Below are 129,513 nucleotides of genomic sequence, written 5' to 3' on the forward strand. Positions count from 1 at the left end.
TTAATCACGTGTAAGTAATATTGCTGACAGCAGATAACGATGTGTGCTCTATTAATACTACTCAATCTTTGTACTAACCTACGTTAGTGAAATGATGAAAGGAACGAAACGAGTGTTTGTGGTTTTTGTTAAATGAAACAGTTCTACCTGTATGTCAGTCATTTATAAACCATACCTAATGACAGTCATACCTTGTACATATTTCTGTATCAAATTTCATCAACTACGTACTCATGGTGTGTATGATGGCAGGACATATCTATATGCTTGCTTTGTGAGATAGAAAGGTAACTTTAAAGCTGTCTTTGAAATCACTCTCCGTTAGTCCGTCCTCATATGAGATTATTATCTTTTTACCAGGTTCGCCCTTAGATAATGAAAATATGTTTCAGTCTTGACTTAAATTTTTAACCACTTTCAAATGTTCAGAATATTGGCAAGTAAGAAGTAGAAGACTTCTGAAATGATGTAACATTGTCTTATGAATTTGTGATTTGGAAGCAAATTGGTGAAAAAAGAAATTTGATAGCAATATTTTGCTTTTTGCAAGCAGTTTGGAAAATAGGGATGCCGGTTATCTATTGTTGCTGTTGTCAGATTTGATATCTATGTTTGTAATTAGCCATTGTTATATTGCCTGTTTGGTTTAGTTTTACATGCAACCAGATATTTATATTTTAAGAGTTGGTCACGTGATATGTTCGTAAGTATGCTTGGTGAGTAAGTAGTTAATTTACTTTGTTCTCTTTAGGGAACGGGATATGTCTTAATCGTATTGACTAAAATTTACATGGTGGATGTCACCGATGAAGTAAAAGGCGCTAACCCTTCCTAAACACATTATCTCATCTTTACTCTAAGATACTATTTCTGCATTGATGGACGCTTACCTCCTGGACCTTCATTTACCCTGTTGCAAGGAAAGCATGAAAATATCTTCATGGGCCAGTATTTTTTCTTCCATTATCGTTGTTACATACACCGCACATGATATTGAACATTTTATTGTATATGCCTATATGTGGAATACTATGGCTTTGTGTATTCTGATACTGCATTTCCAAATGGGATTATTCTCATAATCAAATATATGTACTTAGTCAATCTGTTTAAGACTGGTCTTCTTCCTTTAGGTTCTGTGCCGCTTCTTGCTATATCACTGGAGATGCATGTTACGGAGCCAGTTCATTAGCTTAATCTATGTATTCGGAACACTAAACAAGATTTTCTTTTTTTGGGGGGAGGGAGGTTGGGGGATTTTCGAATTTTCGCATTGTGAACCTTACGTCGAAGTTCTTTATCAACTCCGAGATAAGGAAGAGTCACGTGTCCTATGAATTGGTCGGTTGATTTCATGGAACCCATCTCACAGTCATCTAGTCACCTGTCCTATGATTCGTTGGTTGATTTCATGGAACCCATCTCACAGTCATCCAGTCACCTGTCCTATGATTCGTTAGTTGATTTCATGGAACCCATCTCACAGTCATCCAGTCACCTGTCCTATGATTCGTTAGTTGATTTCACGGAACCCATCTCACAGTCATCCAGTCACGTGTCCTATGATTTGTTGGTTGATCTCATGGAACCCATCTCACAGTCATCCAGTCACGTGTCCTATGATTCGTTAGTTGATTTCATGGAACTCATCTCACAGTCATCCAGTCACGTGTCCTATGATTCGTTGGTTGATTTCATGCGTCACAGTCATCCATCTGGAAAGGTATTTGTGAAAGATTTCCGACCCAATGAAGTTGTCATTATATTTATCTGTTCTTCCTTTGTTTTCTTCAAAATACCAACACTCTACAGGTCAATGCTGGTCAATGTTCCGGATAATACTACCCGCTGTGCGTTGTTTGTTTCTTAATTTCCAGGAATGTAGGAACATGTTTAAGTAATTATTACATAGTAGTCTTTGTGTTAATATTAAAAAATAATATTGTTTTTTTTAAAGACTTAAGAACTTTATATACATCATATCATGTATTTTAAACTATATTTCTAATTCGGAACATTTCCACGATCTACAAACATAAGCAGTTAAATTCGTTAGGATGACCTTCTTCATACACATTCTGTGCTGTGGCCCTGTTATAGTGTGAAGATATAGCAATTATCTCTAGAAATTTCAATGATGACATAAACAACAATAAATAACCAACGTGTGAACATTATCATAATCAAAACTCAAATTCAACACAAACAAGCGTAAAATATGAACAAAAGAAGTGTTTACATACTCCTGAAATGTAAGGAAAATGCGACCAGGTGTTCAAGAGGAGCAGCCATTTCTGCTTCATCGATAACATCTGCGATGTAAATCTTGGTCAATCCAAGTAATTAATATCACTTTCTCAAATGAGAACCAGGACATTTACACTAGGTTTACAGTTTAGCTCAGTTTACACTATAAAACAGTCGTCACGAGCTCTGTCCTTTTGTGATCTTAACATCGAAGCCTTTTGACATTCGGAAATCGTGATTGTTTCTTCTGTAATCTCAGTTGTCATCAACAAAATGATATTTTGTACTGGAATACCATATATTGTTTCTTTTGTTTCAATAAACATTGATATTTTGCATAAGTATTCAACATGTATATTTCATACATCGCGTCCTTTTTAAGTGACTTCTCATTGATGGTCACGTGATGGACATGTATGAATAACGGTAAATGCCTAAATATGGATTTGAAATCTGTTATTCAGATATTAACTTTTTTTTTCATTTATCAAAAACAATTGTATGATATTCCAGTTGAACACAACATGACTCTATATTTCAAGAGGTAAACAGAAACACATAAGGCCAAAGCTAATGTTTCCGTCATTGTTTGTTTTCCAGTATTTGGTATTTCCTGGCAGGGATAAGAGATGAGACATTTTGTCATTTATCCGGTGGTATATGTATTACCGTCATATGATTCATCCTTAGTGTTATGATTGATTCGATTTCAAACAAATAATAGCAGCAATGACAATGAAATAAACAGTTATGGACGGAGGCTCTATTTAAAACTTTTGATATGGTTAAAGGCCATTTAAATTATAATATTTTTTTACTGTAAAAATATTAGGGTTGACTTAAAACAGTAAACATCAGTGATAGCATTTACATATCAACGTAAAATTTCATAATTAAAAGTTATCAAAAGAAAAACATTTGATCTTTAAAAAAATAAAAGCAATAATTTATCAAGGAATTAACAATGTTTATTGAGCTTGGTATACAGTGGACGGAACTTCTTAGCAAACAGAAAATTATTTTTAAAAAGTCCGTGCCAATTTAGAGCCGAACCTGACTTTTCCGCTGTTGACAAAAGTATCTTATGCCATTTATCTTCTTTAACCCGAGGACAGCGTTATGACTGTTCGTCCAATCGCCACAGAGTGAACATACGTCATCAAGACTCAATAATTTGGAAAAGTTAACAGACGTTTTCGAAAGCTCGAGAATACAGTTTTCAATCGCTATTAGTGTTAACCATCGTCTCAAATGAAAACTATAACATACATGGACGAAAGGATTAATCACTTGATAAATTTGTTCATAAAGTCAGAACTTTATGGTTAAAACAGAGAATACATGGTCAGTGTCTTAAAACAAAAGCTGTTTTCGACGAGAGTAAAGAAAGACAAATGTGACGAGGCTCTGGCGAGCCAAGTTTGTCTTTCTGTCTTGAGCCGAAATACAGCTCATATTTTAATACACTGACCACGTGTTCTGTCTATCATGCAACATTGATTGATAATCAGATTACTGAAAATTAAACAGTTTTGTTGTTTCATCTGTGTTTGTCGGATAAAAGAGCGATTTTATGAATATCCATAAATCAACATGTTCATTACAGCACATAAAATTGATTATTTCCACAAGTATTTTTACTTCTAATCGTATTATTAAAGTGAGTCATTCTGTCTAAGTACCGCACTTGCTAAAATGCAGTTGTTTTCCGTCACTGCCGAATATAGCAAACATATGTGTAGCAGATGTATTCCAATACTGGCAGTGCCAGTTGCAGGATAAAATATATATTTTGAAATATGTAACATATCAGCACGTTTTAAACATGTGTTCATTCTAATCAGGGGGTTCATAAGGAACCAATATCTTCATTATGGCTTTCCCTGTGCCACGCCCTTACTAATTAAGGGCCCTCCTTCGTGAAGATGAAGGGCCGGCCATACTATGTAGTCCAGTTGTTTTCCTTTTCTTGTATATGCCTTGTATCGTTCTTCGTCGAATATTGTCGAAGCCTCCGCTGTCATTTTGACCTTTGGGTCCTGAACGGCCATGAACCAGGAAATATGCACGCATCTCTTCATATATGCCTCGGTCATCTGTCCTATTTTTGCTTTTGACCTTGTCTTTTTCGTGAAATCCTAATTTAGAAAAAAGAAGATATAGAAAATTACAAAAGCTAAATGAGTTTTTACAAGATTCAATTAGTATGTATTAGTTCACCATGCAGTCCTTAACAAAGAGAAATGATGTAAATATACCCTGAATTCATAGTAATGGTATTCAGGTATGGTAGACAGATATTCATAGTAATATCCTCAGAAGAAGTGAAACGACTTCTAGTGGTTTTAAATATTCCATATCTAATACATCCCACTGATAGTAAGGACAACAACCTCTATCGCAAACGATGCAATTACATGCAATATCCCCCGTACCTCTTGTAAGTAGGTAACGGCGTACACAGCCAAACTTTTTCGGTAGTCCTTGTTGATTTTCGCGACTTCTTTCGGCATCTTCTGAAATAATAAAAAATGTTAAATGTACATTTACTAAATCAGATAAAGAGGTAAAATGTAAAATAAGGTTTAAACTTCGATATTTATCATTTCAGGTCTGGTAAAATGTAAGCCCTGCTATAATGGGAACGCATATGAGAGTTAAAACTACACCAGTAATATCTGGTTATCAAAAGATTGAAACCACACAGGTAATATTTGTATATCAAAACATTAAAACCTCACAGGAAATACTTGTATATCAAAAGATATAAAAATACTGATAAAACACAGGGAATATTTCTATATTAGAAGACTCATACAACACAGGAAATGGTTGTATATCAAAAGGCTGATGCAACACGGGAAATAAGGCTGATACAACCCGGGAAATAAGGCTAAAACAACACGGGAAATAAGGCTGATACAACACGGGAAATAAGGCTGATGCAACACGGGAAATAAGGCTGATATAACACGGGAAATAAGGCTGATGCAACACAGGAAATAAGGCTGATACAACACGGGAAATATTTGTATCTCATTAATTTGACACAGCATAAGGAATGTTTGTGTGTTAAACACCAGAATAACGTTAATACTAGATGTAATATGTACAAACCACTGTCTCCGTTTGATTTTTGTCTTTACAGTTTGACTTTACCGCCAGAGACATTGTCGCTTTATGTAATAAAAAGTAACACAAACTGTTTTCGTGTCATATGACATTTTATGACAGCAAGAAAATTCTTACCGTGAACATAACAATAATCCACACTCAAATTCAATACAACTAGGGCGAAGGTATAAATAAAATGAAAGATATAAACTGGGACAAGAAAAGTAAGACCAAGTGTTCCGGGCGAACGCCGTATACAGGAACGGGGAAAATTATCAAGCAGCAAACACGTCAGCTCCATATCGCACAAAGAAATAGAATATTTCTCAATGAGATCACTATGACGACCAAATATTATTCACCAACGCTCGTTTCATGAAATATCATGTGAAATGGAAATAAAAACAAATGTTTATATGTATATCTAAGACCACTGAAGCCTTTATTTATTTTTCAAATAACATTTGTCTTTTTATTCGATGAGAAATCCACTTTGGATTATTGTTGAAATGTCCTTGCACAGAAAAGAACGAATATTACAAGAATGGCGTCACATGTCAACATACATATCAACACATCCATACACACAAAACAATATCAATTCCCCACTTGAATACTTTCATAGTTCTGGTAAAAATCCGTTATATAACTCACCTCAGAAGAACTTAGATCGCCAGAGAATTCTTTGAGGCTGCCATTTATCTTGTTCATAAACTTATCTGATCGTTCAACGCAAAACGTGTACGCATCCTGTAAAAGTATGAAGTAAGTTGATTCCTTCAGGAAAGTTATTCTATACTGCTTAAGTGGTACCATATTGTGAGTATATACGTTCATCTCTCTTTTAAATTCCATGCGGGTTACAATAATAGGACGTATTAGGATGTTAATATATATGTACGGTCAAGAAAACAGCACAGCTTTAAACAGCCATTACGATTATCACAACGCGCCAGCAGTGCTAAACGTTATTGGTTATGGAGAAAACAATCTGTGATTTCACGTGAATTAATTTTCACCTATCATGCTGGGGTTTAACAGTAAAATAAAATCTTGGCCAACATTTATGAAGTTTCTGTTGGATAACCCAGTCATTTTGACTAAGTAGGCTTATCTAAGAGTAACTATATCAAATTATGCAAAAACTGCTGAATTAATATTACTGACACAATACCGAGTATTAGCAACTGTACTACCAGTTTATCTATGTATGTATCATATCATTAATTATCCCAGATACTAACAAACACCATACCGAGTGGTTAATATATCACGTGATATCTTGGAATTACGCCGCCGGGAAGTTACTGTGTCATGTGACACTTGTATGTCCACAGAATAACCAGAAATAGTATCATTTGCACAAATCTTGTATGTGTTGTATCATGTGCTACACCATACCTATTAGTTGTTTTTACTGGACACTTACACACACAATAGTCAGCAGTTGTTGTATGGTTGTTTTTTCGTCTGGTAATGTGTTCAGCAGCTCCTCCATGGCGTCTGTCCATTCATTGTCATATAATTCCGAAAACTTTTCGCCGAGACTCAAAGGACGGTTTGGGTCGCTTAGGTCAGCGATTGCAGGATTGTTGTCAGTTAACTGCGCTCCAGCTATTTTACTTAGCCTGATGAAATAGAATCATAGTCGTTTTATCTGCTACATTGTTACAAATGACAAACAGTCATCCGTACATTCTTCTACATTGAATCATTATCATCACACCATCGGCTAAGACACTTCGGCCAGATAAAGCTATTATAGCTAAATAAAAATGCTAGTTAAAATTCATTCGCATATCTAGAACGTAATAGAATATAAAATGTGCCGGGGAATGTCTCTTCTTTAAAACGTTTATTAGAAGGTATGAACGTTCAAATGATAGAACAACTTTCAAGACGATAGGATAAAACAGGGTAGAGCCAAACAAAATATCTAGCTGCAAACAGCTATATCGTCTTTGGAAGACGGTCTAGAATTGTATTCAAGGATGCTCACTTGAAAAGAACGTTAAGTACATGTCAAAAAACACACAAATGAATAGCATCTTTCCATACAAATCTAGAATTATATCTGTACATAAAAGTAAAAAAAGGGTTTTGTATAACAGACCTGATACGCAGATCTTCTACTTCATTTTCGAGCTTCGAAATAATTTCCGCTGGTGACAAATTTCCCATCTTTCTTTCTCTATTTACATTTTCTGGCCTGTAATCAAATATGACATGTATAAATTTGGCGATATGTAATTTGTCATCAAAATAATCGCAGAGAGAGTTCTATACGTCTGTAGGTGACTCCCTTAGTTTGAAAGCCTAATTAAAAGTCCATATCTTTGTCGTCGCCTTTTGAGAACCTTTTTGATCTAAATCAACGGATTTATTTACATGATTTTTGTTAATCATGACAAGTAAACGCTGATTGACGTCTCTCTATTGACAACCAATGAATCCCAAGAAATCAATCAGATCAGCTTATTTATTACCGGTCAATTTACTTACAGGTTCTAAAAAAAATTTATGTGGCGTATATACAAGCAAAGAGGATTTGAATATATTATAAACGTAGTGTTTGAAGACGTTTACTAAGTTCCTGGGTGAAAATACGAGTTACATTTTCTCGTTACATTAATCTGCTGGTCAAGGTACATAATACACCAAGTCGATGAAAAATATTGAAACATTGTTGATCCATATATTATATTAATTGTTGTTGTTTTTTTAGATGGCGACGTACATCTTAAAGAATGTGAGCTATTAATTCTATAAAAAACAGTAAACAGTAATATCAAGGTTCTGGTATCAGGAACTGCAATTTCATGTAATTTTAACTAGGTAATCTATTGAAAGGTTTATGGAAATAACGTTATTCAATTTTACGTATTTTGTTTATAATCTACTAGTAACATACGTAATGCGATAAACTATAAAAGATAGATTAAAAGGATTCCATACCTCTTTGCTTTGTTTCTTTGCAGCTCCTCTTCATTTTTTTGCTTCTCACTATGTAAATATATGATTCTTATATCAGAAGGTGGTGATATGTCAAATGTAAATTTCAGAGAGATATAGACTGAGACTGAATAATGCTTGCTACTATAATCAACCGTTACACGTGCGAATTAGTATAACACAGTTATAAAGAATGAATTATCTTATTAATGATCTAAGTTGGTCTGACAAATATCTCCTACAGATTATCATCGATAAATATGTCAAATACCAATTAGTTGTTAGTAAAAATAAACGTTCCATCGTTTAATGAAAATCGCAGTGAAAGCATACATTTAGAAATTGACTGAACATATTGTTATACTTCCAATTATGCCTTGATGCTATATATGTGCACAAACTCTATGTCGAATGTTTGAATATTCAAGACGTTCGCAAAACCTTCCCAAGTATAGCGCCGATTGGTAGACACATGACAGAATCTAGGGCGAGGCAGTAACACTTAATAACGACGACAGAAAGAATTTAAATGGTGAGGAAAGATTATAGCTTATGACCGATGACGTTAGGAATGGTATCATATGAATAACTTGAAAATTCACGTCATATTTATAAATTCTGAGTACAAGGGAATAAACGACGCTAAAATAGCAAGTAATGACATTTATATGACAATTAATAAAACTGAACAGGGCAATGAACACTTACTGATCAATGAAACACCAGGAAAATACCAACGTGGCAACATACCTATTATCCCAACTTAAAAAAGTAGGGCAAAGTATTAACAAAAGATTTATACGGAGAACAAGGAGAATAAGACCAGGTGTTACGGAAAGGTAAGCGCCAGCTTCATATCGTACAAGGAAATAGAAAATTGCTCAATGAGATCACCAGAGTGATCATAAAACTTTCTTTAACCTGCATCGTTTGATCAGATTAATGATAATTTTTGCGATAACAATGATACAACACTGAAGATGTCTTATTATGGTTACATTTATAGTTCCTTAGAGTATGTACATTTGTATAGCAATGGGCTCTTCTCTTAATCGACTTTTGATATATTAACATTCCAACCTTATCCAACCTTATTTTAAGGACATGTCGCAAAGCCGCTTTGAACAAACTTGAACACCTTCACTCCCTCCCACCATCCATCCCCACCCCAAACCCACCGACCACCCCGCATAAAGAAGTTGTTTTTATTGTAGCAAAATTAGATGAATAATCATACTGAAAATGTTTTCTTCTAATTTCATTAACTTACTTTTCGCATTTCAACGACGTATTTTCCTGTCGAAGTGCTTCTATTGTCTCTTCTTGTTTTTTTCTGTATACAACATTCCAAAAACATTACAAACATGAAAGCAAACAATCAAGCGTATGCGTTCTACAAATTGTCATTCATGAATTGCGTGGCATTATAATCATTTTTCAAACTCAAATTCCATAAAACGATGGTAGAATATGTACAAAAGAAAGATTTACACGGAGACTTATGAAGAAGTACAAAGAGAATAAGATTTGGTGTTCCGGAAGAGTAAGCGTCTTCTGCTTGATTGACGACACCCGCGATTTAAACCTTGTTTAATCCGAGTAAGTGATGACATGTTTTCAAATGAGAACAAGGTATACAACAACGGAACCAACAGACAAATTGACGAGCATCAAGTACGTCCTGCTTTATAAAAATGCCCCATAATTTTCATCTAACTGCAGCTTTAGATCGCTTGTGTTTCAAATTTGTCAATCAGATAACGACTTCTTGTACAAAAATCGTGACAATGCAAACTGGTCCTTGAATATCGAATCGACTGTGACATGTAATTACCATTTTTGGAGATGAAAGGTTATTGCTATCCAGAAATGGAAAATTCACAATACGGAGATTGAAATCATTACGTTTATCATACAGATTGATAGAGCGCTGCCCATCTTGGTTCCATTGTAGGAAAGATCGAGATAAGCAGCTGATTTAGAAGAGTCTGTCGTATCTTTGATTTCCAGTTCTGGCGGATATATACTTCTCTAATTATTTTATGACAATACGGTATCAATATATCTGAAGGTGAAGTTAAATGACTTTGAAAAGTGACCTGTTTTGATAAGTTCTTCAATAAATTCAGTCTCGTATGGAAACAAAAACTAGTCAGCCAACAGAGGGATGCAGGTGGTTCCCATATATATGCCAATAGTCTGTTGGAATATTTTACATACCACCAAACTCGGGGAAGATGTTGCCAACCAGAAACTCGATCATTTATATATGTATGTGTGTGTATGTGTGTGTGTGTGTGTGTGTGTGTGTCGTTTTTGGTTTGGACGTATTTTTTACGAAATACTCTTCAGTTCACAACCATATATTTATATTGCCGTTCCCGAAAAAATCCTCATAACAAGAGACCGAAAGCGTTCCTTCATTTTGGAATGGAGTATGGTGGTGTAGAAGGTGGAAAAATCAAAAGTTCTTATAGTAGAAAGGTTATTAGAAGAGGTGTTGAAGATTGTTCAAAAGCTCTTTTCATTTCTTCACAATCCACATACTATTCATCCCACTTCCTGAGTAAACAGTATCACAATAAGAGAAAGGCTTAGTTGAACCATTAGACAGGCCAGGTATAAAACGTTGTTTATATGAATTCTTGTGATGTTTAAGGATCCATTATCAACGGGGAAGGTCCGTATCGAAGACGATGCTTCTTCTTTTTTAATATATGAAAAATCTGGCATTTGAAAGACATGAAATACTTTACGAAATGGGAAGCGGAAATGATTAGTTGATCATAAAACTTATTCATCATCGATTAACGCAAACAATTATAAAACATTCTAAGAAAGACAGATGAAGATATGTGTTTAGGTCAGATAAGATATAAAAAAAAAACTTTTACTAGGATTCCAGAAAATATCATAGTCATGTGATATATACACGCAGATCTGTTGCAATATAACTACACAAGCATGCACTATTACAGCTGAATTACTGTAACAACAATGATTTAAAAATGATGTCATTTTAAAACTTCTTTTGTATGTCCATTTGTTTGCATTTTGAAAAAAATGAAGGATTTACAGTGTAAACATACATGTTTTCTATGAATGAAAAAAGTTTTGTTTTCATATTTTCCCTCGTTATTGACCAATTAAATCACATTGTCTGCAAAGAAAACAACTTGTACTCGGGTTATGCCAGTTTGTTCGCGCGGGAAGTCTTTTTTATATAACCTTCACCTCGAAAATCTGAGTAAGAGTTTAGTCAGTTCGAAGGCTGACTAAACGAAAACATCCAGGTGTGAAAATATTCATATTTGCAGTATTACTTTATATTCACAGATTCTATCTTCATGATTTAAAAGAAATTATATACACATATATCATAAAAAGGAAGCCGTCTTCCATTATAGTAAAATTAGATGAATAATTTTACTGAAATACTTATTATCATTATCAGTTTAACTTACGTTTGGCGTATCATCGATGCATTTTCCTGTTGAAGTGCCTGTATTGCTTCTTCTTGTTTTTTTCTGTAAACAGTATATGGAAAACATGACATATACGAATTCAAACCTTTGTTTTCTTAATGTACATTTAACTATAAGGAGAAGCCCTCGTGAGTTGTAATACACTTGTGTCTAATCCTTTTGCTATTACATTTGACAATAAAATCTGTTTAAACTAAACTCTCAAACATTTAAGCTTTAGTTCTCTCACTACGCGTAGTACAGACGTTTGTGGAAGCTTCTATTGGAATTTATTATGATTTGAAAACTATCGTCATTTAAAAGACATGAAATACTTTCCGAAATGGGAAGCGGAAACGATTAGTTCATCATAAGATTTATATATCATCGATTAAAGCAAACAATTATGAAACATTCTGAGAAAGATAGATGAAGACATGTATATGTATTAGATGAAATATCAAAAGCGTTTACTAGGATTCCAGAAAATATGATCATGTTGATATACACACACAGATCTGTTGCACAATAACTACATAATAATGGCTTTATTACAACTGAATTTCTGTACAAACCATGATATAATAACAGTATCGTCTTGAAACTTCTTTTGTATATCAATTTATTGGCATTTTTGAAATCAAACTGAAGGATTTACATTGCTAACATACATATTTTCAATGAGTGAAAATAGCACTTTAAAAAAAAAAAAAAAAAATTTTCTCGTTGTTAACCAATTAGATCATCTGTAAGAAATTGGCGTTTTTACTGCAAACAAATGAAAACGCCAGTTTCTTACAGAAAACAACTCATACTCGGGTTTGCCAGTTTGACCGAGAACAGCATATACCTTTATCATATATGATTTAAAAGATTTTATCCAAGTATTTATCATAAAAAAAGATCAAATTTCGTCGTAATTATTATGGAAAATAAAACTTTTTTATCTACGGAAACCATGTCAAATTGTACATCGATATTTCATCCATTATAACTCAATGCACATCTATATGTTACAGAAACAACCATACTTATTCCCACTGAGGTTTCTTTCCATGTCCATTTGTTGTGTCTGATTTTGTAAGTTCTCTCTGGAAATGGGGAAAATAATTGTAAGTGTGATGTTAATAGTTAGGAATACTTATCTAACACGTACATGTATATCTATATAAACAGTTTTTGGATTAAAATTGACATTAATCTTCAGTGTGCAAGTTCTTAAAGAAATAAAAAAAATCAGCTCATGAACATGCGAAATGAACAACTTTTCCAATTTCAAATGTTAATTTATGCATTATTTATGCGGTGTTGTCTTCAAATCACACGAACGCAACCAACGTCAAACAGTGCAGTGTTCACCCCTGATTACTTTCGGTTTTTAGCAGAAAAATGTGATATTTATAAACACCTTGAATTTCCTGTTAACCCCTTCAAGAATCTCCATTTTCCCCCTTTTTCCGACCTTACGTCGATTCAGTATTTGAAAATCACTTACATTTTGCGGGATATTTATTTTTGCGTTAATGCGCAAATTCAGATCTCTCGCGATTACATGATATATTCAACGGAAGTAAACACGTTTGGAATAGAGTATGTCAAAAGTATGAATTTGCTTTGTTATGTTACATGTAAAAAGAGTGGTCGACGTGTATATTTTTAAAACATAATTATATCAAAATTGCCAGTACAAGCCCTAAAAACTGCTTTAGAGTATAATTGTGACAAAATATGAAACTAGGAAAAAGGAAGAGACTGATCAGTGAGAGTTATATGTTTTTAATTATCCCTAAATAACACATATACATATTTACGGACGGACGTCGCGGTATCCTTATAGTTGATTTGGTCATGAGAGCTGTAAAATGCTTTTAGTTGTTCGGATTTAAGTTATGTGTAGTCAATTATATTTCACAAATTAATCAAACGCTGTGGGCTAAATCCCTGTATAGCTGCAACAGGTTCTTTAGAGGGACTCATTTTAGTTCTGATACTGCAAAAACATATGAGGCATAAGGTTTCAACACGCCTTAAGTCAAGCTTTGAGACTGCCAATTCCCTGACATACACCACATTTGTAAAACTAATAATGATAACAAACTAATTACATTTATTATGAGTACAAAAACAAGTATCGATCATTACAAATACGAGGTTTTGAAACAGAAGCCTACCTGTCACGTGAGATGTCTGATATTTCCCTCTTCAGTGCTTTTACTGTGTCTTCTAGCATCTCTCTTGAAATGAATATGATTTACTGGATATTATATAAGTTTTTTATACAAATACTGGTGATTAGATCGTGATTATTAATGTTACCATGACATACGTGAATTGTTTACTTAAAGCGACAAAAATTTGCACGGCGGGTGTCGTCGTTGACAAAGACGATAATAATAGTCCAAGCATAATTTTTGCGCTGCTTCATTTTACTTTAGCCGTAAGAAAGGTGTCATTTAATTTTGTAGATTTTATCATTCTTCTATCATTCTTAATCAAAGTACTGGTCGGGAACTTGTTGATATAACTTATTGTGTAAATATATCCTCTAGTAAAGATGATGATAAAGCATTAACATACCTGTTCTTCGTGAGTTCTGTATTTTCTCTCTGCAATTGCTCTACCTGTCCATGCACACTTCTGTGGAAATATCAAATCGATTTTACATTTGATTTGGACAGTGTGACTATCAAAATTAGCCATTCACTGGCGTTTTCCCTTTAAATGGCTGTACAAAAAACACACAAGTTATATATCCTCGGTATGATAACAAATTATATATCTCAAACATGTTCACATATACCCACGAAATGTCAACAAATTATATATTCCAAACATGCTCACAAATACCCATGAAATGTCAACAAATTATATATCCCCAACATGCTCACAAATACCCACGAAATGTCAACAAATTATATATCCCCAACATGCTCACAAATACCCACGAAATGTCAACAAATTATATATCCCAAACATGCTCACAAATACCCACGAAATGTCAACAAATTATATATCCCCAACATGCTCACAAATACCCACGAAATGTCAACAAATTATATATCCCCAGCATGCTCACAAATACCCACGAAATGTCAACAAATTATATATCCCCAGCATGCTCACAAATACCCACGAAATGTCAACAAATTATATATCCCCAGCATGCTCACAAATACCCACGAAATGTCAAACAAGTTACTAATGTTAATGCATATATCCCGGGTATAACAGATCATCTCTTAAAACACTTGCGTACCTGTTTTTTGAGAGGTCCGACTTCTCCTTCTCCAGTCGTTTAACCTTATCTTCTAGGTCTTTTCTTGAAATTGATAAGACATTTTTTACTGTAGTTTTTTAGTAGCAGGACAATTTATTTTCTGTCCCCAATTTCATGCAAAATCTATAAATATAATTTCGTAAAACAAGCACAATAATGTCGATTCCATTTGGTTCAAAATCCATTCTTAGTTTAGGTTTGCGAAAGTGAACAACAAAATAGCATCACTTGCTGACCAATCAGCTATATCACTTGTCTTTGAACATAACTATTTGAGACTTTCTTTCCTACTGAGTTTGCATTCTTTAGTAATTAATGTCACGTTCCCATTTTAGGATGTGACTTTACGTTTTTTGGATTTGCCAAAATTTACACAACGGATGTCGTCGATGAAGGTCAACACGCTTCACATTCCAGAACGCCTGATTTTAACATCTTTTTTCAGTGGCCAGTTTTGAGATGTTGCTGTCGGCAACAAATGAAGACTACCCCATATCAATCGCTACACCAGTATTAAGGAAATGCTGAGAAAAGATCACTTATGCAAAAGCAGTTTCTTGTTTCTCACTTTCTGCTCCTAATATCATATGCAGCGCAAAAATTACTTCTAAAGAACCGCTACGCAAAAGCTTTCCGATACAAAAATCCCTGATTTATAATGATGTAAAAACGACAAAAAATCATTTTAACAGAGCCTTGATTCAAACTCAAATTCGATCAACTATGAACAAAAGAAAGAAAAGTGTCAAGCATAATCTTTGCGCTGCATCATTTTACTTTAGCCGTAAGGAAGGTGTCATTTAATTTTGTAGATTTTATCATTCTTCTATCATTCTTAATCAAAGTACTGGTCGGGAACTTGTTGATATAACTTATTGTGTAAATATATCCTCTAGTAAAGATGATGATAAAGCATTAACATACCTGTTCTTCGTGAGTTCTGTATTTTCTCTCTGCAATTGCTCTACCTGTCCATGCACACTTCTGTGGAAATATCAAATCGATTTTACATTTGATTTGGACAGTGTGACTATCAAAATTAGCCATTCACTGGCGTTTTCCCTTTAAATGGCTGTACAAAAAACACACAAGTTATATATCCTCGGTATGATAACAAATTATATATCTCAAACATGTTCACATATACCCACGAAATGTCAACAAATTATATATTCCAAACATGCTCACAAATACCCATGAAATGTCAACAAATTATATATCCCCAACATGCTCACAAATACCCACGAAATGTCAACAAATTATATATCCCCAACATGCTCACAAATACCCACGAAATGTCAACAAATTATATAACCCCAACATGCTCACAAATACCCACGAAATGTCAACAAATTATATATCCCCAACATGCTCACAAATACCCACGAAATGTCAACAAATTATATATCCCCAGCATGCTCACAAATACCCACGAAATGTCAACAAATTATATATCCCCAGCATGCTCACAAATACCCACGAAATGTCAACAAATTATATATCCCCAGCATGCTCACAAATACCCACGAAATGTCAAACAAGTTACTAATGTTAATGCATATATCCCGGGTATAACAGATCATCTCTTAAAACACTTGCGTACCTGTTTTTTGAGAGGTCCGACTTCTCCTTCTCCAGTCGTTTAACCTTATCTTCTAGGTCTTTTCTTGAAATTGATAAGACATTTTTTACTGTAGTTTTTTAGTAGCAGGACAATTTATTTTCTGTCCCCAATTTCATGCAAAATCTATAAATATAATTTCGTAAAACAAGCACAATAATGTCGATTCCATTTGGTTCAAAATCCATTCTTAGTTTAGGTTTGCGAAAGTGAACAACAAAATAGCATCACTTGCTGACCAATCAGCTATATCACTTCCATGTCTTTGAACATAACTATTTGAGACTTTCTTTCCTACTGAGTTTGCATTCTTTAGTAATTAATGTCACGTTCCCATTTTAGGATGTGACTTTACGTTTTTTGGATTTGCCAAAATTTACACAACGGATGTCGTCGATGAAGGTCAACACGCTTCACATTCCAGAACGCCTGATTTTAACATCTTTTTTCAGTGGCCAGTTTTGAGATGTTGCTGTCGGCAACAAATGAAGACTACCCCATATCAATCGCTACACCAGTATTAAGGAAATGCTGAGAAAAGATCACTTATGCAAAAGCAGTTTCTTGTTTCTCACTTTCTGCTCCTAATATCATATGCAGCGCAAAAATTACTTCTAAAGAACCGCTACGCAAAAGCTTTCCGATACAAAAATCCCTGATTTATAATGATGTAAAAACGACAAAAAATCATTTTAACAGAGCCTTGATTCAAACTCAAATTCGATGAACTATGAACAAAAGAAAGAAAAGTGTCAAGCATAATCTTTGCGCTGCTTCATTTTACTTTAGCCGTAAGGAAGGTGTCATTTAATTTTGTAGATTTTATCATTCTTCTATTATTCTTAATCAAAGTACTTGTCGGGAACTTGTTGATATAACTTATTGTGTAAATATATCCTCTAGTAAAGATGATGATAAAGCATTAACATACCTGTTCTTCGTGAGTTCTGTATTTTCTCTCTGCAATTGCTCTACCTGTCCATGCACACTTCTGTGGAAATATCAAATCGATTTTACATTTGATTTGGACAGTGTGACTATCAAAATTAGCCATTCACTGGCGTTTTCCCTTTAAATGGCTGTACAAAAAACACACAAGTTATATATCCTCGGTATGATAACAAATTATATATCTCAAACATGTTCACATATACCCACGAAATGTCAACAAATTATATATTCCAAACATGCTCACGAATACCCACGAAATGTCAACAAATCATATATCCCAAACATGCTCACAAATACCCATGAAATGTCAACAAATTATATATCCCCAACATGCTCACAAATACCCACGAAATGTCAACAAATTATATATCTCAAACATGCTCACAAATACCCACGAAATGTCAACAAATTATATATCCCCAGCATGCTCACAAATACCCACGAAATGTCAACAAATTATATATCCCCAACATGCTCACAAATACCCACGAAATGTCAACAAATTATATATCCCCAGCATGCTCACAAATACCCACGAAATGTCAACAAATTATATATCCCCAACATGCTCACAAATACCCACGAAATGTCAACAAATTATATATCCCCAACATGCTCACAAATACCCACGAAATGTCAACAAATTATATATCCCCAGCATGCTCACAAATACCCACGAAATGTCAAACAAGTTACTAATGTTAATGCATATATCCCGGGTATAACAGATCATCTCTTAAAACACTTGCGTACCTGTTTTTTGAGAGGTCCGACTTCTCCTTCTCCAGTCGTTTAACCTTATCTTCTAGGTCTTTTCTTGAAATTGATAAGACATTTTTTACTGTAGTTTTTTAGTAGCAGGACAATTTATTTTCTGTCCCCAATTTCATGCAAAATCTATAAATATAATTTCGTAAAACAAGCACAATAATGTCGATTCCATTTGGTTCAAAATCCATTCTTAGTTTAGGTTTGCGAAAGTGAACAACAAAATAGCATCACTTGCTGACCAATCAGCTATATCACTTGTCTTTGAACATAACTATTTGAGACTTTCTTTCCTACTGAGTTTGCATTCTTTAGTAATTAATGTCACGTTCCCATTTTAGGATGTGACTTCACGTTTTTTGGATTTGCCAAAATTTACACAACGGATGTCGTCGATGAAGGTCAACACGCTTAACATTCCAGAACGCCTGATTTTAACATCTTTTTTCAGTGGCCAGTTTTGAGATGTTGACGTCCGCAACAAATGAAGACTACCCCATATCAATCGCTACACCAGTATTAAGGAAATGCTGAGAAAAGATCACTTATGCAAAAGCAGTTTCTTGTTTCTCACTTTCTGCTCCTAATATCATATGCAGCGCAAAAATTACTTCTAAAGAACCGCTACGCAAAAGCTTTCCGATACAAAAATCCCTGATTTATAATGATGTAAAAACGACAAAAAATCATTTTAACAGAGCCTTGATTCAAACTCAAATTCGATCAACTATGAACAAAAGAAAGAAAAGTGTCCTAAACAAGTACAAGGAAAATAAGACCAGGTGTTCTGAAAGGATAAGCATCTCCTGCTTCATAGACGACACCTGTTATTTAAATCCTGGCCAATCGATGCTACTTTTTCAAACGAGAATAGTTACGGAACTAGAATGGATATTGACGAGCATCAACTACGTTCATTATTTTTTATCGCAAAAGGACAACAACAGAGGTAGGTTTATATCAAATAAATCAAATAAATGTATCAACCTAAGATAAACTGCTATGTTTCCGCACAGGGTTCCTGTACCGCTCTGCATTGAGATAAAGAAAAGATAGTACTTTTTTAAAAGTCAAGAAAATAGATTGTACATATACCTCATTTCCTCTGTCTGAGTTAGCTGAACCTTACATGTTTGTAGATTTTTTCTCAGTACATCATCGTCTTTGCTACAAAGGAACAATATTACAAATTATGTTTTATAACAATAGTGTATATCATAGTGTGTACAAAAAAGTTATCTTTTATAGAAAAGACTTTTTTCTTCCCATAAGTCTCAAATTGATACTATTTACACTGTACTTACGACAAGTTCCAATCTACACATTCCGACTGACTCTACTTACGACACATTTGAATGACATGTTTGTTTTGAAACCGATTAGAACATTTTAAAAATCAGTTTTGAAAGGCATGTGTATAGAAAGAAAAATGGATTTCCGTGTTTTAAATATGTATATATTTAACAAGCTTATCAATACCTATGTATGTGCAAAAATGATTGGAAGAAAAAATGCTTGAAAGAAAAGATATATGATGCTTCCATTACAAGTGAAATCCAAGTATAGTAATGGTATCATAGTAAAACTTTGTACAAACCTTTGTTGTATCTCTGCGCTGAAATGTCAATAATTGTCGTTATAAGTATACAGGAATATATAGCACTGAAACGCATACTGTTGGATTATTTAGCTTTCCTCACACTATCACTTCTATATACTAGGTAAATTACTCTGTTAATAGATGTTTTGCAAAAGTACATGTTAAATCATTGCCCATTTACAAAAACTAAAAAACAAAAAAAAAAAAAAAAAAAGAAGAAATGGGCAGATCTAGTATTCCTACTCAACACCTAACAAATAATACCTTCTAAATATGATTCTGATCGAGTAAAGCAGAGGCAGACTATAGACATTTGACAGAGGCAGACTATAGACATTTGACAGAGGCAGACTATAGACATTTGACAGAGGCAGACTATAGACATTTGACAGAGGCAGACTATAGACATTTGACAGAGGCAGACTATAGACCATTTGACAGAGGCAGACTATAGACATTTGACAGAGGCAGACTATAGACCATTTGACAGAGGCAGACTATAGACCATTTGACAGAGGCAGACTATAGACCATTTGACAGGGGCAGACTATAGACATTTGACAGAGGCAGACTATAGACCAGTTGGCAGAGGCAGACTATAGACCATTTGACAGAGGCAGACTATAGACCATTTGGCAGAGGCAGACTATAGAGCATTTGACAGGGGCAGACTATAGACATTTGACAGAGGCAGACTATAGACCAGTTGGCAGAGGCAGACTATAGACCAGTTGGCAGAGGCAGACTATAGACATTTGACAGAGGCAGACTATAGACATTTGACAGAGGCAGACTATAGACCAGTTGGCAGAGGCAGACTATAGACCATTTGACAGAGGCAGACTATAGACCATTTGGCAGAGGCAGACTATAGAGCATTTGACAGGGCAGACTATAGACATTTGACAGAGGCAGACTATAGACCAGTTGGCAGAGGCAGACTATAGACATTTGACAGAGGCAGACTATAGACATTTGACAGAGGCAGACTATAGACATTTGGAACCAAGTGTTACCTTCTGTATTCAGGGTTTATTCTATCTCTACATGGTATTCCAATATAAATCCGATCTGAACATAAACTATGTTTTTTGGTCAATTTGCTTGTCATTTCACATGATCGCCCTATAGACAGACTAAGGATCGTCCGAGTTTTTGTACTGAGTTCTAAATGCTGTTCGAGAATCCGAAGCTGATGAGGACCGGTCCTAAATGGTTTAACTTCCGGGATGGCTAATCATATGTTTTTAGGAAAAGCGACAACACAACCTGCAATTATTCTTCGCGTTTAAAAGGTATAAAATGTTATATATTTTTAAGGATTGAAAGGCATATGTGTTTGTCCTATACATGTTGCGCTGAATATTTTTTAATAAAAGATCGACTAACATTGTGCCTGCTTTTAAATTTCCACATAATACCGTTGGCACATTCGTCATCATTCACGTGGAAGCATCAAAGCGTTTTTGCCAAAACGCCTGTAGTGACATTTTGATACATTCAAACAAAAATGGTTTCGGGTGTATATGGTATCAGTATCTCAATAAAATATATCTGTTAAAATACGTACTTTTGTGACCCAGTTGTATTTTTCAATTTTGGTGGTGGTAGTTCTGCATTTGATTCAAATCTGAAAATATCATTTATGGCTTGAAAAAGCAAACGGGTTCGTGATATGTTTGATATTTCTACGACACAAAAACAAAGCAAACAAACGGATCACTCATTTGATTGATAAAAAGTGGTATCGATTTCTTATTGAAATAAATTTATGCGCGTTTGAATATATTTTAAATTAAAACCAGTATATATCGCTAACTAAAATGGAGACACAATATCGCCAGTCTTTGGTAGACAATATGTCCGCTTTCAAATGATTACATTTATCATAACTGAATAAAGGAGATGTTAACGTTAGGAAATACAATTTCGTGACGTTCAATATTTCAAAGTCAACTAATCGGTCAGTTCAACGTTTGTACGCAGACTTCGAGAGATAACATAACGACGGATCGTCCTAAGGTAAATTTGTCATGTCAGGGTTCGTCACTGGACTCAACAAGGGTCGTCATTAATTAACGCTGACCTGTCACTGGTCATCAATTATTAACTATTACACCATCCTGTCACAGGTCGTCACGTGACACGGATCATCACGGGCATACATCTTCCTGTCACATGTCGTCACGAGCTTACGGAACCCTGATATAGATCACCAAGGCCTTACACCATCCTGTCACATGTCGTCAGGAGCTTTCGGAACCCTGATATAGATCATCACGGGCTTACATCATCCTGTCACATGTCGTCAGGAGCTTACGGAACCCTGACATGGATCATCACGGGCTAACATCACCCTGTCACATGTCGCCACGAGCTTACGGGACCCTGACAAAGAACATCACGGGGTTACGCCTTCCTATTACAAGTCGTCACGAGCTTAAGCGACCCTGACAAGGACCACCATCGCCTTACACCATCCTGTATATGATATGTATAATAAATTATAAAATCATATATATAATTTGCCTATATGAAAATCTGGACAGGTGTAACAAGCATGTAATAAAATGGCGTTTCTATCACAACAATACAATTAATGTACATACGCTTTCTCTATTTGGTCAACATCCTCTTCATAGCGTGATAATCTCACTAACAACTTCTGTATGAAAACAATAGCCCTAAAGCAAAGAATCACAACAAAAATATACAAAAAGTGAACCAACTTCATTTTTATGTCTATCATATTTTTGTAAGATTTCTTATTATTTTCTAAACTGCAAATTCCTAAAGTTGATTCGACATATATGGAATTGAAATAATGTCTGATTATTATAATTAGATAATTATATTATATATATATATTATATTATTATAATATCTGATATCTACCTTCGATTGTTGTCATTTGATAAGCCAAGTAGGAACTCATTCGGTGTCGCTCGCCCACTGTGGAGAAGTTAAAAATGTGTTCTATTAGACGTTTTCTGTGATACATGATTATCCTCTCAGTCAATCTGTCGTGTTTATGGCATTACGTCTGGGGTAATTTCCACTTCCACATAAATTCATGATAGGTAAAAAGACAATGCAGAAGTAAGGCGTATCCTTACATCCTTAAATGATATTTCTGTAAATGTGACCTTGTCTTCAGAGGTGTTAGATAGTAAGATACCTTAGGAAAATAGAACAATGACGCAGATAATGTCAAGTCTATAGTTTGTAAATATATCATATAAAGTTTGAGTAAAAATAAGTTTGCTGCGATCAAGTAGTTTGTTTTTCGTTTATTGACAAGACAGATACAATAAATCATTTTCACTAAGGCTAAACTCTTTCTTTCCATTACAAAGACTGAGAAATGTGTGATTCTATAATAACGGCTGCAGAAACGCGCCTGAACGATTTATTAACTGTTAAACTAGCCAGGAGCGTCGACAATTTTCCACTACAGCATCAACAATATTGGACTTTATGATCTCCTGAAAACCTTGTTTGAATGCAACTATTCTCATTGCTCCGAAACATATAGCATTAACTCAGCAATAAATATGATAATGGTAAACAGGTTTGAACTGCAGTCAGGAAATATTTATGCTTGATAGAGAAATCTGTTATCAGAATGACGTAATATACAGACCTTTAACATAGTCTATAAATGACTATTTAGACCAGTTATATTTGATAGAAAAAACTGCCATCAGAATGACGTAATATACAGAGCCTTTATAATCACCCTCCCCTTCCTATAACAATAATACACGTTGACCAGGCTACGCTCTTCACATTATCCAATAGCTTACATAACAGATACGTCCATTATTGTGTTAGCATCGGTCAGTTGGTAAGCTTAGTGTTATATCGTTATTAGACAGTTTTAGTTCTGTTGGGATGATGTGGAACACTATGAAAGCAGTTCCTATACCTATAATATACAGGTTAGTTGTCAGGTTAGCTAGGCAATGTAGACCTGTGTACATGTGGAACGTTTCCTTACCAACGATTGGCTTTCTTTACGTGGGCTTATACAACACACAGGTAGGGAATACATCCACGTAGATTTTTTTCTTGTTTCACTCATGTCGTTCAGTCATATAACATTAATATACATCAGAAAATACTGCTGTTGATACAGATGATGTATCATAATGTAAGAATGAGAGACAGAACACTTTCTGTCACAACCAAATATCAATATTCAACTTAACATATCATCAGACAGCTATGAGATGTGAGAAACAATACAAGCTGTGAAAAAGAGGGACGATAGCAGAAATTAACAATGATCACACATGATGTCGATTTGAAGAGAGAAATGTATGTAAGGAGTCTACAAACATTGAAAATAAAACTAAGTAGGCAATAAAACTGTAGAGCCTTAACCTTAATACATGTGATTATCAATACTGAAAGGATAAAGATAAAATTGTTTGTACTGAATAGACATAGTTATAATTATATAATCATAGCCGAATATTACGGCACCTTATATCAAAATAAATGCTAAAAGTCATCCATGACACAGGTGTTATCCAAATCCGATGCGCCTAGATTACCAATATACCGTAACTGTGCAAATGCATGCGTTCTTTTCCATTCAAACTAGTGATGATTCAGACCATCATCATGACCCCTGATTGCCATACAATCAATAATTCACAAATTTGCCATGGCTATCCCAACTTGATAGAGGGCGGGGTCTCACAATGCCAAAGCGTTTATTTAACTTCAACATCTAGACTTTTCCCTTGAAGGCGTTGGAGGTCCATGCTCTTCATCGACGTGTGTGCCATCGTCGAGAGGATCGTCTTGCAGACGCTTGTGTTTTTGGCGCATGACAAATTCGGGGGCGGCTACGTTATGGTTTGGGAGGAAGTTCCCATTGTTTAAAGATACCTCTAATGGTAATTATCCGGAAATTTACGACTGTCTGCTATCGAAATGAGATTCTGAGGCCTCATGTTATGCCTTTCATTATAAGGCATCATCTGACCTTTCAGCAAGATAACGCTAGGCCCCACGTTGCTAGACTTTGTAGGGACTTTCTTGGAACCCAGAATATCGTCCTTATTGATTTGCCTCCATAATAGCCCCGACTTGTCACTAAACCCCTTATGAACTCCATGCCATGCAGAATTAAAGACGCTATAGCTGTTCAGATTAAGAATCGGTCTGACAACTGTCGTTATTTCAACTTTGTTTACCTTAGAGTACCCTAATTCAGGACGAACTAATGAAGTCCTCATTGGTTTAAAATCTCAGAAAAATTTAAGACAAATGGTCCTGTATTGAGCCATTTTGTTCATGAATAGAATCTTATTAAACTTTATGAGTGGAGTTTCTTTTCTTTTCATCTTGGTGTATTAATCTCTGTTATCATCATATCACTGGACATTTTGATAAATGGCCTAGAGATTGGTTTCCCAAAACTTCAAACCCTCTGGTAAAGCGTAATTAAAATCTGCAGAAATGACTTGAAATTGGAAAAACTCAGTTCTATAGTCGCCAAAATAATTATTCTTTCATGTATCGCTCTGTGCTAATTCACAAGACTATCGGTCTTAATTAATCTCTAGGTAACATTTTAAACACAATTCGCAAAATCTCGTCTTCATAATTCGAAATTTCTATTGCTTTACAGGTTTTTTTTTTTTAAATCATCGATATTGGCAATGATTAATGTTATGTATATATTTTCCATAGAGTAATAAAATCTGCTGCCTTTAACTGAGCAAGATCAGGGTATCTCAGTCGAGGGCAGGAACATAAACCCAATCGAGGCGTCAGCCCATGTAAGGATGTTACAGGATCTTAGTCCGATACTGAGATGCCCCGATCTCGCTCAGTTACAGGTAATAGATTTTTTCTCGCACCTAGTACTCTAAAAATTACTCAATATTTCATCAGAGTTTGGCGTATCCCGTGGGAGCCTCAAACTACCCACACAGCCTCTTCACTTGTAAACAACGTTTGGATAGTTCCGCGTAAACAATGTAGGCCGCACTTACAAAAATACAACACATTTTAAAGTGAAGATTTTTCTATTTCATTTTAAATATAACTAATTAAATAAAATATCGTTGATATTTCAACAACGACATAACCTCCATGTTTATTGTTGAAATACACAGGTGTAGGTGCCACCTACGCCTTCAAGCGGATGAATAAAAAATCCGCGAAAACGCACGTAAGAGAACTAGACAGATCGCTTTTTGCTTGGGATATCCCTGTCTGAGGTGCGAGAACAAGGATTATCTCATAAACAATTTGTTTTTTTCTGGAATTCTAAAAATGACAATGCTTTAGCACGACTGCTGCATCTCTACAGCTCCCGTAAACAAACGAAGGGACAAAGGATTACAATGTTGTATATATTGTACCTGACTTTAAAACATCATGTCCAAACTGTTTTGTGAACGATGTCGAAACATCAGTGTACCTATGTTTTTTTTTGTTTTCTTTGTGACAACAACGGCTACATAATTATACCGTAAGCCTGTACGGCAATGTAGACTATCAAGTATGAAATATATATGTTATGTTAAATACGAGTTTCCAATATCTATTGATTTATATAATATCGATTACAATCTTACCTCGGTGTCGCTTCAGCTCCTTTACCTTTGGTCCTTTTTGCTGGTGTTTTATTAGTCTTTCGCGACATCGTGCGTATACGCTGATGATAAAAAAAATGTATTGAATCAATTGATTATTTAATTTCTCTATTTTGATGTAGTACAAGACGAAACACTGATATATCCTTCTGCGAGCCTCTTTTGTCTTTCTGTCGCCTGGAAATATATTTTCACTCTTCAAATGTAATGATATATATAAAATATATTTCATTATTTCATTGATTATATACCTATTCCAGTAAAACGTATCCAAAGAACATTTGTTTGCTATGATCCAGTACCAGTATTGAACCATATCGTTGATATCACTTACTAGGTTCTATATATAGAAGATCCAGTACCAATATTGAACCATACCGTCGATATTACTTACTAGATTCTATATATAAAAGATCCAGTACCAATATTGGACCATGCCTATATATTGATATTACTTACTAGATTCTATATATAGAAGATCCAGTACCAATATTGGACCATATCGTTGATATCACTTACTAGGTTCTATATATAGAAGATCCAGTACCAATATTGGACCATACCGTCCATATTACTTACTAGATTCTATATATAGAAGATCCAGTACCAATATTGGACCATATCGTTGATATCACTTACTAGGTTCTATATATAGAAGTACCAATATCCATACCGTCCATATTAGTAGATTCTATATATAGAAGATCCAGTACCATATTCGTTGATATTACTTACTAGATTCGATATTATATATAGAAGATTGGACCATACCACTTACTAGATTCTATATATTGAACCATATCGTCGATATTACTTACTAGATTCTATATATAGAAGATCCAGTACCAGTATTGAACCATATCGTCGATATTACTTACTAGATTCTATATATAGAAGATCCAGTACCAATATTGGACCATGCCATTGATATCACTTACTATATTCTATATATAGAAGATCCAGTACCAGTATTGAACCATATCGTTGATATTACTTACTAGATTCTATATATAGAAGATCCAGTACCAGTATTGAACCATATCGTCGATATTACTTACTAGATTCTATATATAGAAGATCCAGTACCAATATTGGACCATGCCATTGATATTACTTACTATATTCTATATATATATATAGAAGATCCAGTACCAATATTGGACCATACCGTCGATATTACTTACTAGATTCTATATATAGAAGATCCAGTACCAATATTGGACCATACCGTCGATATTACTTACTAGATTCTATATATAAAAGATCCAGTACCAGTATTGGACCATACCGTCCATACTACTTACTAGATTCTATATATAGAAGATCCAGTACCAATATTGGACCATACCGTCGATATTTACTTACTAGATTCTATATATAGAAGATCCAGTACCAATATTGGACCATACCGTCGATATTACTTACTAGATTCTATATGTAGAAGATCCAGTACTAATATTGGACCATACCGTCGATATTACTTACTAGATTCTATATGTAGAAGATCCAGTACTAATATTGGGCCATGCCATCGATATTACTTACCTAATTCTATATATAAAAGATCCAGTACCAATATTTGACCCGTTTTATGTTTATATAGATTTTTCTATCTATTTCCCTATTCCTATCGTGTTGCTCTTTCCTTCGTCTTGTCGTGTTACTTCTTTCCCTGTTATTGTCGTATTACTTTTTCACTTGTTTTATCCTGTTTATTTTTCCCTTGTCGGACTTTGTTACCTTATTTCCCTCACCTTATCGTGTTACTGTTCCCCCTATTTTTGTCGTGTTACTTTTTTCACTTATCGTGTTACTGTTCCCCCTTATTTTTGTCGTGTTACTTTTTTCACTTATCGTGTTACTGTTCCCCCTATTTTTGTCGTGTTACTTTTTTCACTTATCGTGTTACTGTTCCCCCTATTTTTGTCGTGTTACTTTTTTCACTTATCGTGTTACTGTTCCCCCTTATTTTTGTCGTGTTACTTTTTTCATTTATCGTGTTACTGTTCCCCCTATTTTTGTCGTGTTACTTTTTTCACTTATCGTGTTACTGTTCCCCCTATTTTTATCGTGTTACTTTTTTCACTTATCGTGTTACTGTTCCCCCTATTTTTGTTGTGTTACCTTTTTCACTTATCGTGTTACTGTTCCCCCTATTTTTATCGTGTTACTTTTTTCACTTATCGTGTTACTGTTCCCCCTATTTTTATCGTGTTACTTTTTTCACTTATCGTGTTACTGTTCCCCCTATTTTTATCGTGTTACTTTTTTCACTTATCGTGTTACTGTTCCCCCTATTTTTGTCGTGTTACTTTTTTCACTTATCGTGTTACTGTTCCCCCTTATTCTATACTTCTGTATTTTACCTTTGTTACGTCTTCGTTTTGTCGTGTTATCTTTATTTGGTCTTCATTTACAGTGTTTCTCTACCTTCATTTTTCCTTTTTTAAATTTCAGTCAAAAGGACGATTTGGTTGTAATTCCGTTATTTTCCCAGTCTTTTTTGGTTTGATTTCATTTTAAAACACTGACATAGTATCCATCATGTAAAGAAATCGTTCTTATTTAACTAAAATTTCCATTATACCACTTTTATCAGATAACTAGACAGCAGGGTTATTAAGGTTATCGGTTTTGTGGTCAATTTTATAAATATCAGTGCTATAATTAGCCATGTGTATGTGTTCCATATGCATTTCTCAGTGGAAAAAAAAAAGAAAAAACGTGCAGAAAGGTGTTTATCTATGAAACAAAAGTTACCAGTCCTCGTCTGTTTTATCATGGGTGCTTAACTCATTATACCACTGTGTATAGCAACCGACCCGGAAACTATTCATGTGTGCGCTAGTTAATAGGTATTGCCTATGTAGGTGAGTCTATCGTAAACAAGAGCATGAATATATTCTTTCAGAGCAACCTGTTCTAATAAATACAGTGGAAAGAGTAAAAAAATTTGTGAAGAAAATGAATATTAATTAACTTACAGCTACATTCTCCAATCCACTTTCGATTTGCATATAAAATACTTTGCAGTCCCTGCTCACGAGTATCGTTAACAGCATAAGATTCCAATTTCGGACAGGTATATTATTATTACGTGTTAGAATAAGGAGGCTCGACTTACCGTGATAACACACCAAGCACCAAATTGTGTACAAGCGTTAAATCTGTATCTAACTCTACTTGTCAACACATGTGAGTTGTTTCTCTACTTCCTTGTACGAAACGTAGCAACTCAGTGTAAACAAAGAGTTACCTCCCCTCTACCAGGAAAAATGGCAAGTTATTTATAGTTAGTGATCCAAGGTACACATGCTGTTTGTATTGTAGAGATTACATACAAGAGATTCGACGATCAGCAGGGAAACATATATACATGTATATACCCTAAGCAGTAATTGATTTCTCATACGACGATGTCTAAAGACAAACCATGTATGTGTTATATACGTCTCTGGTAAAATCAACCCCTAATTTTCTTCATTTATTTCAGTACTAAAATGCTTCTCTTTGACCACTGAGTAAAGTTATAAAATTGTATAGAAGATTTGTAGGGAAAAGTCTTTGTGTGTTAGGATTTTGATTGATTTAAGATTAATATTGTACTATCATATAAAAAAAACGAAAAAAGTTTATAATGAATATTGTACTATCAAAAATACAAAAACGAAAAATGGTTATGATGAATATTGTACTATCATAAAAACAAAAACGAAAAAAGTTATGATGAATAGTGTACTATCATTAAAACGAAAAAAGTTATGATGAATATTGTACTATCATAAAACACTGCCTTGAACATACCAAGTATGGGGTGGGCGTGAGAGTGGAGAGCTTGTCTACTAATGCAATACTGTACTGAACGATGAGCGGTATACGTTTACGTTCTCTTTCACACACATCAGCTCATACCATTATGTGGAAAATAAGAAATTTAAAACGATTAAAACCAACAGAGAGTTTAGGTTTACAGATATGGCATCAATCATGTCCATAACAACAAATTCTGTTTGAACATCTATATCCTAATGAAGGTTTGACAAGAGGTACAACACCTCTGCCCACACTCCACATCATACACATGTACAATGCAACTCAATGGTTCTTATCATTAACGCAGTCTAATTGTGGCCTTAAATAGGAAACAATTAAGGAAAATAAAAACGCTCATTAGACTTTTCGGTGTCGTTTCATCTCATCTCACTCAACTTTATCGTTTAACTTCATGAGTTGTGACCTATATATCTACATATCTAGATTGTAGGTGGTTCCTATACCCTACATATCTAGATAGTAAATGGATCCTATACCCTACATATCTAGATTGTAGGTGGTTCCTATACCCTACATTTCTAGATTGTAGGTGGATCCTATACCCTACATTTCTAGATTGTAGGTGGATCCTATACCCTGCATATCTAGATTGTAGGTGGATCCTATACCCTACATATCTAGATTGTAGATGGATCATATACTCTACATATCTAGATTGTAGGTGGATCCTATACCCTACATATCTAGATTGTAAGTGGATCCTATATCCTACATATCTAGATTGTAAGTGGATCCTATATCCTACATATCTAGATTGTATGTGGGTCCTATACCCTACATATCTAGATTGTAAGTGGATCCTATATCCTACATATCTAGATTGTAAGTGGATCCTATATCCTACATATCTAGATTGAAGGTGGATCCTATATCCTACATATCTAGATTGTAGGTGGATCCTATACCCTACATATCTAGATTGTAGGTGGATCATATATCCTACATATCTAGATTGTAGGTGGATCCTATACCCTACATATCTAGATTGTAGGTGGATCCTATACCCTACATATCTAGATTGTACGTGGATCCTATACCCTACATATCTAGATTGTAGGTGGATCCTATATCCTACATATCTAGATTGTAAGTGGATCCTATACCCTACATATCTAGATTGTAGGTGGATCCTTTACTCTACATATCTAGATTGTAGGTGGATCCTACACCCTACATATCTAGATTGTAGGTGGATCCTACACCCTACATATCTAGATTGTAGGTGGATCCTTTACCCTACATATCTAGATTGTAGGTGGATCCTACACCCTACATATCTAGATTGTAGGTGGATCCTATACCCTACATATCTAGATTGTAGGTGGATCCTACACCCTACATATCTAGATTGTAGGTGGATCCTATACCCTACATATCTAGATTGTAGGTGGATCCTATACCCTACATATCTAGATTGTAAGTGGATCCTAGATTGTGTATCCTACATATCTAGATTGTTGTAAGTGGATCCTATACCCTACATATCTAGATTGTAAGTGGATCCTATACCCTACATATCTAGATTGTAAGTGGATCCTATACCCTACATATCTAGATTGTAAGTGGATCCTATACCCTACATATCTAGATTGTAAGTGGATCCTATACCCTACATATCTAGATTGTAAGTGGATCCTATACCCTACATATCTAGATTGTAGGTATTATCCATATATAGGGCCATATCTAGATTGTAGGTGGATCTATATCCTACATATCTAGATTGGATCATGGATCCTATCCTATATGGTTAGGAGATTCTAGTGGACTATACCCTACATATCTAGATTGTAAGTATCCTATACCCTACATATCTAGATTGTAATTTGTAAGTGGATCCTACATATCAATTGTAAGTGGATCCTATATCTACATATCTAGATTCTAGATTGTAAGTGGATCCTATATTGTGTATTAGTTGTCCTATATCCTACAGTCAAGGATCCTATCAGACACAAAGATGTATCTCTTGTTTCAATCATATCTATACCTTGGTAGATTAGGAATCCTACTACATATCTGATCGTAACTTCCTATATCCTACATATCTAGATTGTCAGCTGGATCCTATATCCTACATATCGAATCATATCTAAATTACATAAGGTACATATGATCCTATATCCTACATATCTAGATCAATTTCATCTACAGCTGATCCTAAATCTAGATAGTAGGTGGATCTATACCCTACATATCTTTGTGGATCTATATCCTACTTGAGTAGGTGGAAATAATTTTCAAGTCACTAGATAGTAGGTGGATCCTGTATCCTTTATGAGTGACTTTCCTTGGATATCAAGAGGATTTCAAACCTTTTTTTATATGTGTCCCATTTCTATCAAAATATGTATTGTTACAGAAAGAAACTTCATGCGTTCCATACACTGAATAATGACCTTTATGTATTGTCAATGTATACACTGTGTTATTGTGGTTAGGGCCAGTATCAAGGTCTCAGACACAAAGATGTATCTCTTGTTTCAATCATTCTATACCTTGGTTAGGAATTCTAGTTGATCAACTTCGTGCTGGCAGCTTGCAAACAAGTCTTGTCAGGGAAATCTGATAAGGTACATGATCAATTTCATCTACAGCTGAAATTCGTTTGTCTCGAAATCGCTTGAGTCGAAATAATTTTCAAGTCACGATTCTTTCCCTTCTATATCTTTGTAATTTATTTTCGGATTACTCGAATTTCATTGAGTTGAAATTTCGGTTGAGTCGAAGCGATTTTTCAGTCCTTTCAGTTGTAAAGGAAGGGAAAAGTCATTCGTTGTCTCGAAATTGATTTTTTGTCAAAAAATGATGAAATCGGTCAATACACACAGAGAGTAGAAAGTCACCTGTGCGTAACACACGGCTAATTACGGCGTATCGATTCATGGTACACACAACATTTGGTCTCTGGTGATTAATTACTTGTTAAATTATCCAATTAAAGGTTGGTTTCTTAATCAGTGTCACCATCCTGTACCAGTGCTTGCGTGCATCTTTATACACTTCGTTTGAGTCGAACTTCGGATAATTCGAAATATTTCCCACTGTCCCTTTAATTTCGAGATAACGAGTTTCGACTGCATATATATGCGCATTGTCTCAATGCGTATAATCCGTTTTAATTTTTTTTATTCAAATCAAGTGTGTTTGATATGACAGTATCTGTACGTTTTCGTATATTTTATCCTACATCATAGATAACATATTGTAGGCTGGTTAACTAACATGTTGCAGTCTGTTATTTTATTTTGTTTTGTTTGCAATGCGTTTACGTTCCTGACAAGCAGTTGTCTTAAAAGACGCCACATTTTTGTTCACGTCTGCCCTCCGAGGATCCAATCGCTAACATACCATGAGTCATGGCAGTTGTGTCAAATACCTCTCGATATATATCCAGATGAAGGCAAATTTGAATTGAACGCTAAACATGTCAAACGATTTTTTTTAACAAGTAATTGTTATGCATAAGGTGTCGTTTTATCTCGACATTCGCCGACATTTCTGATACCAGCACATGTATACTTACTTGTCGCCCAGGTCCGAGTTTCACTTGTAGTAGATGGTTGTGATGATTGGCGGAGCTTTCTGGCGGATGCTGAATTAAAAGTAAGCGTGTCACACGAGGTACGTGAGATATCTTCATGGATCTTTAATCGGGAACAAAAATGGTTTGTCCAAGAAATTTAATGGTCAAAATGAATTATTCAAAACTCCATTGTTAAAATGTTACCATGCTATATCTATTTAACAAGGGTTGATTTGAGTTTTAGCATGCATTGTATACGGAACATCTGCAAATGTGCATCTACATAGAAAATACAAAACTATAAATAATAATAGTAAACAATTTACATAGATAGTTTATGACAACAAGACATGTGTAGGAGAGATATATTAAGCACTAATTCTGAATTATCAATAAATTACAGTGTCGCTGGGTTATTACGAACTTTATTTTCGGTACAGTTCTTTGTCCGGATGCCCATACTGCCGCGGAAATGGAAGTCAACGGTGGCCGTAGCCTGCAGACAGAAGAAAGTCAATGTTTCGCTGAAAATTCAAACCGCTTCTGTCAACGAGCAAAACACCGTTGGCAAGACTCTCCCAAAGAAGGTGACAAAGGAAACCATCATTCTCACTCATAAACCACTGCAGGTTAGTATATCTCTTATTGTCCGATGTCTCACAATTCGATGGATCAAAAATGTTTCACGTGCAAAAACCACCAGTGGTAAAACATTCAACATTGGTATGTCTTCTCCACGGACAATATTGTCTGTGTTGGTTCTCATATTAGCCTCCACTTCAAGAATATCTACGGAATTTAGATAAACATGACGAAACAAAAGGTAATATTGAATTTATAGATATGTGAGATAACGGTACAGTATATAGATATGTGAGATAACAGTACAGTCTCTATAGATATGTGAGATAACGGTACAGTATATATATAGATATGTGAGATAACGGTACAGTATCTATATAGATATGTGAGATAACGGTACAGTCTCTATAGATATGGTAGATAACGGTACAGTATATATATAGATATGTGAGATAACGGTACAGTATCTATATAGATATGTGAGATAACGGTACAGTATCTATATAGATATGTGAGATAATGGTACAATATATATATATATAGATAAGTGAGATAACGGTACTGTATCTTTATAGATATGTGAGATAACGGTACAGTCTCTATAGATATGTGAGATAACGGTACAGTATATAGATATGCGAGATAACGGTACAGTATCTATATAGATATGCGAGATAACGGTACAGTATCTATATAGATATGTGAGATAACGGTAAAGTATATATATATAGATATGGTAGATAACGGTACAGTATCTATATAGATATGTGAGATAACGGTACAGTATCTATAAATATGTGAGATAACGGTACAGTATATAGATATGTTAGATAACGGTACAGTATATAGATATGTGAGATAACGGTACAGTAGCTATAGATATGTTAGATAACGGTACAGTATATAGATATGTGAGATAACGGTAAAGTATATATATATATATATATATATATATGTGTGTGTGTGTGAGATAACGGTAAAGTATATATATAGATATGGTAGATAACGGTAATAGTATATATATAGATATGTGAGATAACGGTACAGTATATATATATATATATGTATATATATAGATATGTGAGATAACGGTACAGTATATATATATAGATATGGGAGATAACGGTAAAGTATATATATAGATATGTGAGATAACGGTAAAGTATATATATAGATATGTGAGATAACGGTAAAGTATATATATAGATATGTGAGATAACGGTACAGTATCTATAGATATGTGAGATAACGGTACAGTATATATAGATATGTGAGATAACGGTACAGTATCTATATAGATATGTGAGATAACGGTAAGGTATGTATATATAGATATGTAAGATAACGGTACAGTATCTATATAGATATGTGAGATAACGGTAGAGTATATATAGATATGTGAGATAACGGTACAGTATATATAGATATGTGAGATAACGGTACAGTATCTATATAGATATGTGAGATAACGGTAAGGTATGTATATATAGATATGTAAGATAACGGTACAGTATCTATATAGATATGTGAGATAACGGTAGAGTATATATAGATATGTGAGATAACGGTACAGTATATGAGATAAAGGTAAAGTATATATAAAGATATGGAGATAACGATAAAGTATATATATATATATATATAGATATGTGAGATAACGGTACAGTATCTATAGATATGTGAGATAACGGTACAGTATATATAGATATGTGAGATAACGGTACAGTATCTATATAGATATGTGAGATAGCGGTACAGTATCTATATAGATATGTGAGATAACGGTACAGTCTCTATAGATATGTGAGATAACGGAACAGTATATATAGATATGTGAGATAACGGAACAGTATCTATATGGATATGTGAGATAATGGTACAATATATATATATAGATATGTGAGATAACGGTAAGGTATGTATATATAGATATGTGAGATAACGGTACAGTTGATATATAGATATGTGAGATAACGGTACAGTATATATAGATATGTGAGATAATGGAACGAAGTTATAGTCATGTGAGGTAACGAAACGATGTGTATGGATGATGTTTTTGTTTGTTGGAATATTTCATACACACAGTGTTGAATGTCACCGATGAAATATAAAACAGATGGCCTTTCCCCGTTGAGAGAAGAAGTACCACTCTTTTGCGCCGTGAGTTGTTTGATGTAGCAGCGATGGGGACGGATGACGAGGTCCGAGGTGCATATGTTCACTTCTAGAGTAGGCATTCCATTTCTGTGGTTAAGATAATGTCTATTATTAATCTAGAAAATGAGGACACACCAAGGGCGTTGGTAGTTTGAAAAATTAAAATCGGGTTTCAAATAACGTTTACGCAGCCTTTTGTCTGAGTACAGTTAAACACCCATAAACCTTTCCGCTGAGATACAGTTTGGAATTGCGAAGAGGGACTCACCAAAATGGAGAGTTCTACTCTACCTGCATGAGGGTATCCCTGTGGGAGCCAATGGCACTGCTATCCTACATTTTATATAAACTGCTGGCACGTGATCGTACATATGGGATAACCAAGTAGACTGGGGCTATATATGACAACACGTGTCACCTCGTCATTGTCCTGGTTACCTTTGGAAGACATGAAAATCTAACAGGAAGTTGATAACGTGTTGTTAGTACCACACACAATGTCCATGGTATCACGATATGCCTCTAACGTTAATCTGACTAGAAAGCCTGTCAACGGTCAGAAGAAACGGACTTCAAAGGTAAGACTTTAGAAAACAGTATAAATTTTATATCAATTTCATATCAAATGATATAGAATTGATATAAAATAAAATATTTTTCTCTTCCTTTCTTTCTATCCTATCATCTCATCTTTTCCTCCTTTTGACAAAATGATTTAAACTTACAATTGTACATCTACGAATTACTTATCTTCATATTTATAGTATAGATATGGGTCACGTGCCGTATATATTAATTATTTGTAATTCAATTTATGGAGAAGAGTTCATAAGTTGCTAGAACTTGTCTCTGATCCACTTATCTAATACTTATACTAAACTATGTTTAAATTAAAGGTAAGATCTTAAGAATATATACTTTTTGTCTTTCTCTACCAACATCATCAGTCGAAGCCGCTTATCTATTGTACGTCGTTTCATCAAGAATCTCCACTCCAAATACATGTCTAAATTATAGTGAAATTATGTCAAAATCAAAGAAAAAATATACAGAGGACGAAATAATAAAAAAAATGATCGAATTTCTGGTTGACAACATCATCGTCGAGTTTGGTGCTATGTAAGATATTCCAACAGACCATTGACATATCTATGGGAAACGACTGCACCCTTCTGTTGGCTGACTTGTTTTTGTTTTCATAAGATAATTTATTGAAGAACTTATCAAAACAGGTCAAAAATACCTTTCAAAGTCGACTGATTTCACCTTCAGATATATTGACACCGTCTTGTTTTTAAGTAACAATAAAATGATTAACTACGTCCATCGTGTATATCCACCAGAACTGGAAATCAAAGCTACGACAGACTCTTCTACATCAGCTGCTTATCTCGATCTTTTCCTACAACGAAACCAACATGGACAATGGTCCATCGAGTTTTAGGATAATCATGATAATTTCAATTTTCCTATTGTGAATTTTGCATTTCTGGAAAAGGTTTGCGTTCCTCATTCTATACAATGTAAATGTATTTGTTTAATGACTTTTGGCTTTATCAAAGGATTCAAGCTGAGATTTTGAAAGAAATTTCACTTAAAATAAAGACTTACGGTTGAAATTCCTACAATAACATAAACACAATGAAACAATAACACATACTAACACATACACGCAAGCATTAAATGTACTATTTCATACCTGTAATTATTTTCGTTTAGATCACTATTTCTGCTGTAAAATATCCCTGGTGAGACCCTTCATTAAATGTGTTATTCTCATCCTACAATTGCAATACTGTAGGACTAGTCTTCATTCCAACATCAGTACAACTAGTATGTAATGAAAAGTAAAGAGACATTCAAAGTAAACAAAATCCGACGGTTTTTTATGTCAGTAATGATATCTGGAAAGAGTTATCGCCCCTAGAAACAATTTAAATTTGAACATACACCGCAGTCCTCCCGTTAATGATACAAGATTAGCAGGACAATACTATTGTTACTGGATAGCTCTCATCAGGTAGATACTGTAACATAACATTAAACCGACAGGAAAGAAACAGGTACATTAACACTGACAGAGAGGTGACAGAGAGGTAACACTGACAGAGTGGTAACATTGACAAAGAGGTAACATTGACAGATAGGTAATACTGACAGAGTGGTAACACTGACAAAGAGGTAACATTGACAGGGAGGTAACACTGACAGATTGGTAACACTGACAGAGTGGTAACACTGACAAAGAGGTAACATTGACAGAGAGGTAACACTGACAGATAGGTAACACTGACAGAGAGGTAACACTGACAGAGTGGTAACATTGACAAAGAGGTAACATTGACAGAGAGGTAACACTGACAGAGAGGTAACACTGACAGATTGGTAACACTGACAAAGAGGTAACACTGACAGAGAGGTAAGACTGACAGATAGGTAACACTGACAAAGAGGTAACATTGACAGAGAGGTAACACTGACAGATAGGTAATACTGACAGAGTTTTAACACTGACAAAGAGGTAACACTGACAGATAGGTAATACTGACAAAGAGGTAACATTGACAGGGAGGTAACATTGACAGATTGGTAACACTGACAGAGTGGTAACACTGACAGAGAGGTAACACTGACAGGGTGGTAACACTGACAGAGTGGTAACACTGACAGGGAGGTAACACTGACAGAGTGGTAACACTGACAGAGTGGTAACACTGACAGAGAGGTAACACTGACAGAGAGGTAACACTGACAGAGAGGTAACACTGACAGAGTGGTAACACTGACAAAAAAAAAAAAGCAAAATTACCGAAGCCGCAACCCTAAACAGTTATTTATCTCATGGCAAGTTATATGCAAAATGTTCTTTTAAGCAGTTTTGCAAATGTTATATGTTAAACGCACGTGTTTTCTGTGATTTGTGTTATTTGCCTTTTCACTGTGTTTTTAAATAATTGTTTCTGTATATCAATCATAAGATATTGACAATACAGACAACCTGGCAATATTTGAAAACATCTGAATCTCTGTAAATTTCAACGCGTAGACCGATAGTGTTTGCGATAACTATGTATTTGATGTGTACTATGGTGTTAATTTGCCTGTATAGTGAGGTAGGATAATTACTACGTTAAACCTGTATCTTCCTCTTATTATCTCTCGTGTGCCCACACCCTATATTGTTTTGCTGGAGCCATTTATTGAAATACTGCAGCAATTGTGACAGAGTGTTCTAAATGATTCCATAGAATCAGACAGTGACGCATTACTACACGTGATCGATATCAGGACTATTTTTCTGTATTGATGATAATCTCCTCATTGTTAGACAAAGCTGGGTAGGTAATTATATAAATCAGTTGTCGGTTTCTTGTTGTTTCCCATCCATCGACGGAAAGAAAAGGCAAACGGCGTGCTCTCGCGCGTGTTTTGGAATTGTTCAGAGGCAACACGGAATGAAATTAAATGGTATTTTGCGCCGATTCATATCATAATTTTAACGGAGCTCCAAGAAAGGCCCTTGTTGATCAGCAAATCTTTTGAGATATACACTACTTTAACGCACTTTATGGTAAGGCGACCAATGTGGGCACGTATGGTTCTTAATCTAATTTAATTTAATTCCATACGTGTTTGAAGGTCCATCCAAAGTTAAGGGGACTGTTCCCTAACACAGAAATGACATATTTATTGAGGAGCTTCCATAGCGTTGACCAACAAATGAACGTACCCACGGGTGAAGACCTGAAGCGTGTGAACGTACCCACGGGTGAAGACCTGAAGCGTGTGAACGTACCCACGGGTGAAGACCTGAAGCGTGTGAACGTACCAACGGGTGCAGACCTGAAGCGTGTGAACGTACCCACGGGTGAAGACCTGAAGCGTGTGAACGTACCCACGGGTGAAGACCTGAAGCGTGTGACCGTACCCACGGGTGAAGACCCGAAGCGTGTGAACGTACACACGGGTGAAGACCTGAAGCGCGTGACTCGAATCTCCCTAGTCATGGTGGTTTGTGTTTCACAGGAAGCTGTGAAATAAGCAAGTCCGTGTCTTTGTCGTTTTGTCTTTGGGCAAGACTATTTACTCTCATTTTTTTAATAGCATGTGACGTGCCTCCCGCTTGTTGTTCAGTGAGGTAGTTGCCATCTGCTCCAAGAGTTTATTATAGGTCTTTGAGTAGCCTTTCATTATTGAATCATACCAATGAGACAGTTTACATACATTCCAGTATTTTCAGTCATCAGGTATGTTGATGCCAGCCATACTGGCCATGATATTCCTGCACCATTTTACGTCGCTTTTATTATAGAAAGATAGTTTTTGCTGATATACATCCCTTATTAGGTACCGCACACGTCCCTGGTGTGGCGGATTTCTGTGACAGACCATGCTTCAAAAGTTTGTCGAATTGTATCCTTACCGTCCTGAACATCCAATTAACGGCGTTTTACAGCGCGTGTCCAGCACACGTGCAGCTCTAATAAAAGAGACGGAAATCCCAAAGGGAGGTGTTGGTTCAATTAGGGATTTCCTTGCACACCTGAAGGTTCTAACGTTCAGACAGTAATGTTACTCACTAAGGTTTCCGTGTGGGATTCGCACGCGCGACAAGGCATGGCGATTGAAGGCCCAGAGCTACAACAGAGTGATGAAGGCGTTCGCCTGGTCGATGGTGTGTGTCAATAACACTCAGCCTATGTAACAACATAATCTAATACATCTCCCGTACTTCCTGTTGGTCCCCACATGGCCAGGCGACCAGACAGATCAAACGTCAAGACAGTTGACTAGTGCAGAATCCCGTCCCTGTATACACCTGAACGCCATCGATGACTGGGAGTGGCATAAACGAGGGTATCTACCCGGAGGTCAACAGGTCACATAAGATTATACTAGTGCTAATGAGGAATAATGGAACACACTGGATTTAACTGTTTACAATGTTGACAATTCGTTGTGAAGTGTTTATCGTTTGCATGAATACAATACCGTCATCATGATAGACCAGGAGGTTTATCTGACTACTTCGAAAACACCATAGTGACTGTAACAGGTTGGGAGCCCTATTGTGATACATATATTTGATACAAATTTCCATTTGTTCTGTAATGTTAGTCAAGATAACGACAATCATATGGTTTAATAGTGACATGAGCTAAGACAGAATGTCATTTCTGTCAAGTATCGGTTCCAGAACAAGGGCTATCAGATCGGTGTATCTCCATTCTGGAAGACTAGGTCGATACACCAGGGGAACGAAGGAGTTATTGCTACCAGAGGTAAAGTGAAGTGTTTGTTGTATCAAACAAGGGTGTGGGTGGTGGTGTGTCGTGTTCTGTATGTACATGTACCTTACCAAACAAGGGTGAGGGTGGTGGTGTGTCGTGTTCTGTATGTACATGTACCTTACCAAACAAGGGTGAGGGTGGTGGTATGCCGTGTTCTGTATGTACATGTACCTTACCAAACAAGTTTGAGGGTGGTGGTATGTCGTGTTCTATATGTACATGTACCTTACCAAACAAGGGTGTGGGTGGTGGTGTGTCGTGTTCTGTATGTACATGTACCGTACCAAACAAGAGTGATGAGGGTCGTATGTCGTGTTCTGTATGTACATGTACCGCACCAAACAAGGGTGTGGGTGGTGGTATGTCTTGTTCTGTAAGTACATGTACCGTACTTAACAAGGGTGATGGGGGTCGTATGTCGTGTTCTGTATGTACATGTACCGTACCAAACAAGGGTGAGGGTGGTCGTATGTCTTGTTCTGTGTGTACATGTACCTTACCAAACAAGGGTGATGGGGGTCGTATGTCTTGTTCTGTATGTACATGTACCGTACTTAACAAGGGTGAGGGTGGTGGTATGTCTTGTTCTGTATGTACATGTACCGTACCAAACAAGAGTGAAGTGAGGGATTGTTTATGTATGTCTGGTCAGCATGTACCGTACAAGGGCGAGGGTATATACAAAACAAGGGTGAGGGTGTGAGACTTGTTCTGTATATACAAAACAAGGTTGAGGGTGGCGGATGGATCAAGGATGAGAATAAAGGGGTGTGTGGTATGGCTTGTTCTGTATATACAAAAGGTTGAGGGTGGCGGATGGATCAATGATGAGAATAAAGGGGTGTGTGGTATGGCTTGTTCTGTATATACAAAAGGTTGAGGGTGGCGGATGGATCAAGGATGAGAATAAATGGGTGTGTGGTATGGCTTGTTCTGTATATACAAAAGGTTGAGGGTGGCGGATGGATCAAGGATGAGAATAAAGGGGTGTGTGGTATGGCTTGTTCTGTATATACAAAAGGTTGAGGGTGACGGATGGATCAAGGATGAGAATAAAGGGGTGTGTGGTATGGCTTATGTAGGTCGTTTGTCTGTATGCACCAAATCGTGTTTTGTGTTTAGAAATGTATTAAACAAACGAGACAGAGGGTTTTGGGTAGTGTTGGATCTGTAAATGCCAGCCGACATTTTTGTTGTATGTCAATTTGTATCTGTACGATGGAGTATCCGAATTATTGAGCCCTTGGTCAGTGCTATCTGAGAAGTTGATTGTCCGAAACTACTACATACACCAGTATGGAGGATAACCAGCATTATACCATGTTAAATAGAACCGATGTTCATCATACAGTGCAGATGTTTTTCACAACAGTCTCCATCACAGCTGTGTAAACCAATAGGCTCTGGTCGTTAATGATATCTAAACTGCCTGCTTAATCTTCGTGTTCACCGTGTCTTGATAAATAAAATAAATACCAAAGCAGGCAGTTTTAGGCAGGCAAAACGTGCTACCATTACACTTTCTGTTGCAAGCATGAAAATCGATGTTCCGTGCTGATTTTGTTGAATTCTGTACAAAGATGCCTTTGGGTGTGAGAAATAAAACGCTTGGTTTATCAAACAGACTGGAGTGTAACACGAATGTTAGCTTTACATGTGTTACCGACTTATAGATAATTTTTGATAAAATCTTGATATTAAATCCGCACAACAATGGCGATACCTTCAATGGTTTTTAATTCATTAAACTATAGACGGATAATTTTGTATTACATTTGCCTGGGGGCTTGTCTTGCATGACATCATTGATCATGTTTTTTGGAAAATGAAACCATTTTATTGACATGTGAAAAACACCTTCAATTAGTTTCCTCTACGTCAGATGTAATTCGAATCAAACGTGTTAATAGGTATGTTCATATTTCGCACGTAGTGCAGAGTTAAATGGATCAGTTACATATTTAGTGTATTTGCGATGAATAAATATGATATTGTATCAACGTACATTATGTACAAAATTCAGGTACTCTTGGAACAATCTGAATCGCAAAATTTCTCCAGAAATAATTATTGATCTACAAGCCTGAAATTGTAAGTATTTTGTGATTTCTCCTCTATTGCACTTCGTAATCCTTGTACATTCATAACACAACGAATGACAATCTTGTCCAGAGATATCTAAAATTATTCTGATCCGAGTTCTCTCTCAAAGCAAACATTTTCTTGTCAGCTTCAATATCTGTCCCGATTACATCATTTAATATGACTTGTGACAAGTTATATCTAACATTCCAGCCAAGTATGATCCGACAAATGCAAACTCATGGTCCACAGACACTAATGGAATCAGGTTGGTCTCAGATGCACTCTCCTATTTATCAGATGTCGCGTTGAATATCACTTCATTGTTAAAAAAGAAGTTGTACAAATTCGTGTAAATAAAAGGCTTTTGGATACACAGACTACACTCCAATTCGGTCACAGTTCGTCCCGTTCTGTTGACTACATGACTGACAAAGTATATTTCTTCAGTGCTTGTAACAATATCCATGCGTCCATTTGTAGGAATAACAATATTTATTATGAATGTTCTTAAAATGTGCCATTAATTGCCTAATGGAGCATGTTTTATCCCGTACTTGTCGCCAACCACTCCCCAGCATTAACCCATAGAATGAGTGAATGAGTCGGTACAAGACATACTCAGCCAAACAATCCCCATCATTATACCATAGAATGAGTGAATGAGTCGGTACAAAACATACTCAGCCAAACAATCCCCAGCATTATACCATAGAATGAGTAAATGAGTCGGTACAAAACATACTCAGCCAAACAATTCCCAGCATTATACCATAGAATGAGTGAATGAGTCGGTACAAAACATATCAGCCAAACAATCCCCAGCATTATACCATAGAATGAGTAAATGAGTCGGTACAAAACATACTCAGCCAAACAATCCCCAGCATTATACCATAGAATGAGTAAATGAGTCGGTACAAGACATACTCAGCCAAACAATTCCCAGCATTATACCATAGAATGAGTAAATGAGTCGGTACAAGACATACTCAGCCAAACAATTCCCAGCATTATACCATAGAATGAGTAAATGAGTCGGTACAAGACATACTCAGCCAAACAATCCCCAGCATTATACCATAGAATGAGTGAATGAGTCGGTACAAAACATACTCAGCCAAACAATCCCCAGCATTATACCATAGAATGAGTTAATGAAGCATTTTACCATAGAATGAGTGAATGAGTCGGTACAAAACATACTCAGCCAAACAATCCCCAGCATTATACCATAGAATGAGTGAATGAGTCGGTACAAAACATACTCAGCCAAACAATCCCCAGCATTATACCATAGAATGAGTGAATGAGTCGGTACAAAACATACTCAGCCAAACAATCCCCAGCATTATACCATAGAATGAGTGAATGAGTCGGTACAAAACATACTCAGCCAAACAATCCCAGCATTATACCATAGAATGAGTAAATGAGTCGGTACAAGACATACTCAGCCAAACAATCCCCAGCATTATACCATAGAATGAGTGAATGAGTCAGTACTAAACATACTCAGCCAAACAATCCCCAGCATTTTACCATAGATTGAGTGAATGAGTCGGTACAAGACATACTCAGCCAAACAATCCCCAGCATTATACCATAGAATGAGTGAATGAGTCGGTACAAAACATACTCAGCCAAACAATCCCCAGCATTTTACCATAGAATGAGTGAATGAGTCGGTACAAAACATACTCAGCCAAACAATCCCCAGCATTATACCATAGAATGAGTGAATGAGTCGGTACAAAACATACTCAGCCAAACAATCCCCGGCATTATACCATAGAATGAGTGAATGAGTCAGTACAAGACATACTCAGCCAAACAATCCCCAGCATTTTACCATAGATTGAGTGAATGAGTCAGTACAAAACATACTCAGCCAAACAATCCCCAGCATTTTACCATAGATTGAGTGAATGAGTCGGTACAAAACATACTCAGCCAAACAATCCCCAGCATTATACCATAGATTGAGTGAATGAGTCGGTACAAATGATTCCCTTATAACGAGTATTTTCTTCTCGCGTTTAAAGCAGTCCGTTTTGAAGTCTTATGTAATATCTCTAATTTAAAGCCAAGAGAGTTTCACAATCATATGAGATAACACAATATCGCTATTGTGACTGATATCATAGTAATCAATGGCAAGGCACTGATACCACATGCATCATCACAAAGGGTGTACAACGATTGATCAAACTCCCGAAAAGACTGTGGTCTGTGGTCTCCGGACGCTGTCCTCTGAAGCGCGTTTAGTTATTTTAGATTAAGGTGATCAGCTTGTATACCTCTTCAGTATACCAATCTCGAGCATGTCATTGCCCCGAGTCATTTATTTCCTTAAAACCGATATTGAAAATATGACACGAGCACCATGACTTTTTAAAAAAATCCAATATCAACTACACCGTCCTCGTCTAAGGTCTTAGAATATATAGTAACCATGACAACAAGCAATTGGTAAATTCCACTAGGCTGAGACGATCCTCGATACGTTCTTAATTGTGCTAGATGGTATCGTTGCTGTTTTACATAACAAACTGATTCCCTACTGGCCCCGTCAACTGTATTTGACGTACAATAAAATCGCCCAGATTGACTTGTTGATCTTAAAGGGATATTGCTATTGTTTCAAAATCGATCGGAGAATGTTGGCGATGACGTCGCAGCAGCAGCAGACTTTTATGAACATGTTATACCTTCTTCTATTTCTACAGTTTAATTTGTTGACATGTAGATATTTTCGTTGTTGGTTTGAAGGCTTGTCAGACAGGAACACGTATACGCCAAATGCACGAGTTTTGTTGACCTTTCCATAGTTCGCACAGACATAAAAAATCTCATTAAAATGAAGTCAATACTGTTGGTGTGTCTCAGTGTAACTTGCTACTGATGCATGTAAGAATCTTCTGCTGTCTACCTACATCTACAAAGAGCTCAGAGTTTTAACATACAATAGCTACATCGCACACGCACTCATTACGGGCATCTACATAACTTGTTACACCCCAGTATATATCCGAACTGTCGAAATCATGTCATGTGGTTAAACCCGGTCATTGTGTTAAACAAAATGACCAAGTCTTCCATGATTTGACCGCAGCTGGTGTCGAGACATCATGTAACCTTCTGGAAACTCCGTTACGTCTACTATGTCGGCGAATCCAAACGGCACCAGGTTCTCTGTTCTCAACGAAGATAACTGACGGTGGACATTTCCTTCTGCTTGATGTTATTTCTTATTGACATGAATATTTGTTCCACTTGAGGTTTAATGGTGTGATGTCATATTCACGTGAATATTTCTTCCACTTGAGGTTTAATGGTGTGATGTCATATTCACGTGAATATTTCTTCCACTTGAGGTTTAATGGTGTGATGTCATATTCACGTGAATATTTGTCCATCCCGAGGTTTAATGGTGTGATGTCATATTCACATGAATATTTGTTACACCTGAGGTTTAATGTTGTGATGTCATATTCACGTGAATATTTGTCCATCCCGAGGTTTAATGGTGTGATGTCATATTCACATGAATATTTCTTCCACTTGAGGTTTAATGGTGTGATGTCATATTCACGTGAATATTTGTCCATCCCGAGGTTTAATGGTGTGATGTCATATTCACGTGAATATTTGTTACACCTGAGGTTTAATGTTGTGATGTCATATTCACATGAATATTTGTTACACCTGAGGTTTAATGTTGTGATGTCATATTCACGTGAATATTTCTTCCACTTGAGGTTTAATGGTGTGGTGTCATATTCACGTGAATATTTCTTCCACTTGAGGTTTAATGGTGTGGTGTCATATTCACGTGAATATTTCTTCCACTTGAGGTTTAATGGTGTGGTGTCATATTCACGTGAATATTTCTTCCACTTGAGGTTTAATGGTGTGGTGTCATATTCACGTGAATATTTCTTCCACTTGAGGTTTAATGGTGTGGTGTCATATTCACGTGAATATTTCTTCCACTTGAGGTTTAATGGTGTGATGTCATATTCACGTGAATATTTCTTCCACCTGAAATTTAATGGTGTGAAGTCATATTCACATGAATATTTGTTCCACCTGAGGTTTAATGGTGTGATGTCACATTGACATTTGCTCATCTTTGATGTGTAATCTGTGATAAACAGAAATAGCTGTACATCCTTGAGGTATAATCTGTGATAAACAGAAATAGCTGTACATCCTTGAGGTATAATCTGTGATAAACAGAAATAGCTGTACATCCTTGAGGTGTAATGTCTGATTAACAGAAATAGCTGTACATCCTTGAGGTATAATCTGTGATTAACAGAAATAGCTGTACATCCTTGAGGTATAATCTGTGATAAACAGAAATAGCTGTACATCCTTGAGGTATAATCTGTGATAAACAGAAATAGCTGTACATCCTTGAGGTGTAATGTCTGATTAACAGAAATAGCTGTACATCCTTGAGGTATAATCTGTGATTAACAGAAATAGCTGTACATCCTTGAGGTATAATCTGTGATAAACAGAAATAGCTGTACATCCTTGAGGTATAATCTGTGATTAACAGAAATAGCTGTACATCCTTGAGGTGTAATGTCTGATTAACAGAAATAGCTGTACATCCTTGAGGTATAATCTGTGATTAACAGAAATAGCTGTACATCCTTGAGGTATAATCTGTGATTAACAGAAATAGCTGTACATCCTTGAGGTATAATCTGTGATAAACAGAAATAGCTGTACATCCTTGAGGTATAATCTGTGATAAACAGAAATAGCTGTACATCCTTGAGGTATAATCTGTGATAAACAGAAATAGGTGTACATCCTTGAGGTGTAATGTGTGATTAACAGAAATAGGTGTACATCCTTGAGGTATAATCTGTGATAAACAGAAATAGCTGTACATCCTTGAGGTATAATCTGTGATAAACAGAAATAGCTGTACATCCTTGAGGTGTAATGTGTGATAAACAGAAATAGCTGTACATCCTTGAGGTATAATGTGTGATTAACAGAAATAGCTGTACATCCTTGAGGTATAATGTGTGATTAACAGAAATAGCTGTACATCCTTGAGGTGTAATGTCTGATTAACAGAAATAGGTGTACATCCTTGAGGTGTAATGTCTGATTAACAGAAATAGGTGTACATCCTTGAGGTATAATGTGTGATTAACAGAAATAGCTGTACATCCTTGAGGTGTAATGTGTGATTAACAGAAATAGGTGTACATCCTTGAGGTGTAATGTGTGATTAACACGAACAGCTGTACATCCTTGAGGTGTAATGTGTGATTAACAGAAATAGGTGTACATCCTTGAGGTGTAATGTGTGATTAACAGAAATAGGTGTACATCCTTGAGGTGTAATGTGTGATTAACAGAAATAGGTGTACATCCTTGAGGTGTAATGTGTGATTAACAGAAATAGCTGTACATCCTTGAGGTATAATCTGTGATTAACACGAACAGCTGTACATCCTTGAGGTGTAATGTGTGATTAACAGAAATAGGTGTACATCCTTGAGGTGTAATGTGTGATTAACAGAAATAGGTGTACATCCTTGAGGTGTAATGTGTGATTAACAGAAATAGGTGTACATCCTTGAGGTGTAATGTGTGATTAACAGAAATAGGTGTACATCCTTGAGGTATAATGTGTGATTAACAGAAATAGCTGTACATCCTTGAGGTATAATGTGTGATTAACAGAAATAGGTGTACATCCTTGAGGTGTAATGTCTGATTAACAGAAATAGGTGTACATCCTTGAGGTGTAATGTCTGATTAACAGAAATAGGTGTACATCCTTGAGGTATAATGTGTGATTAACAGAAATAGCTGTACATCCTTGAGGTATAATGTGTGATTAACAGAAATAGCTGTACATCCTTGAGGTATAATGTGTGATTAACAGAAATAGCTGTACATCCTTGAGGTATAATGTGTGATTAACAGAAATAGGTGTACATCCTTGAGGTGTAATGTCTGATTAACAGAAATAGGTGTACATCCTTGAGGTATAATGTGTGATTAACAGAAATAGCTGTACATCCTTGAGGTGTAATGTCTGATTAACAGAAATAGGTGTACATCCTTGAGGTATAATGTGTGATTAACAGAAATAGGTGTACATCCTTGAGGTATAATCTGTGATTAACAGAAATAGGTGTACATCCTTGAGGTGTAATGTCTGATTAACAGAAATAGGTGTACATCCTTGAGGTATAATCTGTGATAAACAGAAATAGGTGTACATCCTTGAGGTGTAATCTGTGATTAACAGAAATAGCTGTACATCCTTGAGGTATAATGTGTGATTAACAGAAATAGCTGTACATCCTTGAGGTATAATGTGTGATTAACAGAAATAGCTGTACATCCTTGAGGTATAATGTGTGATTAACAGAAATAGGTGTACATCCTTGAGGTATAATCTGTGATTAACAGAAATAGCTGTACATCCTTGAGGTGTAATGTCTGATTAACAGAAATAGGTGTACATCCTTGAGGTGTAATCTGTGATTAACAGAAATAGCTGTACATCCTTGAGGTGTAATGTCTGATTAACAGAAATAGGTGTACATCCTTGAGGTATAATGTCTGATTAACAGAAATAGCTGTACATCCTTGAGGTATAATGTGTGATTAACAGAAATAGGTGTACATCCTTGAGGTATAATGTGTGATTAACAGAAATAGCTGTACATCCTTGAGGTATAATCTGTGATTAACAGAAATAGCTGTAATCCTTGAGGTATAATCTGTGATTAACAGAAATAGCTGTAATCCTTGAGGTATAATCTGTGATTAACAGAAATAGCTGTACATCCTTGAGGTATAATCTGTGATTAACAGAAATAGCTGTAATCCTTGAGGTATAATCTGTGATTAACAGAAATAGCTGTACATCCTTGAGGTATAATCTGTGATTAACAGAAATAGCTGTAATCCTTGAGGTATAATCTGTGATTAACAGAAATAGCTGTACATCCTTGAGGTATAATCTGTGATTAACAGAAATAGCTGTAATCCTTGAGGTATAATCTGTGATTAACAGAAATAGCTGTACATCCTTGAGGTATAATCTGTGATTAACAGAAATAGCTGTAATCCTTGAGGTATAATCTGTGATTAACAGAAATAGCTGTACATCCTTGAGGTATAATCTGTGATTAACAGAAATAGCTGTAATCCTTGAGGTATAATCTGTGATTAACAGAAATAGGTGTACATCCTTGAGGTATAATCTGTGATAAACAGAAATAGGTGTACATCCTTGAGGTGTAATGTGTGATTAACAGAAATAGCTGTACATCCTTGAGGTATAATCTGTGATTAACAGAAATAGCTGTACATCCTTGAGGTATAATGTCTGATTAACAGAAATAGCTGTACATCCTTGAGGTATAATGTGTGATTAACAGAAATAGGTGTACATCCTTGAGGTATAATGTGTGATTAACAGAAATAGCTGTACATCCTTGAGGTATAATGTCTGATTAACAGAAATAGCTGTACATCCTTGAGGTATAATGTGTGATTAACAGAAATAGCTGTACATCCTTGAGGTATAATGTGTGATTAACAGAAATAGCTGTACATCCTTGAGGTATAATCTGTGATTAACAGAAATAGGTGTACATCCTTGAGGTATAATCTGTGATAAACAGAAATAGGTGTACATCTCCTATTGTGTCTTATTGGTATGAACCTACCTACTCAATGTTAAAGGTTAAAGTGTAATGTCCTGTTGCCATGAAAATCTGATTACCCTTGATATGGCATGTCTATTTATTTGAATATTTGTCCAATCTTTAGATTTAGAGATGGAATGTAGTCTTTATAGAATCTTTTTTTCACCCTTGAAGATTAGAGGTGTAATGTCTTATCGACATAAATATTTACCCTCCCTGAGGTAATACATGACTTGTCAACGAGAATCAAAGACAGTGGTTGTATGACATACATATGTATCAATACAGTCTACCAAGACTTACAATCATCTATCAACAGGCAACATCGTGCTATGTCTTTCTGGAAGTTTTTAATTGATTCTTTGTGAATTCGTTCACCTTCTGCTATCGCATAATTCTAAGAGCCTAGACAAACCACGGGCGTCTCTGTTGCTTACAAGTCTTACTGCTTTCATTTCAATACGAAAAACGAAAAGGAATCATTAGTTTGAAGTGTAATTGAAAAAAAAATACTTACGTTCACAAATATTTGCTCTGTGGTAACATTGGGAGTGGCACAAAGCGTGTCAGATAAATTTTACAATTGTGTCTTACAAACGGAGTATTGTTATCACCAAGACTATTGATTTCTGTATGGAACGACTCATCAACCGTCGGCGGTATTTAGTTGAGAATGTCGTCAGTATGGTAAAAATGTTGTTTTTATAATGGAACTTCACAGATACCTTTCATTTACATGTGTCACAGAAAATTAACGTATACACGTAAATCCCCTTATCGAATCAGAATGAATTTGCATTGCCAGTCAGCAGTCTCGGTATCTAGAATATGGCTTAAGTAGAAAGTTATGTCCTCATAATCCTACAGTGAAAACTATGCATCAACTGAGGATGATGGCACGCTGACATAGATAATGTATATATGGAATACTCCCAATAACTCGCACTCCTTGGGGCAACATTCGAGATACAAGAGTTATTTGGGTTATCAGAGTTAAGTTTTAAACAAAAGCTGATGACAAATGTAATACATTTATACATTTTTATTAGATCTTTGTCTGATTGTACTAAACCTTTGACTGTCTTTCTAGGTTAACCATGTACAAACTATGCCCATTCAGTTGAACTTGACCAGCACATCACGATCAATTAATTTGATGCATTCCTCATTCATGTATTATTGAATTTATCATTACGTTAAACAGGTCTTGAGTTATTTTGTACCAGTCGACCCATTAATGATATTAGGATCGTCACTGAAACAGGTAAAGAAAATGTGTTCAGTCTTTGTTCAAATACCCATGGCACCAGAGCGCTCTTCCCTTACATTAAACATGAAAGACACCATCGCTAAAATCCAAAAAGAGAAAAAAAATGAATTGTTGTAGAGATAGTTACAGGACAGGTCAATGACTATTCACATCTAGTTGTGATGTTGTATAATTCAGTTCTAGTTGTGATGTTGTAGTATTCAGTTCTAGTTGTGATGTTGTATTATTCAATTCTAGTTGTGATGTTGTATTATTCAGTTCTAGTTGTGATGTTGTATTATTCAGTTCTAGTTGTGATATTGTATTAGTTCTAGTTGTGATGTTGTATTATTCAGTTCTAGTTGTGACGTTGTATTATTCAGTTCTAGTTGTGATGTTTTATAATTCAGTTCTAGTTGTGATGTTGTATTATTCAATTCTAGTTGTGATGTTGTATTATTCAGTTCTAGTTGTGACGTTGTATTATTCAGTTCTAGTTGTGATGTTTTATAATTCAGTTCTAGTTGTGATGTTGTATTATTCAATTCTAGTTGTGATGTTGTATTATTCAGTTCTAGTTGTGATGTTGTATTATTCAATTCTAGTTGTGATGTTGTAGTATTCAGTTCTAGTTGTGATGTTGTATAATTCAGTTCTAGTTGTGATGTTGTAGTATTCAGTTCTAGTTGTGATGTTGTATTATTCAATTCTAGTTGTGATGTTGTATTAGTTCTAGTTGTGATGTTGTATTAGTTCTAGTTGTGATGTTGTATTATTCAATTCTAGTTGTGATGTTGTATTATTCAGTTCTAGTTGTGATGTTTTATTATTCAGTTCTAGCTGTGGTGCTGTATTAATTCTAGTTGTGATGTTGTATTATTCAGTTCTAGTTGTGATGTTGTATTATTCAGTTCTAGTTGTGATGTTGTATAATTCAGTTCTAGTTGTGATGTTGTATTATTCAATTCTAGTTGTGATGTTGTATTAGTTCTAGTTGTGATGTTGTATTATTCAGTTCTAGTTGTGGTGCTGTATTAATTCTAGTTGTGATGTTGTATTATTCAGTTCTAGTTGTGATGTTGTATTATTCAGTTCTAGTTGTGATGTTGTATAATTCAGTTTTAGTTGTGATGTTGTATAATTCAGTTCTAGTTGTGATGTTGTATTATTCAATTCTAGTTGTGATGTTGTATTATTCAGTTCTAGTTGTGATGTTGTATAATTCAGTTCTAGCTGTGGTGCTGTATTAATTCTAGTTGTGATGTTGTATTATTCAGTTCTAGTTGTGATGTTGTATTATTCAGTTCTAGTTGTGATGTTGTATAATTCAGTTTTAGTTGTGATGTTGTATTATTCAGTTCTAGTTGTGATGTTGTATAATTCAGTTCTAGTTGTGATGTTGTATTAGTTCTAGTTGTGATGTTGTATTATTCAATTCTAGTTGTGATGTTGTATTATTCAGTTCTAGTTGTGATGTTGTATTATTCAGTTCTAGTTGTGATGTTGTATTATTCAGTTCTAGTTGTGATGTTGTATTAGTTCTAGTTGTGATGTTGTATTAGTTCTAGTTGTGATGTTGTATAATTCAGTTCTAGCTGTGGTGCTGTATTAATTCTAGTTGTGATGTTGTATTATTCAGTTCTAGTTGTGATGTTGTATTATTCAGTTCTAGTTGTGATGTTGTATTATTCAGTTCTAGTTGTGATGTTGTATTATTCAGTTCTAGTTGTGATGTTGTATTATTCAGTTCTAGTTGTGATGTTGTATTATTCAGTTCTAGTTGTGATGTTGTATAATTCAGTTTTAGTTGTGATGTTGTATTATTCAGTTCTAGTTGTGATGTTGTATTATTCAGTTCTTCTAGTTGTGATGTTGTATAATTCAGTTCTAGTTGTGATGTTGTATTAGTTCTAGTTGTGATGTTGTATTATTCAATTCTAATTGTGATGTTGTATTATTCAGTTCTAATTGTGACGTTGTATTATTCAGTTCTAGTTGTGATGTTGTATTATTCAGTTCTAGTTGTGATGTTGTATTATTCAGTTCTAGTTGTGATGTTGTATAATTCAGTTCTAGTTGTGATGTTGTATTAGTTCTAGTTGTGATGTTATATAATTCAGTTCTAGTTGTGATGTTGTATTATTCAGTTCTAGTTGTGATGTTGTATTAGTTCTAGTTGTGATGTTGTATTATTCAGTTCTAGTTGTGATGTTGTATTATTCAGTTCTAGTTGTGATGTTGTATTAGTTCTAGTTGTGATGTTGTAGTATTCAGTTCTAGTTGTGATGTTGTATTATTTTTAGTTGTGATGTTGTAATATTCAGTTCTAGTTGTGATGTGGTATAATTCAGTTCTAGTTGTGATGTTGTATTATTCAGTTCTAGTTGTGATGTTGTAGTATTCAGTTCTAGTTGTGATGTTGTATTAGTTCTAGTTGTGATGTTGTATAATTCAGTTCTAGTTGTGATGTTGTATTATTCAGTTCTAGTTGTGATGTTGTATTATTCAATTCTAGTTGTGATGTTGTAGTATTCAATTCTAGTTGTGATGTTGTATTAGTTCTAGTTGTGATGTTGTATTATTCAGTTCTAGTTGTGATGTTGTATTATTTTTAGTTGTGATGTTGTAGTTTTCAGTTCTAGTTGTGATGTGGTATAATTCAGTCCTAGTTGTGATGTTGTATTAGTTCTAGTTGTGATGTTGTATTATTCAGTTCTAGTTGTGATGTTGTATTATTCAGTTCTAGTTGTGATGTTGTATTATTCAGTTCTAGTTGTGATGTTACATTTCCTTACATGAACTTTACATTACGGAATAGAACGTAGAAGTATATAACGTTCCGATAAGAGTCTGGCCTTTGTAGATTTTTATGGTAAGAGTTGCGTCCCCTACACTACGTTACGTTCACCATAATGTAGTCATTCATTTATCGATCGTGCCGAGTCCTGATCTGTCGGTTATAAAATGGCCTTTTTAACGGGATAAACACACGATACGGACCTGCCCATGCATTACACCACCTGCTTGGATTTGTTGATTTATGAGTATTTTGATCTTCTAATTTATTTAAAAAAAAACACTTAAAGCTATTTTGCGGGGCTTTTTTCTTCTCTTTCTCTCGTATTTTGGAAGAAAATGGCGTGGGAAATTCACATCGTTCAATGACGTGTTTATCAAACACACCCAATTAATGTCTTTGGAATGTTCAAAACAGATAATAGTAAATCAGGAAAAATATCGGGGTACACTAACATTATTCTGTCAGATTAATTCGCTACTGAGACGAGAGCGGTACAGACAACCCTTAATGGTGTTGTTCAGCTCAATAACTTACGACATTTGTTCCTCTGAAAACTGGATTAAAGCGGATATTTCTAAGGGAAATAAAATTCAGAATCAAATGTTGTCAAATTACACGAACAAATATTATAGAGAGTATAAGTTGTGGAGTCCGAACGATATCAAAGATAAGTTAACATAACAAGACTTTTGGTAAGGACATCACCTGATATGGTAATAGTACTAATATCAAATCGTGAGATAAACTGGCGTCGTTTGTATGACGTCACATACGGTAAGCATACCTTTAATGTGGCATGGGCATTGATTCCATCTTTCTAAATATAGAGCAACCGGATCAGATGGACCTGGGTATATCATATATTTATCCTAAAGGATAATGTGTAATGTTGTAAACAATGTAAACAAGATAATTTAGATACTCTGTTAAGAAATAAACTGATTTGCAATTATCGTATATACACTTATATCACACGTGTATTTATAAATAAAGTTGTAGTGAGAGGGAATTTGACAGTGTCAATAGAGTTAAGACGGTATAATCAAAATGATATCATGTATGTATGTATGTATGTATGGTAGACAGTGGATATCACATGTGTATGTATGACTGAGAGTAGATATCACACGTGTATGTATGACTGAGAGTAGATATCACACGTGTATGTATGACTGAGAGTAGATATCACACGTGTATGTATGACAGACAGTAGATATCACACGTGTATGTATGACTGAGAATGGATATCACACGTGTATGTATGACAAACAGTGGATATCCCACGTGTATATATAACTGAGAGTGGATATCACATGTGTATGTTTAACTGAGAATGGATATCACACGTGTATGTATGACAGACAGTGGATATCCCACGTGTATATATAACTGAGAGTGGATATCACACGTGTATGTATGTATGTATGGCAGACAGTGGATATCCCACGTGTATATATAACTGAGAATGGATATCACACGTGTATGTATGACTGAGAATGGATACCACACGTGTATGTTTAACTGAGAGTGGATATCACATGTGTATGTATGACTGAGAGTAGATATCACACGTGTATGTATGACTGAGAGTAGATATCACACGTGTATGTATGACTGAGAGTAGATATCACACGTGTATGTATGACTGACAGTGGATATCACACGTGTATGTATGACAGACAGTGGATATCCCACGTGTATATATAACTGAGAGTGGATATCACACGTGTATGTATGACAGACAGTAGATATCACATGTGTATGTTTGACTGAGAGTAGATATCACACGTGTATGTATGACTGACAGTGGATATCACACGTGTATGTATGACTGAGAATGGATATCACATGTGTATGTATGACTGAGAATAGATATCACACGTGTATGTATGACTGAGAATGGATATCACATGTGTATGTATGACTGAGAATGGATATCACACGTGTATGTATGACTGAGAGTAGATATCACACGTGTATGTATGACTGAGAGTAGATATCACATGTGTATGTATGACTGAGAGTAGATATCACACGTGTATGTATGACTGAGAGTAGATATCACATGTGTATGTTGGACTGAGAGTAGATATCACATGTGTATGTATGACTGAGAGTAGATATCACACGTGTATGTATGACTGAGAGTAGATATCACACGTGTATGTATGACTGAGAGTAGATATCACACGTGTATGTATGACTGAGAATGGATATCACACGTGTATGTATGACTGAGAGTAGATATCACACGTGTATGTATGTATGTATGGCAGACAGTGGATATCACATGTGTATGTATGACTGAGAGTAGATATCACATGTGTATGTATGACTGAGAGTAGATATCACATGTGTATGTTGGACTGAGAGTGGATATCACACGTGTATGTATGACTGAGAGTGGATATCACACGTGTATGTTGGACTGAGAGTGGATATCACACGTGTATGTTGGACTGAGAGTAGATATCACATGTGTATGTTGGACTGAGAGTGGATATCACACGTGTATGTATGACTGAGAGTAGATATCACATGTGTATGTATGACTGAGAATAGATATCACACGTTTATGTATGACTGAGAGTAGATATCACACGTGTATGTATGACTGAGAGTAGATATCACATGTGTATGTATGACTGAGAGTAGATATCACATGTGTATGTATGACTGAGAGTAGATATCACATGTGTATGTTGGACTGAGAGTGGATATCACACGTGTATGTATGACTGAGAGTGGATATCACATGTGTATGTTGGACTGAGAGTGGATATCACACGTGTATGTTGGACTGAGAGTAGATATCACATGTGTATGTTGAACTGAGAGTGGATATCACACGTGTATGTTGGACTGAGAGTAGATATCACACGTGTATGTATGACTGAGAGTAGATATCACATGTGTATGTATGACTGAGAATAGATATCACACGTGTATGTATGACTGAGTGTAGATATCACACGTGTATGTTGGACTGAGAGTAGATATCACACATGCATGTATTACTGCCACTGGTGTTGAGACAGCCCATATTGTTATCAAACCTGAATGTTTAACTGGCAACGAAGACGGTACATACATTTTCTGAGGAGAAATATGTGTTTATAGTTGGGAATGCTACGACATGAACTAATCAGAAAATGGGATTTACACGCGAACTGACCATGACTACGTCATAATTGTAACCATAGTGGCGGCGATTACTCGGCGTCAATGAAAACACAACACCTTTAAATTACTGTCAAAATTTACCAGTTATAGTTTTGAATACAATATTTAATAAAATACCTAAAAGTTGATTATGTCCATAACAAAATTCACTCAATGCAATCAGCACTACATCATGGGAATACTTTGATTTCCGGTGACTAATGTCCATACCCCCAAAATCAAAATTACCACGTTCAATATCTAATGTGGCCACCATTTGCAGCGACACAAGCGCGGCATCTTCGAGGCATTGACCGAATAAGGCGTTGAATTTTGATTTGAGGAATGTTCCTCCACTCTTCCTGAAGAGCGATTTCAAGTTGCCGACGCGTCTGGGCTGTTGTGGTCGCTCTCTCACAGCCCTACCCAATTGGTCCCAAAGATGCTCGATCGGACTAAGATCCGGGGAAAACGCGGGCCACGGAAGGGTTGCGATGTTCTGATGTTGAAGGTAGTCCGTAGTGATACGAGCGGTATGTGGTCGTGCATTGTCCTGTTGTAATAACGCTACGTTTGGGTGTCCAGCAAAGAATGGAACAACAGCAGGGGTTAAGACCTCGTTGATGTAGCGCTGTGCTGTTAGATTGCCGTCAATAATTACTAGAGGGGTACGGTATGCAAAAGAGATACCTCCCCACACCATCACACTGCCCCCGCCCCACCTATCCGTTTCCGTTACACAGCAGTCCAAAAACCTTTCACCTCGACGTCGCCACACTCGAATTCTACCGTCATTTCCTCTGAGGCGGAATCTCGATTCGTGGGTGAACAGGACGCCAGCCCACCGACGTTGGGTCCATCCTCGGCGCTGTCTTGTCCAATTTAGAAGATTTTGACGGCGAATTTGAGACAATTCGTTTCCTCTAAATGGACGGCGCGACGCCAATCCGGCTGTGCAAAGGCGACGGCGCACAGTACTAGCTGACAAACGTCTGCCATGACTTCCTATCGTCTGTCTAGCCGTTCTTGTCGCGGTTTGAAAACGATCTCGCAGGTGACTTAGTCGAATGTAACGGTCCTGGTTTGGCGTCGTCACTCTCTGTCGCCCCGGACGAGGTCGATCTCTCACGGATCCGGTTTGTCGCACTCGTTCTGCCAGTCGATTGGTTGTGGAAGCAGAACAACCCATTCTCCTGGCAACTTCCCTCTGAGAAAGCCCTCCTGCCAGCATACCCCGAGCTTCGTGTCTTTCATTGTCTGTCAGTCGAGGCATTTGTAGCAAATAATGATGACAATTTAAAAAATTGATGACGGAAAAAAGTCTGTCTGTAACTAGTGTTCACTACTAGTGACTGAGCAAGGATATAACGCACTTTAGAGCGCCGACGTGCAAACTCATGCTTTTACGACAATGCCCTGTGGTACGACAAGGAGTTGATATTACTCGACCATTATTTCGTTAGTTTTGTAGTGCATTGTGTTGTGGCTAAATACAGCAGAATAAGAATCTAATCCTTGTTGTAAAGAATATATTATGTCCAAAATTTTAGTGTTGCGTTGTTTTCATTGGCGCCGAGTATATATGGTTGTACGGTCATATGATTGGATACTCTGTCGGTATTGAAGGAGACGTTAAAAAACAAGTTACAGGTATAGGGAATTAGATCATTAGTAGACAATACTATGAATTTAATAATTCCCTTCGAAACTTTGTAAATGTATACAGTACATGACTTTCACTGTAAATATATACAGTACATGACTTTCACTGTAAATGTATACAGTACATGACTTTCACTGTAAATGTATACAGTACATGACTTTCACTGTAAATGTATACAGTACATGCATTTCACTGTAAATGTATACTGTATATGACTTTCACTGTAAATGTATTCTGTACATGACATTCACTGTAAATGTATACTGTACATGACTTTCACTGTAAATGTATACTGTACATGACTTTCATTGTAAATATATACTGTACATGACTTTCACTGTAAATATATACTGTACATGACTTTCACTGTAAATGTATACAGTACATGACTTTCACTGTAAATGTATACTGTACATGCATTTCACTGTAAATATATACAGTACATGACTTTCACTGTAAATATATACAGTACATGACTTTCACTGTAAATGTATACAGTACATGACTTTCACTGTAAATGTATACAGTACATGCATTTCACTGTAAATGTATACTGTATATGACTTTCACTGTAAATGTATTCTGTACATGACATTCACTGTAAATGTATACTGTACATGACTTTCACTGTAAATGTATACTGTATATGCATTTCACTGTAAATATATACAGTACATGCATTTCACTGTAAATGTATACAGTATATGACTTTCACTGTAAATGTATACTGTACATGGCTTTCACTGTAAATGTATACAGTACATGACTTTCACTGTAAATGTATACTGTACATGGCTTTCACTGTAAATGTATACTGTACATGACTTTCACTGTAAATATATACAGTACATGACTTTCACTGTAAATCTATACTGTACTTGACTTTCACTGTAAATGTATACAGTACATGATTTTCACTGTAAATGTATACAGTACATGACTTTCACTGTAAATGTATACAGTACATGACTTTCACTGTAAATGTATACAGTATATGACTTTCACTGTAAATGTATACAGTACATGACTTTCACTGTAAATGTATACAGTACATGGCTTTCACTGTAAATCTATACTGTACATGCATTTCACTGTAAATGTATACTGTATATGACTTTCACTGTAAATGTATACTGTACATGGCTTTCACTGTAAATCTATACCGTACATGCATTTCACTGTAAATGTATACAGTACATGACTTTCACTGTAAATGTATACTGTACATGCATTTCACTGTAAATGTATACAGTACATGACTTTCACTGTAAATGTATACAGTACATGACTTTCACTGTAAATGTATACAGTACATGACTTTCACTGTAAATGTATACGGTATATGACTTTCAATGTAAATGTATACAGTACATGACTTTCACTGTAAATATATACAGTACATGACTTTCACTGTAAATGTATACAGTACATGCATTTCACTGTAAATGTATACAGTACATGACTTTCACTGTAAATGTATACAGTACATGACTTTCACTGTAAATGTATACTGTATATGACTTTCAATGTAAATGTATACAGTACATGACTTTCACTGTAAATATATACAGTACATGACTTTCACTGTAAATGTATACAGTACATGACTTTCACTGTAAATGTATACAGTACATGACTTTCACTGTAAATGTATACAGTACATGACTTTCAATGTAAATGTATACATTACATAACATTTACTGTTTAACCATATGCCCCCACTCTCCCTACCTCGAAGACCATGTCCTTTAACCATTTTCCGGTCGAACCAACTGTACGATTAAAATGTCCACGAGACCTTTCAACGACCAGAAGTAATGCTTTTGATTTATCGCCCTTAGTGGAAAGGTTAGTGTTACCTTTGTAAGGTACTGCTGCTGAGAGCGGCTCGTTAAATGTCCTTCGCCTCGAAGTGGTAATCGGTCATTGTCCATTATTTACGAAAAGTCTGGAAAATTGCGTCCTACCGTGAAGTTTGGTAGTAACTGTAACATTAAATATAAATACACAGACATACATGCCTGTTCCTGTGACATGTAAAGCTTGGACTTAAGAACAGCCTTACTTCCGTTGCCGACACGTGCGCGGTTACGACGTGCTACATCTTCAGTTCTAACCTTTAGCATATCAAGTGTGTTTCTGCCAAGTTAAACTCTACAAAACGCATTTCAATCCCTCCAAGGAAATTATAGCCTGCTTGATTTAAGAGTATTATGGTTTTACGTCATTTATACGTTTCGCTTAGAGCCGATACATTTTGTCAAATGAGAATAACATGCTGGTGCTGAATGGGATTATGTAAGTGGCAGTGTTTAAGTTAAAATCCAGATCGGGGATGATATTGATAATAGTGGGATAATCATACTCGACACACAAAGACTGGAGATTGTTTACAGATGGAGATTGTTACTGCCAATCTACTGTACACGGTAAGGTCTGAACATACACATCGATAATGCATGCAACATATTCAAATTATATCCTTACATGATATTCCTAGTTCTAGAGGAATAGAACGTTAATATTAACAAAGGATGCAATTCTGCTGATTAGATGTAAGAACTTTCATTCCGTTACAATGTCAACTAACGTGATTTGTCTTTAACGCCTACTGACATTATGTAGATTTACTTATATTGCTTTTGAAATTATATCTCCAGAAAAACAATAAAATTTTAAAAAGTAGTTTTTTTGAATACAAAATAAGAATTATATACAGTCAAAAAAAGAATTTAACTGCGCCAACTAGCTGCCGTCAGTGATGTCCTCTCACATCACTTCTGATAACTTTACCGACCTCACCTCTCAGTTCTGACTACTTTACCGACCTCACCTCTCAGTTCTGACTACTTTACCGACCTCACCTCTCAGTTCTGACTACTTTACCGACCTCACCTCTCAGTTCTGACTACTTTACCGACCTCACCTCTCAGTTCTGACTACTTTACCGACCTCACCTCTCAGTTCTGATAACTTTACCGACCTCACCTCTCAGTTCTGACTACTTTACCGACCTCACCTCTCAGTTCTGACTACTTTACCGACCTCACCTCTCAGTTCTGACTACTTTACCGACCTCACCTCTCAGTTCTGACTACTTTACCGACCTCACCTCTCAGTTCTGACTACTTTACCGACCTCACCTCTCAGTTCTGATAACTTTACCGACCTCACCTCTCAGTTCTGACTACTTTACCGACCTCACCTCTCAGTTCTGACTACTTTACCGACCTCACCTCTCAGTTCTGACTACTTTACCGACCTCACCTCTCAGTTCTGACTACTTTACCGACCTCACCTCTCAGTTCTGACTACTTTACCGACCTCACCTCTCAGTTCTGACTACTTTACCGACCTCACCTCTCAGTTCTGACTACTTTACCGACCTCACCTCTCAGTTCTGACTACTTTACCGACCTCACCTCTCAGTTCTGACTACTTTACCGACCTCACCTCTCAGTTCTGACTACTTTACCGACCCCACTTCTCAGTTCTGACTACTTTACCGACCTCACCTCTCAGTTCTGACTACTTTACCGACCTCACCTCTCAGTTCTGACTACTTTACCGACCTCACCTCTCAGTTCTGACTACTTTACCGACCTCACCTCTCAGTTCTGACTACTTTACCGACCTCACCTCTCAGTTCTGACTACTTTACCGACCTCACCTCTCAGTTCTGACTACTTTACCGACCTCACCTCTCAGTTCTGACTACTTTACCGACCTCACCTCTCAGTTCTGACTACTTTACCGACCTCACCTCTCAGTTCTGACTACTTTACCGACCTCACCTCTCAGTTCTGACTACTTTACCGACCTCACCTCTCAGTTCTGACTACTTTACCGACCTCACCTCTCAGTTCTGACTACTTTACCGACCTCACCTCTCAGTTCTGACTACTTTACCGACCTCACCTCTCAGTTCTGACTACTTTACCGACCTCACCTCTCAGTTCTGACTACTTTACCTACCTCACCACTCAGTTCTGACTACTTTACCGACCTCACCTCTCAGTTCTGACTACTTTACCGACCTCACCTCTCAGTTTGACAACTACCGCCTCACCACTCAGTTCTGACTACTTTACCGACCTCACCTCTCAGTTCTGACTACTTTACCTACCTCACCACTCAGTTCTGATAACTTTACCGACCTCACCTCTCAGTTCTGACTACTTTACCGACCTCACCTCTCAGTTCTGACTACTTTCTCTACCTCACCTCTCAGTTCTGACTACTTTCTCTACCTCACCTCTCAGTTCTGACTACTTTACCTACCTCACCTCTCAGTTCTGACTACTTTACCGACCTCACCTCTCAGTTCTGACTACTTTACCGACCTCACCTCTCAGTTCTGACTACTTTACCTACCTCACCTCTCAGTTCTGACTACTTTACCGACCTCACCTCTCAGTTCTGACTACTTTACCGACCTCACCTCTCAGTTCTGTCTACTTTACCTACCTCACCTCTCAGTTCTCTCTACTTTACCGACCTCACCTCTCAGTTCTGACTACTACCTCACCTCTCAGTTCTGACTACTTTACCGACCTCACCTCTCAGTTCTGACTACTTTACCGACCTCACCTCTCAGTTCTGACTACTTTACCGACCTCACCTCTCAGTTCTGACTACTTTACCGACCTCACCTCTCAGTTCTGACTACTTTACCGACCTCACCTCTCAGTTCTGACTACTTTACCGACCTCACCTCTCAGTTCTGACTACTTTACCGACCTCACCTCTCAGTTCTGACTACTATACCGACCTCACCTCTCAGTTATGATAACTTTACCGACCTCACCTCTCAGTTCTGACTACTTTACCGACCTCACCTCTCAGTTCTGACTACTTTACCGACCTCACCTCTCAGTTCTGATAACTTTACCGACCTCACCTCTCAGTACTGACTACTTTACCGACCTCACCTCTCAGTTCTGACTACTTTACCGACCTCACCTCTCAGTTCTGACTACTTTACCTACCTCACCTCTCAGTTCTGACTACTTTACCTACCTCACCTCTCAGTTCTGACTACTTTACCTACCTCACCTCTCAGTTCTGACTACTTTACCAACCACAATACTCAGTTCTGACTACTTTACCTCACCCTCACCTCTCAGTTCTGACTACTTTACCGACCTCACCTCTCAGTTCTGACTACTTTACCGACCTCACCTCTCAGTTCTGACTACTTTACCTACCTCACCACTCAGTTCTGACTACTTTACCGACCTCACCTCTCAGTTCTGACTACTTTACCGACCTCACCTCTCAGTTCTGACTACTTTACCGACCTCACCTCTCAGTTCTGACTACTTTACCGACCCCACCTCTCAGTTCTGATAACTTTACCGACCTCACCTCTCAGTTCTGACTACTTTACCGACCTCACCTCTCAGTTCTGACTACTTTACCGACCTCACCTCTCAGTTCTGACTACTTTACCGACCTTACCTCTCAGTTCTGACTACTTTACCGACCTCACCTCTCAGTTCTGACTACTTTACCGACCTCACCTCTCAGTTCTGACTACTTTACCTACCTCACAACTCAGTTCTGACTACTTTACCCTCACCTCACCTCTCAGTTCTGACTACTTTACCGACCTCACCTCTCAGTTCTGACTACTTTACCGACCTCACCTCTCAGTTCTGACTACTCTGACTACTTTACCGACCTCACCTCTCAGTTCTCTCTACTTTACCGACCTCACCTCTCAGTTCTGACTACTTTACCGACCTCACCTCTCAGTTCTGACTACTTTACCGACCTCACCTCTCAGTTCTGACTACTTTACCTACCTCACCTCTCAGTTCTGACTACTTTACCTACCTCACCTCTCAGTTCTGACTACTTTACCGACCTCACCTCTCAGTTCTGACTACTTTACCGACCTCACCTCTCAGTTCTGACTACTTTACCGACCTACCCTCTGCTACTTACTTTCATAAAAAAAATGCTTTTGATGATGGAAGTGAATAAAAGATATATTTCCAAATTGCATAGTTTTGTGAACTACTGGAAAAGGAATCTATGAATATGTATGTGTCAGAAGTTTACTCATTCTTGGTTGTCGCCATGGCTATCGTTTTTCAAATGGAACATGTTGTTAAAATGAGAAAATTTCATTTTTTTTTCTTCCCAAATTTCATTACATAAAAAAAAAAAAAATTGTATAACAAAATTAGCTGGTTGGTCAACCACCAGAATATATAATAGAAATCTGAAAAAGCTTCTTTGTTAGAAATTCAGAGCAAATTAATTCTTTTTGCATTTTAAAGTTGCCATAGCAACGAAAATTTGAAATTTATTAAAAATGATAATTTCTGTATATAAACAATTTAACTCGAGAAGCATTGAATGAAAAGATATTTTATACATATTTTGTAAGTTCTGATCTATTGAAGAAGTGTTCTAAATGCAACTACAAGCATTACTGAATATTCATTTTCAGATGTCAGGGTAGATAACTCAGTTTGAAAAAAGTCATAATTTTCAGAAATTTTGATTTAAGTTGATTCTTCCAATTTTTAATTATTTCTGTTGTAATGATTACAGCTGGACTTGTATTTTTCAAATAACGATAAAGACAGTGATCATATTGTTCATCAGACAGACATAAACTACATGTAGTAGAAATATAAAATTGATATCTCAACATGTTCACATAGTTGTCATAATGGCAAATAAGTTCAAACTAAGTTGGTCATTTGAATGTCTAGACTTCTCCACTTGTGGGGTTTCCTGTGGGGTTTTCTGTGTAAATACAGAAAAAAGTTATATAGGATAACAATAGACACTAGTTAAAAAAATACTCAAAATTAGACACAACAATACTCAAAATGTGTTCATTGTAGTAAGTATCTTATCGAAATGAAAACATATATCAGTACATTTCTATCGAAACATTTTGTCTTTAAGAGTAATTATATTATTGCTAAAACCATGATGGTGTTTCCAAAACTAGTTACTTGCACCAGATTGAAGCGTCTTAATTGTAGCACTTACCAGAGGTAACAAACAACAACACATAGTTAAGATGAACCATTTTAATTTTTCATAAAGCTCCATAAAAGTAAATGGTGAGGAGAAAGATAATTGAATTTTTTTTTTGTCTCTGATGGCACTTGCTTGCTTAACTTGGTCGTTCTAGTATCATCCTATTGTCCATGCTACAGCAGTCTTGTATTGATACCTGAAGTTAGCAATTAGGAAAAAAATGTGAATATAAACATCTTTTGTACACTTAAGAACATTTCAATCAATACTTCATCACAAAATAGTTGAAGGTTTGAACAGAATAGAAATGTAATGTTCATGTTACAAGCTGTATCACATCAGTCATTCATGTACTAACAAATCTACTGACTGAGTTTATTTAGGAATATTGACATCAAAATCATCAAATGTATTATTAGTCAGTTCCTACATGAATAGCAATTCAGACAATTCAAATTTTACATGTACACGTTATACAAAACAAAATATTACTGAAGTTCAACTTGGTAAGGATTGAGAGTATTACAATTATTGTAATGCTACATTTACTCTCCTGATAACGGAGATTTTCAGATTATAAGGGTTGGTGAATCTTGACATTCAGAATACTTTATGTAAGGCTTACAGCTTCAAACCTCAAACAGTGCAAAAAAATACGATATAACGATTACTTTTCAATGCACATGTTACTTCAAAGACATCTTTTCTTTATTGTTATTTTTCAAAATTGTTGCAGAGTCTGTTCAGGATGTGTACATGTACAGTGAGATATTTGTGGTCTAGTGAATGTCTGTCGAACATGTGAGGCTGCGGTTTAAAATCACAGCTTAATTACTCATATGGCTCCTCACACATTCAATTACAACTTGACCAGAATCTAAATTTTTCATGAACTGTCTTGGCTATTTCATCTATCATTTAAAAAATGGCAACTAACACAAACAAGTTGTAGATTAGTTTTGCCAGAATCTAAATAAAAAATTATACTGGGACCAAACAACAAGGATAGTATCAGCAGGGATCTGAATAAGACAGGAGCACCTTTATTCAGGTTATATTGTACATCTCTAATCACCTAGCATGTTCCCACTCCCTCTATTATCTAAAGGTATCATGATATCATCCCTACTCTTTCTGATGAAGGCCGGTAGGAACTGATCCCGGTAATTTTGTCCTTTCCATACAATAATGTGTATTTTGTGAATTCATCATATACTCATTTAAATTTGAAACAATGTCTTTTACAGTAGTTGATAAATCATTTAGAAAATATTGAGTACCTTACAAAAAATGAGAAAAAGACGTTGATTCAGAGGAAAAAATTACAGAGCTTGATTTTTGCTGAGAAATATGCAGTATTCTCAAACAACTGATATGTAATATGTCACAATTGGGCAGAGAACTACTGTAGATTTTACAGTTGAAAAATAGAGAAGAAAAAATGGGCACGTATTTTGTCAATGCTGTGCTACATACAGATTCCCGTCCATATTATACGTGTCCAACATGTAGTGTTAGGGATCTATGACGCGTGTCTTTGTATTCAAACAACACAGATGTAAAGATACATGTATATATCTACATGTACCAACACCATGCTTCAAGCATATAAGATATCACAAACAAATTAATTTGATAAAATGAAATTTCTTATTATATTTACATGGCACAGTTTTGTATGTGATTTTAAGTTTTATTAAACATTACTTGCTGTAACTAGAAAACAGAGCTTTGTTCCTCCAATATCAGCCTGCATTGTTTGGTTAATATTGTAAATAAATACAAACACCTTTTACAGATATCAAGTTGTTTGGGAAACTTTCAAAACCAGGAATAAAGTTTAATACATGTAAAGTGTAAAATACATATACACTGTCGTGATTCATCTTTGTATTTTAAAATTTGCATAGTATTTTGCTCAATAAGCTGGTGGTTTAGAAATATTGATGAAATGAACGGTTGTTGTGTGGAGTACATGTAAACCTATAAACATTATGCCTACTAGTGTTATTTTCCCCAAGCCATCACTCACCTACCAAAAACTTACCCTGCGCATGTACCTTGAGTTAAAAATTATTTTTTGTGATTTATATATCCGATCAGTTAAATATATACATGTATTTACCTTTATGTGCTACATCTATCTAAACAAAATAATACATGAATACCTATTTCATTATAGACTGCATACAATGAATATATTTTTGTTTTCATATAATACTTACATATGATATAATTTGAAGTAAGATGAACGCCTTGTTTATTTCTTTGCGATGAACAGGTTTACCTCATCACTCCATCATTTGCAAATATTGACAGGTCACATTTTTTTTAGATTCAGACTAGACACGGATGGATCCTATCGCCTTGATTGTGACATGTAATTATTTTGCTGAGTTATCACATGTAATTACTTGTGATATGTACACAGTTGGTAGCATATCTTACTGTAGTGACGAATTATCTCGGCTAAAAATGTCAGTCCCGTAAAACAGGTGCTCGTTCCTCTGAACCGGAAGTGATCACTTTGGAAATACCCGAAGACTATAAATAGTCTTTCCCATCGATGATTAGGTTTCGTTTTTTCATCTATCGTTATTTCAAAATCTCTTTTATTACTGTTATCTATCTCACCCGAATAAAATGGCACATTATTGGTAAAACTACCGTTTACATAGCGTATTATAAAAACGACAGAACGTTGCACAATGATCGTTGCCCTGATGTTTGTTCACGTACAATCAGGTTGTTTTTTGGAAAACTCGTGAATTCTTCGGTTTTTTATTTTCGGAATGGAACAAAAAAATGTATTTTGGCTAATTTGCAACCTGTCTTCAAATGACAATAGAATTCAGTGAGTATTTTGATGCAATATCATTCGAATCTGCCGAAGGTGTGTAGTGTGGGCTGACGAAGCTGTTTGAATAGTATCGGATGCATTTTATTCATCAAATTAAAATATTCCCAGTGAATTATGTGAACGTGATGGAACATGCATAAGATTAAGGATATTAGGTATGTGTGTATTGAAATTCGAATGAAATCTCTTGTTCTTTATGAACATATATGTGGAATACAAACCGGACCCGCGAAAAACATTTACGTACACTGTGCATACAACGTCATCAATCCAAAATGTTCGTAAAAAAAATGCCTTGTATCTTCAACTCAGAAAAAACGCGAGAAATATTTTTTTCAAGACTGAATATCTTAGAACAAAAGTTTTTCAGTATTTCCTCTAGATTTCATGAGATATACTCAGTAAATCAATAGGGGAGATGTGACGTTTTTCACAACAACAACGTCGCAATGCGTAAAATTGCGTAGTTGGGAGTTAAGGAGATAAGAGACCCATAAAATCAATGAAAATAAATTTCTCACGAAATTGAATGACTTTGCAGTGCTCAAATTCATCTCAGTTTCTATTCATCGCTCATTGATTTGTGAGCTTCTTGTGTTTGCTGTTCCTGATGTTTTACAGAATAATAAGACGACATAGCTGGCAGCAACTACACAAATGTCTCGGATTGGGTATCTCCTATCGTAAATTATCATAAGAGAAACTAAACAGACCGCAAAGTTTTCTATGTATTTATGTTTCTTCAAAACTGTTTATCTATTTATTTATTTATATATCTCCAACTGATTTGTATAATAAACGTTCGTTTCTTGATGAATATAAGTTGTTTTTGTGGCTGAAATGGAATGATGCCTTTTTCACAGAGATTTGCTCACATCTTAAACACCTTGTTTTATGCATTTTTACTGCATGAACACACATGATGCCTCAAAGGTAGCCAAAATTATTTTATGACGCACAAGAAGATATCCTTTTTCCATATAAGATCGTATTGGCGACAATACAACTATAGTCCGAAACACATGTCGACATCTACAATGGGATCGGGGTTTAGATGGCATCGTGTGTACTTGAATTGGTATAGAGAATGCAGTTTTGATTTATGAGCGAGATTAGGACATTCTATTGATATTAAGCTGACGTATTGATTCTGTGGTGTACCAGGTATATTGATGATATTATCATCAATATCACATGGTGTTTTTGATGTATTTCTATTAAATATCATGTATGCAGGATATCCGTTTTCCATATATGGTAATGACTGTATTTCACTTATATAGCAATGCCTTTATCATCATTGTTTATTCTGATGAGTACAATTGACTGCACAGAACTACTGAGCGTGTCGTGTTGTTACACCATGACTAACACGCGCTTGTTTATCAGCCTACACCCGTAATCATCCGTGAAAAATTCACGTAGTTTGGACTAAAACATAACACTCACATGGTTTGCCTATTTGAGATACAACCTAGCTTTCTGGGGGAAAATACTGAATAGAAAAAGTAGCTTAAATTCTTAGTTTTCTCCTTGTCTGTGCTTTTTACGATTGTGAACGTTACATAACGAAATGTGATAGGATAGCGTGATGTGTTTCCATTACGAGCAAAAGGAGATGGACTGTCGTAAATTTTCACCAACCCTGAGAGTAGAAACTGGGCCAAATGTCAACTGAACACCAACTTTGGCGGGATAATTACGAAACGTTCTTCACAGACCAGTTAATTGATATCTGAAACACGCCGATTGCATGAGTTGAATAATGAAGACGTTTCGCTATTGTGTGAACACATGTTAGAACCAGGTGGTGCAGCGTCGATGTTCGTTTCATATAAAATCGACAAAGCGATATACCGGCCTATGTTTGTTGTTAGAGAAAATCTACCCGACAATGTACATAGTGGTACATCCTACCTGGTAATGTGATCACGTGCCATATAGATCAGATACTGAGTTTGCCTCCAGCACTCGTCGCCGTACGGCAAACCTTACCGGATAGCCATTTATAATGAACAAGGTAATGTTTTGATACAAAATTCATTTTTTCTTTCATTTCTATTAAGTAACAGAGTCAGATCTTTTATATCTTACAGGTGATAGAGACGTGAAGGCAGTCGTTTGAGGAGCTGCATAACATTTTCACAGATCATTATTGTTTTTCATTTTCTCCGATTTTTTTTTCAGTTTATTTAACAAACTCATACATAATGATCATTACCAATATATATCAATGTGATTGAGGAATTTATTCAGGAGAAAAATATAGCTACTTTCAATCTAAAACCACATTGGAATGAAAACTATCCCGATTTGTCTTATTTTTTGTTTTCAACACCATGCAGAAAAAAGTGTATACAACACTTGATGATTTGGATAGTCAAGATGAAATGTGGTTGTGTCATTTGAACTACTTACGACACATTAAATGGTTAAAGGACATTTTGAGAAATAGAAGCTTCAGGTTTTTACAGAATTATCATGTTTTCTTGAAATACACTGTCTGCCATCGCAACAAGAAGTTATATATAAATGTACTTTGTGAATGGTATATTTGGGAGAAGCAATGTCGAGCTTTCAACTACATCCAGACAACCAACATATTTACATACACCGAAAACCCTAAGTTACCATCTTGATAGCTTTGTTTATAAAAATAGAAAAAGACTCGTCGTTTTCAAGAAATAACAAGAAGAAATTGCAATAAGCGTACCCTCCTTTAGATATAAACGCACGTGACTTAGATGATGAGTTAACCGTAACAATTGGGAAGGCACATTACATATATGTATACAGGCGGGTTTTTTTCTGTTGTGCTAAAGGCTGTACACATGACAAGCAAATGTTTCCTATTTTTTGTCAGTTTTTGATAATTGTTGTTTACATGGCAGTGTTTTAAAGATGTGGAATGTTAAATAAATTATTTTTCAGGATATCGTATTTATGGTTGCCAATCGGTGCTATTTGCCTTAATGCATTTGGTTGGTTTGGTTCGGTTTTTGGTTGTTTAACGTCCTCTCAACAGCTCTGGTCATGTAGGAATGGCCTACCCATGTATGCAAGGTGAGCGCCCATGTTTAGGGTATGTCTTTTTTTCTGCCTTCGATATGTTCATTGTGACAGTTTTGAACTGATTCAAACTTCTTAGTGTTATCATACTGAAGTATACAACCAGAGGCCCCTAACAGAACATCCAATCAGTCACATTATTTACTCACAGCGGACAAACCAGTCGTTACATTACCGAGCGCGTATTAAGCAGGCAGTAAAATCTACTATTTTAAAGAAACACGAGACAGAACCTAAACCTTCCCCACTTATATATATACATATATATATATATATATATATATATAAACGAAAAGAGTGTGGGACTCTGTTGTGTTGGTATGTTTTCATTGCGATGTGGTACATGCGTGTTTTATCCTCGTTGATTCTAGATGGGTTTTGTTTTTAATGTCCTATTGTTTCGCCTTTCTCATTACGTCTGGCTGTTTCCACGCTGTGCCTTTGTGGTGCTGTGGCAAGGCTTATCCTTGTTGGTGATATTTGTCACTTAGATATATAATATGAGCTGATTCATAGGTTATCGCTAGATGTTGTGTTCAGTGTTTTTGTTCTGTTATTGTATATTGACGCAAAGATATTTTATTTCTACACCATTGCGTCATCGTCTGAAAAGTTACACGGTATGCTAACAATGTTAAAATGACACAGTCCATCGGGAAGGTTTTTTCTAAAAAAACACTTCCTGGATGGTATTCGTTGTGGATAGACATAATATTTATAATATTTTAATTTTTTTACCCCTAGTTGATTCATTAGACGAAGCAGCAAAACATGTTTATTTCTTAGAAAAACAATATTCTACCGGTAACAGTCTCGTTGGCAATCAATTAAGACAGGGTTTTCAACCCGCCAGGGATGATTATTGAGTGGCCAAACACGGTTCTGTCGAATGTTTGTCACTTAGGAGTTTATTTATAGAGGGTTGAACTCTCCTATCTCGTTCACAATAGAGTTAATTATAATTTATTATTAAGCATTCTTACCCGTTTTTTTATTGGTACAGTGTTATGAGTTCAATGCATGAGAATGCCACGAAATAGGAATTCACCCGTCTCAGCTCTAGGATTACATAAAGATATATCTCACCTGGGAACCGAATTCTTAAACTTCAGCGGGAAGGGAAATAAAGATCAGGACTGCTTTTAATTTCTCAGAAAATTTTTGACTTCGTGATATAGATTATCGTTTGATGGATGACCTTACTAAAGAGTAGCTTCAGAGGAGACAGGAGGACAGCGCCACTATTTGCTTTCGCTCAGTAAGACAATTAAGATTTGAAAAAGATAACCAGCCAAGGTTAGTTCACAATCTATCTGATGTTCACCTTTAAGTTTTGCAGACTTTAGAATTGATCTTAAAATACGTTTATAATGATATACATAGACAACAATGAAAATGATGCGACACCTGGGTAATGTTTGATTTTCGATAGATGCCGAACGTGATTACAAAAGTGTCCCTATGCAGCTTTATTCCGAGAAAAAAGGTAGAGAGACCACACCGTTGTCATTGGCATGAATTTCTCTAATCGATCGTGATGTGTACCTGTACATGAATGTTCAATAAATACGAGGTGATTAAAACAATGTTCACCAACCTTCAGTGTGCGTCCTCTTGGGATGCTGCATTTCATTCCTGTTTGGGAATTAGGATATATTTGTTTCTACCACATTTGCCCTGACTTATCTTGATTTATGACAGAAGAAAATAATATAGTCAACACCATATTGTGTTGAATTTTATCTGAATTAATTGTCGTTGTCCGTACGACCGTTTCTTTCCTGAGCTGCTCATTTTGAAACGCTTTAATGTTTGGTTTGTTGATCTGTGATTGTATGCCATTGATTTTAGACAGTTGTACATATACATCAGAGATATTAAGCTGTGTGGTGCACTGCACTCTGTATCACACACAGGTAGTGTGTGTTGTTGCATGTACATAACATACAAATTGTGTATTGCTGTCTGTATCACACACGGGTAGTGTGTGTTGTTGCATGTCCCAATACACAAATTGTGTACTGCTGTCTGTATCACACACACGTCGTGTGTGTTGTTGCATGTCCCAATACACAACTTGTGTACTGCTGTCTGTATCACACACACGTCGTGTGTGTTGTTGCATGTCCCTATACACAAATTGTATACTGCTGTCTGTATCACACACAGGTAGTGTGTGCTGTTGCATGTACCTAACACACAAATTGTGTGTTGCCATTTGTATCTAAGACAGGGTGTGTCATATTGTCAGTGGCATATTAGCTACAGTGCTGCTGTTTGTATCTAACACTCGGAATGTGTGTTGATGGCTGTAGTTGATAAACCAACTGTGTTTCTGTCGGTATCGACTGCATCTAACACACGGAGTGTGTGCTTTCTTTTATACCTTACACACGGAGAGTGTGGTGTTACATGTAGTGAATACACAAAACAAATCTCTATCTATTAACACGGTGTATGTGATGTTGCCTGTAGCTAATAAACCAATTGTCATCTGTATAAGTAATATACCAACTCTGTGCTACCAACTGTGTGTTGCCGTCCGTATCTAACACACGGAATATGTGTTTATGCCTATAGCTAATACACCAACTCTGTGCTACCAACTGTGTGTTGCCGTCCGTATATAACACACGGAATATGTGTTTATGCCTATAGCTAATACACCAACTCTGTGCTACCAACTGTGTGTTGCCGTCCGTATCTAACACACGGAATATGTGGTTATGCCTATAGCTAATACACCAACTCTGTGCTACCAACTGTGTGTTGCCGTCCGTATCTAACACACGGAATATGTGTTTATGCCTATAGCTAATACACCAACTCTGTGCTACCAACTGTGTGTTGCCGTCCGTATCTAACACACGGAATATGTGTTTATGCCTATAGCTAATACACCAACTGTGTGCTACCAACTGTGTGTTGCCGTCCGTATCTAACACACGGAATATGTGTTTATGCCTATAGCTAATACACCAACTCTGTGCTACCAACTGTGTGTTGCCGTCCGTATCTAACACACGGAATATGTGTTTATGCCTATAGCTAATACACCAACTCTGTGCTACCAACTGTGTGTTGCCGTCCGTATCTAACACACGGAATATGTGTTTATGCCTATAGCTAATACACCAACTGTGTGCTACCAACTGTGTGTTGCCGTCCGTATCTAACACACGGAATATGTGTTTATGCCTATAGCTAATACACCAACTCTGTGCTACCAACTGTGTGTTGCCGTCCGTATCTAACACACGGAATATGTGTTTATGCCTATAGCCAATACACCAACTGTGTGCTGTCCTTTCTTACTTACACAAGAAAGGTCTACTCTCCTCTCTTGTTAGCAAAAGGACTGCATGCTGATGGTTAAATTACGGCTGCACGTGTATATGATGCAGGAATTGTGTGATGGCGTTTGCAGCTAGTACACAGACCGTGTGCTGAAACCTATAGTTAGTAGAGGGACTCTGTGCTAAAGCTGAGGAACGGCACTGACAGTACAGGACAACCACACCCGGCTTCCTTGTTCCTTGATACAACCGAAACTTCCGGATTTAGGAAAATACCTTTTCACACTTTCGGAAATCCTTCTGTTGTGATTGTTTTGGTAACCAAGTACGCAAAGCGTAGTAGGAGCAGGGGAGGGGCTAACGTTCATGTAACATATAGAAAACATCCGATATTGTTCATGTGAAAGCGTGCCATCGTCTTCTAAATTTTAATGTGTGTCTAGAGTTGTTGTACATGACAACTACGGATAACGTACCGACGTCCACAGTTGAACACATGACGCACGGATAGCGTGCTGACCTCTACAGTTGTTGTACACGTGACGTACGAATAGCGTGCTTACGTCTACAGTTGTTGTACACGTGACGTACAGATAGCGTGCTGATCCCTACAGTTGTTGTACAAGTGACGCACGGATAGCGTGTTGACATTCACAGTTGTACACGTGACGTACAGATAGCGTGCTGACCTCTACAGTTGTTGAACACGTGACGTACTGCTAGCGTGCTGACCTCTACAGTTGTTGAACACGTGACGCACGGATAGCGTGCTAACATCCACAGTTGTTGTACACGTGACGTACAGATAGCGTGTTGACATCCACAATTGTTGTACACGTGAGGTACGGCTAGCGTGCTGGCCTCTACAGTTGTTGTACACGTGACGTACAGATAGCGTGCTGACCTTTACAGTTGTTGTACACGTGACGTACAGATAACGTGCTAACCTCTACAGTTGTTGTACACGTGACGTACGGATAGCGTGCTGACATCCACAATTGTTGTACACGTGACTTATGAATAGCGTGTTGACCTCTACAGTTGTTGTCCACGTAACGTACGGATAGCGTGCTGACATCCACAGTTGTTGTACACGTGACTTATGGATAGGGTGTTGACCTCTACAGTTGTTGTCCACGTGACGTACGGATAGCGTGCTGACATCCACAGTTGTTGTACACGTGACGCACGGATAGCGTGATGACATCCACAGTTGTACACGTGACGTACGGATAGCGTGCTGATCTCAACAGTTGTTGTACACGTGACGTACGGATAGCGTGGTGACATCTACAGTTGTTGTACACGTGACGAACAGATAGCGTGCTGACCTATACAGTTGTTATACACGTGACGCACGGATAGCGTGCTGACATCCACAGTTGTTGTACACGTGACTTACGGATAGCGTGCTGAACTTCACAGCTGTACACGTGACGTACGGATAGCGTGATGACATCCACAGTTGTACACGTGACGTACGGATAGCGTGCTGATCTCAACAGTTGTTGTACACGTGACGTACGGATAGCGTGGTGACATCTACAGTTGTTGTACACGTGACGAACAGATAGCGTGCTGACATCCACAGTTGTTGTACACGTGACTTATGGATAGCGTGCTGAACTTCACAGCTGTACACGTGACGTACGGATAGCGTGCTGACCTATACAGTTGTTATACACGTGACGCACGGATAGCGTGCTGACATCCACAGTTGTTGTACACGTGACTTATGGATAGCGTGCTGAACTTCACAGCTGTACACGTGACGTACGGATAGCGTGCTGACCTCTACAGTTTTTGTACACGTGATGTACGGATAGCGTGCTGACCTTTACAGTTGTTGTACACGTGACGTACAGATAGCGTGCTGACATCCACAGTTGTTGTACACGTGACGTACGGATAGCGTGTTGACATCCACAGTTGTTGTACACGTGACGTACAGATAGCGTGCTGACCTCTACAGTTTTTGTACACGTGACGTACGGATAGCGTGCTGACATCCACAGTTGTTGTATCTGTGATGTACAGATAGCGAGTTGACGTCGACAGCTACATATAACCCATACATTGTCATCCTCGATACTCTAGGGATTAGCTCTCTGCATCCTTGGAACATTTCATGGAAAAATAGAAGATACAAACAAAATGAGACGATCGGTTCCAGCAGAAAGAAAACTGACAAGTTACAGGCTGGTATGCTTCTTTTGAAGATTACTTCGGAGCGACAACTTCTAAGCCATTACGATTTAGTGTCATGCTACCTCTCGAGATTCGTTTGCTGTACATCAAAGATCAAACCGGTCATTTTTTCCCGTCCTCAAGGTGTCGCACACGGAACCTTCCATTTTGTCATGACATTTTCCAGGTGCAGAGAACGAAAGTGATCGTAACCTCTGGAGTATCGAAGATGACAAATTATTTGCTGCTGCAATTGCATCGTCCGCCAATGTTATTTAATTGCAATATCTCTACCTCTCTAACATATAGAAAATCAAATGGTTAGAATTTTAATGTGGAATGGAATATAATTACCGGAAGTTAATTTGTTTAATGTTCCTTATGAGGTTTTGTCTTATTTTCAGTGTGAGATGTGTGACATTGCGTCTGTACTACAAGCCCGATCTAGAACCCGTGAATAACATTGTAACATTTATGGTGCTTGAAATGCGTCATTATTAATAACAAACGGAAATTAATATGAAGTCGTAATAAGCTTGGATTTCATCTCTTATCAATTCCTGAATAAATTGAACACACATCCGATGGGTTAAAGTATATAAGATGTACTTCACTTTCTTCTACAATTATAAGGTTCATAAAATATTATGTTGTTTTTTTTTCTAAATTATTGCGCATGTGCATATATCAATATGACTTTACCTTGGTTTCCTAATAGACTTTATAATTCCAGCCCCAATCATTACTGACGAATCCTAGATGGACGAAACAGCTGTACGATACAATTTACCAACACTAAGTCCATATCTGCAAATGCTTTAACTAGTATGTTTTTTATACGCTATTCAAAGACAACACTTTCTAACGACAATTTTATGGAGGAATTCTAGACTTTGATGGCTACGCCTGCTGTGCTTACTCAAACTCTTACCAGCAGGATTCCCGAATGTATGAACAGTATTTACCTAATTCTGGAAGTTTCGCTAGTAGCAAGGAATAAGGCGGCCAGATGTAAATTTTCTGTGATGTTAATACCGATTCAGGTTCTCGGAATAATATTATCTGTCTTGACATTCAACTCTCGTAGTCGTTTATTCTAATTTCAGCATTTAGAAAACGAACATTTAACAATAGTGGTGGTATTTTCACTTTTAACACATTAGCTTTGGAAAGTGCTGTCTTGTCACAGGGCGTAACACAGCGAGCGATGTCCCAACTGGCACATCCATTATCACCTAGAATGTAATTCTGACGAAAGTTCAAACCCACGACTTGTTTTAACCGCGATATATTTAGATGGCTGAAGCAGTTTGATCGATGAGGATGCTGATGGCTTGGAAGTTGGACTTAATTTCTCGTGAGGTTGTTCTTCTGCAGAATGTCAACAAATGCTTATATGCTATACACAGTGCTCGGGGACACTACAACATCCCACCTGGCCGTCCCTGGTAGCATAATTAGACTGGTCGTCGAAAACAAGTGTGGATCATTCTATTACTTCGAAAAGGAAGTATGCCACTAAAAGATTCACATAAGGTTTGATTGAGTATCGACAAGTTAAGTAATTAACCGGTCGCTGGGAAGGGAACATGCTTTACAAGTTGACTTCTCCGCCATGACAGACAAACACAACTCTTCTCTCTTGACATGTACAAAGAAAATTTATACGATGGACGACTTGGGACTTAAGATGCTTTCCAAAATTCGGGGTCAGGTGAGAGGATATGAGAAAATCTTAATTCAATTTATATATAATATTGTAATTTACACTCTCATCATAAATGTTAAAACTAAATGATGTAGGAAGAAAAATGTATAGCTTACATAATTATCACAAGTGTAGTTCATATAATGAATACATGATTCATTATGAACCGCCATTGAACGTGAAAATGTTTAACCACGAATTGAAACATTCGTCTGTTTTCAGATACTTTTCTGTCTGTAGATATCAAGTCTGACTCTACAGTTGAAAGTAAAGAAGAAAAGATAATGAGATGTATGTTGTAATTATGTCAATCATAAATACCGTTCATGTACACATAAACGACATCAAAAAGGCGTCAGCAAACACCAACAGTGAACTAGGGGAGTTTCTCGTCATCTGAAAAAACTTGAAAAATATTTTAATTCCGTTTTGGTCGTTCATTGTATTTAGACATTAAAGATATTCACAAATATATATTGATAATCTCCAACACTGCCCGAAACCTTATTTGTTTGTTTAATCAATAACCAAAACACGCAGACATACAAATGTCTTCGCCTGGATTCTGGTCATGAAACAGAAGCTTCAGTTGCAGTGTACAACGCCAGAAAAAAAATGGATAAGATTATTGACAAACGTCTTAGTTTCTCTATAAATTCCTTATCTCACTCTTTATGAAGTCTCTATGTTTCTTGCTTCTTATACATACCTCTAAGTCTATAGGTAGTGGCTTATGTATATCCTATGTTTAGTAATATGTGTCTGTGTTGTAGTGGCTTATGTATATCCTATGTTTAGTAATATGTGTCTGTGTTGTAGTGTATACCTCTAAGTCTATAGGTAGTGACTTATGTATGTCCTATGTTTAGTAATATGTGTCTGTGTTGTAGTGGCTTATGTATATCCTATGTTTAGTAATATGTGTCTGTATTGTAGTGCATACCTCTAAGTCTATAGGCAGTGACTTATGTATATCCTATGTTTAGTAATACGTGTCTGTGTTGTAGTGGCTTATGTATATCCTATGTTTAGTAATATGTGTCTGTATTGTAGTGCATACCTCTAAGTCTATAGGCAGTGACTTATGTATATCCTATGTTTAGTAATGCGTGTCTGTGTTGTAGTTTATCGTTGTACGTGTAATGTGTGATATCTGTACATGATTTGTTAAACAATAAGACTGAATTTTAAATATACATCATTATTATGGGAATTGTACAATTTCTGTATGAGTCACATTAGCAATTGGATTACACACGAGTTTTATTGGAGTTTTCGCTATATATGTATGTACATTGGTATAAAAATGCTAATGTACCATCCGAGGAAAAAAAGTAAAGGGCATTTACTTACGTTTTGATAGGAATATTTTTCTAATTTCGTGCTGGTATGAAAGACAACCTTTCTGCAACCTGAATGCATGCACGTAGCGCACTCACGGGAAGTTAGGCAGATTCATTGCGTTTGCAAAAAGGTTCTTCTTTCATACCGGCACGTGACTGAAATATAGCAAGAGCTTATAACTAATTTCTTATTTAGGTTTCAAAAACAAAACCAAAAAATAGACAAATATCTAAATTGGATGATTTCTTTAATGATTATTTTATAACACATCAGAACGCTTAACAGCTGGCGTGACATGACGTCATTGACATCAAATTCGCGCCATTTTAAGTCTTTTAAATTCCTTACTGAGAGGGCCCAAATGGAAAAGTCTACAAGAATAATTTTCCCTGATAAAGTCGTTAACTATTCCTTGGTCATTTTTGTGTTCGTTGTAAGATATTTGGATATTTGATGATGGTGTGTGTGTATATTTTTTACATCATGGAAATGTTAACAGAAATTCCATTCATAAAAAATGGGGGTTCATCAGACCCGCCACAAGGTGGCGTGTTGTCCTTGACTTCCTCCAATGATTATCAAGTGGGCGGAACTAGAACTAAAAATCGACGTACGAAATATATCAGAAAGTTGCATTATAGGAACAACGAAATATTAGATATAACTTTATGAATGTCGTGGTATGACGTCATCGTTACTATTCATGATGTCATATTGTAACCTTACAATTGTGACGCTATGTATCGTGTTACGAAGCACTATCTAATAATATATATATATCTTCATGTTTTGTACCAGTCCTGCTAAAAACTTAGCACAAAATAGCATTACAATGTATCATATATATATATTTTGTATTGAATAGACTGTGATTAAACTTGACGACTCTCAAAATTGACAGAAAAATCAAACAAAAAATGGTTAAAAAAAATAAAATTGACAGAAACATCAAAACAAAAAATGGTTAGGAAAACAAAATTGACAGGGTTATTAAAACAATGAGAAGAAATTAACAATGCACAAAATTGACAGAAATATCAAAATAAAAAAAGGTTAAAAAGCAAAATTGACAGGGTTATTAAAACAATGAGAAGAAATTAACAATGCACAAAATTGACAGAAATATCAAAATAAAAAAGGTTAAAAAGCAAAATTGACAGGGTTATTAAAACAATGAGAAGAAATTAACAATGCACAAAAGTGACAGAAATATCAAAATAAAAAAAGGTTAAAAAGCAAAATTGACAGGGTTATTAAAACAATGAGAAGAAATTAACAATACACAAAATTGACAGAAATATCAAAATAAAAAGATGGTTAGGAAACAAAATTGACAGGATTATTAAAATAGGACAAAAAAGGACTTGATGAACAATGCACAGTACTCAAACTATCGCCCATGTTGACATTTCACAGTGATTCGATCAAGAATTCGAAAATGGCGTTGCTTTAGAAACGGTTTACACCGAAGCTGGTCTTCACGGGTTAGCATTCGGCAGATTAATGTGATCTGTGTATGGATGGCCTTGGAGGAGACGAGATCTGTCGACCTTGTGTCGGCGTCATTCTGCGGAGCCTCGTAAAAAATGAACATTGGATCATTCGGGTTATGTTAAAAAAGAATTACCGTAAAATGTATATTTGCGACAAAACGTGTTTGTTGAATTATGATTGATGAAAAATGATGATTCCTATCATATCCTTTAGTCATCTACAATTTCACTGGATGGTATAAAGATGTACAATCAATATAATATATTATACAGTGAGAAACGTCCTATGATAACGGTCACAGACGTCCCCTGCATTTGTCCAAAGTGATATCAACGTATTTGAGGTGCGAGAAGAATTGGTATCTTGACATTTCATGAATTGCTTGTAGAGCCAAAGTACTGTGAATGTATTTTTGTCTGACGGTGTACGAAAATACCTTGACAATTTATACACCGCACTCTTTCACACAGATAGCAGGTTAGTTGTTCCTAATACTGATACTGGTTTCTTTTCTGTTTACAGAAATATGAAGATGAACGAAGTCTGTGCAGGAGTTCTAGTTACATGTCGGATGCTTCTCAGTTCGACACAGGGTCGTATGGGACACTGTTTTCTCAGATACAGGAAGTATCGACGGAATCCGAGGGGCCCCTGGAGTTTGTGGCCCGAGTGATCCGAGTTCTCTGGAGTTCACGTAAGTGTATAACACGTCACAATACACGTCACAATATATCATAAAGAGTTGTCAATAGAAACAGAATCCAAAATCAATTTATCTAGGGCAAAGAATAAACAAATAAATGACAACTAAATGGCGACCATTGAAACAAGGAAGTGGAGAAACAAGACATATTCCGGAAAGGTAAGCGTCTTCTGTTTTGTCGGCGACACCCGCCATGTCAATCCTGATCAATCTAAGTAAGTCCCTGAATGAGAACAGTGCTAACAGCAACGAAACCACCAGGCACAGTGTGTCAAACACATATCGCGCAAGAATATATACCCAGCGAGATCATTGCCATATTACATCCGAATATCAGCAGGCGTTGTATGTGACTTTGTCTTGTCCGGAACTTTTGATATTGCGAACAAATCCGAATATCGACTCTAACGTAATCTAAACACTAGGTTGTGGAAAAGGGAATGTTACTGTCAAGAAATTGCACGTTTTCTATTAAACTTGGTGGAAAATTGTCACTTTTGGATTCGTTGTAAAAGATCAGGTAATCGGCTGATGAGTCCGTAGAGGGTTGGTAGGGATCAACTGGTAAACAGAAACAGTCTATTGTAATGAGTGAGTTATGAAGGTACGTTTGTCTATATGTTTCTGTTCTTGACCAGTAAACAATCTATTGTAATGAGTGAGTTATGAAGGTACGTTTGTCTATATGTTTCTGTTCCTGCTCTTGGTCAGTAAACCATCTATTGTAATGAGTGAGTTATGAAGGTACGTTTGTCTATATGTTTCTGTTCTTGACCAGTAAACAATCTATTGCAATGAGTGAGTTATGAAGGTACGTTTGTCTATATGTTTCTGTTCCTGCTCTTGGTCAGTAAACCATCTATTGTAATGAGTGAGTTATGAAGGTACGTTTGTCTATATGTTTCTGTTCTTGACCAGTAAACAATCTATTGCAATGAGTGAGTTATGAAGGTACGTTTGTCTATATGTTTCTGTTCTTGACCAGTAAACAATCTATTGTAATGAGTGAGTTATGAAGGTACGTTTGTCTATATGTTTCTGTTCCTGTTCTTGGTCAGTAAACAATCTATTGTAATGAGTGAGTTATGAAGGTACGTTTGTCTATATGTTTCTGTTCTTGACCAGTAAACAATCTATTGCAATGAGTGAGTTATGAAGGTACGTTTGTCTATATGTTTCTGTTCCTGCTCTTGGTCAGTAAACCATCTATTGTAATGAGTGAGTTATGAAGGTACGTTTGTCTATATGTTTCTGTTCTTGACCAGTAAACAATCTATTGCAATGAGTGAGTTATGAAGGTACGTTTGTCTATATGTTTCTGTTCTTGACCAGTAAACAATCTATTGTAATGAGTGAGTTATGAAGGTACGTTTGTCTATATGTTTCTGTTCCTGTTCTTGGTCAGTAAACAATCTATTGTAATGAGTGAGTTATGAAGGTACGTTTGTCTATATGTTTCTGTTCTTGACCAGTAAACAATCTATTGCAATGAGTGAGTTATGAAGGTACGTTTGTCTATATGTTTCTGTTCTTGACCAGTAAACAATCTATTGTAATGAGTGAGTTATGAAGGTACGTTTGTCTATATGTTTCTGTTCCTGTTCTTGGTCAGTAAACAATCTATTGTAATGAGTGAGTTATGAAGGTACGTTTGTCTATATGTTTCTGTTCTTGACCAGTAAACAATCTATTGCAATGAGTGAGTTATGAAGGTACGTTTGTCTATATGTTTCTTGACCAGTAAACAATCTATTGTAATGAGTGAGTTATGAAGGTACGTTTGTCTATATGTTTCTGTTCTTGACCAGTAAACAATCTATTGTAATGAGTGAGTTATGAAGGTACGTTTGTCTATATGTTTCTGTTCTTGACCAGTAAACAATCTATAGTAATGAGTGAGTTATGAAGGTACGTTTGTCTATATGTTTCTGTTCTTGACCAGTAAACAATCTATTGTAATGAGTGAGTTATGAAGGTACGTTTGTCTATATGTTTCTGTTCTTGACCAGTAAACAATCTATTGTAATGAGTGAGTTATGAAGGTACGTTTGTCTATATGTTTCTGTTCCTGTTCTTGACCAGTAAACAATCTATTGTAATGAGTGAGTTATGAAGGTACGTTTGTCTATATGTTTCTGTTTCTGTTCTTGACCAGTAAACAATCTATTGTAATGAGTGAGTTATGAAGGTACGTTTGTCTATATGTTTCTGTTCTTGACCAGTAAACAATCTATTGTAATGAGTGAGTTATGAAGGTACGTTTGTCTATATGTTTCTGTTCTTGACCAGTAAACAATCTATTGTTATGAGTGAGTTATGAAGGTACGTTTGTCTATATGTTTCTGTTCTTGACCAGTAAACAATCTATTGTAATGAGTGAGTTATGAAGGTACGTTTGTCTATATGTTTCTGTTCTTGACCAGTAAACAATCTATTGTAATGAGTGAGTTATGAAGGTACGTTTGTCTATATGTTTCTGTTCTTGACCAGTAAACAATCTATTGGAGATAGATCCTGCAGGTGAATGTGGCCTATCAGTCTGTAACGATATATGTCAGAACAGCCATTCCTTTATTTTACAATATGATCATGGCACCGGTAGCAATCAAAAGCAGTTGTTTTCTTAATCAACCAATCTTTTGTGTGTATGTATTAATACACTACAAACATCTGTTGGTTAGACCTGAGTGACAATACCACAAAGATACAAATTACACTTTAAGACACGTAGGTTGTCCATTGAATAGCGAACCTGAAGGACTCCATGAAAGTCAAACACTTCACTAAAGCAAAACCTATACTTTGTTTACCTGTGAGTTTCTTGTTAAGCACAGCTACATGGGTATAGAATCGTGATCATATTAAAGTATGAACAACTGAAATCAGATACATGGAAATCCGTGATCAGATTGTGACCAGGAAGGGAGAGCATATTCGTTTGAAATGGCGATACTCCGAATATAAAATTGAGTGAAATCCGTGTGATATTTTATCAATATGTAGCTGCTGTAATAACGGGAATCCATAAGATGTGCTGAAGGAATACATCGATCATCACGTGACACAAAAATATCCAAGATGTCGATAGCCAACCTTGTTTACAATCTTCACCAGCTCCTAAAACCGTTTCAAGTTTATCCATCAGCAAATTATATCTATAATGGACATCGGCAATAAAATAAGAGACGATGATTTGACAGAATTTTGATTGGACATTATTGTTTATATGTGGAGGGTGCCTTTGGAAGAAGCAAGTGACTTACTATCTCACTGAGTGGCATGCATGACGCTCGTCGCATGGTATCCAAAGCATTTTTGATAAAATTTCGTGTTCAAGGATACATCGAAGAGAGCATGAAATGGCCCTTGACCAGAGCTTCATAGAAACGCACACTGGTCCTGCTGATGACTGAACCACCAAACTCACATCATCAATAGCGTTGATGCGATGTTTTTAACATGGAACTGTCATGGGCTCCGTACAAGCCGAGCAATTTCATGACAAGAAAAAAAAAAGAAGAAAAAAAAAAAAAAAAAAATAAGAAAACAGAAAAAATACCAACTAACCAACAAAGTCATAACCCAAAAAAACATGAACAGAAGAAAGATTTACACGTGACTCCTGAACAAGCTTAGGGAGAATAATATAAGATGTTCCGGAAAAGTAAGCGTCTTTTGTTTCATCGACGGAACTCGCCATGTAAATCTTGGTGAAACCAAGAAAGCAAGTGATGTTCTCAAATGAAATAACCCAAAACAATAACGGAACAATGAGATGAATATGACGGCCGTAAAACTTATCCATAACTTTTATCAACCTTTATCTTTTTAAACCATGTGTTAGGAGTTTGTCCCTCATGTCACATCTTCATAGCGGTGATAGAAACAGGCCCAAACATATCGAACCCCTTGGGCTCTATATATATATATACGTTATCCTGGATATATTAGTTTGAGATTCATTAATCATATCTGTATTTTACGTGCACTAATTCTTCTTTGAATATAAACATTAATCTTCTGTTTGTCATCCAGTCGAACAGTGAGTACATCAAAGCAATGTTGTGGCCATTGCAAGCTTCACTTTTGAAATCGACGTTTGTTTAGAGAACGTGAACAGGATGATCAGATGACTTCGAAATGTAGGCTTAGCAAGGACTGAAGGCTCCTAGTCAGTATTCTGATACCATCAGTGCTAGTCAGGCAAAAAATTGAGATCGCGTGTGTTGAATTAGAAATGTCATCAATATGTCTGCATATGTTGCAATGGAACCGAACAAATACATTGTCAAAACCAATCAATGATTTGTTGTGTTATTAATTCTTTTTTTTTTATTTATTTATTTTGTTTCTGGATGTCAGGAATTGTTGTTCTAGTCGAATATAAAATGTCAAAGACATTCTAACAGAGAAAGCAAAGATCTGTGAGGATGAAGTTAATATCACGTTGTGTTCATATTACCACAGAAAGCGAAGATCTTTGAGGATGGAGCTAAGACCACGTTGTGTTCATATTACCACAGAAAGCGAAGATCTTTGAGGATGGAGCTAAGACCACGTTGTGTTCATATTACCACAGAAAGCGAAGATCTGTGAGGATGAAGCTAAGACCACGTTGTGTTCATATTACCACAGAAAGTGAATATCTGTGTGGATGAAGCTAAGACCACGTTGTGTTCATATTACCACAGAAAGCGAAGATCTGTGAGGATGAAGCTAAGACCACGTTGTGTTCATATTACCACAGAAAGCGAATATCTGTGAGGATGAATCTAAGACCACGTTGTGTTCATATTACCACAAAAAGTGAATATCTGTGAGGATGAAGCTAAGACCACGTTGTGTTCATATTACCACAGAAAGCGAATATCTGTGAGGATGAAGCTAAGACCACGTTGTGTTCATATTACCACAGAAAGCGAAGATCTGTGAGGATGAAGCTAAGACCACGTTGTGTTCATATTACCACAGTAAGCGAATATCTGTGAGGATGAAGCTAAGACCACGTTGTGTTCATATTACCACAGAAAGCGAAGATCTGTGAGGATGAAGCTAAGACCACGTTGTGTTCATATTACCACAGAAAGCGAAGATCTGTGAGGATGAAGCTAAGACCACGCTGTGTTACAAAACAATGAAATGATATTGGAATAGTACAAGGAAGTGAGGATAAAAACATTGATTGGATCATGATACATGTATCAGCTGAGTTAGCGATTAACTGAGGATAGCGAGATCATAACATTCAGTATGGCAGGTTTAAACATTTATTGTTTCATAAAAGATAAAAGCCAATTCTGAATTTTACTTCATCTTTTGGCAAATTAAGCTACACGTAATGAGCTGAGGTCATAGGTACATTGTTATAACGATTTCAATTTGCACTTTCACAATACAAATTATAGTACAGTGTATGTGGTTTGAGCATTGGGTTCTCACTTTGAATTCAAACGACGATTTTTCATCTCTCTTAAGTGATTGAACTGATTCAGTGTTTTGTGGTAAACCACTGATAGAGATTTTATAGATTGATCTGATTCAGTGTATCGTAGTAAACCGCTGACTGAGATTTGATAGACTGAACTGATTCAGTATATCGTGGTTAGCCATTCATTGAGATTTGATTAACAACGTTGTAACTATATACTCACTGTGTAAAATGAAGTGTAGTTTTTCATTGCATCCATCAGTATGGTATACAATTACTAATGATGACACTAAGGAAATGTCTTACACCCGGCGCCAGTGTTTTAAATACATAAAGGGACATTTGTGATTAAGGTCTGATGGTTTCAATAGATCGATCTTAGTTGAATTTTCGACGGTATACTGTGTGCAATGCTGTTTAAATTCATAAATTTAGATCAAACCCGTTGTATTGTTACACAATGTTTATTGTGGAGTCATATATACATCTCTGCTTACTTTTTACTGTTTTGGGAAATATGACACGAATCAATAGCTAGCATCTGTTGTCATATAAAATATTTACCTTGTTATCAGGCGTCATCAGACATTCCTGTCAGCATCAATCACCGAATGTCACATCGACCGCTTTACAACAGTACCTTCTGTTAACACGATAGGCAGTCATGATAATACAAGCGTCATATTGACCCCGTCTGAACAGTCTATATTCTCTTTATGATAAAGCCAGTCATACAAGCATCACACTGATCGCGTCTGAGTGTACTGAATCATATTTGTACACTACAAACAGTCAAACAAGCACCTCAGCGACTGCGTACAAATGTACATGCTGTGCACAACGAAACGATGCACACAAGCGTCGCATTGACCGCTCCTGAGGAGTTTACCATCTGTAAACACAAAAGCGAGCCATACAAGCGTCGCAATGATCGCGTCTGCGTGTACTGAATCATATTTGTACACTACAAACAAACAATCATTTCAGCGACCGCGTACAAATGTACTTCTTGTGCACAACGAAACAAGGCATACAAGCGTCGCATTGACCGCTCCTGAGGAGTTTACCAACTGTAAACACTATAGCGAGCCATACAAACATCACACTGATCGTGTTTTGACGGTCTTCAGTCTTAATAGACTGTTGTCTCCGTTCCCCATTGCCAGCTGTACAAACATCACGCCAAACTCACCTGGGCAATTTACAGTACATATACTAAGGTCTAGTGCTAAGCATGCACATTCCGGGTATTTTGTCAGGTACTCTAAAATGTGACAGTGCCAGATAGAACTTCCATAATATCGATAGAGAAGGTTGTGTTATAGGGCTTAATTACCGTATACATGTTCATAGTGTTGTCAACAGTCACATTATCCGTGACTGACCGCGTCTACCGGTTAGTTGTACTGTTGTCAGCCTGCTTAAATGTACTTGCAATTCTGGACTCTTAGGTATTCATTCAACCAATGGTCACGCTCAACGATTATACCTCCAATGCAATCAATTAAAAAAATGAACGAATTATGAAACACCCATTAAGTGTAAGAATATAGAATTAACAAAAATTAACATAATCAATACTCCAATGAATATATCAGCATATATACACCAGCAATAAACAATTTTTTCTGAAATATCTGTGTTCACTGTAATGTTGAGAGTATGGAAAAGTCTTTCGAACGAGTAATTAAGACTTTCTTCTGTTTGCATTAAACATGCATGGGATTTCTTTAAACAGAGAGAAACTATTTACATGTACCATGTTGATAGGGTATATTCCTAATAACCTGAAATAAAAACCGTTACATTGTGTTTTGAATCAATAGCAGAATACTCTGTATTTCTGTGTTTACTACAGTCTACTAATGGAGTCCATCAGTGGTGATAGTTCATCAATCCTCCTTCACGTGATGTTCCTAAGACGAGTTCGAAAACAGCCGATGTAGGCCAGTGTATGCCCTCAGTATTTCCCAGACAAGTCGAGGAACATGTTTCGAACATGCACATTCTATGTGCCTTAGGAAGGTTGGGGAAGTACCAGATAGAATCATGGGAACATTGATATAGTCGATAGGTGAGGTAGTGGTATAGTCTTGTGTCTGTGCTGACTGGGCTGTGTGACATTTTAGCTAGCAAATATTACTTCCAAATACTGTGTTTCGAAGCTGCTGGGTTTTCATTTGAAATCGTGATATTACTTGAAATGACCAAGATCTACATAACAGGTTTCGTCGATGAAGCAGAAGACGCTTACTCTTTAGCAACAACTCGTCTTACTGTCCTTGTACTTTTCCATGTGTTTCCTTCTTGATATTTTTTCTTTTTATATATATATATATATATATTTTGCACCAGATCCATGGTAGATTTAAAATCATTTCGTAATCATGAGAGCCTCATAGAAATGTGTTCCATTTCCTTGTGCTATCTCATTCGATGCGTTTGATGCCCACTGTATGTATGATGGTTTCCTTGCGGAACGTTTCCAGTTTCGTTGAAGATGTGAAAATTCTCTTTTCATGAACACCAATGTAACTTATTGTATTTATAGTTTGATGTTATCTTGACAACTCTTTCTAGTTGTAGCCACAGTGATCCTGGTGCTGCTGCTGGTCTTCACAGTGACCATGATAGGGGTCGGTAAGTACACACGGGTCAGTAAGTACACACGGGTCGGTAAGCAAACCTCTACACGGGTCAGTAAGTAAGCTGATCCTACACACGGGTCAATAAGTAAGCTTATCCTCCACACGGGTCAGTAAGTAAGCTGATCCTCTACACGGGTCAGTAATTAAGCTGATCCACTACACGGGTCAATAAGTAAGCTGATCCTCCACACGGGTCAATAAGTAAGCTGATCCTCCACACGGGTCAATAAGTAAGCTTACACTCCACATGGGTCAGTCAATAAGCTTATCCTCCACATGGGTCAATAAGTAAGCTTATCCTCCACACTGGTCAATAAGTAAACTTATCCCGCACACGGGTCAGTAAGTAAGCTTATACTCCACAAGGGTCAGTATTTAAACTTATCCTCCACACAGGTCAGTATTTAAGCTTATCCGTAACACGGGTCAGTCAATAAGCTTATCCTCCACACGGGTCAGTAAGTAAGCTTATCCTCCACACTGGTCAATAAGTAAACTTATCCCGCACACGGGTCAGTAAGTAAGCTTATACTCCACAAGGGTCAGTATTTAAACTTATCCTCCACACAGGTCAGTATTTAAGCTTATCCGTAACACGGGTCAGTCAATAAGCTTATCCTCCACACGAGTCAGTAAGTAAACTGATCAAAGTAAACCACGTAAAACAATGGCCGTATTATTTCAAATAGTCTTTTTTCCGGGATAACATCAAGACTTTTGTGGATTTCAAAATCCATGTCAATGAGGCAAGTGATATGCAAACTGATAACGAGTTTTAGACTACAATGTTTCGAAAGCCATCTTTATTGAGCGTGAAAGACTTCGTCATAACCTGTCGAAACTCCGCATATGAATATGTGGATATAATGATGGACGATTGTTACTTTAATGACTCAGTGAAATTGTGCACTTTTGGGATTGGCTTACTCTTCATTACAACAATGATTCAAAAGACAGTATAAACTAATACATAATGATGAAACCTCCTTTTCTTGTAGGAAGTGCCTACAGAAAGGACTGCCCGAAGGAGCCGAAACTTCCCATTTACCTGCTGGTTGGAGGCTGTTTTGGTATTGTTAAGATTCTCATGATGATCTGGAATAAAAACCGTAAGAAAAACTACGAGAGATTCGGTGTGGAGCCCGAGGATGACATGGATGATGATGCTGTTATGTTACGGTCCACTAAATTCACCGGTTTTATCCTAAATATGTTTCTTCTTACGTGGTTCATTATTGGGAACGTCTGGTTTTATCAGATATGGACGCCAAATTATGACCAGCCGCTTCACGAACCCAGAAATTGGTGCCACGAGATGTTATATACGTACACCTTCTATCAGATACTCATATGCTATTCCCTGATTGGCTGTTATGTGTTCTTCATTGTCGCGTGCCTGGCGTATTACTGGTGTTGGTGCCCAAGGCGACAGCTAGACAAATCTTGAATTAGTAAGGACATCGAACCGAGGAAAATCAAAATGGTTAAAGGAAGGTCAGAAAAGAAATGACATGATCCGTGACAGACTTCCACCAGGAGAATCAATGAAAGACCTGAGTGTTTGACTCTCATTTGTTTACTGGGAGTATTCACAAAATGACATCTTCTCTCGAGATCGTGTAGTTATTAGACAGAAGGGGGAATAACTCCAATATGGTTGTGCGAACCGTTGCCTTGGCACAGATTCAGTGTAATTTTATTTTAGTGTTTGAAAAGACTTAATTTTCATGTGAAAGTACTTACGATGAAAACTCTTTGATCAACATTTTCTGGGTTTCATGTAACCAATTTGAAAATTGAGTATTAGATTTTGAAGTTGTGACAAATAAAACAATTTAACATTTCGTATGTGAACATTTGTGTATATATATATTCTTAATATTCTTTTCCCTTTAAGGTAGATAATTGTTTACGTTTTTTTATAGTCGTTGATCTGAGTTTTCAATACATTCCTGAACTTTCCTTTCATCTGATAAAGGCGTGTCATTTATATCACATTCAACAAATTGTAATAATATCGTTGTAATTCTATCTGGAACGATGTGACGCGATCATGTTCAGGTGCCAAAACGATGTAAACATTATGATAAGTATATATGGAGTTTAAAGGATAATATATGTCCATCATTTCCAAGTATAACGCATTGTATTACACTTGCATTTTTCAGTATAATAAGCATTTAAGGTGGACTAATTGTTTTGATCAGGTGATTTCGACATAGGAAATGATACCTGTAATGTATTCCGAATCATCTAATTATATAACAAGATTGCTGCTAAATTGATGTTTCTACACTGTTTCCTAAAGATATTGGCTAAATAATTTTTTATATAATAATCTATTGACGATGTACGGTAATTTCGAAAAAAAAACGCTTAAATTCAATTTCTAAACGGGGAGTTTTAATTATTTTAGATATTTGTTTTCGTGTTAAGATAGAATCGTTTGTCCATTTTCGCTAGATATTGTAAATGTATATTTTTGCCACTTTTTTGTGTGTCCATTGTTTGTCCATTGTTTATCTTTCTGATGTATATTACTGCCACTTCAGATGTTGTGACTTATTGATCATGTCACCATCACGATGTGTCAGCTCTTGTATTAAGCTCATTATTGTGCCTTGTAGTTCCTTGTCTCTACACCGGTTTTTATTTTGAGAACATGACATTTGTTGTACAGAACGAGAGTTTTCGATGTCAGTAACATGCAGCATCACACACACTTGTGTTATTTAAACTACACCAAGGGATAAACATGATTTTTCTTGTTAGTAACGAAAAATACATAATCTCATGAAATTGTAGGTAATTGTGAATGGTACATGTTTGTAGATTCAGTATTCTCCAAAAATAATTTCTTATTATAGCAAAACATGAAATTATATATTCTTAAGGTGAACAGAGAGATACTTCACTGAAATTAGATTTTTGTATTAGTTTGAAATGGTATGCAATCATTTTTTTCCTTGGTCAAATTTTGTTTTGTTTACGAATGTAAAAATTGGACTTTATATATTTTTTTTCAGATTTGCTGTGCTTGGTTGTGTTTTTCTTTGTTTTATTGACTTCAGATGTAATTGATTTTGTATTCATGCGTGAAGCTGTGAACATCTTATATGCCTTTGTGAAAATTTGATAGTTAATATTTACTTTTGAAATATAGTACAAAACGTTATACCCGCGGATGTGATGAAAAACAGCGAATTCCCGAAATCATGATCCTTATTTTGACAGACGAAAAACAAAATATTATCATCTTTAAAGCGAAAAGCATGACTTAAATATGCAAGTAAATACAATCACGTATTCACGAAGAAAACTTCATCGTCTACATTCAAAGCGTGCTGCATTGAAGGGTAGTTAATTTGAAGACAGGAACCAGCTTCATTACAATATCTTCGTAATACATTTTTTTTTATTAAGTTTTAATTCTGATTTGCAATAGGAATGATATTATGTCTTCACAAATATGGACGGTGATGTGGTGTTATGCACAATTATATATGTCTATTATATATATGCACAATGTAGTATTTACTTCTAAGATATTATCACTTGTGATGTGTTTATGTTTCCAATAGAGGTAAAATTTGTCCTAAATTCAATTTTGATATTGATGAGGTTTTTTTTTCTCCAAAAATCAATAAGTACATTTTCGAAAGACAATCCACTGAATCAGATCATGTTCATGTCAACATCTGTAATTTAATGCGAAAACCGTGAAACGTCTTGTGTTTTTTCACATTAATTTCTGTACCTTAACGTGATGAATTGAAGCACCATTAAAACAGAATCATCAATCGTCTCTATTTGTGTGATGTCGACAAAGCTACATGTAGTAATGTAAAACAGCCTGTATTTGTCAATCGGACTGAATTATTTCTACTGTGAGTATCGAAAAACTACGCATTCAACATTACACGTGACCATGTAATCACACAATGTTTCAAATTAACAGACAACTGGTATTTACCACTGAAAAATACGTAGCAAAAAATGAACTAAAATGAAGTTTTAGATACTTGTAAGACTGGGCACTCCGTTTTATCAAAACACCTTTTAAACTGTTTACTTTAAGTACAGTCAATCACGATTGATATTGTCGAACAAAATGTGGAAAAAAAAAACAACTTATCACCAGTTTCATCCGTAGTTAAACTTCTACTATAGGAGACATATTCCGGTACCTGGACAAGTTCGAACTCGTTTGACACAAACAATAAAAGCGACTATATCACAATTCTACAGTAGTCATGGTACCCGTCTAAAAAAAACCTGTATAATATTTTAAACATATATAGAGTTTTATCAATTTCAATGAACCATATCGTGATTTCCTCAACATCAAAAAATTTTGTCACTATAGAGAAGTTGGACAAAGAATCATAGAAGAAAAGGTTTTAAAATGAAAAGGTTGTCACTGTGTACGATTTTTGTTCGTCGAAATATATTTTCGAAGCTGTCGAAGGAAATTTCTAAAATAACAAAAAAGTAGCTACCTATTTAATTGCCATGTTTCCTATCACGGTTAGTGTTCAGCAGCTCTGACCAAAAGACCATAAACTTGAACTCATTAGACTATCAAATAAGCGTGATCTAGTATTGTCTCTCAAAGTAATTACTAGTTGTCTGGACCGACAGATCGATTTAAAAGGTTCTGGCATATTCCAAGTACAATAACTCTATATATTATTATTGTTATTAGTATTGATATGGTATTATCTATGATGAATCAATTTGAAAGCCTTGTATGTCAATGTGACATTCCCAATTTCTCAGTGTCATTTGTTAATCATTTTGTTGTTATCCTTGTTATGCAATTGTGTATAAAACCGTTTTGAAAAGAACACTTTTATGAATGTCTTGAGAGTAATTTTGTACATTTTTGATATTGTTGTCCTATGTCTAAAAAGATATTGGGTGATCACTGTTGTATTAGAAACGTAAATGACGTCTGTAAAAACTAACAATAAAAAACAGGTTGTAAATGTTCTATTTCTCCTTCAAATTGTCCTGATGTAACATCAAATAAAAACGTTAACTGGATTTGAATTATAGTCGTGTTTACTTTGTAGTTAATTAACATCCTCTAACTATTCAAACCAACTGTATTTTTTTGTATTATGTTAATATGTTGTTAGTGGCGCTGTTTGGGTATAATTGACAGCAGCACGACAACAAAATACTTTCAAGAACAAATGAATTAACCGAATATTTATTTCCTTTTTACGAAATGCATAACCATGTAACATAATATATTTATATCTTACATGGCTCGTAACAATCATAGCTTATTATTATAAAAAATTATGTTAGAAAACATCGTACATTTCAACATCTTGAACATTACAAATCAATGATCCATAGAAAACAAGATGTTTACTAAACAAGATATTTATGAAACACGATGTTTGTAAAACAAGATGTTTATAAAACAAAATGTTTATAAAACAAGATGTTGGTAAAACAAGATGATTATAAAACAAGATATTTTTAAAACAAGATGTTTATAAAACAAGACGTTTTATTGCTGTCCGCCTTGATACTTGTCATTCATAGTTGGAATGCATAGTTCGGTAATCTGTAAACACTCAGGAATGTTGAGCTGAAGAATATTACCGGTCGCTAAACTGTAAAAATTCGGGAACTTATGAACTGTGCATGAATTGTAAAAACTCAGGGAATCTTGAACTGTAGAAAGGTATTGATCGATAAACTATGAACACGTATCGACCGGCGAACTACTCGTGGATTGGTCATTGGAAATCTGAACTGAATAGTTTCATGAATCGACGAATTGCGGACAATAGTTGTCACTGAGATGGAAAATCTCATGAAATATTGCATAACTGTAGAACTCCGGGATTCAGAAACGTTTTCTGTAAGAATTAATTATTGCCGTTTTATAAACCTCATTGTCTCGGAATTATTATACCATAAAATATATGTTTCTTTTGCATGGAGGCAGTATTTTTAACAAAGATCCTGGTACATTAATTGCGTATGATAAATATATTAACAACAACATGTCCTGAATTTTTACAGTGGGACCTCGAATCAAAATTTCATCATTGTTTACAACTTTTCGGATGTCTCTACTTCGGCTTTGACGTAAGGTTTTAATCCGTCCGAAGCATTAACTGCCTCATTATCATAACATCCGCCATCAAGTTCAATTCCCTCCTTGCGATCCGTTCTTTTGGAACTGTACCGGAAATGATGTATCAGACATGCTCCACAAATGATGACAAAAAGTGAACCAGCAGCTATTCCCCCAACCATCGCATTGTGTCGATAGCGCTTAATCAATTTTGAGTAATCTGGTCCGTCGATGTTTAAACCTTTTGGAATGACGTCCACCTGGTAATTATTCCTCACTATAACACAATAATACATTCCGAAATCTTCGTCGTTAACATCAGTGATTGTAAGACTAAAATCAAACCAATCCGATATAATCCATGCTAATTTTCCTCTCTGGATTTTAGAAATAGAAGTATTGTCAATTTTTTCCCCTGATGGAAGAATCCAGTACTTGGCTTGTATATTAGCGGCGTTACCAGGGTTGGTAGTTATGTTAAGCTTGGAGTTGTCACACTTCAGTGTAGTGGTATTGAAATATTCCACCTTAATGTTGTCGGCGAGACTGGCCCGAATCAAAGCCATCATCACGCTGCCCAGAATTAGAATCCGCACGTCCATGGCCGGTCGCCTAAAACACAGAATTTATCTCAACACAATTCAAAAATATGAAATAAGTAAAAAAAAAAAAAAAAAAGAATATTCATTAAAATTCTATAAATAATATTGTTTCACACGAGAACTAATATTCTTAAATTTCTAAAACGCACTGTACTCACTGACCTCAATTATGGATGACTATACATGTAATTTGAAATGAGCGGTAAGTATGTATGAAGCGGGCAGCGATACATGTTCAGAGCATGTAATATCCTCATATTTGTTGGGGTGGCAAACCAAATACCATTACTCAGCTAAACATTCCGTAACACCAAAAAAAACCCAATCAAAGTCAACTTAGAAATGGAATTGAACATCACAGAAAGTAAATTGGATGAGGTCAGGACAGATCTAAGGCGGTAGATAATTATCATTTAACATTTGACACATAGATTGCGCTACAAATGCAGGATCTTTTTTATAAATAGCTTTTCTAATATGAAATGAAAACAAACTTAAAATACTTTTTATCACATAAATCATTTAACACTTATGACGTCACGTCAATAAAGATACAGATGCTGAATAAAGCATCGTAATAATGTTTCTACAAGATAGGAGATAAAACACCTCCAAGACGAATATTTTATTTCTCACATTTTTCTCAGTCAGCCTCTACAGATGTCCATTTTATTTTACCGCTCTAACTGCTGGTTTTATGACTCCGTATGATAACATACAATAGTTTCACATCTCACTCTTCAAATAATTTGTCTGAAAAGACGAGTATAACACATGTACCACCCTAGATACCACCAACAAGGTTTTTTTTTTCGTATCCCTGACAAATTATCATTCATTAAGGTTACCTTTACTCCGCTAGCGTACATATAAAAGGAAGCTAATTGTGGGCGGAGCCAGTTGTACCGCAATGCACACTGGGAAAAAATATTGACAGTTTACATGCATATGTGTATGAAATGAAACTAAACGAGGGCAAATATATTATAGATATAATGGTGTGGACCAACAGAGTAAATCATAAATATGTTGATTATGTTTCTTATTGTTTATGCTATGTAAAAGGTTTTGATTAACCTAAACAATAGCGATACAATAGCGCCCTAGTGGGACATATGCTACAAAATTTATTTCTATATAATCAACAGAAATATATTGTTCTCGGGGTTTTAGGCAGAAAATACATATCCAGATGAAACTATCTGTCGACTTTTAATCTAAAGAGTCAAACAAGGTCGGTATTCGGTCTAAACATTTAGATAAGTTGAACTTATCAAACACTTAAATTGTTTATAAAACAAATACTGGCGAGTTGATGACCCCATCCCGCGTATCAGCCCCAATAAGTGTGTAACAGTCATTTCTGTTACCCCATCCCGCGTATCAGCCCCAATAAGTGTTTAACGGTCATTTCTGTTACCCCATCTCGCGTATCAGCCCCAACAAGTGTTTAACAGTCATTTCTGTTACCCCATCCCGCGTATCAGCCCCAATAAGTGTTTAACAGTCATTTCTGTTACCCCATCTCGCGTATCAGCCCCAATAAGTGTTTAACCGTCATTACTGTTACCCCATCCCGCGTTTCAGCCCCAATAAATGTTTAACAGTGATTTCTGTTACCCCATCGCGCGTATCAGCCCCAATAAGTGTTTAACAGTCATTTCTGTTACCCCATCCCCCGTATTAGTCCCAATAAGTGTTTAACAGTCATTTCTGTTACCCCATCCCGCGTATCAACCCCAATAAGTCATTTCTGTTACCCCATCCCGCGTATCAGCCCCAATAAGTGTTTAACAGTCATTTCTGTTACCCCGTCACGCGTATCAGCCCCAATAAGTGTTCAACTGTCATCTATGTTACACGTGTTTTAACAACATTTATTCCAATACAACACGTGTACATGGTTCTTTGCCCTGTTACTGGTAGGGATAATGCTGGGATTTTTATTCGGAAGTTAGTGTTAAATCATCGCGGAAGGATATCAGTTTTACTCGCCCTGTATCGGCTATCGGAATACCGAATACATGTAATGGTTTGTGCCATTGAACACAGACATAGATTTAATATATTCTGTAGCACGGAAATGTAAGCTCGTACCAGAATCATACCGATACGACAACGTGACCTTGCTTCTCAGCCCACAAACACTCCCAAACTGATGCCTAATAATTTTTTTTTTAATTTCTAGACCATTGCTAGTTGCTTTTATCCGTGTACCTGTCGATGTAGGACTCCGTGATCACGTGTGTGTGTTAATATCACTGTCGTGTACCCGTTAAGGAATGACATTTTCAAAATTCAGAGGAAGACCGTCAAAAACGATGTACAGTATATAAATGATTTGACCGGTACAAGTACCATACTAAGCTCTATATCACAATATCTGTTTTGTTGCTGTTTACTCATAAATGACTGTGCAACTTTTTCTGTCAAAGTTGCCATACAATAGATATTCCTGAGGACATGTCTGTAAAGTATACAAGATGGGTTTCCTTCGTTTTTTTGTAAATATTAATGGGTGTTGAGCATAAAAAAAATCAGAATTAAAATAAAAAAATAGATTACTTACATGTAGACACTTAGACAAGAGCAATTTAACTTGCACCACTTTGCGAGGGGCTCACAACTGTTTTAGAACTGGACAAATATTGAAAAGCTGATTTCTTATATTTCTGAGTTCGAGGTGGTACTTATCCAGGTCAGATTGAATTCAGAGACCAGTGACTTTGTCGCTTAAAGTGAGCACTTACCTTTTGTAATTGCCTTCTTCCGCCATCTTGAAAAGACCATTTTGTACCACGGATATCGAGATGTCCTAATCTTCGACAAATCCAATTTGGGTCAGATCTCCCTATAAATCTCACGCGCATTGGATAAGCCGAGCTAGCCCTAATTGTTTTATCTGTTTTTATGTGTCGTACACATATTAATGTATATGTACATTATATAAACTAAGATTAACCTTACAAACCCACCTTTACTGTTTAACGTTTGTTACATGTCATATTGATAAACAACTTGTGTAAATAAGTTGATAGATATGTATACTTACAAATGTAGACACCGATGTTTTCCGGGTCAACTTGGTTTTTGTGATCTGTTACATACGACCGAATATCATAGTTTGTGTAGGTGACATTTATCTACAAGGCCCTTAGTGGTGTAGGTATTTACCTCGGTTTGTGTACATAACGGTATCCTTTCCTTATACTCCCTCTGTATTACAGTACGTCACTATGTGTAAATGTAGGTGTGGAGAAACGGACGCACATGTACTAAAGTACGTGTGACACGTGTACTACTTAATCATTTTAGACACTCTTAAAGGGACATCATTTATATGGTATTGTTGACAAGGACGCGTTTTTTGTCAACAAATTTGTCATACAAATTAACATATAATGCTGTCTTAACACTATTCAACATCAATGTAACTTTATATCCTGTTTATAATTCACGTGCTACAATAAACTACGATAGCTGACACTTTTTGAGCGCGTGGATGACCTCAGCTTTTAATTTGCTAGCATGTTTTGCACTTATGAATGATGTGATAAAATTGTATTTAAAAGATATAACTTTGGTATCACAACCTTTTTAATCTGTCACATGTTACATTGAATTTCAGTTAAGTATTTTCCTTATTTAAAAGCACTGACCTATTCCGATATGTGAACTCCCGATAATGATATGTACGCGTTACAGCGAGTGATAAGAACCCGCGGTCGTTTATTAAAAGTAACATAAATTATAAGGATACGAACGTGTCTCTGCATTGATATCAAACGCGCCCGGGATAAACTTACCCCGACTTAATTACACACGTTAAGGATTTATTTACACTTATGTCTCTCCAACGTTATCAAATATAAAAAGAACTTAACGATAAACTGGTCTTGTATCGTGAAATTATTTCAGGTGTACTCTTAGGACGTGTGATCTAGCTACACATAGGACGTGTGATCTAACTATACATAGGACGTGTGATCTAACTATACATAGGACGTGTGATCTAGCTACACTTAGGACGTATGATCTAGCTATACATAGAACGTGTGATCTAGCTACACATAGGACGTGTGATCTAACTATACATAGGACGTGTGATCTAGCTACACTTAGGACGTATGATCTAGCTAACATAGAACGTGTGATCTAACTATACATAGAACGTGTGATCTAGCTACACATAGGACGTGTGATCTCTAACTATACATAGGACGTGTGATCTAACTGCACATAGGACGTGTGATCTAGCTACACATAGGAAGTGTGATCTAGCTATTGTTAAGATGTGTGATCTAGCTACACATAGGACGTATGATCTAGCTATTGTTAGGATGCGTGATCTAGCTACACATAGGACGTGTGATCTAGCTACACATAGGACGTGTGATCTAGCTATTGTTAGGATGTGTGATATAGCTACACATAGGACGTGTGATCTAACTATACATAGGACGTGTGATCTAACTATACATAGGACGTGTGATCTAACTATACATAGGACGTGTGATCTAACTGCACATAGGACGTGTGATCTAGCTACACATAGGAAGTGTGATCTAGCTATTGTTAAGATGTGTGATCTAGCTACACATTGGACGTGCGATCTAACTACACATAGGACGTGTGATCTAGCTACACTTAGGACGTATGATATAGCTACACATAGGACGTGTGATCTAGCTACACTTAGGACGTATGATATAGCTACACATAGGACGTGTGATATAGCTACACATAGGACGTGTGATCTAACTACACATAGGACGTGTGATCTAGCTACACATAGGACGTGTGATCTAGCTACATTTAGGACGTATGATCTAGCTACACTTAGGACGTATGATCTAGCTGCACATAGGATGTGTCATCTAGCTATTGTTAGGATGTGTGATCTAGCTACACATAGGACGGTGATCTAGCTACACATAGGACGTGTGATCTAGCTATTGTTAGGATGTGTGATATAGCTACACATAGGACGTGTGATCTAACTATACATAGGACGTGTGATCTAACTATACATAGGATGTGTGATCTAGCTACACATAGGACGTGTGATCTAGCTACACTTAGGACGTGTGATCTAGCTACACATAGGACGTGTAATCTAGCTACATTTAGGACGTGTCATCTAGGTACACTTTGGACGTGTCATCTAGCTACACATAGGACGTGTGATCTAGCTACACATAGGACGTGTGATCTAGCTACACATAGGACGTGTGATCTAGCTATTGTTAGGATGTGTGATATAGCTACACATAGGACGTGTGATCTAACTATACATAGGACGTGTGATCTAGCTACACATAGGACGTGTGATCTAGCTATACATAGGACGTGTGATCTAGCTAAACATAGGACGTGTAATCTAGCTACACTTAGGACGTGTCATCTAGCTACACTTAGGACGTGTCATCTAGCTACACTTAGGACGTGTGATCTAACTATACATAGGACGTGTGATCTAACGATACATAGGACGTGTGATCTAGTTACACATAGGACGTGTCATCTAGCTACACATAGGACGTGTAATCTAGCTACATTTAGGACGTGTCATCTAGCTACACTTAGGACGTGTCATCTAGCTACATATAGGACGTGTCATCTAGCTACACTTAGGACGTGTCATCTAGCTACATATAGGACGTGTGATCTGTAAACATAACATCATCTGGTTAATCTGATGGACAGCTTCATCATCATCAATTCACTTACCTACTTTATAGTCAAAGTAATTCTAACTCTCTTAATGTAATTTTTTGCCAATAGTCACCTTTATGTTTCTAAATCATCGACAGTCAACATCAACCGAGGCTTCATTTTTGCCAATACAAACTAGTCTGAACCTTTAGTTGGAACCTTTTTCGTCGTCAAATGAAAATCACGTCTTTCGTCAATAACCAATGTTGAACCTTACTTCATCGCCATCAAGATGTAAGTTTTAAATGAACATTACTGTTCGTTAGTTAGAATTCAGAATAAGCTGAAGTTCAATTACCATATAAGGCAGTCTTTTTACATATAGGACATCTACTTCCAGTTCAATAATTTCTTATTATTTTTTGCGAGTTTACATGAAAGTATTTAGGTATAGAACATATTATTTCCAACTACTACCACTTCTGTTATATACTAGAAAGGTCTTTTTGGTCATATAACTGTTCAGGTGCGTGGGCCTCTTATGTGACAGTCAATGAGTCAAATGCTACAAAATTTAATCATCCTCTGCAAATTTGACCAGAAGTAATGTTGCATCGAAAGAGAATCAAGTTTGCTCAGATGAATCACCTTGACCTACTATTAAGGTCTCAGGAATCAGATTATAGACTTTTTCCAAATTGTAAATATATCACACCAGTATTTGCTATGTGTAATATTTTTGAAATATTCAATAGATATTGTTTTAGCTACAACTTATTATATCAATACCATCAAATTACGTATTGAATGAACAAACGACCCAGGATATTTATCCAAAAGCACACTCCTGTAAGATAGACAGCTATGTTTGTTGATTTCTTACTGTGAAAATTATCACATAAATACGTCATGGCTAAATAACGGAATGAAATCAAACGGGAAGTTAATATTAACTACATATATGTACATACAAAAATCCAGGAGGCGTTAACTGGGTCACCAGGTCAAAGGTCAAAGTAACATTTTAGCTAGAATGTATTTTATTGATAAATATTTTGTTATGTCATTATTAAACACAGTTCGCCAGAATCAAATGATCATAAGTTGTAATGAATGATAGTTAGTTTAAAGAGTGTGCAGTCTAGTGTAGGAAGTTGCTGACGTGTAATCCAGATAAAGGAGGATTAGATTACTTTAAAGCTAACTTTCACATCTCTCCTTTATATTTATGTAAAAGAGCATGAGCTTCGTGAATTATATGTACCACATACCAAATTTCAAATTAAACATGTGATTGACTGCTACAATAATGTTTGTTTACAGTACTTCCAGTACTTTGATCGTTATGATGATAACAAATCTTGTCTGATACTGAACGATAAAACATTATAAGCGTTTATAACAGAATTTCTATTTTCAACAATTGTACAGTATACAGACTGGTCTTTGTAAATATAAACAAATGATAATGACAGATACATCTCGCCACGACGTTAAATTTCAAACTAGCTATCCTTCATAACAAAAATAAAATGACTGATTCTTAGTACAAATACTATGTACAGCCCGAATAGCATTTAGGAAATAAGCACTAATTTAATACTGGGCTTTATTGAGCCACAATTAACGGAGGCAGTCGCGATGTTCTTTGTAAAAGTTTTGTATCTAAAACGCACGTCACAACCCGTACTGCAACTAAACATTTAATCACGTGACCTAATAAATCAATGTGGGCAAACAACTGAAAACTAGAGTGAGGAAAATTAGGATAAAGTAGAACTTTTGTGATGTAAAAAAAATTGTGAGGTGTTTTGTAGAAGCGCCAAAGGCTAAATTGTGGAAAGAAACCGGAGTGTCCTATTGGCTCACCCAGGACTATCAGTAATTTGACGACAAGGTGTTTTGTAACAGACGACTAAAAACAACGTACATACAATAAATCCCCACCTTTTTGAAAGGGCTCATCTTAGCAGACGATAAGTACTTAAACTTATTTTTAAAGTTGTGATTGCACTTTTTTCACTCGAGTTAAACTAACCTGTATTTAGTAGGAGTTATGTCCCTTTGCATACATCGGGCTGTCCATCTTCACCAGGTTAATAAACTCACTTCAGATAAAAGATATAGTATCTGAACCAGCTCTGTAATACGCGGTACACGCAAAGAAATAATTAGCAATATTTTAACATAAATTGGTTTCAGGTAATGTGACACGTTTTTGAAAAATCAAAGGGTTTTTTATAAGTTCGAAATTCATCATTTTTTATAATGCTTGAAAAAACTTTAGCAACAGTTGATTAAAATACTTGTATTATTTAAAATCTAACCCAAGAAATCGGTATCTACGTTAAGAACCAGTTATACATCAACTTAAATATGTATTGTAGGTTTTTCCTCATTTCGTTGTCTATTGTCAGATACGCGTAGATGGCATAGTTGTGATAAATCTTTGAATATTTGAATACCTGTTGAGAAATGTTACAATATTCAGGAACTTTTATGAAAGATGTGACGTTTTTCAGTTTACTGTGATAATTTATGATATATATGTAGTCCATGGTGTGTTTCCTACGGCTACAGGCAAGTCACACCAGCCTCAATATCAAGTTTCAGAACTTATTAAGTTAATGTTTTCACAGTACGTTTCTAACAGAAGCAGTTCACGTTATCTATTAACTTTGAGTCTATCGACTCAGCAATTTAAAGCAAAAACGTCATCATCACTTTAACAGTATTTATAATATACTCATACATATTCATAATGAATGATATCACAGAATACTAAACGCTAGATATGGCTGGGGAGGGAGCAGCCAATCAGATTAATTGATTTCTAAAAACATTAGCAGTTTTTTTTAGTATTTGGTCATTTTCTAGTTCTTTTGTGTTCTAAACATTGAATAATTCTATGATTATAAACACAATCGGTTTTTAAATAACATCTTTAAAAATTCTTTAAAAAGTCAGAATACCGAGGACATTGTAAACTGAAATATAACTTAAACATCATTTAGATAAGAAACAGTATACACTGTTAGAATTTTCTATACATATTTTGGTACCTGCGTTTTCCTACATTTGAGTTATAAGCTAATAGTCTTATTGTTGTTATTTCTTTCAAATGTTTCTTGGGTATCGGTTTTGTCAGGTAGATATGTTATTTCGAAGACATTTTTATTTTCTCCTAGTACTTTTGCCTGATAATATCAATAACCTTATCTCGAAATATATTATAATAGACATTTTACCTAAACCTAGTCTGTATAATCAGTTTTTAATGTTCAGCACCGACTTATCTCTGTTCTCCATCGACATGTATCTTCATCGCATTATTTCAAAATACAATATAATCATCTGTCTTTTTCAATTTGTTCCAGTATCTATCATCCGTTTTAACTTCCGCACTTGCGCATTTGTTCAAAGTTCAAGCTCTAAACCAATGAAAATACCGGAAGATCATATACTATTATTGGAACATATCATATATTTTTCTACCCGTCAGCAAGTTTACACATTGGTTGGAGATGGGGATAACACAATATTTTGGTGTCGGAACTATACTTTCCAACATGATTTTCTATATAAAGTGAAGAGGATTGCGCTATATTTCTGAAACATTGATTTGATATCGGAAATTAACTAACGTAATATTTCGTAGTTATATAAACTAACAGGATATTTTTTCATCCCACACAAAGACGAAATACCGTATTCCTTCTTAGAAACAATACAACACTTGTTATATTGAAAATAAAACAGTTTGAACGGACAATTAATTTATTCTAAAAGCATGCGGTATTTTTTTGTTAAAATGCAAACACACTGTATTAGTCTGAAAATACCACCAGGAATATTAGCTTCTGTCTTAGAGACGTGATTACCGACTTGAGAGTCCTACTGCTACTTGCATGTCAGGGATTGTTTTATCTGCCGCAGTGACATATTTCCATCACGTTCTGCATCAAAATGCCACATTTGCTGTGTTGATATTCCTCATGCTTCTTCATGTCTGATGTATCCAGATGCAGACAGGATGCTCAAAATCTCACCAACCTTGGCACCAGATGACCGTAGTGTTGAAACGAACAAGGAAAACGATGGTATATTATTGCCTTATTGCAACTTGTTTTCCGAAATCGTCTGGAGAACATCTCCAGTACTTATCAAGCAACTATGGAGAACAATGTGCACCATGTTATCTCGTTACTCTAACAATCTCAGAATCCTTACAAAACGCCACTGTAAGTTCCAACAAGGGGGACACTTCTAATATTGAAGAGGACGGATAGCGGGTTATTATCAAACTTTGTGAACATGAGACGGCAGTTGTTCAAAGGCTGGTTAGAGATAACCAGTTGTCCGGGAATATTTTCAAACTTGACTTGTTTATCATGTGACAGCTGTAGAGATCTGTTGAGACAGGCCTGATGAAAATATCTATAGTGTTAATTTTACCTTTAATATTATTACCTTTTCAGTGATAACAATTTCAACTATCCATTGGTTACAATGTACATTGTAAGTCTACCATCACTTGAGCAACCGGGGCCACAAACCCATGGAAACATGGAATTCCAGATGGAAATTATAAGAAACGAAACACGAAACCTCTCCCCACCACCACCACCAACCCCACTAACCACCATCTCCACTAACCACCACCATCCCCCCTACCCCCCCCCCCCCCCAACTAACCATCGTCATCCCTCCCCCCACTAACCACCATCACCACCATTACCCCCCCCCCCCCCTCCCCCCACTTACCATCATCACCCCCTCCATCCCCCCAGTCATGGAAATAAGTCACCATAAATATCAAATAGAATGATGAAGGGATTAGAACTCACTGATTGTGCCATATAGAAAATGATACATTTACCAAGATATATATACATACACCTTGATATAAGGAATGAAGCTTATTGTAAAGCTCAAATATTGTTCCTTTTTATTCCTAACGGTTTTACAAGGTATGCGAACTTGGGGTTTCAATTGATGTTGAAAGAAATCTCCTGGTCCCTAAAACTAGTTCAATCTAGTCGAAACCATTTGAACCAGAACTGAACGGATGTTGAAACAACGCAACATTGTAGGAAATTCTTATTAACGTTGCTATAAATGGAATCTGCTGACCATGTATGGCCCAACGTGCATGTTTGCTACTCACTAATCATTTCAATCAGATCGATAGAGAGCTCGGGACTCGATAATGTTATATCAGGCTGTCAGGATAAAGACATGAAATACTACAACGATATACATTGTAGTAAGAATACATTGAGTTCGATAATAACCCGGTGCCTTTTGATCTTAGGGTATTAGATATCGGATATCAATGGCGATTTAATGAGATGGCCACGTTTTACCTGTGTTGTCCTTAACAAAAATGTTTTCATCCTTTGGTTTTCCTTTTTTCAATATGACAAAATAATTACAGTAATGCGAATCCGAACTGAACGATATATCATTACTGTATTGGAATTCTATATTGCCATCATGACTTGTTCAGGTCATAAGAAACTATTCTTATATAGGGACAATCAGAAAAGTCACGTGTTTTACAATTAGACGTCACAGTGGTGTAACCAGGACAAACAGGATATGACATAATGGTATTCCGAGAATAGACAGCATGGATATCCGTTCGAAGAAACAGTAGAGTCAATGAGATAGACAGGCTGGATATATATTTGACGACACAGTGGTGACAAGGGGACAGACTGAATGAATATATATTTGACGACAGAGTGGTGTCAAAACGATAGCAAGGGTAGGTATATATAGAATGACTTAATAAAATCACTGGGACAGTCAGGGTAATTATGTATTTAACAATACAGATTAACCAACGTAACCAATAGGGTGGATATGCGTCTGTTAACAATGAGGTCACAGCGATAGATATGCAGGTTATGTGTTTGACGATTTCGAGTGGTCAAACGTACAGACAAGGTGGATATGTGCTTGACAACACTCTGAGGTCACAGGAAAAAGTTAGGTCGGATATGTGTTTGACAACACAATGGAGTCACAGGGACAGACAGGTTAGATATGTGCTTGACGCCACAATGGAGTCACAAGGACAGACAGGTTAGATATGTGCTTAACGACACAATGGATTTACAGGGACAGACAAGTTAGATATGTGTTTGACGACACAATGGAGTCACAGGGACAGACAGGTTAGATATGTGCTTGACGTCACAATGGAGACACAGGGACAGACAGGGTAGATATGTGCTTGACGCCACAATGGAGTCACAGGGACAGACAGATTAGATATGTGCTTGACGACACAATGGAGTCACAGGGACAGACAGGTTAGATATGTGCTTGACGTCACAATGGAGTCACAGGGACAGACAGGTTAGATATGTGTTTGACGACACAATGGAGTCACAGGGACAGACAGGTTAGATATGTGTTTGACGACACAATGGAGTCACAGGGACAGACAGGTTAGATATGTGCTTGACGACACAATGGAGTCACAGGGACAGACAGGTTAGATATGTGTTTGACGACACCATGGAGTCACAGGGACAGACAGGTTAGATATGTGTTTGACGACACCATGGAGTCACAGGGACAGACAGGTTAGATATGTGTTTGACGACACAATGGAGTCACAAGGACAGACAGGTTAGATATGTGCTTAACGACACAATGGATTTACAGGGACAGACAAGTTAGATATGTGTTTGACGACACATGGAGTCACAGGGACAGACAGGTTAGAGTGGAGTCACAGGGACAGACAGGTTAGATATGTGCTTGACGACACAAGGGAGTCACAGGGACAGAAAGGTTAGATATGTGCTTGACGACACAATGGAGTCACAGGGACAGACAGGTAAGATATTTGCTTGACGACACAATGGAGTCACAGGGACAGACAGGTAAGATATGTGCTTGACGACACAATGGAGTCACAGGGACAGACAGGTTAGATATATGCTTGACGACACAATGGAGTCACAGGGACTGACAGGTTGGATATTTGCTTGACGACACAATGGAGTCATAGGGACAGACAGGTTAGATATGTGTTTGACGACACAATGGATTTACAGGGACAGACATGTTAGATATGTGCTTGACGACACCATGGAGTCACAGGGACAGACAGATTAGATATGTGTTTGACGACACCATGGATTTACAGGGACAGACATGTTAGATATGTGTTTGACGACACCATGGAGTCATAGGGACAGACAGGTTAGATATGTGTTTGACGACACCATGGAGTCACAGGGACAGACAGGTTAGATATGTGTTTGATGACACCATGGAGTCACAGGGACAGACAGGTTAGATATGTGTTTGACGACACCATGGAGTCACAGGGACAGACAGGTTAGATATGTGTTTGACAACACCATGGAGTCACAGGGACAGACAGGTTAGATATGTGTTTGACGACACCATGGAGTCACAGGGACAGACAGGTTAGATATGTGTTTGACGACACAATGGAGTCACAGGGACAGACAGATTAGATATGTGTTTGACGACACAATGGAGTCACAGGATCAGACAGGTTAAAAACTGAAAATTAAAACCTGAAATGTGTATTTAGATGGTGAAGTAGATTCTATGTTCCCTTATGACAGATTATATACTTGGTTAGAAATTAAGCTCAATTTGGAGTTAAACAACTCTAAACATGGCACAAGTTATCAATTAATGTCCAGTGGACAGTAGTAAACTGCAGATGAGAATAAGAATGTTTTTGTATTTGATGAGAAATTAACCTCGGTTTGGAGTTAAAGACACAACTTTAACAAAGTGTGGAGTGTTACACAAAAACTGAACAAGATTTTTCTAATTTTATTGACATTTCAATTATCTTAACCATCTGACACATCTTTTCAGAGTATGATTTAGATGTGTGAAAACTGCTTCGGGCTTTTAACTAAAAGGTATAGAAATTATTTTATGTATCCAAATATGCATTAAAACATTTCTTTTAAACTAAATTTAGAAACATATTGATCATGTCAACAATAATTCAATAGTTGTATTCCTATATTCCTATATTATCTATTGGAATTTCATCTTTAAATGCTTGCAAGGCAGCCATGAACTCGTATATGCAGTCAACTACACAACCACTTCTCCAAAGGAATTTGGATACTGTGGTGCCACAGATCACCTCATCATCATGATTCAATTGCCTTATATGCGAGGATCCTACAACTGCAATCCTAGCCATATTTTCAGAACAAAATCTGCTTTTGAATTGCCTTTACAAACGAGAAATAGAATGTTTATGTACCCACATTCTTGTAGACCGGCGCGAAAGGAAGTTTCAAGACTTTTGGAATACTTAAATTTCGTTCGGGGAGAAGAATGTCTCGGGATTATACCAGTTACTTTCAAGCTATGTTTATACCAGCTTTCTGTAGTGTTCTGATGGGCAGACTTGAAATTTACGTTATTTGTACGATTAAAATGGTAACCGTAAGTGAAATAAAGTGAAAAATGATTATTAAGAATTGTAAACTGTATAGTACATTTTGACGCGAAAAAATACGAAACTAAAGAATAATACTAAAAGCTGGCTAAAACATTCAGAGCTGCAAAATCTCACATTCTAAGTAGCTAGCTACTTAACGATTATCTATAGGTTATCCGCTAATACACTAAGGAACAAGTAGTCGATAAGTTCACGATGTCGTAGCTGTATAGTTGTACACAAGAACTACTCTAGATTGTGATTTGAAGGTTTGACGGTCCGACATTACACTTTTTATTTGTTATCATTAATTTTTATTTTATTCTTTTATTATTATATTAATTCATTTATTTTCTTATATTTTTTTTTAATATAAAACGGATGAATGCTTAACCGTTTACCAAAATCGTTTCCTAGCGCACATTGTCTAACTACTGCATCATGTGTCACAGGAGCCCAATATCGGAACCCTCGAAAAATATATATTATTAATAATAATAATACTTATGTTCGGTAAACTACCACTGGGCAGGTTTTACTCCGTGATAACAAAAATAAACAGTTGCAGCTTTTTTCTGTACTCTTGAACTGTTCCTGTTCCGTGAACAATCTATAATTGACCTTCATTCATTACTCTGTTTGATATTGACAAACGGGCGTACGTTTCCTCCTGCGGTCGTCCGTTCAAAGAATAGCATTCATATCGAGTGATACAGGAACAGCCGTAATTGATATCGATTCGCTAATTAGTTGATTGAAAATGACATGTCGGTTTGAAACACACGAGTAGGTTCCGCGGACAGCCTTACACTGGTACATCAACCTCGGGGGTCGTTAATGACTGAATTATCTCGAGTAAAAGGCAACCACGGAATGTTCACATCCACAATCTGAGGTGTCAGATATGTGACACAACGCTTTCTCAAAGCAAGTTCTTATGATCAACCGTTTTCTTTGGAAATATACGTTTTCAGTGCTTTGGGATTTGGTTCCATGTATATATCAATAATAAAAAAAATTCAACACCAAGGGCGGTAATCATGTTGGCTCACCATCAGTGACGTAATTGTTTAAATATTTTGCGCATGATGTATCAAACGTACGATTGATTTTGACAAGGGCTATTCAAACATTGCACAGTTGATGATGTATGGAAGAGGTTGTGCTAGAACAAAAACATGATATGACGGAGAGGCAGTATGGATAAACTGATATAATACATTAACGTCTCATGTTTTATGTATATAACAGTTACAGGTTAGAATTTGTTTATATATATTGTTTTCGTCCGACATGGTGTTTGATGTATTCAGATGATAGGCGAATTCAATAGGACAAGATACAGAATTATGTCGTCTATTCAGAACACACAGGTATACAGCGAGGCTATTAATGAAGGCCCTGCGTGTGAGAGTGAATAGTAATACAGCCATCAGGTGTTGATCGTCCTACGGTTTTTCATTAGGTATTCATCTCGCTCTACAAATCACCATTGCCACTGGTGGAGAAAAAGTCAAGTTGTGCCGATACTGTACACTGCTGTCTCGTCCCTTTATTTGAATATAAGAGGATTGAAATGTAATTTCCAAGAACACAGTGAATATATTCGAAACCTAATGTGTCTTTCGAAGTTGTAATGGATTCATTTCAAAATCAGCGTGGAAATGGCATCGCCTATTTGATTTCTAAATTTAATAACAAATTTAATCACGTCATAGACCCCTTGTGCGCGACAAATAAATTAATTTGAATGTGTTAAAGCGAGGTCCTATCCCTTACGATGTCAATCAAGCAGAGAGATATTTGGTTAGGAGAATTTCAGCAACGCGTGCAATGCACGGAACAGCATAGTCACGAGGATAAATACGGGAAATGTATGTGTAACGTTATTGCAACACGAGGATGTACACGTGACAAGGACATGAAATTAACAACTAGGGATCGTCTTATCAAAGGCAATTAACATGAGTCAAAGATATTTATTCATAAGTAACTGTCTGATAACAGATGATTAGTGTGTGGTGAGAGTATCACCTGAACATCAGTAAGCCGAGAATGTGCTTTAACGAGGTTATCACCAGAACATCAGTTAGCCGGGGAGAGCCGGGGACGTACATGTGACAAAGATATCTGATGAATACGGGTGTGTGACGTCATAGTTTTTGTTTACCTACCATTTCTGTATCTAAGATTGACTGGCTGATTTTGATGACGTCATTAAGGTTTGGGCTATGGTAGAGTACGTATTTCCACTGACGGATTGGTTTTGATGACGTCATTAAGTTTTTGGCTATGGTAGAGTATGTATTTCCACTGACGGATTGGTTTTGATGACGTCATTAAGTTTTCAGTTGTATGCAGTATTAAGAGATATTCTAATGATGGCCACGTGTTCCCTGGGTTGTTTACAATTGTTGTGGAAATTAAGGCTGGATACGAAGAATGTTATTGAAGTGTGTTAAATGACGTTGACCACGATAGTTATCGTGGATTATTGAATTGTGTGAAGTACAGATTCTTTTCTAAAACAATTTAAAATATTAGCAGCACAGAAAAATGCACAAAGAAAATGTTTTTGTTAGTCGTAGGGGAAAATGTTGTCAAGAAAGCAAGGAGATTACCCGAGGAAGATATGACATGATCCTAAGCACGTTTTAGGTTTCACGGGTCCCTCTAAGATGTTTGAGGGTATAAAAAAATGAAGGTTAATATAACATTAGTCGATCACAGATCATCAATTGGCTACAAAACCCAAGATCACTACAGCGTTCGAAGACAAGTGAGAAACAAGACACCTCGGGTCAAAACCCATCTAGAGACGCTTCGCAAATCAGACGTCTGTCTCATCAGGTGTTTCCGGGAGGAAGCACTCTTCTGCAAGAAGCTTACGACAATGCAACTACAGATTACGTACCGATGTATTTCTCGCAAAATATCCAAAGGTTTATCTTCCCTAAAATTTCTATATAAGGCCTATTGAAACCATTTCCAAACATTCGAAACATGTCGTCATTTCTAGAAAAAAACATTGTAGAGACTTGCAGTATTTAAGTCGACCAAACCCTGTCACAGAGACGTAAACATTCCACAGAGTAGGATAAGTAATAGATCGTATGAAGAAAAATGAGAAACGTAGCTTCCATTCCATTACGAAATATTCCGGTAATTCCTGTCACACAGCATAGAATCCCGACGTCTCATCAAACGGAAACTCCAGTCATAAAAAGAAGATTTTAAAAAATAAGGATAAAGAAATGGTGGAATGGAAAGATGCTGCTGCTGCTGCTGCTGCTGCTGCTGCTGCTGATGATGATGATGATGATGATGATGATGATGATGATGATGATGATGACGAGGATGATAATAACGACGACGACGACGACGACGACGACGATGATGATGATGATGATGATGATGATGATGATGATGATGATGATGATGATGACGAGGATGATGTGATGACGACGATGGTGTGATGATGACGACGACTACGAACCGGTTTTTCATTCGAAATTCCTATAAATTACAAATTTCAACTTCCTGTAGACCAGTATCAGAAACTTTGAAAAGCTTGGCGAGATACACGACTTCAGCTTAACATATCAAAAGAAAAGCTTGTTAAAAGGACCAAAAGAGTCTATATATTTGAAAACGGAACAAAACGAAAAAAAGGGCAAGCAGATAAGATAATCGAGCCTATGGACAATACGTGTAGAGACAAAGTGGTCATTATTTGAAGTATAGGCTATCTATTTCCTGATGTTTGACCTAACCCTACCTAGTAACAGTTTAATGGAATATTTCCCGGATAATGCTTTGACCACTTACACAACCTGATTATCTTAACCTTTAAACATCAAAAGTCCTTGGGAAATCGGTTTAGCCAAAATCCAATACTATTATTCTTGGTTTAACGTGAACGAAGGCAAATTGGGGTTAGAAATGATCATCGGCGATCCCGGATCATCGACGAAACTGCACGTGAAAGCAGGTTATTATCCGACGGTGAAAAGCCTATTGGAATGGTAATACACGGCGACATGTTGAGAATGGATGTCGATGACGTTGACAGTATGTTCACATTATCGAATGGCTGACGTATCGTCGTGGCGAAAGATTAGCGAAAGATTAGCGAAATTGTTAGGTTTCGAGAAAAGGAGAATTACATGGCAGACGTCAAACAGGGATTCTATTCCATCTGTGTATATTGTCTGTTATTAGAATCTCAAATGGTAGGTGACACGAGAGTCCCGTTGGTAAAAATAGGTTTCGAAGACAAACCCGGACGCGTCGTGAGTAAGGTATATTAACCCATTCATTACATAGCTCTCCAAAGACAATTTTAAGAAATTGACATAATGCTGAGAGACGACACGGGTAAGCCCATTCCTATCGAAAGGGGGAAAGTTATAGTCACGCTATATTTCCGAAGACGGCCGTTAGGCATACTCTGAACACCACAAAACTCCATAAAAGGAAGCAATATTTTTTTAAAAATACAAAAAATGCAGAAACACTTCTTTTGTGGCAGCTTAACAAATTTAGTCTCTAAGAAATGAAAGCAAAATAGCGACGGAAGTCTATTCGATAAATCTTACTTAAATCAAGCCGGAGGTGAAGCTGACGAGTTCGAATACACCGAGGACAAGACTTTTGGGGATACCTTAAAGGTATCTTCAAATCGGCCGCCTTAGTAGTCAGATCAGAAATAAGAGCCGTGGTGCGCATATCAAAGACTGGTGTTAAGGTTTTAGGTAAACAGGCATTAAGAACTGGCATGAATTTAGCGGAAGGTTTGTTGAGTGGTAAAGGGCTTTAAAATGCCCATTAGGGTTCAAAGTGGTCATACAAGGCATTTACCTGAACGTGAGGAAAGTGAAACCTAGTTCGCCGGTTAGATTGCCACATACGAAAGCATTAGAATTGGCGCCAATCAAATACCTCATAAGCAGAATCGAAATGAAAGCTGCTGCCGTTCCGCGGGAAACCTCGACTTCGTAAAAAAATGTTCATAGGACAAATACCCAAGAGATTGACCGTGTCTGTGTGCACAGCGATGTCTATAGCGGCGTCGCTTCCAAAAATCCATTCAATTTCAAACACTTCAGAATCAATTACGTCGTCTTGAACTTGGATCGCAAATAGGTTCCGGCAAAGCCTTTACAGCCGAATTTTACTGCGAAACATCACATAAGAAGCTACACGGGTTTATTCAGTAGTGCCGGCAAAATTTTCCACATTGAGAGTATTAACATCACAAAGGAAGAATACGGCAACAACAATGTTTTGTTTGAATTCGACCTGACGCCCGATCTGTCCGAATTAGGCACATTCCACCAATAAAGAAGAAAACTCTGTCTCTGTAAATTTTGCTTAAGCCTTGAACGAAACCATCAACGCTATCCTGTATTCCGAATTCGACAACATCATTGAAATCGACAGGTTTTATTTGATTTCAATGCCTAAAATGAATTCTTTTGAGACAGAAATCATCTTTTTAAAAATCATCTTTTTTTAAAGGTGTCTCTGCCAGGAACATACTACCTCGTACATTAACGTCGTCATGTTCGTTAGTCTGTAATACAGATCCGGATACAAAACAAGGTCAAGGATTGCCTTATTAGAAAAAAGTAGAGAGTATTACGATCCGTTTGGAATATCCCCCTTTCACGACGTTTTCGTTAACTTTTTAAACAAACATTGTATAACGTGGTCACTGAACCCTATTGGAATACAGCAACTGAACTCTCTAGAGTGTGGTCAGCACTGTATATTTTATAAGGTAATCAGAGAAAGACAGATGTCTAACATAACGGAATTTCTTATAAAAAAATTCCGATGCAAACAGTTATTATGTAGATAGTTTCGTTCAATTCAATTATGCTATAATTTAATGAAATGTAATATTTTTATGGGTATTTTTTTTATTATTTTGTAATGAAAAAGAACTATAAAATTACGTTTTTGCATGAAAAATACCAACATTACACGCGAAAAACCGTCATACAAGTCATATTTCAAATACGGGTGTTCAGGAAGGCTGAATAATTGTAACATCTTCACTGACAACCGTAAATCATATTCAATACATAGAGTTTATGTCTATTTTTGAAATGCAAATAAGGTTAACAACAACGAAATCAACGGGCAATTAAAGGAGCGTAGAAGAATTCACATCGCTCAAGGTAGTGTAATATTCCCACAGAGAACACGGTGGCGATCAAAACACTTTCCCATAATATCCATCAAACGAACCCCTGTGTTATAAGTTTAGTTTTCATCTACCGAGACCTTTTGGAAAAACATGATACGAAGAACAAGCCCATGAAAATCGGCTCATCTGACCTACAAACACTGGAAATGGGGGAATGATATTATCTAGGAAAAAACAGGAAAATCAAAATTATTCCGTTTATCATACAACTTGGTAAAAAGATGTCCCTGTAGATATAATATCATCAATAAATAAATAAAAAAAAATAACTTGAAGGACATGACTTGGCCTTTACAACCATTTTCATAAGATTCAGCTTCCTGTGAAAAAAGAAAAAAAGCTATTCTCTCAGAAGAGGATCCCATTTTAAGCACAATTGTATGTCAGAAATTTGTTGGAAGAACTTACCACCGAGCTCAGATAGAAGTCATTTCTTGTACGATTTTGTTCTCAGTATTTCGTGAAATATACTCCAGTATAGTTCACAAACAGATGTATGGCTGTTCACATTTGTTTGACTTTTGGTTAGTAATGTGGCATGGTAGTGTACAAAATCAAATGAAAACCTTTTTAACATTTAAGTCTCTATCAAGAGCCCTTTTTAGGACGAAATCACTTATTTCCTAATTCCTATGTGGAAACACAAGCTCTGTGCTCGCATTCAATAACAAAAATAATGATTATTGTTGTATACTTTATTTATCGAGAATATACAACCTGATTTCGACAAAGGTTTATCTTCTTCTGGGTCCTCAATGTTAGTAAAGTTTAGTAAAATCTACAGACATTTAAAGTTAAAAAAATACACAGATAAAGGGTTTACTGCATTAAAAACACATGGAATATGACTAAAATTATCATAGAAAGCACAGAATTCATGCTCAGGATTACTAATTAAGCTAAATGACCGATTGTCAGAATACATGATGATATAGCAAAAAGATAAAAATTGTCAGAATACATGATAATAAACCAAAGATATAAAAAAATTACCAGAATACAAACAGATGTAGCAAAGGTATAAAAAAATTGTCAGAATACACACATTTGTAGCAAAGGTATAAAAAATTGTCAGAATACACACAGATGTAGCAAAGGTATAAAAAATTGTCAGAATACATGATAATATATCATACATCAAAGGTGATGTCGTTCCTTTTAAAAGTATATATCACAGCAATACTTTATTGCTCTCTTTCTAGAAATACTTAATGATAGTTATGATCTTACATCAAAGGGAAGCTTGTTGACAGCCGGACACAATAAAATTACTTGAATAAGATTTAGTTTTGTGCTTAGGGATGTACGAAAATGCTGTTCTGTTTGGAATGGACATATCTAGAATGGACATTGCTACCAGGTTTATAATGAGAGCATAGATAATCAGGAACAAGACCATTTATACATTTAAAGTGATTCTTGCTTTTCTGTACTGTATATACAAGTCAATAGGCATCCATTTGATTTGACGAACATGTTCTTTGATGGTGTGTCAGATGGAGTATCTAAGAGGTGTGCAGCACGTTTTTGATATTTACATAGCTTTTTCATTCTACTATCCTTAAGCAACCGCAAACAATAAATAAAATGTGGAAATACGCAAGAATCAAAATATTTCAGCATTCCTCTAACTGAATAGTGCTGCTTTATATGTCGGAGTAGCCTTATACTACGGTTTACCTTAATTACTACAGAATCTACATTTTCTGAGAAAAACAGGTGATGGTTTTGTGTTACACCAAGGCTTTTCATAGTATTTACCTGTGGAATTTTCTCATCATTTAAACTTTAACTCATTTCCTCAAGTCCACAATGCGTCTGTTTTGTTGTGAATATCATGCATTTACCTTTTTTCAGTACACCGCTCTTCTACAGTTTTCAAATCACATAGAAGTTTTTCTTTGACAATATTTACTGTCGTTCCAGATTCAGACATTATGGAATTATCTGCATACATATATGTTCTGCTTTCAATTGCAGATAATTAATTAAGGCAGGAAACATCACTGTATGAAGTCCTCCTGGGGTTACATCATGAGTGATTCTACTGGATTCTGAAAGATTACCGTTTATACACACTTTTCGATATCTATCATGTAAATAAAATGAAAACCAGCACCAAACGAAATATCACGCTGGTTGACAAGGTCGAAAGCAACTCCTGAAATAAAAAACACGACTCCATTCATATTCCCATGAACAATAATTTGGAAATTACAGATAGGACGGAAATAGACCTGTGATTGGGCAACCCTTTCATGTAAAGAGTACAATTTTTGCAAGTTTCCAATCACAATGCAATCTACCACTTTGGATACCCATGTTCATTATATAAGTGGGCGAATGTGCAATATTTGTTCCAGCTAGTTTCAGAAGCTTTCAGCTGAACTCATCTAAGCCACTCATATGTTTATTGTGTAAACAATGCCTGAAATATTTTAAGTTATTGGAATAGTGACTTGATTCAGAATATACATATGCATTTGTTCTGAAACTATCTACATATACATAAATTTTGAGTACGGAATTAATTTGATAATGGGGCTACTGCACATTCCCATCTAGATTTTGGCTTTTCTTCAGTCGCCTCATAGACTTCCACATTTTGGCCCTTAATGTCACTGACGAGTCCTAGATGAACGAAACAGCTGTATGGTACAGTTTACTTCATTGGTTGGCTCTATTGTATCTTACTGTACATTTATAATAAAAGGTGTTATTCACTTGTGTCTTTTGAACAATCTTTACCTATCGTTTACTGCTCATTGAAAATTGTTTGTATATGATGAGGAAAACACATATTGATATTAGACATATCTAATAATCAAAGCGTTCTAATATTTTTTTTAAGAATGCACGAAAACAAAATGAACAAATAACACATAAAAACGTAATGTTTCAGCAGTTTATCCTAAATGATATGTACTTCAGCTCATGTGAAATACCCTAAATGATATGGTAGCACACGACTATTCTTCATGTCCAAGATAATCAAATAGTTTTCGTTAATGCGATATACTTTTGCTTCTATTTTAATCAAAATATTTGTTGAGAGAGAGCAGAAAAATATTTGTACGCGTGTTTGAAGCAATTGATACATATCCGAGAAATTGTTCAACATTCCAAAAAGACTTCAACATCTTCAGGCGTGCCTAAGATGATGATAACTGAGCATTTGTTCATTATTCTAACAAAACTTTTAAAGCTGCAGGCGTGCCTAAGATGATGACACCTGAGAATCTTCAATATTCCAACAAGACTTTTATAGCTGTAGGCGTGTTTGAGAAGATGATACCTTCGCATGTTTTCAATATTCCAACAAGACGTTTAAATGGGGCTTTCAGCATATAGCTATTGACGAGTGAGTCTATTCACAGAGCGTTTACTCTACTCAAATTGATACAACTCAAATGGAAGAGGATGAAACGCTCGTGATCTCGTTCGGCTGTAAGATAAAACTTAAATTCAAAATCAATATTCTTTCTATCATTTGAGTTTATTGCCAAATGATCACAAGTAATTGACTGAAATATCTCAAGCATTTAGTACACACATATATCAAAGCTTTTATATCAGAGGGAACAAGGATACCTATACACCTTGCTGCGCTTGGGATGAAATATCTATAAAGATATATTGGTTTGTATATGTATAATTATGTTTCAACATTCTTGAGGTAATGAGAAAAAAATGATAATTTATGCACAAGCCAATTTCATGTTTCTTATAAGAATCCATGCTATCTTCAGAATGTTGTTCATTTGATAATGTATTATGTCATTCAAGGACAGATAGAACATTGTAAATTTTGTGTCTGTCAGAATAAATCAGCTATGAAAACCCTGGTTATTTAAGACAATAACGAGGCTTATATTCCGGATATCGGAGAAGAATTCTGTAAAGTTATATCACAAACTGATAAACATTGTTCAGATGTATCATTAGAGTAAACAAAGATGATACTGTATGCATCAGATGTGTAATAATGGATTCTTGAATAAAATACCATCGATACTATTCAATAACCAATATCTTCCGACTTATAAAAACATCATAAAACAAAAGTCTTGTTATATGCGCTTAAAAGGAGATGCTTACTGATGACAAAAGAATTACGATCAGAAGTTTGCAGCGTGGTTGGCGTCTGCCAGCATATAAAGAAACCCATATAAGTACTTTTTTTGCAAGCTGTCAACATTATTTATCTACAGGAAAGCACCCGATACTCGATAGCTTTGTGTATAATATACTATATGTAATATAAATATAGATGTGCTATTTGGTATATCTACCTTCTTTTTATTCTGGAATGGACTTTTTTTCGTAAAGTTTGGATGTTTTGACATTCTATATGTTTATTGATTGATTTCACTGCAAATCAAAACGCAAAAATCCGGCCCCGTTCCTTTAGATATTTATTCCTTAGTTGTAATGAAGAACCATTCCTCTTCTGTCTCTTGCACAGAAGAAATAAAATGCAATCTCTCTTTAAAGTTAGCATGTCTACAATGCTCGAGAGTTTAAAAGATAATGACAAACGTGTTTTAACAGTGCAATGTTCTGATTTACTCTTAGATGTAATAAGTGTAGAATTGTGAAATTTCTATCAACAAAGGTCAAAGTTTCCTTGCAAACGATCACACGTGAAAAATCTACCAATTTTTTAACGGAACCCTAAATATCATGAATAAGAGTGAGCATTCTGAATACATAAATTACAATTTGACATTACCTTTGACTCCGATATATTTATAAAAATCCAAACTCCATGCAAAAGCAACATTATTTTTTTAATCCCAGAAGGTCAGCAGTAAGCCGCATGCCACATTGTAATTCATGGAATGGAGACACGGTTCAGGATATACATATATACTTGACATTGTTATAAAATTATCAGATATTTGAAAGTTACGAGATTGACTTAATTGGTGGCTGGCGAATCTCTTCGTTTAGCTTTTTACTTTCGTTTAAATAACGTTTTTGGTCTTTAACATCACTAGTGAGTCCTTGCGAGACGAAACAGCTGTATGATGCAGTTAATTAATTGTTTGCCTCTATCCCGATATACCTGAAAATAAACAGAGTTGAAACAACATAGAATTCGGAAAGAAACTCAAATAGAGTGTCCATATTCTCTGTATAAATGTATCAACCTTGAAAACTGAAAACAAATCAAATCAAGTGTCAGTAAGGTCTGTCAACATCTCAAACTGCTATAGCATGATCAAAATAGAAACATGTACCTGGGGAAAAGGAGCGCCTCAATTCTTTTGTTATGAAGGTTTCCTTTTGAAGGAAGGTGAATGGCTGTTCACGTACTTGACTGTAGACTCTGCTGAAGTGTGTTGTAAACGTCTGTGTTAATCTATAATGATTTTGTTTATGGTTGACAAAATAATTGCTGAGTTTGGCGGTAAGATCTTCCAACAGGCAATTGACATACAAACTGTGTTTCTCTTATGGGTGACTTGTTTATACATTTCCATATTAAGGTAAACTTATTAAATTTTTTATCAAAATAATATTACCCATAGAAAGCATAACAAAATTTAGGAGAGAAATCGGGAATAGTACTATAATACTGAATTGGGTGTTATTTATTGCACCTTGAGGAGCAACCCGTAAAATGTCTTTAAAATCCCAAGCGGTCCCTAGAGCACGTGATATGACATATTAAGTGCCACACACCATGGTTGTATGATATTTCGTTCAACAATTACATGTAACTGAAATTGGCTAGTAAACAATTTTTTCTGGTCCTGAAAACTGCATTTCAAGGATATTTTCTGTGTAATGCTTTCCTTTGAGAAATTTTCACTTAAATTGCGAAGCAGTTCATATTGAATTTGTCCCAAGGCCTTTTGAGGTTCATTCCCCTGTAAACCTCAACATAACATGATTCAATCCATATCTTTACATATTTGTATAGTTTAACCATTGCTGCAAGAATTGGATGAATAGGGACTTGTGCAAGTCTACCATAGAACTTACCAAAATTTACGTCATCACTCTTCGTCTAAATATAGTTCTTATATTCAGAATAGTAGCACAAAAACAAAATTGAATCATTTTAAGCAAAAATAATCTAAAATGATTTTTATTTCATGAAATAGTATCAAAGCATCAAAGCAATTTCAGGTTAGTGACGGTAAAAAGGTCATATTTGAAAAACAACATGTATTCATACGCCAACTTAAACAGTACATTGAAAAACTTGGTAGGTTCATTGAGTCCGGGGTTTAGTGGAAATATAAATATTTCAGGAAAATTCCTTACGTTAACGAAAATTCATGAAACTGGAGCCAAAGATCTTGCCAAGTCCTGCAATTTCATGCGTAGATGATACTGATGTTTCCTGTCCTTAAGTAGCAAATGGGTATTGACAATGTTCTTCTTATATACCAAAATAACTGAAAATAAAGTACACGACAGACTATAAACTATATCAATCTCATGCCTAGATAGTTACTACGGAAAAAAGCTGGACAGGCTTCCACCAAGATGTATGATAAGCGTGTGGACCTGCCTCCCCTTACTCATCAATTCCGTGAAAGATTTTGACAGCTTAGAGGTAAACTTAAAGTTTCGAAAGATACAGATTCATTCAAGATTACCGGTCATTGTTAATATAAAGATGGCATTCTCGATGATGTTGTACAATTATCAGGTAGATGTGGTCCATGCTTGTTATCACTGATTTCTAACCATTTTCTCTTATGTGAATGTGGCATGTCATACTTAGATTGACCGAGATTTACAGCACTGGTGTCGGCGATGAAAAAGAAGACCCTTACCATTGCAAAATAACGAGCATTACTCTGCTTGAGATTATCAATGCTCCCATTGTACTCCTCCGGGATTTCGAATTTCTGTTCAGATTGGTTAAACGTATCTGTGTTTCTTTTTTGTTTCTGGTTTAAGTGATTAATCTTATCTACATCAAACTTTCAAGTGATCTAAGCACTCATTACACTCAACCGCTGTTCACACAATGAAACTCAATTCGATAATGCGATCTGTAACTAGCAACACTCGACACGGAAATACCGCCTTTCATACTTTAATTCAATATCATTTTCCCTTCTGTTGTTGATAAGAAAGCAAAAAGTCATTGCCAGGATGGAAAATGAAAGATGACAAACTATCGAAAGACGGCATCTAAAGCAAATGTTGATAAAGGTAGGCAGGGAGTGTTTTGTCTGACAGAGTAACGCTTTATATAAATAGTACAAAAGAATGATGGTATCACAATTTAAATAACAAAGGCTTTGTTAGGAAGTGAACAACCCTCATCCATGTATAATCGAATAACTCAGACGGCATGACTCGTACAACATTTAACAAAACACGTCTAGCATCTTTTCACAGACATGTAAGACCACTGTGGTATTGAATATATATTTATATATAGATATGTACCACGACAAATGTCAGACTCCCAAAATAAAATCAACTTTACCATATCATATACAGGATAATTGTCATCACCTGAAATTGGATGGATTGCTGTGTCTTTCCTTTTTTTGACTGACTTGCTCGATTCCTTAATAACCTAGGTTTAACCGATAAGGGTACTCACATTGAGCTGTCTTTTTTTTTTTTTTTTTTTTAAATTTTTTTATTTGGTAAAACACAATATTAAAATACATAAAAACATGTAAAGTAACAATTTTGTTGAACCAGGATAACACATTAAAGTCCGAAGACTTATTTCCGCTGTGGTCCCTTTACATAAAAAACGTTACAATACAACATAAAATACAGTGACCTTACATAATACAAAATGCACAAATATTATTGATATAAAATATATATTTTGTAAAGAACCTAAAACTATTTAAACTAAAAGTTTGGCAGGAATATCATTGTATCACAGAAAATGTATCCAATTATGAGGTATTTTGTAAAAAATCTCGAACAGCTTTTTTAAAACTTTGTTTCCCGCTAGACAAACGTATTTCCACGGGAAGAGAGTTCCAGGCCTTTACTCCGTTAAAATAAAACGTTTTTGAAATTTGACCTTTACAAGAAGGCACAACAAAATTCAGACTAGAATTCCTTGTACTATAATAGTGTTGGTCACAAACATTTGTAAATCTGGACAAAAAGTAACTAGGACATGTTCCATGGAATACATTGTACATATGATTGAGACACAATTGTTTTGCTCTATTTTCCAGGTTTAAGATATTTAACTGTGATAACAAATTTTTATTTATACTATCTCTAGGACTAAGGTTACAAATACAACGCACACACCTATTTTGTGCAACTTGTAGCTGTTGTTTCATGTTTTAGCTCAGACCGTGGTACCAGGCTGTACAACAATAATCAAAGTGACACTGAACAAGAGAATTACAAAGTGTTTTCCTAATACCCAATGGGAGATCTTTACATTGCCTATAAAGGAAGTGGAGTCTAGAATTAACTTTCTTTATTTTGTTATCAACAATATGTTCACCTGTTAAGCACTTATCTATATCGATACCGAGATAGCGCACTCGATCTGATGTTTGAATAGGTTGGTCATTAATAGTTACTTCAAAAGAGTCTATTTTGCTAAGTTTTTGCTTTGTACCAAAAAGAATGACTTCTGTTTTTCCAAGGTGCAAAGACAATTTATTATTAACTAGCCAAGTGTGACAATAAGATAACTCCTCCGATAGTTTTGACTTGATTTCATTAGGATTTTTGCTTGCAAATAGAATCGTGCTATCATCTGCGTATAAAAGTAATTTAGAATCATTACTAATTGAAAGCTCCATGTCATTTACATAACAACGAAACAGAAGGGGGCCAAGAATGCTCCCCTGGGGTACCCCACATGTTACTTTTTGAGATGAAGACATCGCATTTTTTATTGAGACAACTTGGTCTCTAGATGATAGATATAAAGAAAACCACGATGTACACTCGACCCCCATGGACTTTAGTTTCTCACATAGTATCTGGTGGTCCAGAGTGTCAAAGGCCTTTTGTAAATCCAAAAGTATCATGCCAGTATATAAGCCTTTTGACGATTGACACTTTAAGTAATCAAATAGATCTATCAGGGCCGTATCTGTAGAATATTGCCCTCTAAAACCAGATTGATGTTTGTACAATAAATTGTTGTCAACCAAAAACGTATTTAGTTGGGAGTAAACTGCTCTCTCGAGTACTTTTGACACAGTATTCAATATACTTACAGGTCGATAATTTCCGACATCAGTTCTAGAATTTTTTTTACAAATAGGAGTAACTCTTGCCGATTTTAAAGCATCTGGCACAACTTGTTGAGTCAGAGAAAGATTTACAACATGGTTTATTGGTGCTGTTAAAACACTTGCACCATCTCTAAGGAAACGGGCAGGGATATTAGAGATGGTGCAAGTGTCTTTCAAGTAAGCTTTAATACTGCAAACAAAACATAACTAACAATACCATTTTGAAAGCATTTCAAAGTTTAAACTTCGATCATGTACATATAATCCAGTAACTGGACTATTCTTTCTTCAGAAAAATAGGCTTGGGTAGTAGCTTTCGAAGCAGATACCATGTCAATAATCATAAAAAGACTCAATTTGTTGTTGGCAATGTCTTCTGTGTAAGGTGTCATGTCCTTCCAACAGCGCATACCCATAGACAGGTCTGAAGAATATATATCATAGGATGAGATTGTCAAACCTTCTCCGTCCCGACCAGACCTTGTTTTCATAAGCGGTCTAATTTACAGGAGAGCACACCAAACCCAGTTCAAAAGTACCTGCAAAAGGTCTACAGTTATATATTTTTTTTCAATTATATAATTGCCATGTTTACAGTTTCCTTTTTATGTTATAGGACTTGTTTTTTTCAAATATCATATCATGATTTCCATCAGAGATTTCGAACAATGAGGGAAAATCTTATAACGCAAGGTTTTACCTCGAGATGTTGATGAGTGATAAAACTATCATGAATCAAACTGATCTCACACATGCGTTCTAGAAATATTCGAAAAAATAGACAAATCCGTAGTTGTGAAATTAATCAATTTCGGGAAACCAAAAGTCATAAAGCACTGTAATCTATTACATTAGTGGCCGTGAACCCAT

General features: G+C 36.1%; 3 protein-coding genes across 3 annotated transcripts; 1 reads left to right on the forward strand and 2 right to left on the reverse strand.

The window, feature by feature from the left end:
- Positions 1–4,017: 4,017 nt before the first annotated feature.
- LOC132553109 (myosin heavy chain, cardiac muscle isoform-like) lies at positions 4,018–21,433 on the reverse strand. The gene is made up of 17 exons (XM_060217321.1): positions 21,384–21,433; positions 19,490–19,561; positions 18,380–18,442; positions 17,607–17,666; positions 16,658–16,720; positions 15,979–16,038; positions 15,034–15,096; positions 14,355–14,414; positions 13,949–14,011; positions 12,809–12,868; positions 11,778–11,840; positions 9,584–9,646; positions 7,475–7,570; positions 6,791–6,989; positions 6,016–6,111; positions 4,683–4,760; positions 4,018–4,385 (listed from the first exon to the last, which is right to left on the reverse strand). Exons 1-17 carry the CDS (start codon positions 21,431–21,433, stop codon positions 4,119–4,121), a joined length of 1,476 nt encoding a protein of 491 aa, XP_060073304.1. The 3' UTR covers positions 4,018–4,118.
- A 20,448-nt stretch (positions 21,434–41,881) lies between these two features.
- Positions 41,882–93,852, forward strand: LOC132553152 (transmembrane protein 272-like). Its single transcript, XM_060217374.1, has 4 exons — positions 41,882–41,995; positions 84,149–84,320; positions 92,338–92,397; positions 93,404–93,852. The coding sequence occupies exons 1-4, from the start codon at positions 41,882–41,884 to the stop codon at positions 93,850–93,852; spliced, it is 795 nt and encodes a 264-aa protein (XP_060073357.1).
- A 4,628-nt stretch (positions 93,853–98,480) lies between these two features.
- On the reverse strand, positions 98,481–101,883 carry LOC132553110 (uncharacterized). The gene is made up of 2 exons (XM_060217322.1): positions 101,858–101,883; positions 98,481–99,117 (listed from the first exon to the last, which is right to left on the reverse strand). The coding sequence occupies exons 1-2, from the start codon at positions 101,881–101,883 to the stop codon at positions 98,481–98,483; spliced, it is 663 nt and encodes a 220-aa protein (XP_060073305.1).
- Positions 101,884–129,513: the final 27,630 nt, after the last annotated feature.

This window comes from Ylistrum balloti, unplaced genomic scaffold (assembly GCF_031769215.1).
Source record: "Ylistrum balloti isolate Yb309-2 unplaced genomic scaffold, AGI_CSIRO_Ybal_v1 Utg370298, whole genome shotgun sequence".
Lineage (NCBI taxonomy): Eukaryota > Metazoa > Mollusca > Bivalvia > Pectinida > Pectinidae > Ylistrum > Ylistrum balloti.

Excerpts from the sequence above, each read along its gene's own strand:
- LOC132553152 (XM_060217374.1), top strand. The coding sequence starts at position 41,882 with ATGTCATTTCTGTCAAGTATCGGTTCCAGAACAAGGGCTATCAGATCG. Across the intron at positions 41,996-84,148 it reads AGGAGTTATTGCTACCAGAG|AAATATGAAGATGAACGAAG; the intron begins GTAAAGTGAAGT and ends TTCTGTTTACAG. Across the intron at positions 92,398-93,403 it reads AGTGACCATGATAGGGGTCG|GAAGTGCCTACAGAAAGGAC; the intron begins GTAAGTACACAC and ends CTTTTCTTGTAG.
- LOC132553109 (XM_060217321.1), bottom strand. The coding sequence starts at position 21,433 with ATGACGAATGTGCCAACGGTATTATGTGGAAATTTAAAAGCAGGCACA. Across the intron at positions 19,562-21,383 it reads AATTTAAAAGCAGGCACAAT|CAAAGACGATGATGTACTGA; the intron begins GTTAGTCGATCT and ends GTTCCTTTGTAG. Across the intron at positions 6,112-6,790 it reads AACTGCTGACTATTGTGTGT|GATGCGTACACGTTTTGCGT; the intron begins GTAAGTGTCCAG and ends ATACTTTTACAG.
- LOC132553110 (XM_060217322.1), bottom strand. The coding sequence starts at position 101,883 with ATGGCGGAAGAAGGCAATTACAAAAG. Across the intron at positions 99,118-101,857 it reads GAAGAAGGCAATTACAAAAG|GCGACCGGCCATGGACGTGC; the intron begins GTAAGTGCTCAC and ends TCTGTGTTTTAG.